The sequence below is a fragment of the Pararge aegeria genome, chromosome 9 (genome assembly GCF_905163445.1).
Source record: "Pararge aegeria chromosome 9, ilParAegt1.1, whole genome shotgun sequence".
NCBI classification, from domain to species: Eukaryota; Metazoa; Arthropoda; class Insecta; order Lepidoptera; family Nymphalidae; genus Pararge; species Pararge aegeria.
Window position 1 is genome coordinate 13,944,341 of NC_053188.1, and position 123,232 is coordinate 14,067,572.

A 123,232-nucleotide genomic window follows, 5' to 3' on the forward strand; every position below is an offset into this window, starting at 1 on the left:
TTTTTTTTAGGTTTCCGCCCGCTAAATTTGACCGTAAATAATATTTTTTACCTTGATGGCACCACCCTTCCTCTCATGTCGTACGAGGCGAATAAGGGAATATAACCGAGAACGAGATTTACCCCAGCTGTGGACTGGTATTGGCTATTCATGATTGATGATACATGGTAATGTTTAGTGACTTGTGTCGTCGGGCCTTCTATTTTGGGGTTTCCGATTTCCGATGCGGAGTCTCCATTTTAGCAACTTGGGATGTGCACCGCCTATTGACACTTTAGGTTCGCGAGTCGTTGTGCTATAGCGGGTTCTGCTACGAATCTCCATATTTCTAAGCTGATAACGCTGTGAAACCCCAAGTTTAACTGTGTCCACAACGACCGTTAAGTAGCCTTGACCCTTCTTATGAGGAACACAGTGAACAGGGTACCAGGAATACTACAAAGTTATATTATAACCTTTGAAGCCACTTCAATAAATCCTCAGATCTTTGTGCCTCGCCTCGCGGATTACACTTATTGCATCCCAGGGGGCGACAGATTGTTTCTTGAAGGCCCTAAATAAACAAACTGATTGTTTGCCCTTATTGCTTTCCTTCCTACACTGTAAAGCCTTCAAATGAAAATCTACTGATACAATTTCTTAGTGCTTTATTATTGTCTTATTTTGTTTAACAAATGTTTTGTTGGTATAGCAATAAAAGAGTTATCGTATTTCTAACTCTAGTTAGTTTATTAACTGCGAAGAAAAGCATAAGTCCAAAGTTTCCAATAAGATATGTTTGTATGTTATATACCTGTATATTTACAAAGGACTCGATGCACCAGGTACTTCAATTCATGAATCATGAGATAACTTTTTGTTGGGTTTAACCAATTTGAATCGTCCACATTTGATAAGTTATGCTTTAAGATTAACAGCAGAGTATATCAAATACTTCTCTGTTTGTCGATATATTAATGATTATCATTCTGTACATGTGTTTACAACCTAATTCCTCCGAAACGGCTGGACTGATTTGGATGAAAATTTGTGTATATAGTTTAGATTCCTTTAGATTCTAGATGGTTTAGAAAAATAATTTGATCTGGAAGGTGACGCAACTTACCGGGCAAGACTACGTGCTTCCGTATATTGATTTATTTAAAAATAAACTCTCGTTCACGTTCTCTAGAAGAGCGTTTGTATATACGACTAGTTATTATGCTTTAATCCCATGAAAATCAGCTTTTTATTGTTGTTTAAAGTGTATGATGATGATATTGAAAGCAGGCCCTTATCTTTCTTATTTAATAAGATTCCCCGTTGTTTTCCAGAATAAAATGTATTCAGTGACACCTTATTTTGCATGTTGCGATTTATTTATAACACAAGCACCGCAAGCAGAAAGTTCCGAGTTCAATTTCCTGTCGATCTAGTTTTAAAATCCATTCCAATGAAAGGCTCGACCGCAGTACAATTTTTATTTCTTTATGTAAAAAATCCTTTGTATCTGAGCAAAATATAACAGAGAGAACAGACGAAAAATAGAGACAGAATATAATCTCGACAGGTGATATAAGTATACTTATATTTACATAATAAATGATGACAAAATTTTATCTGAGTGTTTCAACGAATGTTAAATAATCGTACATTATTGGTGAATGGCCGCAAAGCAGCGAACGGAAAAAATAGTAATGGTACTTAAACATTAAAATTTCAACCGCTAAGACCAAGGTAAGCCTAGTTAAATGTCAAATAAATACAGTAAGTTTTGTTTTGCGAAGTAAATACAGTCTTTATACGTAGTTATACGTAACTACGTACAAGACTAACGTACAGTAACGTACATTGGTCGTAACCTAAAAAAGCAAAAATGGTCATTATTTTCAGAGGAAGCGTGCGCACATGTTACATTGATTATAACTCTCGGCTTTCTTATCGCGCCCGCTTACAGCTCGCGCGTCTAATACTACCTCGACGGTAAAATGAAATCTATTATTATGTATTATACAACTATAATACTGTTTTGTTTCCAATGTCATCTTGATGTCTTCACTACCTCTTGTGATTCGCGTTCTCTTAGAGCTCTCACCATTGGTTTAATAGGTTACTATTGGCTCTTACACTTTTGCAGATAAACCTATTTTGGAACTGGATTAAAATGAGATTTTTCTACGTTAACAGCACATTACCTGACATATAATGACATTATAGTAACAGCTTCTTCTTTCATTGTCATCATCATGATTTTTTATATTTTTCTTTTCTTTTCGTTATTTGTAAAATGAAAATTCTTTTTCGAGTTATAAAACCACATTTATTTCTCTGTGTTTTTAAACATTTTTTCGTGTAACTAGTTTAAAATGTTTAGACCAAAATTCAAGCGGTGTTGGTATGTTTGTTTTCAACTACGTGAGCGGTCTTTTGGGTCAATTAGTACGTAAGTATACTTTTATATATATAACTTATACCTTTGGGTGCTCTTATATATTACTTTTATTCCGTATTAATAGTTTAATAGATTGTGTAGTTATTAAAGTAAGATTTTATAGTTCCAAAACATACGAAATTCATAACGTGAAATACGAGTAGGTATGTACCTACCTAACTTAAATTCGGTTGAGTACTGCAGACATCTATGGGATAGTTGATTGAATGAATGCATGAATACACTTTTATGGTACACCACATAAACATGTAGAAAAATTATAAATAAAAATTTAACAAAAAGTATACAATTTGGCGGCCTTATCGCTACATAAAGATCTCTTCCAGGCAACCAAAGGCGTTAAACACAGCTCAGGAAGAGAGGTAGGCGGTGCATATAAATAAACATATATATAATATATTTGCATATATACCTAAATATACATATATAAACTAACTATATATAAAATATACATATAATAAACTAACTAGTTCTTAAGTACCAGCTTGATTCTTTGATTCGGTGGATAGCCGTGGTAAGATACCCAATGGTGACGAGGCAATAGTGAGTAGACTCCAAAGTTTGCACCACTGTCGCAAAGTTGCCTGTCTTTCGGTATTCTACAAAATATATTTCGGAGAGTGTGCTCAGGAACTACTCCATCTTCACCTCTCTGCCTACGAACTACACCGTTACGTAGTGGCTATCCCATTAGTATTGACTCTACAAAGCGTTTAGCTTTCTCGTTTCTAATTCGCACAGCAAAGATCTGGAATGCCCTTCATGCTTCCGTCTACCCCCGATACCAATAATATAGGTTGTAACTGTTCAACCGCGACTCCTCTGTGTTTCCTAACTCTTACAACTTGGGTATCTTCTAACAAGAGTGAATAGGCATCTTTTAGGAAAGCGCAAACCCATCTTAGGCCACATTTGCACTTTCGATCAGGCGATATTGTGGTTGAGTGCTAGTCTATAATAATAATTAAAAAAAAATTGTCGTAGAAATAACTTAACAATCTTTCTTTACGATGTTTCATCATCAAACATTCGGACGCAATCATGTCCGTACGATCGACGGAATGGATTAGAATAAAATTTCGCAATATCCTGGATTTACACGTAGAATACTTTAACGTAGTAACTTATCCTGGGAACAAGTTGTTGCGTCTTGATAAACAGAAATTCCAACCCCGCGGAATCTATTACGATTTATTTAGTACTCGCTATAGGTTAGTGGGAATGTAGTAGCACCAGGTCGAACGAAGGACATAACATAATAATTATTACGCGGATATATTAAAAGACAATAACAATTTCACACCGATACACTAAAGGATTTTCAATACACAGCAGTAAATAAGGCTCACAGCTATTTACCAGCAATAAATTACTGCCTCTTATTTGCATGTAGATTTGTTGTTTAAATTTGAATTGTACCAATTACAATGGTGATAGGAAACAAGGCTGTCTTCGGCACGAAACCGCCTGGTGCCCTCGTGACATAAAATAAAACGTAGCATGTACTGATTTAAATTTCTTTGTGTACGTGGCGTCGATGATAATTATAGGAGTGATTGATTGAATTGAATGTTAGCAAATCTGCCTTTGTATGTACATTTGGGTAAAAATAAAAAGGTACCTTCGTTCAGACTGGTCAAAATTATGCATAATCCGTGGTCGGTATAAGTTGGAGTAGAAATTCATAATGACAGGAACCCAGATCAAAAAGGAAGGTCAAATAAAATGGTGAGAAAAATAGGTACAGAGGAGGAGAGACAGAAGTGTCAAGGGAAGATTGAAGAAGTTAAGATAGATTGATGTTTGAGTTTATAATGTGCCATGGTGTAATTAGATACTTAAATGATTAAACGTTGTAAGATATGTAAATGGGGTTTCTTTTAGTTCAGAAGGGGGATACTTCTTTCCGCCCTCCGTCTTATTTTGAGAAACGAAGAGTTAATGAAGATGCGTTAAACGTGGATTCGATAAAATCCTTAAAAGTTTCATTATTATTTTCTTGCAATTTTCACCATTTGCAAAATTAAAAAAAGGATTTTGCTAAATATATAAAAACCAATGCGTTAAAAATATCGTGCATCCATACTTTGTAATCCATTCTATTTGTTTATTTTTTTTTGTTTGTTGTTCTAGTTGGCTCACTGCACGGCTATAAATAAATACAAAATAATATATAATAGGATACTTTTTATCGTGGGTGCGCCACGGGCATGGGAGAAAAAGCTTAACCGATCGCAACGCAATTTTGGCTTATATTATATACCTTGCTTTAAACCCGGGAAAACCATCTGTTTCGGTATAATATTTCGCGAATTTGCATACCTTATTTCGGTTTTTCAAGAACCCTGTGGATACCATTTTTTATAATAAGATAAATAAGTATTATGTCCGTAAAAGTTGAAGTAAATTTTATATTCGTATCCAAAACCACTCTGTGATTCCGAAATGACTAACTAAACTTATGAAGACGTATTATTGATTGAATTTTATCTTTGCTACCTTACTATTGTCTATCTCATTATTTTCTGTCTCTCTGTATTATTTGTGAAGTCGTATAATTAAGATGTTTAAACACGTCTTTGTCAAAGAGGCGATGTCGAGAAGGGTTTTGAAGTTTCAATTCATATTCCATAGCATTGACAAAAGTTAGTATAATTGGTAATATAAGTAACTCTGGATAACCCACCAGACTGGCAAAAACTAAAACAACAAGTCTGTCTTCAAGTTTGAAGAACCCTGAGACCTGTTTTGCTTCATGAAAGGATAAGGGCAAGAAGAAGGAGAACTGAAAGTGTTATAAAAATTCTGCAGGATCCTTTAGTTTTCATGATGCAAACTATCCAATGGTTTGATAACTGCTTTTTTTTTAAATTCCGCGGGTATCATCTATCCGAGATAAATATTATCCTAAATCAAGGATGTAAGCTACATGTGTGCCAAATTTCATGAAAATTGGTTTCGCTTTGGCATTTCAAAGTCAAAGTCAAATATTTATTTATTCAAATAGGCCCATAGATGGCGCTTTTGATGCGTAAGTTACATACATAGATGTGTTGGTACATGGTAGTGAGATGACGACATTCGTAAACTGAAATTGAAAACTAAAGCTACGAGGGTTCCAAAGCAGGTAGTTGAAGCCCACAACAAACTAAGCTTATTTACAATATTTTAGTATCTATGGATAGATAAGATAATAGAAGATTTCATAAGGCCTTAATAACTGAATTCCTAAAAGAGACTCCTATAGCCAGAATATAATGGCGGTAAGGTAAAACAGTTTTCGCGGCCGCCGTGACCTTAGCGGTTTTTGAATGTGAACAATTCCACGGCTCCTACGCGACGGCCTCGCGAATCAATCAAGCTCTGACAACCAACATCTTACCAGCGCATGATAACAGCGAGCGTTATCGGGAACTCTGGCACCTATCGCTTGTTTAGATAACTCGTTGCTTATTTATCCTCGTGAATTTTGGCAATTTTCCTCCATTATGTAATAAAACGGTGATAGGCTGGTGGTTACAGCTTTGGCCTCCCTTTTTTTCCTCCCGAGTTCGATTTATGTGCCTTTTTAAAAAAGCAATTAAAACATCATTAATGGTGAAGCAAAACATCGTGAGGAAACCTGCATTCCTGAGAGTTCTCCACAATTTTATCAATGAAGTGTGAAATCTGCCAATCCGTACTTGGCCAGCGTGGTGTACTACGGTCTAAACCCTTCTCATTCTCAGACGAGATTCGTGCCCTGGAGTGGGTTGCTAATGATAATGTTGTAATACAGAACTGGCTTCATTACATAATGGAACAGTAAATCTAGTACAAAATTCAAAACAACAACAACAACGTCGTACAAAAGGTATCAGGGGTCTAGCGTTTATAATATCCCTAAAACAATATTATTTAAGAGTTTTTGAGTTCCTTTTTCCATTATATTGTTGGAAAGCACTTCCATTTAATCTTCACCTATAATATATAATTTTTATTAATGTTTTTACTTACACTTGGAGGAATTATCAATTTTATAAATTTTAAATGCAAAAAAAATTTTTCGGAACCGACAGAATTTGAACCTGCGACTTTCTGGCAATCTCAAGCCGCAATTGTCAGAGAGTCGCAGGTTCAAATCCTGTCGGTTACGAAAATTTTTATATGCATTTTAAATTTACAAAACTTCACCTAGTTATATAGTGGCAATAACCTCAGAGGCACTTCACAAAACATATGAACGGAAGGCCAGAGTGAAATTTTAGATTACGATTTAAGGGTTAAATACCCAAAAGGTAATACGACTTTGACTCCGTTATCCGTGCATGTCTGTCCGTTTGTCACTAGGCTCTATCTCATGAGTTAGGCAGTTGAAATTTTCACTTATGATGTATATAACAACAAATACTAAAAAAAAGCATAAAATCAATATTTAAATACCATACAACGGACATGACTTTTTGCCGTGGTTATAGAGATAATGTCGAGAAAAAGACTTGGCAGGTTTTATTTGCTATTTGGTTACGGAATGCTCATTAAAGTTCGAGTTTAAAGTTTATAGAGACTAAAGTCTTGAAACTTCACTGATGTGTAAAATTTCCTTAGTCTCATAACTAAATTATAAGTGTTACACATACATTTTATTTTTACCTTCGTACCTCAAGGTGCTGTGAAGGTTTGCACCCTTACATTATTAACATTCCAAGAATAGCTGTAAATACAAATCGCTTTGCTTCCTCGTTTCTAAAATGTTAGCGACTCAATAAAAAGAATATTAATTAATTTAAATATCTAAAGTTGATTACAGCAACTATTATATTCTGGACCATATTTCTGGCTAAATAGTTCTGATAAATTCATTGTACACGAATGCAATTTTTCTTAAAAGAAAACAATGGCAATGTTTGAAGTAAGATTTTTGCAACATCATCATGCCAAACAATGGATGCCGATAGCTGGACATAGGTATTTTATAGGGAGTTAAAAATACCACGTTCTTGTTCTTTGGTCCTGCTACTACCTGCGTCATTCGTCAACCTCGTAGCTTTTCGTAGGGTTTTCTTACTATTTAATATTATGGGTTAAAATTAAATTGCTAGGTATATATGTATATAGGGGTTACTGATTATTCTGGTTTTATTATAAAAATACACAGAGCCGCGACGCAATGTAGGACGTGTTTTAGTTTGAAAAGTTCTGAAATAGAATCCGGTCATGTCACGCTCTTAATCCTTAATTGGAGAGTAAATTAGGGAATATACATACTGACTTCTTTGAAATAAAAGTCAACTGAAAAAAACTGCATTTGAATTGCGTATAATCTGAAAATATTGCAGTTCGACGTGATTTTTTTTATGTAATGCAGCTGATGGTAAGTGATGATTCAAGCTCAGTTGAGGGGATTTCTATTAACTCTTGATTAGTAGGTGGTGGTGCGTTATACCTCGCGAGGCAAAGGATGCCCATCTTAAATACAGAAAAATATAGAGATAATATCCCTACATATTTTTAGAGTTTACACACCACCATTGGGCTCGCACCAGCATCGCTTAAAACAGTATTACAATACTATTCTTGACTTTCTTGTTTCAGCACTTTTATCTTTATTTTAGCAACGTTAAGGTATGTCATATTATAGAATAACCATTTAATATTAATAACTACTGCTTTAAGCGTTGGTGGTAAGCGCTTATGGAGGTTTTATTTATAGTGGAATTAAAAAAGAATATTTCTTATTGAAAACACACCCTTATACTAGTGTTATTGATAGCGGCTTCAAAAGTAGCTAGGCGTGAGTTAATAGGATCGATATAGAATATAACATCGCAGGGGCTTCATCAGACGTTAACTCGACATTGTGTCTACGTCACACACTTGTCTAATACCTACTTACGTAACTAATTGCACCAGTTTGTATGTGTAGACCATTGTATGAGGTTAAATAATTTATGGGTTCTTATTCCGTCATATGCAGATGACTTGACAGCAATGACAAACTACCTGTCATCCTACCATATTCCGCCATTATCAAGAACGATAATGGCGGAAATCGAAACTAATTAGAGCTGGAATACATTACCTTGACCTGATGTTTGGAAGTAGTAGAGATTTTTGTGACAGAGCTTGTTCATGAAGTAGTACTGACGCCATGCTTATTTCTGACGCCAAGCATCATCGCTGTGTTTCAGTCTGAAAGGCGTGGTTGCTGGTGTTATTACAGGAACATGAAGCTGAACACGCACGTGTCAGCTTGATGGGGAAAGAGCGGCACTTTGTGGGGCGTGTTGCTTGCACGTTTTGCGAAGGTTTGCTATGTTTAAAAGCGATGGTTTTCCAGTAACCATCTGCAGGGGCGTGCAGATATTTTTTTTTGTTATTGGAGTATACTCCTTAAGAATCGATTTTCATGTATAAGGCGCCCGGTATGAGAAAAATGTGAGGAGTAAAATCTACTGATGAATGACTTCGTTAAGTTATTGCTTTGCGAAGTTGCATGCCCGGCAACTGTGATGCGCAACCATGCAACGTCGCTTTCGTTTAATTAACTACGTAGTATATTTATTTTTATATTATACCATGGAAACTAAATAATAAACATTACATTTATCTTAATAGTTCTGATACTCTTCATCGACCTCAATCTCCTGTAGGCTACTTTTAAGAAGTTACACTTCCGCCGTGTGTGAATCTTTTTGTGTATGTTTCGACAATCGTACTTAAGGAGTAAACTCCAGTCGTGCGTCGGAGTTGACACACACTTTTTTTGTTATTATTAATTATAGGCCAAGTGCTTGACGACAATCATGCCCGTTAGAAAGCAATGATGAGGTCTATATTGGAGCACGCTTGCCAAAAAAAGCCAATTCAATCTAGCCTTGAAGGTACTCAAATTATACGTGGCAGGAAACGCAGTTGCCGGGAGGGCGTTCCACATCTTAGCGGTACGTATCAGAAATGTGGATAAAAACGTTTATCCACGCATAAAGGGTATGCACAGGGTAAAATTAAGAAAATCTCCAGTACAGTTATAAAAAGTTTAGGGTAGGCTTTTTATAGCTCTCGGAATGTCTATCCTTTTGTTTTTTATAAACCGTACTGGAGATTTTTAAAATTTTATATCATCTGTCTGCTTAGTGCATACCTATATGCACGCCACAGGCTATCGGTTAGGTGGAGGGTAGACGCTACTACCTTAGCCGTGGCTAACTACTGCCCAACCGATAAAGAAATGCCACCAAGCCATTTACCATTTCGATAAGAAGATGCGTAGAAACCTAACTCCCTGGTCGGTTCAATGTTTTTCTGTCAAGATATCTAATCCATCAGATAAATTTTATGAAAATTAATAAATAAATAAAGTTTATTAAATTGGATTATTGTTGGCCATTAGTATTACTTTTATATCGAATAGTTATAACGAATATGTCTATTCGGCATAGAATGCCGATTATTTGTTAAACGATTATTCGTCATAACCATTAATCGTGGCATCTCTACCCGTAATCCTTTGTCACTAGTAATCACGTCCTGACAGAGATCGCTTGTTAACGATAATGCCGCCAATTATACTTTTATGCCCTCGTTTGTATGTGTCGTAGTATAATTGGACAAATCGAGTCTTTGCGAAAATTCTAGGACGACTGCAAAAACGCGGATAATTGGAAATTAACGCTCATAGTCTCCAATTATTATATTAAGATTAACGCTCTAATGTATCATGGAGTAACAGGGTACTCACCAGATACTGCAGTGCGAACTATGGAGTATAGATTCAAAAAAATCCTCCAAAAGTAGATTTTATTGCCTCGCGAGGTGTGAGCATCCAACTCAGGGTTAAAGCTGCCTTCATTTTGCGTCCCTAAAACCCTACTTTGCTTGGGAATTATCCCGGCGCCCGTAACTATTGACTTGCTCAGAAGATTGCAAAAAACAGTCTATGTTTTTCTAACTAATTATTAAATTCCAAATGTTGTTGTTTATGAAGAGCAAACGTTGAGTTTCAAACTGGCATGCTTCTATAGAATCTGCATTCTGGATCAGTGGTAGTAGTGTTAGTCTAAAACAGATAGAATTTGCATTAAATTCCAAGTACTTTTAAAGTAAGCCTACTTTAAAAATATTTACTTTAAATTTTAGAATTTTATGCAACGCTCTATTTCATTACAAGCAAATAAAATGCACGCACTTATTTAAAGAATTTAACACTTTCGCGGAATGCAAACCGTATTTCCTAGATCGGGAAATAAAATGAATCTGTCGGAAGTAAGAAACGGATATACAAGATAAACTGAACGCTACGAAGTCCTTATAAAGATATTGCGTTATTTAATCTATAAATACTTCGTATTATCGTTCCTGTAAATGGAAAATCTCAATTTTAGAATGACAATAAGATGAAGTTGATAATTAATAGAAACTTCTTTACTCAAGAAAAACACCACACTAGCACAGCAGTTTATATTTTCTTCCTTTTGTGGACTCCAGAGTAATTATCCATTTTTTTTGTGCTCAAAAATCCCGGTAATTTAATTTTCCCGGTATAAATTCCTATTTTCACGTCCACACTGTTTCAATGCAAAATTGGTGTTAAAAAGTTAAATGTATCAACGCTTCATAAGCGCCTGTGATACATGAATAAAAACAAAAATAAAAGCCTCTCCCAACGAAAGGGTTTGCCCTTTATCACCAAGCCGAGCATGTGGTGACAACTGTATTCTAATCCGCCGTCACCATACGGCCCAACTGTATAATCATAATAACTATATGGAACGAATATTGACGGTAGAACAAAGAGCACATTTCAATTTACTGTGGAACAGCTTAAGATGTAGCGCATTGATCCGAAAGTGGGGTCTGTAGATCCATATCACGCTATATTGACTTCCAAAAGGGACCCTGCTGGAAAACTAAATAGTTCGGCGTCTTTTAAGTTTGTTCTAATAATTCTTACTACTTTGGTATGTACGTAACTATCTAATTGGTTTCACTGAAGCTAAGATTGTATATCAAATGTATTAAAATCAAAACTTCTTTGCTCAATTAATTCTATTTATACAACGTGTGAATATGTATTATTACGTGTAAATGAAAACCGAAATAATACTTCAGAGGCTTTTGAAATACATTAATAACTATCTCTTAGACTTATCTGCGAAAGCGAAACGCTAATAGTTTTTGGGTAGACCATTGTTATAGTTTTACTTAAAGAAATCAGATACAGCCCTAACATCACATGCAAAAGTAAAATCAAGTGTCCCCTGTCACTTTATTAAGTACGTGTGGCAAGTGTCGGTCGTTTATTAACGTTGTCATAAGTAAACACTAAGATTTTTTTAATTACTTTGTATGAAAAAATAAATATGCTTTTTTTATTTCATATTTTTACAGGGTGCTTCCTTATGAAATATACTTATGCACCCTGCAACAGTATTTTGTAATTCCCGTAGTCAGTAGACCTATTTGAGCTTAACACTTTCTAAATATCCGCAATGAGCCAGCGTGGTGGACGGCCTTCGACCCTGCTCATTGTGGGAGGAGACCCGTGCCCTGTAGTGGGCCGGTAATAGGTTAATATGATGATGATGGTGATGTATTAAGGTTATACCTGATAGGAGTACTTAAACGATAAGGTTACATCGCAGTCTAAGGTACATTTAATAAGCAAAAATGAAAAGCCTTTATTGCACAAAATAAAATAAATGTAATGACAAGGAGAGATAACAGTCCAGCACTTATTTGTTATAGAACACAATGAAAGAAAATTTTGCTGGTCTCTATGTTCAAGCTTACTGAAAATACTGGTGCAAGATTATCTACTTCTCGAGTTTTCCTTAGCTTTGAGTCTCATGATTCCCTTAAGATTCTATACAGGATTAATGCGCCTCTTCACTTTATTCGCGACCGTTCATAAGGATATATCTACTGACATTTTTACACCGCTTTTAGCAGATGATAAAAAAATTTAAAAATATATGAATACACTTATATTGTAAAAATGCGTTAGAAGTTATACTTCTTTGGAGTAACAAGATAAAATTCATTTCAAAAATTTTATCTTTTGCCTATATAAATGGTCATAATAAACCTAATTAAATTTGGAATACTAATTGATTCATTATCGGACAATCAAGTTTCACTCAACATAAAATTTGAGATTTTTGAACAATTGAATCAATTAAATCACCGAAATGAAGCCGCAGACTATGAATATTTAAAGTTTACACTGTCACACCGTATGCACACAACTGTACGGTCTTATGGCTATATATAATATCAGACAAGCAATGGTAAATTATTAGGGAGGTCCCTAATTATTTAGTTTGGCCCTTTCCTTTAATATACCCATATGATGAAAAAAAGTAACGAACTATATAGATTTTTCGAGTAAGTATCTCAATCGCTTTATTAGCGCTGCTCCACTTTGTAGCTTTGTTGCAATAGACGTACATTATTTTTAAACCGCATTTACCCAGTAATTCCCTGCAAACTTGCTCGTTGTTATAAGTTGACCAAGTGGGGGTCAACCAACACTTGGTCGACATATAACAACTTGCACCTTGGGACTCCATCGGTTGATCGGTCCCTCTTGCTACCTGCGAAGCCCATTGTGTCATAGCTTCGCAACTTGTTAACCTCTCACTGTTCTATTGGCATGTATTATGAGTACTATATAGTATTATGAACTAGCTACGCCAGACTCCATTAAGAGTTTTGGAACGCAGCTTTATATTATAAGCTATGTAAGACAGCTGTGTTTGGAAATCTCTACGAGAGACCTGCTTACAATAGAGGCTTTTTATTAATCGGTCTACCACTTATAAGCCTTTCCGATTTTTGTTAAAAAATAAGACTGGCACGAGCTACAGCCAGGATATAATCCTTACTAGACCAAGTAAGTCAATAACAGCTAGTCCTAACTAATATTATAAATGCCAAAGAGAGTTTGTTTGTTTGTCATTTGTTCACGCCCTACTTTAACAACCAATCAACTTATTTTCTGGCACACACGTAATAAATGCTTACGAAGAACGCGGGCAACAGCTAGTAACGAAATAAGCCAAAAAAATTCAAAAAATAGCTTATAATATTTAGCAATATGTTCGTTGTGTATATAAAGTACAAAGGAATTTAATGTTGTAACATGCAAAGAGGTCGAGGTCCGAATTGTTGTTTCCTTTAAGGTTTTTATTATGCGACTCGCGGCCGAGGCGACCCTCCGATATTACGTGGCATGTTTATCACCAATTTCTTTACACCTTAACGTAAACAATTTGCTATCATGCAATTAAATCGTAACATTTTTAGTCGACTCCAAAAAAAGGATGCCAATGTCTTACAATTCATCACCCTCAGCTGATTAATGCCCAATGCTGGGCTCAGGAAGCGATCAAGACCTTGACCCTCCACGCTTTTCCGCTGTTGGGTTTAAGGTTTATTTTAGACCGATTCATGTTCCAAGATCGATTTCTCGAAATCTCTAAATTGTAAGGCATTGGCCACACGTTTGCTGTCGAATGATTTATTTTTATTTCGCAGTTGAGGCCATTGTGCGTTAAATTCACGGTGTGTCGAAACACATCCTAAAGGACGAAGGTGACAGTGGTTTTGCATACCAATATCGATGCAATTTGATGGGCACCACGATTTAATGTATCGCTGCATGAGTCAAATAAAGTTTTGTACACACTACAACGTTTTCAAAACTCTAATATCCTTTTTTCATATATAAAAGGTTCAGAATTAAATTTGATCGTTCATAATACTGGTCGTAAATAAAATAATTAATAATACCACCTTTTTTACCATAGTAAGATAGTACTGGAAAAGCAATGTGTACACAGTAGTGAGATGATGGCGGTTCATTCAACTCCATTCGTAAACTTATCTCACTAACTCACTAACTCACTAACTCACTAACTATCAACTGCGAGGCACCGTAAGAATCTTTACCGTTACGTAGTTGAAATACCACCAACACGTATCTACAAAGCGCTTTGCTTCTTCATTTCTGATAAGCACCGCAATGGTCTGGATTGCCCTTCCATCTTCCGTCTTCCCCGATACCTATAATCTGAGTACCTTCAAATCAAGAGCTATTAGGCATTTTCTAGGCAAGCGGTGAGCGGTTAATGTGATGATACTCATTAAAATATTCATCAGTCATCTTAGTACCCATATCACAAGCTATGCTTACTTTAGGGTTAAAGGGCGATGTGTGTATTGTCGTAGTATATTTACTAATTTATATTGAATTCCTGCCAGTTGTATCTGCATAGCCACTTCAGTTCGGTCAACTTAGATATCAAGCACTGCATTATACGAAAGCAAATAAAAATGCGCGCATTATTGTCAATTAAGCTTCATAAGGTGCGAATTGTCGTCGCTAATAGTTTTCCTGTAATGGCCACCGACTACCGACATCTAAACAAGGCAAGTAGACGCACTTGACCGCCGTGTGGAGCCTTGCGTGGCCATGGCTCGTATGACGTTTCGTTTACAGGAGTACGATTCGACTGTAACTTTGATCCACCAATCTCCATAGTAGGTTGGTTTAAAGTTTAAAGTCAAAGTCAAAACTTGATCTATTATCAAAATTAAGCTTAATTTGCTATACTCCGTGAAAAGCAGGAGACTCTGTGTGGTGTAATTTATAATTTCTTCAATCCTTATACTCCACACCAAACAGATCTTCGGCAATATACAATGTTAATATGACTTAACAATTATTCATTGAAAAGTCAACATCTCCTGAAGATGCTCCGGTTTCGGAGCGAAACGTGCGTAGAGGGTATATTGCCGAAGATCTGATTGGTGTGGAGTATAAGGATTGAAGAAATTATAAATTACACCACACAGATTCTCCTGCTTTTCGCGGTGTATAGCAAATTAAGCTTAATTTTGATAATATATCATGGGTTTCCGCAAAGTAACGCCTGCTTCTATCCAAAACTTGATCTGTTCCAATTGTCCTATATTAGGTATTTTTCCATAATAATATTAAAGTGCCAGTTAGTAACTTTTGGAATTCGGTAATTTTTTTTTTAATTACACTTTAAGTTGTTGACTGTAATCTCACCTATTGATAGAGATGGTGACGGGCTAACTTATTAGGGTTTTGGAATTTATATTAAACCAATACAGGATTCGATTCCGGCCATTCCCCAGTGGCAATTTGGGAATTTATAATTTCAGAGTTTTCTCTGGTCTGGTCTGGTCTGGTCTGGTTACCACCCTACTGACGAAGACGTGCCGCCAAGCGATTTAGTGTTTCGGTGCGATGTCGCGTAGGAACCATTTAGGGGTATGGCTACTTTACTCTCTAAGCCCGCTACCATCTAAGATTGCATCATCGCTTACCACCACGTAAGATTGCAGTCAAGGGCTAACTTGTAGTAGAATTAAAAAAAATTTAAAAAACTCTAATTGGTTTCAACGCGACATTGTACCGGAACGCGAAATCTAAGCGATTTAGCGTTCCGGTACAATGTGGCGCGTTAGTAGGGTTTTAAATAACCACAGCGCAAGACAGCTTACCGTACTAACACGTTTCTACTGTTAACCAAGCATTAAAAAACTTTAAAAAAGATTTCAATAGAAGTACAATCACAAACCCCTATAATTATAAGCAGATTTTCATGAACCGATACTCAGTTATTAATAAAGACCTCGATAAAAGGTCAATGTGGTAGTTAGTATCTAGAGCTACTTTGCTGAGATAGGGGTTCGATAGAATGCTTATCTTGTGTGTATGCACCAAGGAATTCCTGTTCCTTTTGTATTTCTGATTGAAAATTAGGTATACAATCTATCTGTATTAATAGTAAATTCGATACGTTGGTTAAAAAATCACTTTTCACACGAATGTCCAAAAATTACCTTTTAGGTTTTAGGAGTATTGCCGGCGGCTTCGTACGCGGTTTTTTGGTTTTCACAGATCCTGCGGGAACCGTACCTTTTCCCTGGATAAAAAACAGTCTATGTATTAATCCAGGAGATAATCTAGCTTCATTCCAATATTTAGTCAAATTGAATAAAAAAAGTTTTATCGTGACAGAGACAAACAACCGTTCATCCATTTATTCAAACTTTCGCATTTATAATAGTAGGATAGTAGCATTTTTCAAAGATTCAAATTGTCTATTTCATAAGAATAAACACAGTGGTTCTGTTCTGTGTTTTTCTGTGTATTTTCCTTTTTTTTAATTTAACGTCTACTGCAAGGAAACAAATCGCCTTATCGCTGTATTCATTAGATGTTCCTTGGCATTTAAAGCTCATTCCCTACGGAGGTCTTAAAGCTCTAATAACTTTTCATGATGAAAGCAACGAGGGAATCTTCAATAACAATGATTATTTTTTTTCTCCACTGTGGTTGCTTTATTATTTAACTTTAGCTGTCTCTTTTGTCTCTTTTTGTGTTGGTTTTTATATTGAATTTATTCGATTTTTAATTTTTTATGCTGTTATGTCACGCGAACTTATACGCATGTGTATCATATATAAAAAGAAATGATGAAAAATAAAATTCGGTAGACAGAATGGGAAATACTAAGTTGTGGTCCATAGTGGTCCTACCTCCGTTTAGGTTGAGTTCGATCCTCGGCAAAGCACTTCATACCTTTCGGAACAGTGACAATTACATGTCAGTTGCTTTAACGGTAAGGTAAACATTGACAGCAAACCCACATGGCTTGGACAGCGTGGTGGACCACAGCCTAAGCTGTTCTCATTCTGAGAGGAGATTCTTGTAGTGCGTCTGTAATAGGTCGGTAAAGATGATGATGACGATAGGTAAAATAAGTTATATTCTTTTAATTTTATAATTTTATTTAGTGTTTTTACCTACACTTGGAGGAATTATCAATTTTATAAATTTAATATACATATAAAAATTTTCGGAACCAACAGGATTTGAACCTGCGACTCTCTGGTAATCGCTGCCTGAGCGCTTTTTCCAATTAAGCTACGGCTCTCCTACCATCGATGCCGAAAATTAGTATATGCCTTTTAGATCAATCTTTTAGCGACTGTAACGTCATCTAGTAAGTTATATTCACTAGCAAAACTCATAAACCGATGGTCTATATAATGATCTGGTTATCTTCCCGGTTTTTTTAAATAGGTGACAAAGTTTCTGATGTTTCTTCTTCCCAGCATTTTTGTTCAAATGATAAAATAAAGGAGTTCCTTCTTCGTTTGAAGAAGATGCTATTAATATCTTTTTATCTAAAGTAATTAGACACACTATCTTTTGAAGTGATAGTAAATAACTTACATACATCAACAACACAACAATTAAATTTAAGACTTTAGACTACTAAACTTCCAAACTAACGTATAGTTGATAGTTATGTAAGGATTAGATATATTACATGTTAGGCCCGAATTCCTTTGTGGTTTTCGGGCCTAACTTGTAATATCGTTCAACCACGTTTACAGCGAAACGTTACATAAATTTGCAAACAAATTAATCTCCACTTGTCAATGTATTTTTAGCTATAAACCTTTTACGTAAAGTTTCTATATAGACCATGAATTTTGAAAAAAAAAAAATAGAAAAAACAACGTCGAATAGTCTTGGCAGCTATAAAATTTAAAAAAAAGTGTTTTGTTTTAGTGAACGAAACGTATGCTGTGTTTCACGCTGTGTCTTTTTTTTATAAATATAAAGTGAGCCAGCAGATTGGTCATCTGTCGCTTTGTGAAAAACTACAGCACCAGTGGGAATTCAGTTTTGAGGGATATGGTTACCCGTCCTCTAACTCCAATTTGAAATGAACACTGATAGGATTTCTCTTTGAAAAGGTTTTTATTTAAAATCTGCAGTTCTATGCTCTATGCTGTGTCGCGATCATTTTGTTTCTGCGGCATATGGTTGCAATTGGGGGATTTAATTGTAACTTAGTTTAATTTTTACAACCTTTTATTTCTACCGATTTCCTTTTAATATTACTTGTGTTTAATTCGGAAAACTAAGCTTAATATGGTATTATTTATAGTTTTCAATCCTTGTACTCCACACCAAACAGATCTTCGGCAATGTACCCTCTACGCACGTTTCGATTTCTACGCGACAATGTACTGGAAAGCTAAATCGCTTAGCGGCACGTCATTGTCGGTAGAATAGTAACTAGCCACGGCCGAAACCTCCTACCAAAAATTTAAACAGTAGACAAAAGCGAGACAAAGTTTCCTACTTGTGACGCATGTAAAGTAGACGCATTTTTGAGATTAACGATCACAAACGGACAGAGACGGCGGACTCGCTTTACTCTGTGCGCGTAGAAGAAACGGCCTAGAAGTCATGCGATGAGATTGATCGTGGTCACCGTCTAGATAACGTGAGATGAGCGATCGGCCGACCTTATCGTTATCAGCGTGGAAGGAATCTTCGGTAGGAGCCGGTAGCGAGGCGACATTCGCATAGAAGCCTCTGCGGGCGTTACGCGGCATCCTTGAGGCATTGCGTTCGCGCATCAACAGCTCGAGAGACGATGCAAAACCGGTAGGCGATATATCGTGTGATTGATCTCAACCGGACGTTTTATTAATACAGTGAAGTGATACTTTTTCAACATGGGTAAGTTTTTGTTTTTTTTTTTTTTTTACTTACAAAAAATAATGTTTTTTTTTATCGGTATTGAAGTTAGAATTTTAATAACGTAAGAATAAAATAAGAATAAAACGTAAGAATCTACAAGTCTATTTAAAAAAAAAAAGTAAATTTAATCTAAGACCCCCCGAACTAGCCATATTTTAGGTATTGTGAGAATTAAAACTGGATGGCTTAACACATTATTGATTAGCTTTTTGATTTCCGTTGTACCTATTGAAATAAATTAGTTAAACAGTACTTAGTGCCAAAATCGTTCCTAATTACGTAATAATGTAACGGAAAATTACGTAACTAAATAATGTAAATGTAAATTTGATTTTGTCATGCAGATACGTGAAATATTAATTGTTAATGAGAATAAAATTTATTTATTAATGGAAAGATAATTACTTGTTCACATAATTAATTTTATGATGTACGAGGGATGCCTGATTGCCTTTTAGAATAATGGAGCGTCTCGAATAATTTGATTAAAGAAACCGGCGTCTAATAAAAGGCTTTCATAAAAGGTAATTAAAAAGGTCGTATCTTTAATCTGGCTCTAAAGTTAAGGAAAAACAGTATCAAAATCGGTTTAGTATTTTTATGGAACAATGTAACAGACCTAAACGAACAACTTCCGTTCATTCGTGGGCTTAAATAGGTATCTTCATATTGAAATAATTAGAAACGAGTTTACCAACCGATTATTCATGTATTTCGAAGATCATTACCATAATTGCACTATTGTGTGAGTGTACGCTGTAATGTCAAGTTCAGCCAAGTTTTCCCGCGCACAAAACTCTCATAATAACTGCGGCAAAATCAATTGTTAACATAAAACGGAAACCATACGCCTGTCACTCACTGCGAGTGACATTGTTCAGGATGTTTCTACAGTTCCGATCTACATGAGTCTTGTTGACACAACATAAATTTCGAAAACTATATAACCCGTGTCCTTTTTTGATATTTAAAGTTTTTTGTTTATGACAAGTTTGCTCGGAAGTATCCCGCTACGCTTTCATCTCTGAATAAGATTGAAAAATAAGATGAAAAGATTAATCTTAAATTGTAAAATGCCTATGTTGAAAAAGATCAATTGTTGACTTACTTGCCGGTTTCTTCTCGGTAGAATTTGACTTCCGAACCGGTGGTAGTGTTAAAAACAAACAGGCTAGATGTTTCAAGTGCGCTTAGAGAGTAAACCTACATGGATAGATTTTGAATTTTTCTTTCATAGAGAAATAACAGGCTTCAAATATTTTGAAGTAAGATTAAAAACATAGGCAGATAGAAAAAATAAAAATCTTTCCATTACCTTTTTTGTTGATATAAAACGGAACTTTTGAAGGTGCAACATACTTAAAATTTTTTGCATAGCAGTGATTGCGATATCTACATTCGTAAACTGAAAATTAAAGCTACGAGGGTTTCCAAATGAGCCCTATTTTAAATAGAAGCGCACAACAATAGAGCAACCTATTTAATACCCATGTATATTCAAGCTTTTTTATAGTTTACGTAGTACTTTAAACTATAGGTAACTAAACAGGTTTTAAGCTAGTTAGCTATAACCTAACGTTTTATTAATTTAGAACTTTTTAAGAAATATTGCAGAGCTGTTACTTGGTAATTTATTTTATTAAAGTTATGCCATCATTCACTATTATCAAACCATTATTTGCCCAGTGGGTAGGACTTCGACCTCACTTTCGGGGGAATTTTCGAATCCCTGCACGCACTACACGTATTACTTTTTAAGTTATGTGATTTTAGGCAATAAGAATATAATTTGCTTCAACGGTGAAGGTGAGAAAACCTGTACACCTGAGAATTCTCTATAATGTTCTCAAAAGCGTGTTGAGTCCAAAAACCTGCACTGGGCCATCGTGGTTGACTACGGCCTTAACCCTTTCACATAGTGGGTTGGTTATAGAGAACTCTCAAGCATGATTTCCTTACGATATTTTCCTTTAACTGACGCACATAGCTCCGAAAAGTCAAAGAGTGCCGTGCCGCGTAATTCTGTCCCTCCGAAAGGAAGGCAGATGAAATCCTTTCACTTATAGAGACTGTGCCGCTACGAAACCGTGTAGAAGCGTAAGGCTGAAGTTACACGATGGGGACATTATGCTAAACAACATTATGTAACGTCCCTTAGTTGAGGGGGGTGAAACCTACGGAAGTTAGCAATAAAATGCCGCTAAGACAGGGTTGGAACGTTGGCGGCTGTAGTAAAGCAGAGCAAACCCTTTAAAATTTTCTTTTAATATTTTTTTATAACCACACAGCTTTTTTATAAAAACTAAGTAAGAAATATTAAGTATTTAAATCATCATTTTAAAATACGAACAGATAAGAATTTATCCGTTTTAGTAGGTATTTCGGTTTTATTCTAGTTAATAGGAATCTACCTACATTTCTAGTACCTCCGCGATGGTATTCGCTCAAATAAATAACTTTATTCTGTAATGCAAATAAAAGGGTGAAAATATTTTCATATTTGCAGTCTTAATAAAATTCTAGCTTCGAAGTTACTTACCGAGCATTCTAGCATTTTCTATTACGCGAGTTTTTATCAAGCGCAAATAAAAGAGTGGAAATGTTTTTGCCTTGATAAAATTTCGTAATTAAAATATGCCCCATGAAACTCCCTTATTAAAATGTACTCCTTGTTAACAATCGCTTTGATAAAATTTCTTTACAGAAACCTGTTTTTATTTAATAATGTACTTAGGTACCTACTGGGTAATTTCGCGTTTATTTTTTGATACTGTTTATTATTTCAACAGATTCTTATTGACGCGGCTTAATGGTTGCTCACATACGCATGGACTGAATAATGTTTAGACAAATGGCGTAAAAATTTCTAAGACTCTGTTAGGTATATAAAAAGACTTAAACTAAGACTTGCAAGAAAGTCAAAGTACGCTCTTGACGCCTTAGTCTTTGCACACACCCTTAACAAAACTTACGCTTTGCATAATCTTAGATTTGGAATTTATTGACGTATCACATTGAAATAATGCTGAGAAAAATCTAAGACTTAGACTTAGACTAAACTTAGACTAAAATGTTAAAGTGACTTCAACATTTTAATAGACTTAGACTTGGAAACGGATGAAAAAAATTTAAATTCGGTTTTATTAATTCCCTTAAATCACATCATAGAAACACAAGATAACACACCTTGTCGCAAGAACCATAAATAGACAAGTTAGTTTATATGAGTTGCCTAGGGAAAACCGATTGGTGAAAGGTGAATTAATGCCTAGTAATCTGTTTTGATTAGGTGTTACTTACTGGGACCTTGTCCGTCGTTGGTAAAAAAGGGCTTTAGACTTGGGTATTATAAAACATAATGTTTTTACTGATATTGGGATTGCTTAGTTTTCCGTAAATTTTTTTTGTTATCGTAGGTTTAAACTTTGTCTGAACACCAAAGAAAGTCTGAGTTAAGGCTGAACATGCCTTTTAGATATTTAGCTATATAAAGGATAACATTAGTTTTGTTTAAAGTTACAACCTTTTTAATGAGAATGAGAAGGGGTTAAGGCCGTAGCCCACCACGCTGACCTAATGCGGATTAGTGGACTCCACACACCTTTGAGAACATTATGTAGAACTCTTGCTCACGATGCTTTCCTTCACCGTTGAAGCAAATGATATTTTAATTACTTAATACGCAAATAACTTAGAAAATTCAGAGGTGCGTGCTGGGATTCGAACTCGGCCTCCTATCACAGCTTCACATTCGTTCGTTTTTGAAACAAGTGGTTTAACGTAGTAATTCTTGTTAATCCTCCCAAAGTCTTTTAATTTAATCGCTTTTACAAACAAATAAACCAATAAACAAATTCACATTTCAATTTGCAATGCGGTCGTCATGAACACAAAATTTTAATGGAATGACTGAATAATTGATGTATGGCGATAAAGAGTCAATATACTTTAATTTGGATCACCTACTCGTACTTTAAGGTTACCTACTGTTGTACAGTTGTACAATATCACAATAATATCTATTAAAACTGAACAGACAAATCTTAAAGTATTCTTGTCTTTTTCACAATGTTTCACAAAATTGTCCTTTTCACAAAATTATTTATAGACTATATATTAATTAACTAACTGACTTACAAAAAAGGAGGAGGTTATCAATTCGGTCGTATATTTTTTTTTTTTCTCAGAACATTGTCATTTATGAACCGATTTGGGATATACTTTCCTTGTGGTTCCATTTTCATCCTGGAATCGGAGGTATACTGCAAAAATCGAGCGTACTCTACAAATATTATAGGAAGGTACATCTATGGCGATTTCAATATTGTTTTAAAGTAACTTGAGCATTTACTTTTTAATACTACCATTTGATCAAGTAAAGCTGATGATGATGGCCACCGAATCTACACTAAGTATTACACGGGATGCGATTCGATTATGGTATATGGTTTGTAAGCAATTTATGCTCGTCAAAATAAAGATGATGGTGAATTGCAGCGAGAGCTCCTAAACCATTAATGCCCCAGGTTTGCGAAAAGAACTAACATGTAAAAAATTAAGTACCTGACATTTGGCAATTATAACTTAGATAATTGAAAATCTAGACACTTAATCTTTTACATTTTACGTGGCACAGAGTTAAAAATGTGGAAGACAATATTCATTTCTTGCTTTATAGTTGTTTAACAAACTCTGTTTTCTATCAAAATTTGTTTCGTAGTTAAGCGTTTTGTGACTGCTCGTCCGGGCAGGTACAACTTCTATCGCCATGTTTATTTCTGCTTTCTGAGTCGAATGCTGTTGGTTTGATTCCCACAACTACTAAATGTATTTGTGATGAATGTTTTTCAGTGTCTGGGTGTTTATCTGTATATTATAAGTATTTATGTATATTATGACAAAAGCTTCGCTAACTTTGGGGCTAGATGGCGATGCGTGTATAGTCGGTAGTTTAATTTAGAGATTTATGTGCTATAGAATTTTAGCACTAGGGTACTTCCCTAAGCAAAAAGGTCTTCAGTAAACAAAACCACTTGCATGCGGTACCCCTGTTGCTAATTAACAAACGAAGCTCTGGCAACCTAAAATTGCCAAATTGTTATAGTATTCGCAGAGAACCGACAAATCGCGCAAAGGAATATGCGGTAAGGTATAAAGTTATACCGGTCAATTATAACCTCTATACGTGTACCTGAACGTGTTACTTCGAGTTCCGTTGCCCTAGAATACCTGTTGTATGTTTTTGTTACTTCATATTTTATCCAATAACTAACTAAAGAAAGAGTGGGCAATTTATCCGCGGACTAAATGTAAACAAACAAATTATGTCAGGCTGTTTGCTTAGTGAAGGGGTAAAAACCTTTTAGTCTTCTTCTTGCAAAAAATAATATCAATTTTAATTTTAATCTTCTATAAAAATTTTAAATAAATATGTTATAGTTGTAAATAACATTTTTTTTTAAATTTTCACAGAAGACTAATTATTAAATACTAAAATAACCCTGTTCACGACGTGTCATTTGTTTGCTTACATTTTGGTCTGCAGATTGGCTGCTGATTGGGAGAAATTGGCTGCATTTTGTGTTATATTTGGTTTCCGGTGACTATTTCTAAGGAAGGTTACAGGTCTAAGCTGCGTAAAATCAAACTAATATGGACCCGTAACTAATAAGCATCGAATCAAATTTCTTTAAAAAAGCTGGTTTATTTTTTGCTTTAAAAGCGAAAACTACTCCCCGGCCAGTGATCCTACCTACTTAAATATACCAAAGCCCTATTTAATCACGTTATATTCAGAAATCTGAATAATTGTTTGTCTTATAAAAACCTACCCCTCTAGGTCTATTACCCCTAAGTGGTATCAGTAGGAATTCCCGTCCTAAAATAGCAAAGCAATTTGAGAGTATTGATTTAATTAGAACAGGCACTTAGTTTCTAGCTTATAATCGGGGCATTCTCATGAGGTGTGGTTTTGCGAACGTGAATAATTGAATTGGAAATAAGTATAAATAACTTTGGTATTTCAAAAAATAATAAATCACAATGACTAACCTGGCATAACAAAAATGCACCTTCTTGAAAAAAAGGTTCGCCATCCTTAGGCTAAAGCGAAGGACACACTGAGATGATCAACTTTAACGTATCTCGCAAAAGCCTTTTCTATGGGTAAACATCACGATCACTGCTGTCAAACGTTACTTTTGCATACAATAAATATACCAAAGTGACGTTTGACTGCAGTGATGACGGCTACAAACTTAAAAGGCGCCAAAGACGCAAATTGGAATCCACGGTTTGGCTTTGCCCTTAAACAAAAGTGAAAAGCGTCATATCCTGGGCCAAATACACTCTTTCCATTAGATGACGTTCTGAAAGTACGAGCCTGTATCTAATTTAAAAGAGGATTCCGCCAAAGGCACTGGCGAATCCTTTATTAAGCTATATTTACTGAAGCCAGTTTCGAAAACGAATCCTTGGCGCACATTTATTACAATGCCGTAAAATGACCGTGTCATTGTCACACATATTTGCCGCCATAAAGCCATGTGCACACTGATAACGCGCACCGATGTTTAGACATGTCAACGAGCAATTTATTTACGATGGTAAAACCCTTCATCTTGTTTCATAAAATTGATTAATCATGAGTTCCAGCAAATAATGCTACTACTGTAATAAGATAAGATAGCGGTGAGTGCAGGTTTATTTAGCACTAGAATATGAAGCCTTAGTAAAATAATTTTAGACGAAACTTAAATTCGAGTGCCGTGTGTGAAAAAAAATCTTAAATTGAAATTAAATCTGAAATGAAATCTCATCATGAAATGATTTTTTATTCGTTTTTTCCAAACTAATTTTTGCCCACATCTAACTTAGTAATCTATCAGTGTGAAATTTGAAAATTATCATTCTCAGCTCTTAAACTATTTTAATTTAAAATAATACGTCAATCAGTTTCTCCATTGCTGTGTGAAACAGAATTAAAACGACTACTATTGCGTTAATAATATTACAAATAGTTATGGTTTTGAGTAAGTTGGGTTGGATACATTGACAAGCGAACAAATAAAAATTCTTCCTCGTAAATGACAAAAAGAATGAATGTAATTTCTCTCTTTTCTTTTTTTTCAACAACCCTTTACCGGCCCACTACAGGGCAGGGGGCCTCCTCTCAGAATGAGAAGGTTTTAGTTCATCGACCAGCGCAAAAATGTTCGCTTCATAAATGCCATAATTTAACATTATAATATGATGCTTATAATTCAAATTTATGGTCTCAAACCAGGCACCAATACCGCACAAGTACTAGTATGTTTTCCCTTACCTGAGATAAGGAAATAATAGAATACTTATTATCTATAAAGTGTCAAGTCATAAAATTTCAAAACCTTATAAAACAATTCCGTTTCTGCACCCATGTACTAACAATATTTTATCACGGTTCAAAACAGACGATTGATAACAGCGTTCTTCATATTCCAAGTACACTTCACAAACTTCGATAGTGGAACCAAAGTGGACAGATATAGTCCACGCCGCTTTGTAGATACTAACACCTGTTTGTCAAATTTTATTTTATCTCATAGAATATTTGTTTATGCCCTTGATAGACCCCGAACACTCCCAAGTACCCATCTATACTAAAAAACACGTAACATTTACGTGGAGTCGAGTACAAAAGAAAATACTACCATGCCAGAGTCTTTAGTTACTAGATTATGAAAATGGTTTAAATGGTAACCATTATTGGAAATATTATATTGTCAAAGTCAAAGTCAAAAATATCTTTATTCAAGTAGGCCCATTGGTGGCACTTTTGATGCGTACATAAGAATTACACGGTAGTGAGATGATGGCGATAACCACATTCGTTAACTTAAAACTAAAGCTACGAGGGTTCCAAACGCGTCCTTGTCTAAGAAGAAGCCCAAAACAAACTTAGCCGGGTGTTTTTTTTTTGTTATCACGATCTCACAATGTCATTTAAAATTATTAGAAGAGCAACCTGGTTAGAGCAATAATTTACACCCAAGCTTATTTATCGATTACGTAGTCCTTTATACTATAACGGGAATTTTCTATAAGCTTACGTTTAATACAAACTTTGAACTTTTTAAGAGACATCTCCAAGATGTTTTTTTAAGGCAGTTGCAATTAGTGAATTAAAATTTTCTGTAGTCTCGTCTTGTCGGAGGCTTCAGCAATGACCCTACTGACAAAGTGGTGTCGCGTAGAAACCAATTAGAGGTATAACTGCTACACTCCCTAACAGGTTAGCCCGCTATCATCTTACACTGCATCATCACTTACCACCGGCACCAGGCAAGATTTCAGCCAAGGGCTAACTTGTAGTGGAAAAAAGATAACGTCATATCTTCCTCCTACCCTATATTTGAAAAAATCAACAAGAATTATTAAATAAGTAATAAAATGTACAACACTTTTAATAGTTATTAATTTAATGGCTAATGTTTTGGAATACTTTTTAGTAAGACTCAAAAAAGCGTTATACACGTAGTTACAAAATAAAGTTCGTGAACAAACTATCCTTGCTCCTATTGTCTTTGTCTCCTACATCCATGTTAATATTATAAATTGGGAAAGTATGTCTGTTGATTTGCTTGTTTGTTTTGTCGATTGGTCAAGCTCAGGGCGTGATGAAGTTTGTACGTTATGTGTCATTTTAGCTTGCGTCCTCAATATGGACTGATGATATTTATTGTATCGGAAAAGCGCCCGCAAAACTTTCCACGGGCCGCTAGATTCCGGTGGGCGTTCTAGATTTTGAAGTCCAAACCTATTCGAGATATTATAGGACTTTATGAGCTATGGCTTGTTTGTTATTTCTTTCTCTCAATACCGAGTGACGGCCGATTGGCGCAGTGGGCAGCGACCCTGCTTCCTGAGTCCAAGGCCGTGGGTTCGATTCCCACAACTGGAAAATGTTTGTGTAATGAACAGGAATGTTTTTCAGTGTCTGGGTGTTTATATGTATGTTATAAGTATTTATTTATATATTATTCATAAAAAAAATATTCATCAGTCATCTTAGCACCCCTAACACAAGCTACGCTTACTTTGGGGCTAGATGGCGATGCGTGTATTGTCGTAGTATTTATTTATTAATTACCAAATTATTCCAAACGATTGCTTTAGGTAGGCTTGCGATTAGGTACCTACTGAGGAAGATTACCTAATTAAGTTCTTCTTCTCACTTCAAGGTTGTCCTAAAGTTTCTATATCACTTATTCTATTCCACCTCGTATAGGTACATTATGGTGCCAGACTACAGCCATAAGTACTTACTTAACGTCACTATTGTGGTCGTACAATAATGCAGTAGGTACTAACGGCTATTGTTCATGCACGCGTTACTGCTATTATTTAGAGACATTTATGAGATTCAAATCGCCGATAACATCATCCTATATGCGATCAGCTCTAATCTGTAACTTTTACAATAAGATGCCAACTGGTCGCCTTTTACAAAATAAAAAATTTGACAGCGACAGTTGCAGTTACGTCATCATCATCATCGTTATTGTCGTCATCATCATTTTCAATACATTACCGCCCTCCACAATGGCATGGTCTGCTCTCAGAATGAAAAAGGTTAGGCCATAGTCTACCACGCTGGCCAAGTGCGGATTGGTAGACTTCACGCGCCTTTGAGTAGATTATTGACAAACTTAGGCGTGGGGGTTACCTTACGATCTCTTCCTTCATCGTTTGAAGTAGGTAAGGATATATGAACAAAAATGGAAAAAAAATTGTATTAATTAAAAATGCACACAACTCCGAAAAGTATATACTAAGCGATAAAGCCGCCCTTTGTATCCTACTTTTTAATTTTATTTTTGTTGTGTCCATTTTTTTTTCCTATTTGTGGTGTACAAATAAAGAGTATAAATAAAATAAATAAAAGTATTGAGCGTGCTCGAACTCGGTTCTCCCGTAAGGAAGGCCGAAGCCCTAACTACTAGGCTATCACCGTTTTTTGTTGTAAACTCATCGCAAGTTGTATTAGGAGATAACGAGTCTCTACCGATTATATACACTACTAGCTGTTGCCCGCGACTTCGTCTGCGTTTGATTTTGTTTTTAGATGTGGCATACAATTTAGTTGTAGTTCTAAAAAAAAAAAAAAAGTATTCAGTATCGCTAAGCCTTAAATGAGGGGTTTGCTGATGTCCGCTGAGGATTTCTGTCCTCTATCTCCAACCGCATTCATCAGATCTACACAAAGTTTGGGCAAAATTAAACACATATTGTATCCTCTATAGTACAAAAATAATTATTTAAATCGGTTATAATTAGTCGTCGTTATGGTGTAAAATCGTCAAACACTTTCATCCCCTCTCCCAAAGGAACCGAGCTGAATGTCGGGATAAAAAGTATCCTATATTACTTCTAACACTTCCATGAATCTGTGTGCAAAGTTTAATGAGGATCGGTTAAGTAGTTTTTGCTTGAAAGCGTAACAAACAAACTTACATTGACATTTATAATATTAGTAGGGATTAGTAGGGATAGTAGATCTCTACTTTCAGAAAAGTTACTGATTATGAAGGCAGAGTCCATAATGACAGTTCATAAATAACCTAACAGTAAACTAGACCTTCCTCGATGGGAGTGTTTGCTACATCCAAGAGAATCGAGGCATAACTACCAATATCTATAACAATCCAATCTAGCGGACTAAGATAATCATAAAATAATATATAAAATAAAAGTAATAAATAAATTTATAAGTTTACAAATTAATGTTTTATTTATTTAGACGGCGTCCTTAGCCTGATGTTTATTTGTAAAAAAAAGTGCCGCGTACGATTACGGAGATTAAAATGACAATAGTTGTGGTGTTACCTTAATAACCGACGACCTCCCTGGCGCAACGGTGAGCGCTCTGGATTATTTGTGGCCCGGGTTCGATTCCCGGCAGGCGCAGTCTGGGTATTTATAATTTCTGAATTTTCTCTGTTCTGGACTGGTTTTGGCCACGGCTAGTTACACAAACCCACAAAGTGACCCTACCGACAAAAACGTGCCTCATTGGGTACAATTTAATGGGCCTTCTTCGTCAAATTTCAAGTCGGCATTAGCTGTAACACTTCTTAATATGGTTTTAGAGCATACAGATAACCCAAAACTGAACATAAATTGTTGGTCCTAACTTGGTTGGTTTGACGGCTGATGGGTGCAGTGTGCAGCGACCATGCTCTCCGAGTCAAAGGCCCCCAGTTCGATTACCATAACTGGAAAATGTTTGTGTGATGAGCATTAATGTTTTTCAGTGTCTGGGTGTTTATATGTTGTATTATATTTGTATAAAATTTCTCAAAATAGTCATCAGTCATTTTTGTACCCATAACAATAACTGCGCTTCCTTCGGGGCTAGATTATCGTGGTTTAAAACAAAAACTAGGATCCCAAGACCTCGTGACATTTAGGTGAAAGTAACCACTAGGCCATCAAGGCATTTATGACTACTGTAACTACTGCATTTATGGCGACGGAACCTTAACTATATTGAGCAGTGATAGCCTAGAGGTTAGGGCTTCGGCCTCCCATTTGGGAGGACCGAGTTCGATGCCCGGCACGCACCTCAGGTTTTCGGAGTTGTGTGCGATTTATTTATTCATAAGACACCAGCAATTAATTGTAACTACATTCTTAAAAAATAAAATTGTGTTAGAATTACAAATTCTGTCTAGTGCCATTACAATAAACAATTATAGGTGTATACAGCATTATCGTTGTTAGCTCCGTTTTAAAAAGCATTTAGAATATCACTCGTTTTCACGGTGCAGTAAAACGTCATGATACTTTTGGTCTTAAAATCGTCTAATCCGCTAAGGGCCAGCGTGTTGGGCTACGGCCTAAACCTTTTTTTATTTACAGTATTTACGTAAGGCAAATAAATAAATATGCGGGTACGGTTAAAAAATTACAGTAATGACATACGCGAACACGTTATTTATGCGCTCGATAAAAACTAGTTTTAATACAATAAATTAGCCAAACACTTGTATTTACTTATACATAGGTAAATACGGAGTAAGTAATATAAAATGCAGGTAGGGTTAAAATATATGGTTATGTCATACACAATATACTTTACATTCATTTAGTAAGTGTTTGAACGATTTCCATATTGTCTAGTTGAGTGCACCACACTCCGTTTAAAAAATGAATTTTGTATTTACATATATCTACCTACATATTCATAGAGTAAGTATTAAAAATGCGGGTAGGGTTTAAAAAATTTGATTGAAACACAATTCTTTTTATTCATTTAGTATCTAACAGTTTTCGAACGATATCCATATAATCTAGCTAAGCGCACCACACTCGATTAAAAATTAGTTGAAATATTAAAAAGTAGTATGCACTAACATCTGTAATAGTAGTTTTTTTTTTAAATGCAACGGTAATGCAATAAAGCTAATAACATGACTGTGGAGGCTCATATGACCGTGACGAGGACTATTAGGCCGGTATTATCAGTTAAGTAGTCCAAACGGGACACTATCGTAATTAAAGTATGTACCTACACGTGACTGTGTTCATATATTCATGTGGTTTATTCATTGTTATAGGTTTAGACTTCTTAGAACATGGAGCGGACTTCGAAGCCGCAATTTCGGCTACCGGTGAGTACAATTGTTTTTTTTTTTGGTATTAGATATGTATATGAGTAAGATATACCAATGCAATTTTGTTACATTCATGTGTGTGTAAATTATATAAGTTACTGAAGTACTGACTGCGTAGTGCGTATTTTATAAGACTAATTGTTTTTTTTTTTTTTAACTTATAGACTAGCGCTTGGCCACAATCTCACCTGATGGAAAGTGTAGATGTGGCCTAAGATGGGACGCGCTTGCCTAGAAGATGCCTGTTCACTCTTGTTTTAAAGCTACCCAGGTTGAAAGAGTTAGGAAACACAGAACTCTGAAGGGTGTTCCAAACCCCTTATAGACTAATTGTACATGATGCTATGAACAATGAATATATTTATTATTATTATTATTATTATATATACGTATATCATTAAATACTGAAGCAATTGCACTTTGAAATACTTACGTGAGTTATTGGGATTTGTCATAATGTACAAGGTCTTCCTATCTGTCAGGGCGATTGGAGTCGACTATGTATATAATCTCATCTTATCATATCGGATAGGAAGAGAAAATGGTAGATATAATTATCTCATGGCACGCATATTAGCCCCACCGCAAACTTCCTACGCAACCAGGACTTGATAGGTGTGTGAATTATTGTTTCAATGTTATTCATCTGGGATACAATTCATTTTTCTGTTGGCAGTAATCCGTGACCATTGAATTAAGAACACAGAATCCTCATTCAGCCATTATTGTATGCAGTGCATTGTGTCCAAAAACAGTGAAAACGCCCCGCGCACGTCCCACTATTCTCACAATTTTTTTCCCATTTTATGGTGAACATTTAGAACATTATGTAGTATGAAGTTTCTTCTGGTGGGAGGCTTTGGCCGTGGCTAGTTACTACCCTATGGACGTTCCGTTATAATGTAGAAATGTATTATGGGTATGGATTAAATATAACTGCCATACTCGACTATTTTTTTTTTTAGTCTCGAGGAAAAAAAAATAGTTTTTGATGTTTTAAGAGCCCTCTCCAAAGGACAGCTAAAAAAAAATTTTAAGAGGTCACTCCAAAATTTTTAAAATTTCAAAAATCGTCTTAAAGATCCTTTTTTTTATCGTTACCGTATAATTTTATAGACTAAAAAAAATAAAGGGGTATGTTAGGGATATGAGCATTGATACCCTCCTAATTTTATTATGTTTTACATTTCATGCCTACTCTTTAATATGGAATTTTGGTAAGCTGGTAATGTTTAACATGTGAATATAAAATAAGCTTCGTGCCAGGATCCTGATGTCTATTGACCAAGGTCATTGGGGCTAATTCCGTTGTACACATAACACTTAAATAAGTTGAGAGAAAAATTTAGACTGGAGCTGGAAGCACCACTGTAAATATTCTATAAGTATACTGTGTTACCACCAGTGGCGTGCACAAAAGCATTGCCTACCCTAAAATTGATATTTAACTCTTATAAGAGGAGGATTTTTTCCATTATATGCAATTTTTCCGGTGTATGCTTACCCTGGTAGGAAACCCATTGCACGCCACTGGTTACAACAGTATATAGAAAAGATACAGTAGATCAACGCAATTGATCTTTTGTTATAAGCCAACATCATCTAGACAGAGGCCATGATAGTTTATTTTTTCTAAATTCGTTAACGTAAAATCTAAAGCTAGGAGGTTTCGCTCCCTGTTTGAAGAGCACACAACAAACTTAGCCACAACAGGCTTGCGACAGGCGTAAATCTCGCGACCTTCGCTGTCAAACGTCTCCTTTCCATGCGAAAAATCCAAAAGTGACGTTTGACAGAAAGATCGCAAGATTTACTCCTGTCGCAAGCCTGACGCGTGATACGTAACCACCCTACGTGTTTTTTTTTGTTATCACCATCTCACAGTCAAATTAATATACAGGTTTCGGGCGCTTCCATTTCTGCCTCCTTGCCATCACGGGCCTCATCTACGCCAACACAGCCATCGGCATCACGATAGTGTCGTTCGTGTTGCCCGCCGCGACATGCGACTTCAAAATGACATCTGCTGATAAAGGCTGGCTCACAGCCGCCCCGATGTTAGGTAAGTTTCTACAACATTTGTATTATCTATCATCAGCCGCAACCTAACAACATCCCACTGTTGGGCACAGGCCTCGTCTCTCATAGAAGAAACGGTTTTAGAGCATATACCCACCACGACGCTTTGCTATGAGAGAGGCCCGTTACCCAGTATAGGCTGACGATTAAATGATAAAAAATTTACGTCATCGATGTCGTAGTGCCATCCGCCTGCCTAGCGGAGCACGTCAGACATCGATTTTGATGGCTAACACAAAGATTATCCAGACTTTAATAAAAAATAAATAGCTTTCGTGTGTTTGTTTCGGCAAAACTCAAAAGAAAACTATGACAAGTGAAATACTTGCAAGAAAAAAATAAGCTTAGGTTAAAATAATTAACACCACATAAAATAAAAAGAGATTTTCCTTTTGTAGGCTGCAATCTGATTATTATGTTTTTAATTTATAAACTCTAAAGAGTCCTAATGAAAATATGAATTAGGTACATAGTAAGACAGGAAACAAGTAAAAAATAGACTGAATAGTCTATTATAGTACAAGTAAGTAAATAGTATTAGATTAGAACCTATTATTATCTCGTTATCTTTTGGGAAACGATTGGATGAACCCATTAAATAATTATATTAACAGTGGCGTTTCCATAGAGTGTTGATAACTTAAATCTCGAGTGCTAATTCACTCGTAATTTTATTATCTTTGGTAATTTCACGAACTCGATTTATTGGTAATTTACGTTCAATAATAAACTTGAATCATATCTTACCTGAAATAATATATTTGAAAGTGTCTTTTCCTTTTAATGTAGGTTTCCTTAGAAGTTTCCAGTCAGGGGAAAAAAGAATTTTATATTTCCGTCACTGGAAAACTATAAACGCTTAAAGTAGTATTTTCTTTGGTGAAGTTACCTACTTCTTTATTTTCGATCATTATTTTTCACTTTGAAGGAATATTAAACATTAATTTAATTGAAATCTAGACAACAAGATCAATGTACGGACCACAGTAAATGACTTTAATGAGTAGTTATATAAACAGTAGGTAGTTAAGAACCGACCTATACTTTATAAGGAACATTATTTCTTTTTTATAATGTAATCATTTTTATTTCATTTTATGTAACTACCTCGGTAAGAATTTACAGTAAAATTAAATATAGATAGACAGTCTTTATTAAATTTTAATTTATATTTAATATTTTTATTAAAATTTAATTGAATTAGTTCGTACTATATAAAAAGAGCTCTGTGGATCGACTTGCGCAGTAAAATTGTTCTATTTGTTAATGATGTCAATTGATGTATTACCTACTCAAATCTCTAAACTTTACTGACAGGCTACCACTGCCCTTTCCCCCACACAATATTTTCAGTTGAAAAAATACCACGAACACCCGCCATTTCGCACTATTAAAAGTGTACTACACTAACATAAGATTTTCCTATAAAACATAATGAAAAACCTAATAATGTAAAAAACAAAAATCACAAATGTTGAACATTTATATTCGTATTTAATTTTTATATTTATTATAATTCACTTCGCAGTAAGACCCTCACAGATCAATTTACTTGACAGGACCTATACCAATATGCAAGTTGTCGTCAAATAGGTTTAACTTTTGTAACCTTTCATTTTCAGGTATGGTTATCGGTTCATACTTCTGGGGTTGCTTAGCGGACACAAAGGGGCGAAAAGTTGTGCTGGTGTCCACACTCCTACTGGACGGTTTCGTCGGGATCTTCTCTTCGTTCGTGCAAATTTTGCCTATTTTCATGGCGTGTAGATTTATCAACGGTTTCGCGTAAGTACTTGCCTAAATCTTAATTATTTTAAGTTACATAATTCAAGCACTATTTCAAATTCAAATTTAAATTCAAAATTCATTTATTTCAAGTAGGCCTAATTTATAAGCACTTTTGAAACGTCAAGTCAGTCTGTATGTAGTGGACTCTACCACCGGTTCGGAAGGCAGATTCCACTGAGAAGAGCCGGCAAGAAACTCAGCAGATTTCTCTTTTCCAACATCATTTTAGAGTTTAAAGTTTATTTTATTTAAGTAACTGTCATCACATCAACCCATTACCGGCCCACTACAAACACTATGGGTCTCCTCCCCCAATGAGAAGGGATTAAGGCCGTAGCCCACCACACTGGCCCAGTGCAGATTGGTGGACTCCACATACCTTTGAGAACATTATGTAGAACTCGCAGGCATGCAGGTTTCCTGACGAGGTTTTCCTTCACTATTGAAGCAAGTGATATTTTAATTTCTTAAAACACACATAACTAAGAAAAGTTAGAGGTGCGTGCTGGAATTTGGGTTGGAGGAAATTTGTATTAGGTATTAATAACATGCAATAATAATAGTTTAAACTCGTCCATCCATATTAAATACCAGTGGTAGTATGGCAGATTTTATCCCTCAATCCCTCTCTCTCTTTGAGAGTGAAGGCCTTTGCCCAACTTGTGAGTTGGGACAGAATAATAAAGTTTTTAAAAGATTTTCTCATAGTTTCTTTAGTGTCTTTCTACGGTTAGCCAAATAATATCGTTACCGTGTTCAACTCCGTATCACGAGGTCATGGATTCGATACCCGGGTTGAGCCAAAAATTGTATCGGTAGTATTGCGTTTTATTTTTTCGAACAGGTTAGGAAAATGGAGTCGAACAACCTCGGGCCTCTGTTGGGCCTTTATTGAGTATTACCTACTTATTATAAACTCGTGATAAATATCGTTAAAACCCGCCAACTCGCGCTGGAGCAACGTAGCGGTGTAATTTATTTTGACCGCAGTGCAATTTAAACCACTAATTAACAATTTAAATCATATAATTTAAACATGTTATGTAGGTGTGTATGGATCCGTAGACATGGATTGTAAATAGGTAAGATAAGTGCTAGCTACTAGGTAGATAGATATTACCTATTGTTTATATTACCTAAGTATACCTTATATAGAGAATTAATATTATCAAATGTGAAAGTCTATTTTTGGTCTAGATAAGTAAAAGGTAAACAAATCGCTACTGTATCACGCTCATGGCATTTATTACGTTCTTGACGCCAACAAACAAAACAGTGGTGCATCTCGAGAATAAAAAAACATTCATGATTCAATATTTGCTTAGATATATCTATCAACAAATCAATAAGGAATTGGTGCCAGTCGTATATTTCAAAGTAACGGAGCAGGCTCGTATTATGATTCTATCGACTTACCTACATACTATATAACAAATGCCACGATTAATTTCTGCCGCCAAGCAATATTCTTTCACTCTAGCCAACTACCCTTTTTTTAAAGTTAGCTTAACCCACCTGATTGTTGGTGGAAAAGCGCTGCCTATGAGAAGAACAACACGTCCTACAAAATTCCGCCGTGTCCATGCATTATTTGTAAGGCACTAAGATAGGTAGGAAGGTATTCACTTTGTTGTTTCTTTCAGTGTTGCTGGCGCTATGGGAATCTGCTTCCCGTACTTGGGAGAATTCCAGCAAACCAAATACAGAGAAAAGATCCTCTGCTGGATGGAAATGTTCTGGACTCTGGGTGTCATCTTACTTCCACGTAAGTTCTAAAGCTTAAAGGTACCCAATAATATAATATAATTGTGTATTAAGATTACCTACCTATTATCTATCTAAACTTAAATTTAAAAAAGAAAATTTTGTGTAATGTAGGTAATACAAATACGGAAAATTTATTAAAAACAGGCGTTTCGTATTCCGCTCAGCAAAAACTTTCATTTTAACTAGGTATCATGGGGTGCATCATTAAATAGGTCCGCCTTCTTTGGTTTCGGAGTCCGCAATATTCATTTAGAATTATGTCATATAGGTATCCACCATGAATCCAAACCAGTGTTTCCAAACCAGGGTATATCTAATAAAATAAATAAATAAATCCAAACCAAACTGTATTCAACACAATTTCAGACAGTAAAACAAAAGTTCAGAAATCTCTAGATTGCAAAACTGTCCGATACTTTTGAGGAACTCAGTGCGCCCTTCTTCTTATATTCACTAAGTTTATTATTATTCATGCGAACCCTATTTTGTATTAAATGGCTTTATGAAGAAAGCCCTGTTTGTTGTTTGGGTTATATTAGTAGTAGTATATTACCCCGTTCCTGTTGACAGATTGATCTGATACTTAAGGTTCACACGTTTAGTTCCGGATTGGCGTAGCGAGTTAGCGTAACCTGTGTAAATACGAGTAGGATATAAATAGCATTATCTTTGTTTTGCAGTGATCGCCTGGGGCATCATTCCAATCAAGGGCATCCGCTTAGAGAGTGGAGCCTTCTCCTACGACTCGTGGAACTGGTTCGTAGCTGCGTGCGGAGTGCCATCCCTGCTGCTGGGCTTCTGGCTGTTCTCGTTCCCGGAGAGCCCCAAGTTCATGATGGAGTGTGGCGACTACGATGACGCGCTCGCTTGCCTCAAGAAAATATACAAACAGAATACCGGAGACGACCCAGATAATTATCCTGTACGTGCAAATACTTGCAAGCTTTTAAACTTAATTTCTTGAAATCTAAGGCGTATGAACATCTATTCGATATCTGAGGTTAACTACGATTTATATGGTATCAAAAGATCGCCATCTACTGACAGTACGATTTCCCAGTATTCCAACTAGATGGCGCTGCTTTGATAACATATAAATCGTAATTAACTTTCACGCGATCGAATAAATAAACGTTGTTAGGAAATTTCACACTGTGCACTCTGCCGACTGAACAATTTTCGGAACGTATATAATATTATAAATGCGAAAGTGTGTCTGTTTGTTTGACTTTTGTTTTTAATATATATGTTCGACTCAACGTTGAACCGATCTTTATGAAATTTTGCAAACATGTAGTTTGCACGCTGGATATGAGCATAGAATAAAATTTATCCAGGAAAAGTTAACCGTGGTATAAAAAAATAGCCTTGTAACCTATGCATCATCATCATCTGACTGAGGTCTTTTGTAGAGAGTTCCAAAATCCACGGTCCTGGGCCACTTGTTTCCAACGGCTCCCAGCGACTCGCTTGATGTCGTCTATGTCGTCTAATGATGAATATTGTTTATATTTTCAGATTAAGAGTCTCAAAGAAAAAGTTAGAACAATATCAGTTGCGTCACAGAGCTCGCAGAAATCCGTAAGAAGTTTGAGTATGCGTAAGCCCAAGGACTTGAGGCGGCTATTCAGCGAGATCTGGGTCCAAACGAAAGCGCTGTGCCGACCTCCCTACCTCAAATACACAATCCTCACCTGTCTCATCCAGTTCGGCTTAACAACAAGGTTTAGTGGAATTCTTAAATATGATTTTTTTAGTACGTAATAGATGATCAATCCTCAGTCTACACAACTTTTCGGGGTTAGGTATCTGCGTTCTTAATTCAAGCAAATACAATTTCAATTGCTTTAACGATGAAGGAAAACATCTTGAGGAAATCTGCACACCTGAGAGTTCTCCATAAAGTCATAGTAATTATACAAACGAATACTGTGATAATACTAGAAGGCGTGCAAACTCCAATGGCCAAAGACCGGCTCATTCTAATTGGAAACTCGTGCCGAGGTAATACCTAATGATGATTTTAAAAATTTGAAACAAGCGATATTGCGACCGATCTTTTTAATTTTTTTATTACTTATGCGGGATAAGTAGTATCTTAGTACTCGTTGTTGCGGTTGAAAAAGAGCTGTTTGCTCATTTTAAAATGACGCGTGAGTTTTTTCGTAAATTAAACTGTTATTTGAGTGCGACAAGTTTATGGCGCACGCAAATTATACTTAGCACACGCAAACTATCCTTGTCGCACGCAAAATGACTGTAAAACTGCTAAAATTAATATACTATGACCGTATTGGCTATTGCAACAACGATCTATTTTATCATCGCACACCGCTCAACTAATATTGCGCACATTTTAAACAGAAATAAGAACATAGTAGTCACCATCGCGAGAAGGTATTTTTAATATTAGCACATGAAAGTGGAGAAAAAATGGTCTATTTCAGCCGATTCGTTTCTTCCCTGTAACATTACTACTTTAGCAGTAGAGCTTTTTGTTGTGGCAGAGAAGTATTGTCGTTAAACTTATTTCTACCGCTAAGCAGCATTGTTGCAATACTGTGTTCCAGTATAAAGGACGTAGTTGCCGGTTCTCGGCTTCATTACAATCAAATGAAGCTTAACTACGCCTGAAGTTAATAGACACTTTGTAGGACGTTTTCTTTGCATGCCCTTTGGAGTGTTCTCTGTTCAAATGCGATGGTTTTCCCATCAGGTGTGGTCCATCAATTATTACTATAAATAAGAACTATAAGTGAGTCATGGGTGTGGGGTATCAACAACGTCGTTATTAAAAATATCACGTTACATTTCAGTTACTACACCCTCATGATCTGGTTCCCGGAGTTGTTCAACCGTTACGAGGAGTACGAGCAGCATTTCCCCGACACGTCGGCGTCAGTTTGTGACGTCTCCAGCATCGTGGTGAAGGACCCCAACAGCTCCGACCCCTACGACTGCTTGAAGACGATCGAGCCGAGCGTGTTCATGCACACGCTGATTGTTGGCCTCGCGTGTATACCCACTTCGCTGTGGCTGCCGCTATGCGTCCATAAGCTTGGGGCTAAATTTTTCCTCAGTAAGTTTCCTCTTAGCCTTTTCCCTTTTTAAACAAAACAAAGTGTGTTATTTCATCAAAGCTAGGCAAAGCTAAGGTTACGAGAGTAGCGGTCTGATAAATCGAATAGAAGGAGGCGATAGGTACTTTGACTTCCTTAATAACTGATAACGACTCAGACACCGTGAGGAAACTCCGCCATGTCTAGAGTGTCATGCAAGACTAAAGTGTATCGAAAATACACAAGTATTTATATTAAAATACTCACCAATACAATGTCATGAACATTAGATGTGAATCAAGTTAAATTTTAATTAATTCTTGACAACTATTGAATAATGAAATAAGAACTGTCCACACATTTGTTAAAATTGTAATAAATCTAATAAAATACTAGGACATATCAAGTTATAGCTACCAAAAGGTTAATTATTTACCCACTTTAACTAGAAATACTGTAACACAACAAAAAAACTGTTGCCCGCAACTAGGTCTGCCTTTGTTATTTGAATCGTTGCTTTCTCCGGGATAAAAGAAAGCTTGATGGATACAGGACGGCACCTTGCTGGTCGTGTTCTGTTGCTCTGTTATTAGGCAATACTTTTACTCTTTGTAGCCAGTCAACCGTTGAGAACCGATGTCCACCATTATGTGCAGAAAAGTAGCTTTCTTTGGCCACCTACAAAGAGGAGACCAGTTGTTTTTTTCCAAAACTTGTACTTGAAGGTAAAATTGTTAGAAGAGATCTCCAGGACGTCAGAGACGCAAATGGTTGGACGAAACAAGGGGGTTGACCGAACTTTGTTACCTAATATAAATAATTCGGCACTTAACAGGAAGGCTTTTTGTTATTTAAAGAAGATGGCACCTGATGATGACGATGGTCAGTCAGGTGGTCCACCTGCTTGGTCAATTATTACCCGCTCAACTTTTGTTTAAGTCAATAATTACAAACTATTAAAAAAAAAAAAAACTTTACGTCCTTGGTCCTAGTAGGTACCTAGGAGTATAAGTTTGGAATGCAAAAGTATAATCTTCTATAATAAATTAATTTCTTTACAGTTTTCTCACTGGGCATCGCCGGTATTGTAACAGTGGGTCTATACTTCGTGCAGAACTCTACCCAGAATTTGGTACTGTCCTGTATATTCGAAGCCCTCACTTCGTTGGCTATCAGTCTTGTGTTCTGTGTCCTCGTCGATCTGTTCCCTACGAATCTTAGGTAAGTAAACGATGATACAAGTTTTTTTTTATCAACTAAACAAGTTAGCCCATGATAAGGGTTGATGCAGCCTAGTGACAAGTGGCTAACCTGGTTTCGAGATTGCACTCGCATCGGTTTCTACAAGGCATCGTACCGGAACGCTAAATCGCTTGGCGGGGCACGTCTTTTTCGTTGTCAGGGTGGTAACTAGCCAGACTCCCACCAGACTAGACCTGTGGAATTTCAGAAACAAATAATATATCCAAATTTTCTCTACCGGCGATTGAATTCGAGACTTCCCTCGTATAAGACCACAATGCTCACCACTGCGCCATCTATACCTATTGGAAGAGAACATTACAAATAAACGTGGCATAACGTCGAAATACTTCGAGAGTGTGACAAAACACTGCGTAACTATTCCAACGTTTATTTCAATAAAGGGCTATTAGTTTACTTCAATTCCATTATTTGTTGGGTGAAAAACTTGGGTGTGAATTATTATATACCAAACCATGTTGCATTTAATTAATTTTGAATGAGTCAGTGAGATGGTGATAACAAAAACACCCGACTAAGTTTGTTGTGTGCTTATTCGTAGACCAGGGCGTTATTGGAACCCTCGCAACTTTAGTTTTAAGTTTACAAATGTAGTAATCGCCATCATCTCACTACTATGTACCTACATATTTTATATGTAACGTAGGTTCGCTTCAAGTGCCATCTGTGGCCCTATTTGAATAAAGAAATATTTGACTTTGACATTATTATAATATTTTTACAGGGTAATGGCGGCTGCACTTTCACTAACGGCCGGTCGAGGAGGAGGTCTTATTGGCAACTTGGCTTTCGGTTACCTCATAGACATCAACTGTGTCATACCAATCGTGGTTTTCTCAGCGTTCTTGTTTAGTGAGTACATTTCTATTTTCCATTCCAGTTCATTGCGTTAATGGTCATAATAGAAGCATCATCATGTATCCCTTTGTTGTATCTTATTTTATTTTAATTAATATTTACAATGTATTAAGTTTTTTTTTGATAAATATCAAGTGAACAGCGGTAAATTTTAAGTTTTGGAGGTGGGCGTGATCACTGTTACGCAGTTTCATACTTTTACAGTGATCATCGTTTCATTCATTAGTGGTTAAGATATGTTATTGTTCAAAAAAAAAAAAAAAAATTATCAAGGTATCAACTATTTCACTCTGAATCAATTACCGGCCCACTACAGGGCACAGGTCATTCTATAATTAGAATGGTTTAAGCGGTAGTCTTGTACGCTTGGCAAGTGGTAGACTTCAATCTACTTGCCAAGCGTCTCCTGCAAATCCTGTAACTTTTTCAATAAGATGCCAATTTGCTCACCTTTATACAAAATCTATATATATAAAAGAAAAAGTGTGCGGGTATGTTCCGTATAGGCTCCGAAACGGCTGGACCGATTTCAATGAAACTTTCAGGGAATCTCCGGATTGACCTGACCTGAGTAATCCTGTAAAGTTTGGTGACGATCGGAGCACTCCTATTTTTGAACTGTCAAACTGTCAAATACAGCTTTTATTTACTATGATGATATTCTATTGTTGGGTGTACATGGGTGTAGATAACAATCTTCACCCGCTCGAGAAGAGAATACGGAAGAAATAAATGATTTAATATATTATGAGACTTAAATTAAAAATTTTAAGATGTAGTTTAAATAAAATAAAGCAAAATCTAGCCCGGCGAAGCGGGCTGGGTACGCTAGTGCTAAATAAGACAAAGACAGTTGTGAAATTCAGACCATTGCCATCAACATTAACTCATTATCATGGGTCCAACCAACCGCCAACTACAGGGTCTTCTTTCGAAATGAGAAGCGCTTAGCCCCATTACAGTGATACAAAGCGTAGTCCATCACTCTGGCATAGAGAATCACACGCCTTTGAGAGCCATTATGTAGAACTCTAAGGCCTTTTTTCTTTACCGGTATATTTTATACCTATTTCATTACGTAAATAATTATTAATATTGAAAAAGAGCAACTGCTGAGTTTATAATAATAGAGAAAGGCTACATAAAATAGATGAATTTTGAATTAAAAACACACAACTCTGAAAATCTTAAATTTTACCTACCTAGGCCTATTAAATTGAGTGTATCAATTTGTTTAACGATACACTAGGAAAATTTAAAAATAAAATCATAAAAGGTTTGGCACTTCGCTTGAAGGTGACGCGTAATTTGATGATAACTCAAACATTGTTTTCGTAGATTCTTGAATATTTATATTGGTTTAATAATTTTTTTTTTTTTAAATTTTATCCCGTTTGTATTCGCGGTATTTAAATTACTGACTAACTAGTGCATACTGTGACTACTTTTTAGTGAAATAATGCGTCATTAGTAACGTAAGGCTAGTTTTATCCGTAGCTCATAATGCACGTCATTTTGTTGATGGTCCTAAAAAAAAAAATAAAAAAAAAAAAAAAATACCTGGAGGTTTGGGCTGGGATAGAAATCGATCCTCCCGAATGGGAAGCCGAATCTCCTAGCTCTAGCATACCTCTGTTATATTTAATGGGCCCTAAAACGCTAAAGGTATAAATAATCGCTTAATACACTTGCATCAATTATTCTTTAATAAATAATAACCGTAATGTTTTCATTGTTCACTTATAAGTTCTTTTTCATTTACAGTTGCTGCAATACTTTGCTTCTTCTTGCCAAAGACAGGACAAGAAGCTCTCGACTAGATCCAAAGTACTTACTCAGAAATAGATAGTACAATTAGAAATGTCAGTGTAGAGATCATATGTGACGTCACTGGAGAAATGAGGGCGTTTTAGCCTTCAAAGAGAATAATACAATTATATGAAAAGGAATGAAATTGTTATACGATACGGAGTGTAAAGAAAAATTATGCGGAATTAAATTCTATACACTACTTTGGATGAAAGTAGACTAAAGAATTTATGGGGTGAGACTGAGAGTTGTCCGGGCAATCAGAATTTATATAGTGGTGTGAGAACACACGTGATCAGTTCGTGATATTATATCCTACAACGAATAAACATAATATTGACCCAGAGACTTAGATTCTTCAGTGAGTACTTTGGCAGTTTTATAAATAAAGACATTTAATTTTCGCATTGAACTTCTTCTGAAGTAATGTTTAAATTTAACGATTCGTTTTAAGCAACCTTATTGTAATTTCCATGTCCCTTATATAACAGTTTGCTCTTGAAGTCTCGGTTAAATATTGTGTAAAGGGAATAGAACGATTATTATTTACCTACGAATTGATGTAACCCAAAATTAAATAACAGTGATACAAAGCGTTAAATAAATCCCAAGAACTTTAGTGACGTCACGGATTCCCAAATGCATGTACATAATAAGATGTAAATATGTGGACTAAGTATTTTTATTTATTGTCCGTGTTACGGCTTCCAAAGTTAAACGGGTTTTGGCCTTAGCGAGTTGGTGGCGGGGATTCTCTCCCAAGGCCCACGCAATTCTGATTGCAAGATAAAGTTGCTTTGTGCACGATACAATTTCAAGCGGGTAGTTTGTTCGTTTGATTGCGCCATTTTCGGCTAAAACCCGTTTTGCAAAACTAAGAGGACGCCATTAGAATATTTTTATGTAGAGGCGGGCGCGTTACCATATCAGCGTCACAAATGAATCACTGTGATTCAGTATTCAGCTTTTGGATGTAAGATTGAGCATCAGTATTTTAGAGTTGACTGTGTAATATAATTGTCCTTAAATTATTATAATTGTTATTAAAGGTTAATTTGCCTTCCGTAAATTTAATTGTTTTATTTATTATGTCGTTAAAACTTAAGTGTAATAAATAGATGATACAAATATACATCTGGCTTTACTTACTTTGAAAACCAAAGTGTCCAGTCCTTTCAAACGAACTGTAGTGATCCTCATATCTGGGCCTTAATACTATATTTATCATTTACCATGGTTTGCGTGTGTGTGTGTGTCATGTGTGTGATATTGCTTTATTTTCGGTGTAACAAAATATCTACATAAAAGGTCATTTAGATGGGTGGTACTGAAAATAATGGCAAGGTCTATACTAAAAAGTCTAAAGAGATTTAAAACTTTTTAGTCAAGTCTTTTTACACGTAGTAAATAGTATGACGATATGTCAAACGTGACTTCAAGCCGATGCAGAATCATTTTAAATTAACTTAACTATTAAATTTAAAAGCTGAGTGAAGTGAAAAAAACATTTAAAATATTTAAATATAGGTGTAACATTTAATAATGATAATTTTGTATCTAATATTAGGTTAATAACAAAATTATAGATAATTCATAAAGTAACATTTTATTAGCAAAACTGTGGTTTTATAAACAAGATAGGTACATATATTATATTACATTAAAATTAACATTAAAGCAACAAAATATTATAACACCAATAATATTAATATTAAGAAATGAAATAGAACTAAAATTTTAAAATTATTATATCTTAAAGGTTAATTTACATTTTCTAAAGTAAATAATCGTATTCTTTTTTGTTTATTTAACACCGTGTAACTGAATTAAGAAAGAATGTATATTTCATAAGGAATCACTCTGTGAAAAAAATTAAATCAAAAGAAGCATATTTATTTTTCCATACAAACGAATTCAAAACATTCTAAGTGTTTACTTATGACAACCCTATTGAAGATAAAAGAGCGACACGCGCATAGTAACTACGCTACGCGACACGTACCTAATAAAGTGATAGGTGCCACATGATTTAAATGTCGAATGCTATGTTAGGGGTGTATCTGATTACGTTCAGTAAAATCTATGGAATTTTTTTATTCAAAAACTATTTCGGTTTTTGGTTTCACAGATAAGTCTCACAGACAGTACATCATGTACCTACAAAGCCTGTGAAGTATTGTTTAGGATTTCATTTACACGTTGTATATATTACTAATTAATTTCAATGTAATGACTGCTTTAAATTTTAACAGTTAAACTTTTATTGCATAAAATAGAAAACCAAAAAAATATTCTTATTACTCTTATTGAAAACTAGAATTGCGCTTGGCTAGACCTTTATAATTAAGTTTTCGATGAACTTAGGAGGTTAATGCTTTTCCATACGTGCAATTTTTTTCTTATACATAATACATCTATACATACTGAAATATCCGTCTATGATTGCGAAATTCTTAAGGCCATAACTAATTTACAAGTACAAAGCAACATTTGTTTAAAGTCACTGTTTTGAAGAAATTTTATAGGTACAGTTTACTATAGTTTTACATACAACAGATAGGCTATTAAAGCGATATCTTGACCTTTTGATGACTGTCTGAGCAATTATATTAGAGTTTATTTAAAATTTACAAATTTAGAATAGGCATATCACTATAGAAACAACGCTTTCGCATAAAATATTTTTGATATAACGCTTTAATAACACTCTGGCAATTTTTGCAATCAATAGTATAACCGTTTAAAGCTTTTATACGTTTTACAATATAATATACGAAAAACATGACTTTTTTCCCTGAATGTTATATCTCCCAAAAATGTAAAACAGTGTTATAAATCCACTGGGAAATAAATAAATTTGAGTTATCTTGGTGAATGACTGTAAACAGATGATGCTAAAATGTCAACGATATGTGAAAAAAATTGTAAAATATTCCCACTTTTCCCGAGTTTATATAAGATATTATTCTACAGCTTCTTTATACATAAAACACTGATGCTGTTTTCACAGAGAGTCGTTTTAGCCCATTTTGCAATTATAATATGCAAATGACATAAAAGTAACTATAGAACTAAAAATATTAAAAGAAAAATTTACCTTTTAAATTCTCGATATCAACGGAAACCAAGCTTTGTTGGGACGCTAAGAAAATACGTATATATTAACGTGAAGTTTGCGCGCTGTTGGGCACTTGGGGTAATCCGAACTCGTCTACGGGTACGCCATCTTTGTTCCTCACGCTGTCAGCTCCGGGCTCTTTGTCAGGCGCGGCTGGGGCTTTTATGACGTCATCAAGATATGAAGTGTCACCATCGAGGGCTATCTCGTCTCCTGGAAGTGTTAAAAGAAAAAGCCAAATTCAAAATTTATAATTATAATAATTTTATGTAAGTTTAGTACGTCTCCTATATAGGTCGCAAGCGTCTTTTGTGCCAGTTTAATAAGTGTTGTAATCCGGGAAAAAATGTCGTTTATGAAAGTTTAGTACGTCTCGTATAAAAAGTGGCAAGTGTCTTATATGCACATTTAGTACGTCTGGTATATAGGTCGCAAGTGTCTTTTATGCAAGTTAAGTACGTCTCGTAAACAGGAAACAAGTATCGTTTCTGCATGTTTAGTGCATCTGGTATATAGGTCGCAAGTGTCTTTTATGCAAGTTAAGTACGTCTCGTAAACAGGAAACAAGTATCGTTTCTGCATGTTTAGTGCGTCTGGTATATAGGTCGCAAGTGTCTTTTATGCAAGTTAATTACGTCTCATAAACAGGAAGCAAGTATCGTTTCTGCAAGTTTAGTGCGTCTCGTATTCTGATCGCAAGAGTCTTTTATGCAAGTTTAGTACGTCTCGTATATTGGTCGCAAGTGTCTTTTATGCAAGTTTAGTTCGTCTCATATAAAAACTCGCAAGTGTCTTTTATGCAAGTTTAGTACGTCTCGTATTTAGGTCGCAAGTGTATTTTATGCAAGTTTAGTACGTCTCGTAATCAGGAAACAAGTATCGTTTCTGCAAGTTTAATGCGTCTTGTATTCTGATCGCAAGTGTCTTTTATGCAAGTTTAGTACAAAAAATTCAAATTCATTTATTTCAAGTAGGCCTACTTTATAAGCACTTTTGAAACGTCAAGTATGTATGTTTGTAGTGACTCTACCAAGAATGAAGAACTATTTCGCATTATTAGTTAACTTGAAACATCAACAATCCTATTAGGGCAACTAATAAAAAAATCAATTGTGCCTATTGAGTAGGTACCTTATTAAGTAGGGAAACTGGTAGCTTTGTATACTATCCAGTTTAATTCTACCTGACACATGTTTTAATTCGGACGAGTACGAGTAAAAAACTGCCGGGTATGCCGAGTACCGAGTAATAAACGAGTAGGTACTCGGTCCATCGTTACAAAAACTAACGCAAGTTAGTTTCTGTAACGATTCGCATCGGATGTCTTAATACTTAGGTGATACCTAAAGTCAGGAATGCTTTGGAAGATAGAGTGCATCAAACAAGATTATAGAATTCTGAACATAAACAGCCTATGTTTAGCAGTGGCATTTGCAACGGTACAGGTTGTTGAGGGCACAGGGCAGTGGCGTGCACTTCATGCATGCACAAAAACACTGCATACCCTAAAATTTTCATAAATCTGGCAACGGAGGAGGATTTTCCATTTTATGCCATTTTACTTCTTTATGCTCACCCTGGCCCAAATTCCTGTGCACGCCACTGGGAAGCAGAGGCGTGCACTTCATACAAATATAGCCCGTATAAGAGGAGGAGTATTCCATTTTATGCAAGTTTCCTGTTGTATGCATACCTTGGTAAGAAAACCAGTGCACGCCACTGGCACAGGGTTTATGACAAGGGTAGGCATAAAGCAGGAAACTGGCATTAAATGGAACAAAAATTCATTATATCTATCTTTATTTTATATATAAACTACCAATATAAAAAAATTAAGAGTACCGAGGCGGTATTTTTGAGGATGAAAGAAGTGAACGCTATAATATTAAGAAAGCGATAAATTAATATACTAAATTAAAATACGATTTTACCTAAAGCATCAAGTTCAGCGGCCAGTTCATCGTCATCAATCTCTGGCATGCCGTACTGGCGACCCATGGCCTCTTGAACTTCGTCAGCTTGTTCCAACATGTCTGCTAAATCATCATTTACATCCTGAAATTTATAAATATATATAATAATAATAAATATCTATTTTAATATACTTGGAATAGTTCTATCGGTTTATTAGTGCATGGCATAAGATAAAGTTTAAAATCTAAATTCAGATTTTAAAGTCACCATTATCATCACAAATAATATTGCCAAATTTTACCTTCTACCTTATTGTGCTATTGTATCTGTATCTCTATGAATTTCTCTGTGGTGTACAATAAAAGTGTATCCATTCATTCATTCATTCATTCATCATCATATCAACCCATTACCTGCCTACTACAGGGCGCAGGTCTCCCTACAATGAGATGGGTTTAGGAGGGCCTAAACCCATCTCATCTCAGCGTGGTGGACTAGGGAGTCTACGCTGGCCTAGTGCCGATTGGTAGGCTTCACACATTTTTAAGAACACTATGAAGAAATCTCAGGCGTGCCGGTTTCCGCACGATATTTTCGTTCACCGTTGAAGAAAGTGATATATGAATTGCTTAAAACGCACATAAGTTAGAAAAGTTAGAAACGCTGGATGGGATTTGTACTCGGTCCCCCAAAACTATTTTAATTAAAAAAGAAATTAAAAAAAAGAATTATCTTATATTTTTAAACGAGCAATTCATGTATATATATAATTGGAATCTCGGAATCGGCTCCATGAAATTTAGTATACAGGGGGTTTCGGGGGCGATAAATCGATCTAGCTAGGATTCATTTATATTGAAATCTCGGGCAAAAACTGCAAAAAATATCCTTTTGTGAGATTCTGATGCGTGCGATGCGTGAACGGTAAACGTTACGCCAAACGACGAAACTAAGTATATCGGAATTGTTGTTTCTTTAAAGTTCTATAAAACAGTCCGCGACAACATACGAATATTTTTTAAGTCTGCTCATTCGTGGACGAAGTCGCCATATAATACCCATAGCACAAGCTACGCTTAGTTTGGGGCTACATGGCGATGTGAGTATTGTTGTAGTATATTTGTTTATTATTTATTTTAATAGTACATGTCAGATAAACTGTTAAGTTATATCCTTTACTAGTAAGGCTAATGATCCTAGACAGACCTAATGATGTGATGGACTAAAAGAAATCTTTTAGAGTAGATTATATAAACTGCTTGTATCAAAATAGTACTGACCTCAATATCATCAATATTAATTTTCTTAAACTCCTTTTTCATAGAAGTAACACCATCTTTCATTGCAGCAATAGTAGAATGGGTGTCCTTCAAAGTCTGTGTTGCATAATTTGCCTGCTCCATATTGAAGGATTGTGCACGTAAATTCTCAAGTTGTTGTTCATACCTAGAATTTAAAACAAAATGTTAGCCATTATTGATAATAGATATATTTTGTGTCAAAAACTAACTAAAAGTGAAAATAAATTTTGTTTCAAAATATATGCTATTTTGAAGATGAAATCTTCTCAAAATTCCTTTTTTTTGAGTTGTCGAGTCGAGTTGAGTATAGTCCATTTCTTGGTTTCACCTTTCCTCTGTATAGGCATTTTAAGCCATCCACCCATTATCTACATAATATCTTAAATACCTAATAATAATAGTTAACTTTTACTGAATTATCAAATCAAATTCAATACACTTTATTGTACACCAAAGACAAAGCTATAAAAAACACAATTGAAAGAAAGAAAGAAAAGGTACAATAGGTGGCATTATCGCTTAAAATCAATCTGTACCCAGGCAACCTACTAAAATTACCTATGGCGTTATAATCTGAGATAGTAACATACAGACTACCAGTGATGTGCATAGAGGGTATGCACAGGGTGTGCAGATGATATAAAATGGATAAAATCTCCTGTATGTGTTATAAATACTTAGGTTATATGTAAGGCTTTATATAACTCTTACAATGCCTATCCGTATGTTTTTTATAACTTGTAATACATACCCTATGCATACCCTCTATGCACACCACTACAGACTACAACCTATACAATCAGCACAATTATATAAAATCATAATTGAAAACATCTTTTGAATTATTCATCAATTTTTTGTGTGGTACCATAGCACAACCAAGTCCACCAATCTGCCAGCAGCGTAAAGTAGGCCAGCATGGTGAATTACTACCTATACCACTCTCATTGCAGAAGGAGACATGTGCCCTGTAGTGGCTGAAAATGGGTTTATATGATGATGATAGCAGTACCAAAACCAGAAGTCTGTATAAGCTATGGGTAAATCTACTACCTTTTAAATTTTCATTATTATAAACTGTATAACCGTTTATTTTTAAGAAAAAATTAAAATTATACTTGATAAATAATATGTCAGTATAAGTTGTTTCCAGTAAACGATGATCTTTGTTTAAGTTGTATGTTTATGCTCAGTAAGATTTGTGAAACTACCCGATTGTACGAACATTTTCTTTTATCTGCATTAAGTTATTCTTTATAGATTAAGTTCAATGTTTTCTCAACCAAGCAAATTTTTGTAATTCTTTTGAGAAATAAAGATCTTAAACCACATAACTTAGAAAAATTGTTGAAATTACAAAGATTCGTTTTAAAAGTAAGTTAAGTGAGATAATTGGTTAAAGAGTAATTATTTATGACCATACAATAATCATACATACATTTTTTTCTGTTTTAGTACCCTCATTGCCTTTTGTTTAACGGAATTTTTAGCAGGACCCTCCCTCATTTTGGACATTTGATCTTTATATTTTCTAAGTTCTGTGTCTAGTTTCTGCACTTTCTGCTCTATATTATCTGCCCGACCATCAACCTGTAATGATTTAATTTATCCATTATTTAGCGTCAAATTCGATGAATCACTGATTCGAAGGAAACTTGAGCAAAACAAACTTACATTACTTATGCATTCCGTAATGCTGGGCCCAGGAGTTTTCGGTTTGCCCCTACCAAATAATCTATTCATTTTGCAGATTATTTAATGTATTTACAAATAGATTGAAGACTACCAAATAATTAATTGCGAAATATCAGTAAGTAATAGAAATCAAGAACTTCCTATAAATCACAGTTCACAACAAATTTGACAAATAACAATGACATTTGACACATAGGCTAAAAATTAAACTTCCAGAAAAATAATAGTGTATCGATACATCTATACGTTTATTGTTAAAAATATCGTTATATTTGAGCGCTTTTTATTATTTCGAGGTCGACCTATCAAAAACGAATGAATTAAAATAGAAGATATTATATTTTTCTTACAAGAAGGAATGACTATAAGCCCTGTGATATTTTCTCACTGACGTCTGTAAGTTAATATTACTCACAATTCCAACTGGAGTCTGGAACTAAGAGTAAGAAAAATGAACAATAAAGTCTGGAAAGGGTCTTCTTTATATCTATACCCAGCTCAGACCCAAGTCCCATAGTAATAATTAATCTGTAGCCACTGGCGTCCGTCAGTGGCAACTGTCATAAAGGTAACCACCAAATGTATTGCTTTTGCTTGAGACTTTTTAAGATTTGGAATAATATTTTTCTGTAGACACTGTTAATTAATGCTTCTGGTATTAACCGTGAATATCTTAAATAGATAGCAGTGAAAAAATGGCAATGAATGGAATTTTGAATAAGGTGGTATTAATATAATAATAAATACTTATTATTAATGTTATGGTAATGTTTTTACTATATTGTTTAGACTTAAGATTTTTGGAAATAAATATTATTATTATTATTATTATAATATATTAAAGAATTCAGTAAATTAAATTATTAGTTCACCAGTTTCATGCTTACCATACAACGCTTTAGTTTTTTATTTATACCATAAAATAGACACTAATCCACACTGGAGCACGTTCAATAAACTTGTCTCCTAGAAATATGGAGGTTATAACAGCTACAGGATACTAATAATACAAAATAATGAAGAATGCTAAGTCTTCAGTGTGTTGTAGGTGAAAAAAGTATTAAATGTCTTCTATGTACAACAGAGTCCCTGTGGCCACTCTAGCCGTGTGGTGAAATGTTGGAGATGGAACATAAATGATATTTTTGATAATCGTCATAGTAAATATGCAGTAGTAGTTTTAAATCGTACAATTACCCAAAATCGTGAGGTTATCAAGCGAGTTTGGAATAATGGTAAGTACTAAATATGTTCTGTAACAAACAAATCATTTACTTGCTAATGATCAAAATTATAACTGCTTTATTGGTCTCTGTGTTAGCACTTTCAAAACATTTTCAACCACAGTTTGCAAGATCCTGAGTGTTAATCCCAGGTTAGGCCGACAATTGTAAGATATATTGAATATTTTTTGTTAAAGAATTATCAGTACCAGTCGGGTACCAGTCTTTTTATAAATTACTAGTTGACCCTCGCAACTTTATCTGCACCAAATTTGTTGGACTGGTTCTATAAAAACCCTTGAACCTATTTGCAGGGCCACCTACCAGGTCCAGTTTTATTTCCATACAGACTATAGACTAAAGAGTAAATCTAAAACAATGTAATAACAATACTTCTAACCCGATTGCAGCACCTTATTGGGTCTTCTTGAAATTGACTTAACTACAATTGCTAAGCATATAGCGTTGCAGACCTTTTTAGGTAATGATGATTACTTTAAACATGTAATCATCATTGCCTAAAAAAGGTCATCATCGTCATCATTTTTACCTATTATCAATAGTTTTCGCTGCACATGCCAGTAAAGCTCCATATGGGTAAGATTTTTTCCGCCATCTTTAACAATCATTGTTATATTTATATTTCAGCCAATTTATAAAAAAATATAATAAATCATACACTTAAACCTTCCTCACAAGTCACTCTGTCTATTAGTGAAAACCGTATCTATAACCGTAACCGTAAATCCATCTGGCAGTTTATTGTGCCCAGACAGACAGATGTGGCGGGGAACTTTGGTTTATAATACATATAATTTAATTTTTTAATTTTATTTATATTTATTGTTCAAAATAAATTGTAACAAACATTTTCCAACATAATTAGCCATCCCCTTAGAAACTATGCAAATAAATAAGGATAAGGATGTTTACTTTTAGCTTCATTAAGGATGACAGTAGATGGAGGGACAGTGCATTGGGATAAATTTGTCAAAAGTTTACCAGAAAATGAACAAAAGATAATGAAGCTGCCAGACATGATAACTGGAGACTTTGATTCAATCACTAAGGACATTCTGCAGAAGTATAAAAATCAAGGTTGTAAGGTGACAATGTGACAAATAATAATAATGCTTTCATAAACTTTTTTGGTTGGAAAATTGTAGTTTGAAGCCTAATTGACTAACATACTCCCTAACAGGTTAGCCAGCTACCATCAAGTCAAGTCATTGCAGTCAAGGGCTAACCTGTAGTGGAAATAAAAACAATTTATTTGTATTAATCCTACCTATTCATTCATAAATGTTTTTTGCCTGGCCACAGTACGAAAAATACATTAGCATGGTTAGATAAGACAAATACCAATGACATTTGAAACATAGTTTAAACATTAAGCTTCCACAAATATATATCGATACTTCGATATGTTTTTATTGTTAAGTTTATTGTTATATTTTTATTATTTTGATTATTGATCATATATTATGTTCATACATAAATGTTTTTTGCCTAGCCACAATATGAGATAAGCCTACATATTAAAAGCCTTTTAATTAGTCCAGTTCCTTCCAGACAATACACACTCCAAACCAAGAGCATACAGATTTCACGAAGGCATTGATTGAGCTCAAGAATTATTGTGAGGAGCATAAAACAAAGGCAAGTTTTATTGTTATTAGAATCTTATAGAGGGCATTGCAGTTTTGTTAGAAAAATATATATTCACGTAGGAGATGTATATAGAAAAAACAAAACGCTTCACCATCTCTTAGGTGATAACTATTGGTGAACAGTTGATGTGTTCCTAGGAATCTCCTTAAAAAAGTGTTACTTGTTTAGGTATTGCCTTTTTTGTCTCTAGGGAAAACAGGCATAACAAGACATAATGTAGCAATTTTTTAAGCCCACCAACCTGCCTGTCTGTGAGACATCAAGATGGCGGTGATAATTATATCCATAACACAATGCATAACTCTTTCATTCTTTTCTAAACAAAACATAATCAGCTCTATATTTTTTCTAAAAGTTTCTATATCGACAGCTGATTGCTGCAGTGGGCAGCAACCCTGCATTCTGAGTCCAAGGCTTTCGATTAGGCTGGGTTCGATTCCCACAACTGGAAAATGCCTGTGTGATGAACATGAATGGTTTTCCACCCAGTGTCTGGGTGTTTATCTGTATATTATAAGTATTTATTAGTACCCATAACACAAGCTACGCTTACTGTGGGGCTTGATGGCGATGTGTGTATTGTCGTAGTATATTTATTTCTTTATGTTAATTACTTTAAGAAAACACAGGAACACAGTACACAGTGTTACACTGTGTCCATTAAACTAAAGATGTAGGTAGCCACATGTACCTGTAATTACATCAGCAACCACACACTTCACACTGGAATATACCAATGCTGCTTGGCGACAGAAATAAACGTGGCGGTAGTACTTGCCCAGACAGGCTCTGCTACAAATTCTTTAATATTTAAAACAAGGCTCAGCAATAATATAGCATAATATTACTTACAGATGGATGACGTCATAGCTATAGCACAGAGTTCAGGCAGAATAGACCAAATTCTAGGCAACATTCAAACATTGTATCTAGCCAAAGAAAATAATTTAGTCCATTCAAATACTGCAGTCTATATAATGTCAGATGACACTCTATCTTGGCTTCTTCAACCAGGAGATCATATAATAGACATTCCAGAAGAAAGTAGAAAACATAAAAGGGGTTGGTGCTCTTTGGTACCTGTAGGAGGGGCCTGTGCTAATGTTACCACTAATGGCCTCAAGTGGAATCTAGGTAAATATAGTTTTTTGGACACTATAACTAAGAATCTGCTCTCTATCCGTCTGTCTGTCTGGCCATCTGTCACCGGACTGTATCTCATGAATTGTGATAGTTGATCACAGATATGTATCTATTTCTGTTCTGTTGCCGCTATTTAAATTGTACAGCGATTTGATTCTTAAAAATCCAAATTTGTAATGTTTCAATAAAGCTATTGCTAAACCATATATTATTAATTCCACCAAACCGCACTGGGCCAGCCTGGTGGACCTACGCCCTAAACTCTTCTCATTGTGGTAGAAGGGTTTAGTTCAATTAAAATTAAAATTCAATTCAATTCAAATTCATTTATTTCAAGTAGGCCTACTTTATAAGCAATTTTGAAACGTCGTGTATATGTTTGTAGTGACTCTACCACCGGTTCGGAAAGCAGATTCTACCGAGAAGAAAGAAAAAAAAAAAGAAATGAAAAGAAACTCAGTAGTTTATCTTTTCCAACATCAACATTTACAATCATTTTTCTACCTTGCGGGAGATGAGAGAGGCTGGCTGCTTCCAATCTACCTTGTCATTAAGGAATTCAACAAATGTATAGTAACCTCACTATTAGATGTGTTTTAACACATTTTAATGGGTTGTGATGTCATGTCATGTTAATGATGATAAAAGTTTTAATACAACCATTGTAATGGCGTCTTACTTCACATCATTTTACAGACAATCAAGAGCTGAAGTTCGGTAAACTGGTGAGCACTTCAAACGCTTTCGACGGGTCTGAATTAGTGAAAATTAAGTGCAGTCATATAATTCTGTGGTCCATGAAAGTCCCTAGTTTAGCAAGTGAGTATGTATTTTTTTTTAATTTCTATCCTAGTTAGCCCTTGACTCACATGGTGGTAAGCGATTGCAGTCTAAGATGTTAGCGGGCTACCCCTTTAGGGGTTATGATAGCTACTTTTTTAATTTATTTACTTATTAGCTGTTGCCCGCAGCTACATCCGCGCTTATCTTTGGTTACTAAATATAAATAAATAATAATAAATGCTTTAATTCAGGCCAAATACCTATATGACAAAAATTCAAATAATACTGTGAAAATAATACAAAAAAAAATTAAAATACATAATTTAATAATTCTTAAATATTATAATACCCACAATTATCACTTAGAAGAATAAAAAATAACCCGCGACCTACACAACACATCAGGTGATCACACATCATCATTTACATCCTACCAAATATACAGAAAAAAATCTTAAAAATCGGTCAAGCATTTTCGGAGGAGTTTTACAACAGATAATGTGACAAAAGATTTTTATATATATTTATTTATATTAATATTAAAAATCTATAGAGTTTTTTACGGTTGTTCCTTTAAAACTATTAAACTATACATCCGATTAAATCGAAATTTTGCATCCATGTAGAGGAAATTGACTTAATGGATAGGCTAACTTTTTTATAAGTGTTAAATCTCCGAAGTGTATAACGGGGGCGTTAATGATTAGAAAAAAATCATAAAAAATTAAATTTTGAATTTTAACTCTTTTAGACATGAAATTTGAACAGATTTTTTTTGGACTATGTTACGAGCAAACAAGAATTTATTGAATGAAGTTTAAATCACAAAATCGGCTATGGGGGTGCTAATGAAAAAAATGAAGATTTTGTACTAAAATTCCCACAAACTTAAAATTTAATAAAAGTTTCATGTTTGTTAAATTAAGGTCACTTACTATCATGACGAAAAATTTTAGTCCTAGAGTAGATTGTGGGGGCGTTAAAATTATTTATATAATTATAATTGTTGATAACATCCTAAAGGTTTTTTTATAGTAATAAATGATGGACCAAGCTGTGGTAACCTAATGGTTAGTGAAAAACCATAATTTGTTACATAAACAGAGGAACACTTTGAATGCCATGCAAGGAACACATCCTATGAAATGACACCCTTCGGACTGGAACGCAGTTTAGCAGCTTAAATAGGCATTGGAGTAGTAGGGTCTTCCCTGAACAAGCTTGGCCACAAAATGTGTGTCTATGTAAGATTTGCAGTCAATGATTGCAACTATCTATAATTTCCAAATAATACTGGTTGCCTCTGGAAGTAGGAGGGACACCTTTAGTGCTAAAAGACATATCTTAATATATATATAAAAATGTTATGTTGGTTTGTGTGCGCTTCAAAAACTCAAAAAGTTCTGCAATGTTCGGGCTGAAATTTTAGCATGATATATAATACGCATCAAGGATTGTTTTTATCTTTTTTTCTCAACAATCACAATGTGCCACAGCGAAGCGTGCCACTATTATATATATATATATATATATATATAATATAGTATATAAGATACTAACGACACAAATCATAATAAAATGCATACCTATATATATATATATATATGCATTTTATTATGATCCCTTAATAAAATATCACCTCCCTTCTATGATATATCATAGACATTCCTAAAGTAAAGTTTGTTTCTATTGAGTAAAAGACAAATACATTTTTTCATTAATCAATTTTTTTTGGTTTCAGATAAGTAAACAATTCAATTTTGTGGATTGCTAACGAACGTGGCTTCGTTATACAGTTTTATGTGTTTTAATACTTACGTATGAGTAAATACTCACAATGGTAATGATATTAATTGCATGATAATTTATAGGTTCCTTTTTTTTTAAAGAATGACGTATACCACTCTGTTGGGGGAACGGAGTGGGGGGTAATGCACGCACTAATAAATTGTGTCCTCGATGAACTTCTAGGCGGTCACAGTAAATATATTAAAGCATTATGGAAACTATAAATTTAAAACAGTACACTCATAAATAAATAAATATTCTACTTCAATACACACATCGCTGACGATTTGAAGGCCGACTGGCGCAGTGGGCAGCGACCCTACTTTCTGAGTCCAAGGTCGTGGGTTCGATTCCCACAACTGGAATATGGTTATGTGATGAACATGAATGTTTTTCAGTGTCTGGGTGTTTATCTGTATTTATGTATGTTATTCATAAAAATATTCATCAGTCATCTTAGTACCCATAACACAAGCTACGCTTACTTTGGGGCTAGATAGCGTTGTGAGTATTGTCGTAGTATATTTATTTTTATCGCCATCTAGCCCCAAAGTAGCGTTATAGTTACTAAGACGACTGATGAATATTGTTTACGAATAATATATGTACATTTTTTTTTCGTGTTTTTATAGTTCCTTTTTTGTTTTTTTTTAAATAAAGGTTGAATAAAGCCATTTAAGGCACGAACATTAGGGTAGCCGTACTAAGTGCATCGTTACGCAAAACTCGTATATCAAAATATAATAAATAATCTTATAGATGACACGTTTAATTTCGTACCACCATCCACAAAAAACACCATATATTAAGAGTGAACCGAAGTGGCATTGCATACACTACTGATGATACCACCAAACAAACTGATATTCGTTGGCATCATCTGGTCATATACAACGTGTAAATGAAAACCAAAATATTACTTCGCAGGCTTTAAAGATACATTATTTACTGTTTCTGAGACTTATCTGTGAAACCGAAACGATCGTTTTTGAGTAAACCTCTGCCATTGTTTTTACTGAAGGAAATCAGTTTAACGTTTGAAACACTTAGCAAACTTAGCATAATATATTTTGTGATAACGTAGTATATTATTCTCATCAGAAAACTAACGAAAATGATTATCGATTTGTGGGTGAGAACTTATTTATCACTGACAATTTTTTATACTGACAGTACATCTAAAATTCAAAAAAAAAATTCAAAAAAAAAAAATTACTTATCTTTGATCGAAGCGAGAACTGATTTCGATGGTATTAATTTAAGTGACTGTCGATGTAACGTCGTAAAAAGAGCACTTGTACAATAGTTAAAGTCCGCTTCGAGCGAAAAGTAAAGTGACAAAATCATTTTTTCGAGTTTAAGAAGAAGAAGAAGAAAAAGTCTTTATTGCACATACAAATATAAAACAAGGTTAACAAAAAATAAAATAAAAACGATAATATTCATATGCACAAAGGCGGTCTTATCGCTTGAAGCGATCTCCTCCAGACAACCTTTGGTTGAAGAAACATATTAGAGACAACGGGATAGAGTTTACTAGAACAACGACGAAAATCGGTCTGTCGATCTTGTATTATACAAGAAAAATTTTGAAGTGTGCTAAGGAACTGTTAGACATAGTTCCCTCCGTACCTTCCTACTATCGAACCGCCAACCATGGTTAGTGTATAAACATTTACCATATAATGAACACTAGCTGACCCGTGCAACTTCGTCTGCACCAAATTGATTATTACCGGAAAACATGAATAAAACTACATTTTCAAAAAATGAATCCTAGCTAGATCGATTTATCGCCCCCGAAACCCCCGTTATACTCAATTTCATGAAAATAGTTGGAGCCGATTCCGAGATTCCAATTATATATATATATATATATATATATATATATATATATATATATATATACAAGAATTGCTCGTTTAAAGATATAAGATTTATACTAAATTTCATGAAAATCGTTGGAGCCGATTCCGAGATTCCAATTATATACCTATATACAAGAATTGCTCGTTTAGAGATATAAGATATGTATAGTGTGTCAACTACACTGAGAAACTAATCCTGGATTCTGATTTGCGACGTACACTAAATGAATTCCGCCGCACCTAATTTACGTTGCGAAACAGGTCACTATTAGGTTTGTAGCCGCCACCAATGTGTTTAGATAGTTTTCATTAAATAGCCGGCATATTTACTTAAGACAGACTTGAGGTGAGTTAACGTCAACGTCATGTGATGACTGATGGCATCTGAGTAGCGCTTTGCTTCCTAATTTCTGGTTATTGTACCGCAAAGATTTGGTATGCCATGTCGTTTCCAACTTTCGGTTACGAAAACCATAAAAAGGGGAATTGGAACATCTTATGACTTTTTGCTTCTATGCGGACGGCTAATTCCATGGAAGGGAATAGACTTATTTATGCTTAGTTATTATCTTGACGGTTTAGTTTTCACCAACAAAATTAATGTTTGTTTGTGAAGATGACGATATGACGTCGCCTATCAATAATCTGATGAAGGAATTTGGTACGTTGGAGTTTACTTTTAAGTGTTATGGTAAAGTTTTTAAATCATAGTGGTGTAAATGTACAAATGGGTTGTTAACCTATCCAATGCCTTGATTAGGTACTATCTATGAAATTGAAATCTGTAGTTACTTAAGGTGGCTGTAACTTTTATGTTAAACATTTTGATGTCAAGTTTAGAGAATCAGGGCCAAAATAGGTATGAAAATGACAAATAAATAAAATATTTTCTTCTTAATGATTTTGTTTGATTTTTTTTAATTGCCTTTATAAATCTAGCTGAATAGGGTGTCCAATAACATGCCACGGATAAACATTATTTATAACGCCTATAATCAATTCAGAGAAATTATTATAATTTTAAATAATGTATATTTCAGTTTTATGATAATTAGCTTACCAAAAAATCGACAACTCTAATTTTAACGCTTTTAAATAACAAATACAAAAGCTGCATACACTTGCAAATGCTATTTACACATACACTTGTAAAAATTTACAACCCTAACTTTTATATCGACTTATAAATTTATATTTTCAAGTGTATATGTCACAACGATTGTTTTATGTATGATAACATAATACATGAATCAAGAAATTGAAATTTACGTTACTTGTAATTACAATCTTCTTTAAAATATGATTTGAAGTAGTTACAATTAGGGTTGTAATTTTTTTTGGTTAGTTTTATATCATTGAAACTGAAAATATAACAAGGAAATGCATTAATTAATCGTAATCTAAGATGGTAACTAATCTTTTAGGGGTATGGCAGTCACATTACCCATTTACCAATAGCTTCTACGTGGCATCGTACTGCTAACCCGCTTGGTGGCACGTTATGACGGTAGAATTGGTAACTGGCCATGACCAAAGCCTCCCACGAGACCAGATCAGAGAAAATTTCGAAATTATTAACTAAAAAATTAAAGATTTAAGAATTTTCGTTTTAACCCGGGACCTCCCACTTATACTACAGCACTCACCACTGCGCCAGGGAGGTCGAACAAAACATTACAATCTTCTTGAAGTGATATTAGGGCATTCATGCCCTATTGCTGGGTAATTCATTAATAACCAATAACCAATGTCTTCCCCTCTAATAGGAGAGGTTCTTAGTGCATAAACCCACCACGCGCCTCCAATGCACGTTGGTGGATTGTAACGTTTATCGTTACAAGTTAGTGATAATAAGGAGACCACAGTGCCAGCGACTGACCCTGACATTGTTTCTTATTAACAGAAGTTCTTGAGAAAAACTAGTTTTAATGAAACATGAATTAATTAAAATAGCCTGTACACAGTAGGTAGTTATTAAAGTCACGACAAGCCAATATAAAAAATACATCAAGTGTAAATTAGATTATGTGTCAAGCGTAAGTAGATATAGGCATGTTTGAGCTTATACCTACCTACTCTATTCCTTCTAACTTGGCCTTTTATGTAAACCATGTTAATGATTATCTTTATAAAGTACCTATGTTTTAAAACATCGTGACGATACTTGCATACCTGAGAGTTCTCCATTATGTTCTCAATGGTGTGTCATGTAAAACAAAAATTAAATTAAATTTAAACCTGTTTATTATAAATAAAAAATACATTGTTTTTTAAATCTCGATTACATTTCGCTAATCTTTATTATGGAATATTTTTGCGCTCGAGTGGGTTGCACAAATATATATTAATTATTATGAAATGTAAGGAAAACAAAAAAAAAAGTCTATACTTGGCCAGCGTGGTGGACTACGGCCTAATCCTCTCATCTCATTCTCAGAGGAGACCCGTGCCCTGCAATGGAATTGATGAACTACGTTTTAAAAAACTATCTACCATCCCGACTATCCCTAATCTTATCTTAATATATATAAATCTCCTGTCACGATGTTTGTCCGCGATGGACTCCTAAACTACTTAACCGATTTTGAATTAAATGGGCACACCGTGAGCAGTCTGGTCCAACTTAAGAGATAGGATAGCTTAGATCTTTAATTATAGTCGCAATTTTATTTTATTGCAAATTATTTGTCTATAATTAATTGACAGTCACATGTTATATATATATTGATACTACTAAAATCATTTAAGGCTTAGCGATACTGAATACTTTAAAAACAAAATCAAACGCAGACGAAGTCTCGGGCAACAGCTAGTAATATTATAAATGTCAATGTAAGTTTGTTCGTTACGCTTTCACGCAAAAACTACTTAACCGTTCCTCATGAAACTTTGTACACATATTCTTGGAAGTGTTAGAAGTAATATAGGATACTTTTTATCCCGACATTAAGCTCGGTTCCTTTGGGAGAGAGGATGAAAGTGTTTGACGATTTTACACCATAACTCCGACAAATTATAACCGATTTAAATAATTATTTTTGTACTATAGAGTTTATACTATGTGTTTAATTTTGCCCAAACTTTGTGTAGATCTAAATGTGGTTAGAGGACAGAACTCCTCAGCGGACAGAAGCAAACCCCTCGTTTAAGTCTTAGCGATACTGAATACTTGATTTTTTTTTAGAACTACAACTTTTTCTGCGTTTGAGTTTGTTTTTTGAATGCCACATCAAAAATCAAAATCAGACGCAGATGAAGTCGCGGGCAACAGCTAGTATTTTATAAAGTACTAGTGCTATTCTAATCACAAGTATGCCAATTCTGTTATAGTATTCTTTTTTAGTGACAGCGACTTCAAAGTAATAATTGACTGTATAATAACTGATGGTAAGTGAACAAAACCATCGACTATAAAATAGACGACCTCCGCAACGGTGAGCGCTGAGAAATTAAGTAGCAGACTTGCTTAGCTAGACTACACTAGCAGAGGCAATTTGGGGAATTTAAAATATCTGAATTTTCTGCAAATACTTGCCGCATTTAGTGTTCCGGTGCAATGTCGCGTAAAAACCGATTTGTGGTATAACTACCATACTGCCCAACAGGTTAGTCCGCTACCATCTCGGACTACATCATCACTAAACACCAGGATTGCAGTCAAGGGCTAACTTGTAGTAGAATAAAATTTGTGCGATTGTGCAATGTCCATTCAAACTCAATGGAGGATATCAAGTCACCTATGTTTATGTCTTACAATAAGTCTACTTATGATTGTAAGACATAAATAAAAAAAAAACCTTGGTGGCCATCCAAGGAACACGTCCTACAAAGTGCCACACAGGGACCGTCAACTTGAGGCGTTGGTGGGCCTGTAATTACACTGCACCGGCAACCACGTCCTTCAGACAGGAACAAAGCAATCGGTGGCGTGCACAGTTTTTTTGACCAAGGTAGACAATAAAGCAGGAAGTGCTTCAACAGTATGGGAAAACATCGTCAGGAAACCAGTAGGTATGCCTTAGTTCACCATAATGTTCTCAAAGGCGTGTGAATTTCACCAATCTTCACTGGGCCATCATGGTGAACTACTGCTTTAACTGTTCGCATTGTGGAAGATCCGTAAACCCCATATCCTTAAGTTGTGTACAACTAAATTCAATTGAGTTTAATTTATAGATGTATGTTCCACTGAATTGTGGCACCATTTATCAATTCAAGATCGCTAACGTCACACCTAAATTACTATAACTATCAACGAATGCAGTGCTAGTGAGCCAGCAATGTATGCCATTGTTTACACAATCGTTCGCCGAGGTCACGGAGGCTGCGCAGGAGTCGCCCCAATGCTGCCAACCGCGCGAGATCACGAGATGCCTCACATCTTCCTTATCATCAGCTGATACATTAATAACTAGCTCACGATTTTTACTCTAGTCACTTAATTGACGATTTCGAAAGGTGTATTTTTGAAACTATTTTATTTTAATTTATTTAGTTACTAGGTAATTTAACTAAGTTGAACTTGTCACAATAGTTAAACTAAATTAATGTTTTCGTTTTCTCTCGTCACTCATCAGTGTTCTATTTAGGGTGCGCACAAACTCAAGACGATCCAGTCTAAGGGTGAAGTCATTTTTGGTTAAGATTCAACTATCAAATTTGACTGGGATTTCAACCATATATTATAAAGTACCAAGCGACTTTCACCGCGTAGTTTTTCCTCCTCCTTCTTAGGGTATATAACCTTCCTCAAGAATTAGGCTAGAAATGTGATACGTATTTTTAGAACCTAACAGGTTCCTACTTTCAGAGATTAGTGCGTCCAAACAGAGAAACTATCTCTAAAGCCTTATAATATCGGTAAATCAAATTGGAAGGTCTAAAGTAGTGTCATTCTTTTGATAAAGTTCCCCGCGAGAAACTATCGCACTTTTTTAATCGACTTTGAAAAAACGAGGTGATTCTCAAATCGCTTGTATTTTCTTGTTTGTGATCTCAAAACTTTGTCATTTATGAACCGATTTGGAACACTACATTTTTGGAACGGTATACTTTCCAAGTCGTTGCATTTTCATCAGGTCATTAGGGACGGATCCTGGAGAACCCCATGTGGCCGCCGGAGCTAGACAATGGTAATACACGGGGAAAAAAATTGGTATTACACGGGAAGCGATCTATGAAGTTTTTGTTTAGTAATAAATTTATGCTCGTAACAAGTAAGCAGCTGATGATGAAGTGACAGAAGAATTCTTCAACGATTAACCTTCCCCGGCTACAGGAAAAACAATATTTACTAAAAGTATGAGCACTATACTACTACTACTACTACTACTACTTCTATAGTGAAAAAGGCAACGTTAAACAAATAATAAATATATTTAGTAATAAAATTATTAACATTTTAATTGGCACCTACTTAAAAAATTTGTAGTAAATATTTTTGTTATTTTACTTGTTCAGTTTAGAGATTTATGTAGGCACCGTGGAATCGGTACCGGTGTAACTATTTCAAAGTCAAGTTTCAAATAGAAAAGATACCAACTAACAGATGGGACCGACTAAATTATCCGGCGTTCGTTTGGTCTTTAGACCGTGAGGGGACCTTTTGTAGTCAATGAACATAATGTTTGATCGCGAAGTGAGCTCGGTCACATGCGGCGGCACCAACATCACAGACCTATTCAACTCAGTTTCCTCCCGCGCGTGCGCCGCGCTCAACGTGTTGTGTGAACCCCAAGCTGGAAACACGAACTGGTGAGTTTTTCACTACAATTTTCCTATTTAATAACATAGAAATAAAGTCCTCTTTCATTTGATACGTGAGATAATTACCACCTATTTTAATTGCATTGATGTTTCCACTAAGTTATGCCTGCGCTCGTATTTTGTCGCGCTAATGCATTCTACAAAAAATAATTTAAACATTAAACTGATCAAGTTTTACTTATTGGTCTTTATTTGTATAGGTTTTAAGTTAAAAATGTTGTTATCTTGTAAGTTAAGAGAGCGCGCTTGGTATTTTTCATGTAGCTAGTTATCTAAGTAATTTATTTTGCACATAATTGAGGGCCCGTTGTTTAAACCTTGCACTGTAGGAATCTTCTTCGTAACATTATAAATGGGAGCTTTGTAGAAATATAACGACAAATTTTTGGATGGAACAGTCGCAATATTCTGAAGTGTGCTTTGCCCAGTCCATTGATTTATATATTAATAGACTGAGGATAATAGTTTTATATCTACCTATATAAAGGTATCAGATTTAATTTATAAGTGTCCCCGGTTCGATCTCCGGTACAGAAATTTCGGAAATGTATTATTTCCGAATTTATTATGTTCTCTGTTCTGGTCTACTAGGCTTTAGCCGTGGCTAGTTACCAGCCTACCGACAAAGACGTGCTGCCAAGCAATTTAGTTTTAAATAAATTAGAAAAATGGGTTTTATATACCTACCTAGCTAATAACTGCCATACCCGTAACATACGGCTACAGGTATTTTAGACTGCATCTTAATCTGGTAATATTGCATTCAAGGGTGAACTTGAATAGTGAAATAAAAAAATATTGCTTTCTGAAATAAAAATAAAATTAAGTAGGTACCCATATAGGTTTCAGTATCAAAATTAAGTGATTAGGCTGTGTGTTTGTTACTTTGTTCTATGCAGGCGCATTAATATTATGCATTTTAATACGCTTTACCGTATAGGTACCTACCTACTATAGATTTTATTGACAGTAGTTTTAATGCTAGGCTAATAAATACTTAGGCCAAGAAGTCAAAAATCTACGACCTAATATTTAAATGAACATGGAATTAAAGTCGGTCCTTGTATCGTGATAATATCTCCTGTAGGGTTAGCGTGCGCAATACGAGATTATGTCCACCAGTTATCTCATCACTCTCCGTAGAAAAAACAAAGAGGTAGAGATAATTATTTCGTGGCACGCATGCTAGCCCTACAGGATTTAAGCATGTGTCACGCTTCCTCAACATCATCCTTCCCCAAACTATTTTGTCGCGTGAGACACCTTGCCATGTTTTATAGTTTTAAGTAGACCTCGATTTCTTCAACCTCTAATGGGTTTTACATCTGGCAATACTTAAAAAAAACAATAGTTGTAGCGTTTTAAAATGCCTAACATTTCTTTTAAAATTAAATTTACGACATGCTTAGGGATCCTGCTAGAATTATGAAGCGGTGATAGCAGCGCTGTGGATAGGACGTCGACTTCACTTTCGGGAGGGGAGGAAGTTTGAATCCCAGCACCTAGATAGATATCATCGGTCTAACTACTAAATGAGGATCTACCAACGCTACGAGTATCAATGATGTGATATGGTCATTTTTTACGGGCTGCATAAGGCTCAGAGTCACTCAGCGGGCGATAGAGAGAGCAATGCTAACAGTATTTCTACGAGATCAAATCAGAAATGAAGAGATCGTCGTAACAAATCTAGTCACTGGATGCTGGGGTCGGTTGCAACTAATCGCTAAGTGGAATTTGTGTACCTACTTGGCTAACAATCTCCATATCTCGCAAAAGATGTAATTCATCTTCACATCATTCCCTAATCTGACATTGCCTCGGAAAGTCTCACTGAAGATAGATAAGATATCGACGAGGTAACAGCACGTTTGTCAGCAATCGTTTATTTGAGACGTTCTTATCAAATCTTACGTAAAGTCGAAGGTCTTAAGACTTATTAAGAAAAATGAGGATTCTTCTTCTGCTTGCTGCTCAGGTTCGACTGGCCCCTGGTGTAATGTCGACAGAAAATGAGCTGTAGGTTAGTACGTACGTCGTAATTAAAGTTCATCGCAGATGGTACATAGAGTAAGTATATATAGTAGAGGTCCGAAAAAGCCATCTAGACAGTGCAATTATTTATTTATTTATTTTATTTATTAATACACTTTATTTGTAAACCACAAATAGTAAAAAAAAACAATGGACACAACAAAAATAAACTTAAAAAGTAGGATACAAAGGGCGGCCTTATCGCTTAGTAGCGATCTCTTCCAGGCAACCTTAGGATTAGGAAAACCAAGGGAAACCGATTGGTGGGGTGTATTATTATTATTATGCGGTAAGTGCGGGGCGAGGAAGGACCCTCTGCACACTGCTGTTATGACAATGACGGTGACGACATTTACCGCGAGATCAAGAGCTACACATAGCTACCAACTTTCTTTTAATAATATACTTAAATAGGTGTGCCAGTGCTAAAAAACTAAAAAAACTTAGACCTTTACTCCCATAACTTAATATAAACGTAGGTCGGTACTACTGCTTTACCCTGTCTTCTCACATATAGAAGAGATTAAGAGCTTCCACGCGGCCTTATATCCCTCAGCTCCGATCAGGCAAAGCATCCCCGCTTCTGATTAATGTCTTTGGCATTGGGCACATGATACTGATACTTTATGGGCAGTACGGATCTAAATGCTCTCAGAATCATTAGTTATCTACCTATTAAAATTATCATAATAAGCAATAGCTAGTAAACTAATAAAGATAACTAATTCAAGTGCCCTCTAGTCTTATCGCAATACCTATCTACCTACTGTATCCAACAAACCACATCATGTGACTAAATATGAGATTAAAGCGCGCGCCGACAAAACTATCAAAGACTAGATAATGGTATTTATCAGTAAGAAAGCTAACACTCTGTGTATGCTTTTAAGTAAACGTAGGTGACTCTTCTTTCCCATGACCCAGTCACCAGGCGATGAGTTGGAACACCGTGGGGTTTTAGTCGGTAAGTGTCCGGCATAACCACTGCACCTCCCCGTGGTGTACTGGAATCCATGAGGATTTCCCCACGAGAAAAAAAAAGGTGATTCGTCTTACACCCGTTATTAATCAATCTAATACTTTTGTAATACTTAAGATGACAGATTGAGTTTAGTAGTGCTATCCTTATCTACATGGAATACTAGGAAAAGGATAAAACTACTACATTGAATCTGCCATCTGAAGACCTTGGATTGATTATTATTTTCCGGTGTTAGCCGATCACGAGGTCCTGCCACTATTCCGATCGCCAAAATCATTTCTATTATAATTGGGCTCGATTTGCCCAAAAATCAAGGACGATTGCAAAAAAGCGAGTGAATTGAAATTCTTCTCTTCGCTTTTATCTAAAGTGAATCGACCCTCATTTCGGCACTATCGGCTATATTTTTATAATCACCGTATTTACTCATTACCGGCCCTGTCCGGCATTCATGCACTGGTCTTCTCTCGGATTGAGAAGGACTTAGGTAAGGAGTGCGGAGAGACTTCAAATGCCTTTGTGAACATAATAGAGGACTCTGAGGCGCGGCGGTTTCCCCACGATGTTTTCCTTAATTTATTGCATAAATTAGGAATTATGTTACATTCTACATACGCTTGTACGTAACCCAACGCATACCTTTTAACAATAATGTTTGAAACAAAACAAATAATTGTAAACAATATGGAATTATAATATGTACGACTTTATTATTTAGAGTTTGGGTTTGCTAAGTTTCACTTTAGAGTTACGTGCATTCTTAATTTATTGCTTAAATTGAGATTGCCCGTAACTCTTAACATTAAAAGGTGTGTGCCGCATATTAAAATCGGTCCCAGGAAATTAATACCAATAATACCTAGCTTCTATTCTCCGCTCCTTTGCAATGTAGTCGTACTATTTTAAAACATATACAAGATTAACGATGATCAACTGTCGCTGTCAAATTGTGCATTTTGTATAAATACTACCAATTGGCAACTTATTAAAAAGTTTACTGAATACTGAATAGGGCAGCTGGTTTCACCTTTTGGGTCGGGAAAGGCGTCATTTTAGTCTGGAGTTGCTGGCGCTGTCGTGTTGTACAACCACTTGCTTCCTAGAGCATGTAGCGCCATCGGTCCATGTTATAACTAGAGTCCGCACATTGGAATAGCGATCTTTCACTTTGCTCAGCCAAAGTCAGTGGTAAATTGAGAGATTTATTTCAGAGATTTATGTGTAACTTTGTCTCGGTTTCTTCAGTATGAAGAAAGGCTAAACCATAAGGCTTTACATCTCAGAATACCCATTACCCATCTACATCAGTGGAACGCTGAAAGGTTGGCATTGATTGTATTTTAATATAATAATAAAGTCGTACCAATTATAATTCCATATTGTTTACAATTCTTTGTTTTGTTTCAAATAATGTTAGGTATAAGGTCTGCGTTGGGTTACGTAATATAGACGTATGTAGAATGTAACATAATCTACTGCGCATTAACTATTAGGTATATGGTCCCCGATCCGACTTAACCTAATCTCTAAAGCTAGAAAAGGCAGTGTTTTTACGCCTCTATTGTGTGCACGCTACTAGGGGCATCGTATCAAGCTTAGTGTCACCCAGTATTTTGATCTCACGCCTAAATAGGTACAAGACTCTGAGGTAACGGTAATAAAGCGTCAGCTGTTTTCAATAAATTGAATAAAGAGTTATTACTGCACAGTATTACAATTTAACGCATGCAATGCAGAATAGAGTTTATTGTTCTCTATGTAAACACTGTCGACATTATTATAGGATACATTAGGAATATTATATGGTTATTAAAAGTGTACACTCATAGCTATATCTTCAGGGTGTCGGTTTTTTGTGACGATGTGCGCATGCATCGTAAAATAATTTTTCCCTAACGCGCCAAAAGAAGTATAACTTCAAAAATATTTAATTATTTAGACAACTACATTTAAGGCTCATATTTAGATAACAATTAGGTTTTTAGACTCGCATACCTATATGTTATGAAAACATGACAAGGCAATAAATCTATTCAGCGTAAGATTCAATTGCGATAATGCTAAAACCATTAATATGCCGTCATCGTATAGTTAGGTACCTACCTACCTACTTGCTTGCAGTTTGGTTTCCGCGCCTAAATTTAGTACCTAAGAACACTAACCAATTGTTTACTAGCGTTTGGTTTATGGTTTAAATGCGGGCATCGGAACGCAATGGGATTTCAGCTTGCAGCAATATTGTTTCACTTAATTTAAATAAAACCTCCCATGATATCAAGAATCATGAATAAGGGGGTCTATAGGTGTAAAATAACATGGCCAGAATAGAAACTTTCTGATTGGGTTACACTATTAGCTGATACGCAAGTACAGTGAGAGTACTGAAAAATTTTTCCCCTCTCCAACGTTGACCATCGGTAGTATATGCAAAGATACCCTTCATCTACTCTACTTTTCACGTAGTAATTAATCAATCGTATAGTAACGTATAGTAATTTTTTGAATGTGTTTCACAATGCAACACATTGTTTAAACTTATGCATTGGCCATCACGAACGGAAGGTTTAGCTTGGTTACGTTCCCTAACCATAAATTAGGCAAATAACAATAATCGCAATAATCACAATGTGTTCATCACATGCTTTCCAATAGACCTGCATTAAGTGTCATATTACGTCGTAGATGGACAGCAACAATGCCTTTCGATTGGCTGATAGGTATTGTTCCAGTGTTGGCTAAAAGTAACAGAATTTGCAGAAGTAATTTTTTTATGGGAATTATTACCGCCATGATTATTTCTATCGCCCGGCAGCATTGTTGTGTTCCGGTCTGACGGGGTGGAAGCCGGTATAAGTAGGAACACGCACCGATACCTCAAATTGATGGACTCAGTGGCACTTTATAGGAAGTGTTGCTTGCATGCCCTGCGAAGTGTTGCTTCGTTTATTGGCGATGGTTTGCCAGAAGGCCATTCATTAAATAAATTATAGAAACCATGCTCAATTAGAGCTATAGTAGCATTTATTCAGAGAATATTAATAACTGCGATCATCGCATAGCAGAGTTCAAGGAATCAAGACTGTTGAATAAGATGTACCCAATTTAATCCTGATAAGCTATAAACACTGGCTCTTTTATACCATAAAGAGAACATCGACGACGAGGTTATTTTACTAAACTTTATAGGCAGGCACCTTTTCACCTTAGAATTTGTTGTAATACCAGGTTTAAAGTATGACTTTGAATTCAAATGAGAGACGCTTTCCATTTCCAACTCCCCTTTAGAACTAGAATTTGGAGCATATATCTAAATATATGTAAATGAAATAATCATGTAAATAATTTATCGAACAGGCTTAGTTCTGCTGCCTATGCAGTAAAGAAGATACGCCACCTGACAGACATAGAAACTGCTAGGCTAGTCTATTTTAGTTACTTTCACAGCATTATGTCATATGGAATTTTACTATGGGGTAATGCTGCTGATATTGGCACTTTTTTCGTGCTGCAGAAGAAGGTTGTTCGTGCGATCTATAAAATGGGTCCGAGAGAGTCATTGAAAGATAAATTTAAAGATGTTAAAATAATGACACTCTATAGCCAATACATATTTGAAAATTTAATGTATGTTCACAAAAATATATCAAAATTTAAAAGAAAATGTGACTGCAATAATTTGAACGTTAACTTTTAACGTAAGCAATTCATTTAAAGGAAATTGTATACAATTTTACAATAAATTACCGGTTGATATCTTGGGGATGTCACTAAAGAAGTTCAAAATTTGTATTAAGCGAAAGCTTTTAGAAAAGTCCTATTATAGTATAAAGGATTACGTAAACGATAAAAAAGCTTGGGTGTAAACAATTGCTCTAACCAGGTTGCTTCTTAAATTTTTTCTAATGACAATGTGAGATGGTGATAACAAAAAGAACACCCGGCTAAGTTTGTTGTGGGCTTCTTCTTAGACCAGGGCGCGATTGGAACCCTCGTAGCTTTAGTTTTAAGTTTACGATTGTAGTTTTCGCCATTACTACTCACTGCTATGTACACATTTTGTATACAATAACGCATCAAAAGTGCCATCTATGTGCCTATTTGAATAAAGAAATATTTGACTTTGACTTTTGACTATATCTTAGTGGACCAACTATCCTAACCAATACCCTAAACCTTCTGAACTTTTGAAAAGACATGGGACTCAAACTATAGTTTATTTCATTCGTTCCAGCCGTTTCAGAGATAAGCCGGGACGAACCCTCTGTTATATACCTAGGTAGATTTTTTTTGTGTGTTTTTTCTCGAGTGAATAAAGCCATCCATCTCATATTTCACTTCTATTTTGAAATTCTTTTAAACCTTACTCGACAATAAAGCTTAAACTAATAAACGACTCAGACAAAGGTCAGTTTGTCGGAAGCGGGAAGTCATGCCGGAAACATACTTTACGGATCACTGGCCTTTAAACACTATATTATGTCCATGGCTTTCAACATGTCGCACACATACATAGTCAAGAGCTTGGGCTCAAAATAATTTTTCGTTTCTTATCGAAGAAAATCCGTCTCCAATAGGCTTGTTTACTTATGATTGTACCCATAAAAAACGAATAACAGGTATTTTATTAGTGCTGTAGCTTTTATTGTATGAGTTACTTATCAGTAGGTAAGTCCACACATACTTTCATTCACGTTTCACTGTGATTATACTAAGATACTAAAAGTGTAAAGCGTAGTTAAGTATCCTTAGATTAGGACGGCATTAGATCAGACAACGCATTCATTTATGAACGCTTCATAAGTGCCTGTGATAGGCCTACATGAAGAAAGAAATTTTGAATTTGAATTTTGAATTCAACTTGAAGAATGAAATGAAAGTTTGTAAAAACTTTTAGGTATTCCAAATTAACACACACAAGTAGGTAGGTATCTACCTACATATTCTTATTATATTATACCTATTCTTATTCTTAATTTTTAACCTAAAACGTGCGATTATGTAAAAAGAAAAAATAAATCTTCTTCAGTTATAAAAGTAATAAAAAAAATAGGTATAGGTATATATTATTTAAATAATATTTAACGCATAAAATAAAACAAATAGTTAACATATTATATAAATAAACCAAACAAAGACAAATGAAAACATTTCAATAAATAAATAGTACCTAAGTTTGGTATCTACCGGGATATCTAAAATATTTGATCTCTAAATATTTGTTGTCGTTTTGAATGAGTGCAGAGTGAGTTTAAAGCTTAATATACAGGTATAAATTTGTCCTGTGCTGGACACTTTTAAAGGTCACTTTTACGACTCATACTTGGTAAAATATATACTTGTCTAAACAAAGTGTTGGTGTGCCCAAACGTTTATGGAATTTCAATGAGTTTCTTTACAAAAGATTATTTTGTTTTGTCTCTAGATAATAGTTTAAGAGAAGAACGTGACAAATTTATCTCGTAAATTTGCCATATGAATATGATATTTATATTTTCCGAAATGATCTTATATTGTTCACGATTGAGATTGAATAATTTAGAGCTAAATCTCAACCAGTAAAATAGGAACTTTCACAGATAGTAGAAGGAATTTGTTTCCTATGGTCATTACATGGGATGTGTGTAAATAATAATAAATAAATATCCCACGACAATACACACATTGCCATCTAGCCTCAAAGTAAGCGTAGCTTGTGTTATAGGTACTAAGACGCCTGATGAATATTTTTATGAATTATATACTTAAATACTTAGAATATACATATAAACACCCAGAAACTGAAAAACATTCATGCTCATCACACAAACATTTTCTAGTAGTGGGAATCGAAACCACGGCCTTAGGCTCAGAAAGCATGGACGCTGCAAACTGCGCCAATCTGCCGACCAAAGTGTGTTCAGTTGTTGGTGGAGTTTCAAAAGGTCTACGTATTTACTCGTACTATATCTTCATATATTTCCTAGTTCTATCCAAGTTTACGTGGGGTCGGCTCTCCTAATTTTCCGACTCCTGGACAGTATGTCCTGGGTTGTCGCGTCGGGCAGTTCCTTTTTCAATAGCAGTTTCGTCACTCTAGTCCATCACGTAGGTCGTCCTTCACCTCTCTGATGTTCGGGTCGTTGCAATGCTCTCTTTACAAAATGTTCCTCGTCTCTTCGCATCATGTTCTGTTTTTCTTTTCTGTTGTGGTCAGTAGCCTTAGTAGTTATAAGATTTGCTCGCTCACAATCGATGAAATCGCTCTTTCGGAAATACTTGAACATCGGAGTTAAATGGATCTTATTTGGATTGTGTTTACCTCACGTTAGTGTGCGGTCACGTCATAAAATAAAGCTACTGTCAAAATTTAAAGTTTATAACTGTAGCGGATTAGGCTGTTATTTATTGTTATCTCAGTCAGTCAGGACCAACTTTAAATTTTATATAGGTATGTATATAGAAGATCAAATGGTCGCTGTAATAAGTAAGAAGCCACCGCTGTACCGCTACTTTACCTTTGAAGGAAACATTGAACTTTTTATGAAGGCGATAAATACATTTTTTAGTAAAGAAAAAAGACGAATCAACAAATTGTCACGACAGATTGACTTTGCGATAAAAAGTATCTAATGGCCTTGTATGAGGTTGGGTTCCTGCTTCACTGGCCGAATCGCTGCCCGTTTATCTTTTTTAACAGTTGCTAAGCATTGGCCACCCGTTATACCCATACAAAATAAGCGTTCACAACTATCGCTATCGAATAATGCATTCGAATTTGTATTATACGACGAGTTGGCAACTTGTTTGAAAAGTTAGTGATCCTGGCACCCGAAAGGCGTAAAAGTGCCATAATAACTATAAAATAATAATTCAGTAATAATATTCAGTTCAGTATAAAATAATACCACTTTCTGCGACTGTCTGGGTAATACCCGCTAACTCCTCCTAACAACGCAACAGTGCAGTGCATTTGAATGCAGTGTTCACAATCGTTTGTATCATTTTTCACAGAAAGTTTATATGTTAATACGAGTAAGAGTAAGTCTTATTAAGATTTTTAAGTAGAAAAAAAATATTTGCTACAAATTTGCTTGGCTTACGAATGCTATACTTTAAAGAGGTACTCAAAAATTGTGTGCTTATGTACGGGAGCTATGGTGATACGCTCGGCCGTAACAATAGGATGATCTTCCTCCGAGCGGGTGATAAACCTCGGGGACTGAGGTCCGAACATTCATCTTTGGAAGTTGTATATACTCGTATATAGTAAATATTTGTGAGCATTTCGCTAGCGCGATGCAGGATTTTTGTGGCGCCATCTAGTTCAGTAATGTGGAGACTGCTACACCTACTGAAGAGTTTTAGTTCTTCTTAAATCCTTTAGAAAACCCAGCGAATGCATACCTATATCTCTATCTGTTACGCTTGATCTCTTACACCCTTTGGCGCGTCACTTCCTAACAAAATTCGTATAATCTAACGAAAAGTCAGCTGCAAACAATGTTTATTGAGTAATTCTAAAAACAAAAGCACCTCAGCCTTTTTGTCTTATTCAACCCAGGGGGAATCTGGGCGGGTTGCTAGTAAAGAATAATAAATAATGTACAACGTTACCTATACCTATTCCGTTTCATCAAATTACTTGCACTAAACACTTTGTTTGAATTCTGATGAAAACGCTATTCAGCATTCTAAAGTTCTTTAACGTTATACCTACTTACGTCTCTGTTTTCTATAGAACTAATGGCCTCGTGATGCAATTTGTGTCGTAGACGTAGGCTACATATTTTAAATACAAAAATTTACATTGCTTGCATGCAGAGGCATGTAAGCACTGTAAATTGTTGTGTCTCAAATTGTACCTAGTTAAGAGTGTGCTACGTTTATAATCTTCCCATAGTAGGTAGGTATGACACATAGAGTCGAAATTACGATTCGATAAATGTTCTCCTATTAAAAAGTTGATAGCTATAAACTACAGCAACGCTATAGCAAAATATATATAAAGGTAGCCACAACCACCTAACTAGTTTCTGTTTTGTTTTCTTCGTTATCGGTTGCCTGAAGAAATCGCTATGAAGCGATAAGGCCGCCAAATTGTATGCGTGGTTTTGCTATACTTTTGTTTTTTTATGTACTTTTTGTGGTGTGCATTAAAAGTATATTCATTCATTAATTCAAAGGTAACGTTATTACATATATGAATATAGAAAGTTACATTGATATAAATCTTGTTCTTTGTCAAGAATGCCTTAGACAGCGCTCTGAGCGAATCTTTCGTTAGAATTAAAACCATTTTAGGTACACAGGTAGATCACTATTTGCAGCGATTCATTAGTGCGTTCTACGCGTCTGCATCGCTTCTTTTGGGCTTTTGTCGCATTAGCAATGCGCGTGCGCAATTGTATCGCTTTTGATACATACTATCAATTCAGCAACATCAGTAACTTAGGTTTTTGCGATTATAATGCTACTGAATCGCTGCAAAAATTCGTCCAGTGGGCAAATTCCCTTAAAGTCGTATACTTTATACTATGAATATTTACCTTTGACGTTTCACTTTTTCGATAATTGAAGCGACTTCCAAGCGTGCGAATCTTAAGCTAGGGTAGAAATAACAGGAATGTATGATTTCCTGTAAGGATATGAAGATTTATCAATATCGTGTTTTTTTAAGTTAATTTCACCTTTGACTGCAATCTCACCTGCGGACAGGTGATTACGCAGTCTATGTTGGTAAAGAGCTAACCTGCTAGCAGTGGCGTGCATAGAGGGTATGCACAGGATATGCAGATGATATAAAATGAGGAAAATACGCAGTACGAGTTATAAAAAACTTAAGGATAGGCATTGTAAGAGTTATAAAAAGCCTACCCTTAAGTATCTATAACTCGAGATTTTCTTTATTTTATATCATCTGCATACCCCACTGCCTGCTAGGAGTATGGCAGTTATTTTAAACGTAAAGTTTATATTTTAATCGGTTTCTACGGGACATCGTACTGAAACGCTAAGAACTTTTGCCGGCAACGCATCGGTGGCTCCTCTGGCGCTGCAGATGTTTATGGGCGGCGGTGATCACTCCTCACAAGCAAATATTCCTCATAAAGATTTTAACAATCTACATAATACTACGACCTAAGAAAAGTAAGATGAACTAAACACTAGCCTTCCAGCGTCTTTTTTTTATGTTTAAACTATGTACTTAATATGCGATAAGGCCGCCTTTTGTATTCTACTTCTGTCCTTGTATTTCAATTGTTTTTTTTATTTTTCTAACTTCGTAGTGGTGTACAAATAAAGAGTTAAGCAATAATAATATGAGAGCGAAATTTTTACAACCGTTTTTTCAATTCTTAGTTTGACTAGGCACTTGCTATGTGTTTAGTCTTAATATTAAAAGAGCCTTATTTGAATATTTTATTTTGTCCGCCGATTGGCGCAGTTGGCGTCGCTCCTGCTTTCTGAGTCCAAGGCTGTGGGTTCCATTCCATCAATTGCAAAACTTTTGTGTGATGAGCATGAATGGTTTTCAGTGGCTGGGTGTTTATTTGTATGTTATAAGTATATATTTATATTATTCATAAAAATATTCATAAGTCTCCCATAACACAAGCTACGCTTACTTTAGGGCTAGATGGTGAAGTTTGTATAGTAGTATATTAATTTATTTATTGAGAGCACTTGCATATAAAATTCCTGTTCACTCATGATTTGAACTGAAGCTTAAATACTTGCCTATTATCTCTGTAGGTATATCTACATCTTACTTGCACTTCAGGTATTTATTACGTCAATGTTTCAGTAAGAACGTATTTAAGTGCCGCCCTATAAAATATCAAGTACCTACTTTAATTAATACCGGGCTTACGCATACAGACTTAGCGAAGAACAATAATGATATGGATACACAGAATTAAGATGGCACAGAAACCGTGTACACGACTAATATTGAAGCATCATAAACCACTCCACTAGAGTAGTGTTTCTCGAACAGGCGGTTAGCCACTTTATCCCATTAAGCAGATGTCAGTAATTATTTTACCTGTTATATTCTAAACGTTTTCCATAAAAAAAAGGGAATTTGGGAAAGTTATTGAGCTAGCATTATTCCGCGTGTGTGACGCGAGAAATGCGCGGGGCATTTTCATTCTTTTTGGTCACAATGGAACGGCTGGATGAGAGTTCTGGATGTTCTTAAGTCTATGTATATTGTATGGATACATTAAAATAACTATCACGTCACGGTAAAGGTAAAGTGATAATTTGTAAACACATTTACGTTACGATATCCCTTAAACAGAGCAGCTGGTACCGATCTGAATTGTGTATCTATTTGTGGATCAATTATTTAGACAATGCGATATAATCTTTGATATCTTACAGTTTTGCTTGAGCTTTTATTTAAAAAATCCAGCAAGGCTGTTTTTGCATAATTTAGTTGTTATATTTACAACAAAATGGTTTTCAAAATCGAGTCAGTAGAACCTGAGATTTGCGCGTTCAAACAAACAAACTCTTCAGCTATATAATATTAGGCAAGCGGTTTTCTGGACTTCATCCGGATGCAACTCCTACTCTCATCACCTAAGTAAATTCCGAACCTCCGCATCGTTCGTCTGCGCTAATATATTATTTCCACGGTTACAATGAGGGTCGAACACGAAGCGCGATCCTAATAAGCCCATAACCTAAAACTATTATTATTTTATATTAGTTCATCATCATCAACATCATCCCATTACTAGCCTACTACAGGAAATCATTGGGTCCTTCCACAATCAGAAGGGTTTTAGACCATAGTCCACCACGCCGGCCCAATGCGGATTGGTGGACTTCACACCTTCACGATGTTTTCCTTAACCTTAAGCAAGTGATTTTTTACTTAAAACGCACATAACTTAGAAAAGTTCGAGGTGCTTGGATTCGAACTCGGCCCCCCGAAAGTAAAGCTGAAGTCCTAACCACTGGGCTATCACCGTTTCATTAGTTTATTTATATATATATATATATATGTACTTCAAAACCACTTTTAGATTTGGTATTTTAGATTTGGATCTTTTTTACATGCGTTATTTTGCGTGGAGGCTTATATATATATATTTAGCTTATATAACTCCTGATCTACTTATCTGATTTTACTTATAAGTAAAACAGTTTAAGTTCCCTCCAAGTCCACCAGTCCTGAGATAACTCGAAACAGACAAACGGATTTGAGGAATAGAGTGGTTTTAGTGGAACAAAATGCTAATCTTTTGATATCCCTGGCAATAAAATGTAAAAGACGTGCGTACCGGAGAACAACAAAACAAAACAGGTACTTTAATACCAAAGAGTATTAATTTTTTCCTAGATATAAGTTTTTAGTCCTATAAAAACATGAGAACTAGAAAATTTTCCGTGTCATGGCAAAAAAACCAATACAATTTCGGCAAATTGAACATCGATTTTTGTGACTAGCGCACTAACAGTATACTCGATGACTTGCCATTAGGCAATCAGCAAATCAGTGAAATTACAATCATTCCAGAATAAATCATTCAAGTATCTAGTTACGTAGGTAGGGTTTAGAGAAATAGTTTAGCTTAAGCGCTGTGCAGATTAACTAGGGTTATTTTTTTGGCCGAGGGAAGCGGGCGTACCACGATTACAAACTATACAAGGTTCTATGAAAGGGGTCCAAGGGCATACTAGCCCCCCTAAAACAAGGGTCACTAATGCCCGTTTTCACTAAACCTACGCTAGGCCCAAATCGAATGCCTAATGATTAAGCCGATGTCTATAGAAAAAAAACGCATCACCAACTCTTAGGTGATAACTATTGGAACAATGGATCATGGATGTATGCCTAGGAATCTCCTTGGATTAGGCGTTACTTATTTAGGCATCAAATTATTCTTCGTTGTATACTCTATTTAGAGAAATGTATATACTTAATTTTAAATCAGCTCATTTATAAATAACCTAAAAAAAGTATCAATTTTAAATTAATTGTAATGACGTCACATTATCAGCAAGTAACTTGTCTGTAATTTACTTAAAAAAACTTACTTAAAAAATTAAGATCCTAAGTCTCATTATCAGGAAATCACGTACGCTATTTATATACTTTAAAATAAATTGGAGTTCCTGAAGAAAATTCTAAAAATGTAACCCAAAGTAACAAAATTTTGTAAAACTATGTACCTACCACATGCGAGGACATAATATATTACGGTAATCGCATTAACAAGTGCATGTGTGTGCTTATGAAAGCGTGTATGAATTATTTTTTTCATTAGCCTATAAGCGTATTAGCCATCAGTCCTATAACAGGCATTAAACAGCTTTTAAAAGCTCAGAATGGCTTTGGATTATTTTTTATCCCCAATAGTAACATATCATATTTAACAATTCTTCTCAAGTATAAACATTTATTTATTACCGGGATCATAGAAAACGTAGCACAAGAAAACCGTCCACATGTTAAAACTACGACAACATTAATTAACAAACCTGCACGGCATTGCAATCATCTTAAGCAAAATGGTAACAATGCTATCATATCATCTTATCTACGAGTTACAACTATTGATCATAACAATAAATGAAGCAATTGCTAACCTTGAGCCCTCGCGAAAGGTGACCCGCTTGATACAATCTTGCTCCCATTCCAATTGTAAGTGTCCACCTATCTTGATATAGAAGTTATTTTGTGTAAACAGCTGTTGTTGACAAGGTCTAAGGGATAAAGATTTTAAGATAAAAATTATCGCTCCGGTACAATTATCTTAAACAAGAAGCATGTTTTCAATGAGGTTGCATCAATGTTTAGACGGCCGATTGGCGCAGTGAGCAGCGACACTGCTTTCTGAATCCAAGGCTGTGAGTTCGATTCACACAACTGGAATATGTGATGAACATGATTGTTTTTCAGTGTCTGGGTGTTTATCTGTATATTATAAGTATTTATGTATAATAAACAAAATAAAATAAATAAAAAAGCTTTTCATTATTCTATGATTGAAGAACAGAAAAAAACATTATAAATAGAAAAAAAATAGATAACAATGTAAGCTTTTGCAAATTTGTCACGTTAAACAATTATTTATGTATATTATTCATTGAACTATTCATCAGTTATCTTAGTACCCATAAAACAAGCTACGCTTTGGGGTTAGATGGCGATGTATGTATTATCGATATATATTTATCTTCATAACGATCTAATTTAGAATTCCTGAACTGTAACTATTTTAATTAATGCGTATAAAAAGATACTGGATTCGATTCCAGACCGGACGAATAACTTTTAGTATTGAGGTCGAATACGTTTAACTAACTACCTTCAATAAATTATCAAATTGCTATAACATTTTGTCCTTAAAGTCGGGGGTTAGTTTTATTCCACCATATCTTCTATGTGCCTGAACATATGCTTTATGTGAGGGGCAACGTTATAGGCCTTCTAACATCCCGCGTTATACAGATAATAAATAAAAAAAAAACCATAGGTATATTTTAGCTGTATGGCGCCATTTTCAATGTGAATAGCAAAAATATCTTAATAACTATTATAAAACCGTTTTAATTGTTGTTTCAGAAGAAAAAACGGACAGTGTAGACCACCAAGATGGGGGCGATGTTCCGGAGCGAAGAGATGGCTCTTTGCCAACTCTTTATTCAGCCTGAGGCGGCGTACACCTCCGTCTCGGAGCTGGGCGAAGCTGGCACTGTACAGTTCAGAGATGTGAGTACATCCTTCTCACTAAATCACTAAATTAAAACGATTACTGTATGCCATCATCATCATATCAACCCATTGCCGGCCCACTACAGGGCACGGGTGTCCTTTCAAAATGGGAATTGGTGAACTTCACACACCTTTGAGAATATTATGGTGAACTCTCAGGCGTTCTGGTTTCCACGGAAATTATATATAGGTGCTTGGATTCGAACTCGGCCCCATCGAATGTGAAGCCGAAATCCTAACCGCTAGCCTATGATCGCTTCTTCTTTTACTGTATATGTAAAACCCTTCAGAAATCAATATTATATACCTATAAGACAAAATACAGTAGACCAATAGACCCTACACATTTTGTATATAATCAAAAGTCTAAACCATAAACCTCTATGTGCCTATTTGAATAAAGAAATATTTGACTTTAAGTATAAAGTATCAAAGTATATTAAAAAAGCTATTTCGATTTTATTTACGACTAGCTGTTGTCCACGACTTTGTCCGCGTTTTTTTTTGTTTTTCAAATCAGGTTTGTAAGTTGTGTATTCTTATTAAAATAATCGTGTGTAAAGTTTTGCTTAGGTGTCCTTAGTTTTTTAAATCTCACGATGATATAAAAGATTTTTTCTAAAATAAACGTAGCCTTAGATACTGCTTATTACATTAGCTACCTGCCAATAAAAGACCCGTCAAAATCGGTCCAGCCATTTCAGAGATTAGCCGGAACAAATAGACAGACAGACAAGAATGAAACAAAATGACAAGAAGAAAAAAACAAAAACAAAATGTTGGTGTTTGTACCGTATATATAATCATGTACATGTAGTGAAGGGTGAAGGGAACGGTGAACGGTTATTTCAATATTACAAACAGACACTCCAATTATATGTATAGATGATAATGACGTTATTTGAATTGATAATCATTTCTCTGAATGGAGTGTTTTTTAATGGGTAGTGTCCTTGTAATCCTAGTCTAACTTAGTTTAAAAAAAAACAAACAAGGATAAAAATTTCTTAATCACTTCGATTAGGGTCATTTCTATGTCGTATTTAGAATATATTAGATTATCTAAAAGTCGTAACTCCATTTGGGTTTCACTAGAATAATATAAAAAAAAAACTATTTTAATAACATTCGAACACAAGTTACGAAACCTATCTCTTTTAGGAGCTACTTAGCATTTTTATTCTAATTCTTATTTGCAATTTAAATATCCAAGACTTTAAAGTTCTAAATAACGTTGAACAAGTATTTACCATAGTATGTATGCACGTTTTTCTTAGCATGTCTCCAATAGGTTGTTGATAAAGAACCAAGTAAATATAATATGACGGCTGATTGGCGCAGTTTGCGGCGACCCTGCTTTCTGAGTCCAAGGATGTGGGTTCGATTCCCACAACTGGAAAATGTTTGGTTGATGAGCATGAATGTGTTTCAGTGTCGGGGTGTTTATATGTATATTATAAGTATTTATGTATATTATTCTTAATATTCATTAGTCATCTCAGTACCCATAACACCAGCTACGCTTACTTTGGGGCTAGATGGCGATGTGTGCGTTGTCGTAGTATATAAATTATTTATATTAAAAAAAAAAAAAGTAGTTAAGTATTATGAATGTTTTATAGTAGTTAAGGACACGTAAGTGGGAAATTGGTCTAGTTTTAAAACACTTGAGTATGTCACATCAGTCAAATACATTTCACAAAAGGTAACACGGTTTCCGTTGGACTTAGAATAAAATATTTTAAGAGTGTACTTAAGTGAGGCACTTACAACTAATGTTTATTTTTAAGTGTCTTCTTACATTACTTACTCTCGTTTCCGATTAAATGGCGTTCTTAACTTAGGTTCCAAATTAGCAGATTTATGGCTTTGCAGCACCCTTCAACTTTAAGGCATTTAAACATCATCAGCATACAATTAAAGCTAGTAGAGTTTTGTAAATTGTAAATCATTTAGCACCCTCAGACCTCAGCCAATTAATATCCTTCTTTTAGGCACAGGTCTCGACTCTCATGGGAGAGAAGGATTTAGATCATAAACTCACCAAGCTGCTTTAGTCGCTGGTTATAATAATTAAAGCCCACCAATCACCCAATGGTGGGCTTTAATTATTATTATCACATTGTTTTATTAGACTTAACGTGCACTCAGAGGTAAGCGGGAGTGCAACGCCAATTTAATATTTTCGTTAACTGAAAAACCTACTAAACAATTTTAGACCGAAATAGGATTCGAACCCAGTGCAACTACTAGTGTAAAAAGGTATATAAGCGTTCGTAAAAAAGGTTTCACTAAAAATAAGTCTTCTTTTTTGCCGGGTAAGTAAAACATTTACTGTGTAGCGAGACACCGTGGGCGGTGGCATCCTTATGTGGTTGATATTCCAGGTTTCTGATACGTACCGCTAAGATATGGAACGCCGGCAACTTTGTTTCCTGCCACGTATAATTTGAGTACCTTCAAAGCTAGAGTGAATAGGCTTTTTCTAGGCAAGCGTGCTCAAACCTAGACCTCATCATTGCTTTGCAACGGGCATGATTGTCGTCAAGCGCTAGCCTATCGTTAATAAAAAAAAAAAAAAAGTATGACCTATATGAGCGCCAAAGTATTTAAAATATTCACTTAAGTACACAGAGGTAGGTAGACAAATAAATCTAATTTGGCATTGAAATGACACAGCAAATAAACCTATCCACCTTATCTTCTATTTGCTCGCTAAGTTAGTCGATCTCACGGGCGCAGTGGTGATCGCCTCAGTGCTTCCCAACTTCGATTAACGGCGCGCGACGGGGCAATTTGGGAATATTTTATTTCAACATTTTTTCTGGTCTGATGGGAGGCTTCGGGCGTGGCTAGTTAGCAAGTAAATAGCAACCTACAGTCAAATACAACTTCCATACCAGGCTGCCATAACATGTTAACCCGCTGCCATCTTAGATTGCATCATCACTTACCACCAGGCGAGATCGCAGTCAAGGGCTAACTTGTAGTGGAATCATAAAAATAAAAAAAGAAGTGCCACCAAGCGATTATCCATAAAGAGAAGGAATTGATAAGGGTGTGGGTTTAATACAACTGCCATACCCTACCCCTAACAAGTGAGCCCGCTATTTTAGTAAAATGAAAAAAAAAATCCTGTACAATTAATTCACAAACGCCAGAAGTAACACTTCTTAAAAGTAGCCTACGAAGGTTGAGAGGAATATTAGGATTAATGTAAGGTTTGTTATTTTTTACCAAGAATTAAAATTAGTTAATATTTTAATATAAAATTACATATACAACGTGTAAAGGAAAACCGCAGTATTACATCACAGGCTTGAGAGGCACATTATTCACTGTCTCTGAGACTTATCTGTGAAACCGAAACGATAATAATAGTTTTTGAGTAACTTGCATAGTTTTTACTGAAAAAAGTCAGATACAGTCCTAACATCACATGCAAAATTAAAATCAAAAGACTCCTGTCACTTATTTAATCTATTGTATAGCTAATATACTAACAATCTATGGATGGAAACGTCTGAAATAAATGATAATGAATGATTAATTTATTATATTATTATTATAGCTACTGGTACTTTATCTTCAATAGGGTTGTCATTAATAAACACTTAAAATGTTTTGACTTAGTTTATAAAAATAAATATGCTTCTTTTGATTTAATATTTTCACAGGATAATTCCTTATGAAATACAGTTATGTACCCTTCAACAGTATTTCGTAATTTGGTAACACGTTGTATATATTATATATTATATATTTACCATGGTAACTAGAATAAGAAACAAAATGTGTTATGCATTCCATCTCATTCGCTCCCATACATTTATGTGTTTGTTTCTTTATCTACATATTATTCATTTTCTTATTATCTCGCTTATATTTATTTTATAAACACATTTTAGTTGTATCGAGTTTCAAATCACAACGATTCTAAAGAAGTTTCACTTCAAAATGTTTTTACCGAACGTAAAATTTCATTTATAAGCAGAGCCTTCAAGACAACATAAATGCCCGAAGCCCTGAATCAAGGTTAGCGAGGTTGTTGGACAAGGTAAACGTTTCGGGCTACTTTCCTGCATCACTGTGTAGTGTAACCTACCTATTGGGTTTATCCTGATTATTGCTCGAGCACATCAGGAAAAACTGAAAAATATTGCAGATAATTAAATTGCAATACACTCTATAGCCTCGATAGATAAATGCAGTGAGCCATAACGTTATTATCGATAACGTTATGAATGAAATGGCTTTTCCACCTTACCTCATGGCCTTATCAGTAAAACCTTCAATCGCTTGAATATGAATGTGAACAAGTGTTATATAAACTAAGTATCTCCAACTACATCCACGCACCACATCTAAGTAGGTCAGTATGTACATTCTTCTTAAAGCATAAATTAAAATTAATTACATGGCTGGGCTGGACGATCTTAGTACCTCCAATGAATAAGAAAATCATTCAAATAAGATAAAAAATATTTAAGTAACATTTTAAGGAATACTGTACGGATTACTTAGCACACTAGTATCGTATGTACTATGAAAATTAAAGACGCGTAGTAGTTATTATATATATCATAGAATGGCAGATGCAGACGGAACTTGTTATGTTTTATTATAAGATTAAATTTGTTAACCTGCAAAACGCAAATAAAGATTTGAATTTGAATATATCACGAAGATAAAGTAAAAGGGTGTTTTGTTAGAAGTTCTTCTTATAAAACTGTAAAATGAAATAAAAGACATTCGGGTAGAAAAATGTTGATGGTCATGGTATTTGTTGGGTTTAATGTAAGGAAAATGTATGCCAATAGTGTTTAACTGTTGTTCAGGCATATGGGCGAAACGGCTGGCTCGAACGATGCGAATTCGGGAAGTCCAATTTTCTACCACTTTATCGAGCAACCGGGGCGTATAACGCGGTAAATATTGGTATCAATTGGTCCATTGTCTTTGGTTTATCTTTATATATTATAGTGAGTTAATTTAACGAAAAAAAAATAACAGTAAGTGCGAGGTCACACAATTTAGTAAGCCAGACAGACTCAGAACGATTACTCTAAATTCCACTCTTCCCGCATTCATCGTATAATGTTTGACATGTTGCACCAATCGTTGACCAAGCCACATATTTATAGCATTCAATTTGGGGAAGACAAATTGATTAACTACTAGGAAGTCCTCGTTCGTTGCAATGTTGTCGGAATACGGTCCCTGTTGCTAGATAGTGGTAAAAAAATAACTTCCTGATTGCGCTTCATTCCAGCGGCCATATGCACGAAATCATTCTCAAATACAAAAAAGTACAAGACGATTATAAACCAAACAACATGGCATTTATAGTGTTTTTAATAAACTTCTTTCAAAAAGGACGAGGTTATAAAATTGGTAATTTTTTTTATGTACGTCCTATGGATTTATTTTCTTGTTGCAAAGGAGTTTTTTTCCAAAATAGTACTATTTAAATTTCATAACGCATTAAATATATACATTGCCTGTTTAAGCATTCGGACAACATACATACAACGGGTAGTTAGTTGTAGTACATAGTATTCAAGTTTGATTTCTACTAAAATGTATTCACTATTTAGTTTGTATCTACCTATTTCAACAGTTTGATTTCAATCTGTTAAAGAACAAAAAATCTCGTTACTTTCAAAGTTGCATCGCTCCAAAAAATAAACACCCAATAAACACAATAAAAAAAAAAAAAATAAGTAAAATAGCCAGTTTTAAATGCAAATATTTTCTCACTGTAATAGAATAACTAACTTGTTCGGCTGAATAAGTTAGTATTTGTGTATCATACAAACAAATAAACAGATGAAATACAATTTGAAAACAATAAAGATAAATCTTTTAATTTTTTAAATATAATATTATTAATTATTAATAAATAGAAACTTAATAATAATAATAATAAAACCGTGTCGCCCTGACCCCCGGCCATCTGGTCTTCCCTGCCGGGGTGTAATATGTATTTATGTAATGTATATTTAAGTGTTTTAATCTCTATGTATCTAAGTAATTATATGAATGTTGTTTTGGCTCACTATATATATTTATCTTGTGTACACAGGCGTGAGAATAATAATTACTAAAACCATAAGTACCATTTTATGTTTGAATATTGCTTAATCCTATCCTATCATACCAAGACGTGAAAGTTTTGTAGTGATGTGTGGATTTTTGTTGCTCAATCGCGCATGAATAGATTAGCGCCAATAGTAAGAATATTTACATAAGCACACAGATACCTATGGAGAAAGAAAGAAATAAAACACATTAATTAAAATCATCAATAAATAGCCTGTAATAGTCTGTGATATCAGCATATCGTCTTAGGAAAGTACAGAAAACCTTAGTGGCCTGTGGGGCTGAGCATATGCTTTTATAACATGATACCGAAGGTAATATTAGATTTACCATTACATAAGTTTAAAGAATGTATAAAAACACATTTAATACATCGAGGTTACTATACTATTGATGAATTTCTTAATGACAAGGTTGCCTGGAAGCAAGCCTGTCCGCTTTCAGCTCGCACAAGGTAAAACAATGGTTGTTAAATTGTAAAATTGTGTTGGATAAGGCAATGTTGAGTTTCTTGCCGGCTTCTTCTCGGTAGAATCTGTCTTCCGAACCGGTCGAAGAGTCACAATCAGACATACTTGGCGTTTCAATAGTGCTTATATTTAAAAAACATACTTGACGTTTTAACAAAAGGCCTACTTGAAATAAATGAATTTGAATTTAGTCCACTGTTGGACTCAAAGCCTCTCCTAATGGCCTGGTTTGCCCAAAATCACCATGCTGGGCAGACGGTTTGGTGATCGAATTATAGATGGCGCTGCAACCCATTCTCAGTTATATTCCCTTGGTCGCCTCTTACGACACGGGTTATTCCCACTGGTGCGCCAATACTCGGACAGTAAACATGCCTAGCAGTGCTATGCTTTGTCAAGGGATATAATCGGGGTATACGATTCTTGTCTCCTGCCTGTGATAACCAGTAACTTCGTGCAATGAAGTTTTATGTGACTGGCTCGCCTTGTGCCACTATCAATAAGAGCATCCCGACAGCTAGCGGCCATAACGAGCGGTTGACCCTGGGAAAAACGGGATCCGTTTGAGCAAAAAACCGATTCGAATGATTAAATGAATTCCTCCGCCAAAGTGGTTCGCTCGACGCTACAAGTAAACCTTCAATGATTCATATACGCGTTGCGTCTTTTTAGCCCTTTTTTAGCCGAGTGCGTCGTGGAGGTGCAATGATGACCGGTCAAGCACTAAATGACTTAATTAATCAGTGGTTTGTGTGTACGCTTGACACAAATGCTTTTGCCAAAAAAAAAATAGAAAATTATAATATAAAGTTAATATAAAATAAAAATATTAGCAGCACGACTTTGTTGGAAGGGTAATAACTAGCCGAAGCCTCCCAACAGACCAGAACATAGAAAATTCAAAAAAAAAAATCCCCACGGTTAAAACTGCTCCAGGAAGGTTGTCAAACTTCTACTAAGGAGAATTATAAACGGAGATTTTACACGAATAATGGCGATTATTAGCAATTATTATTATTAGCAACTAAACTCATATATACATCTCTTTATAATTCGATTATTAATTTAATACGATGAATGTCACATCGTTATTCACCCCTCGTGTTCACCCCATTACTGGCCTACTCAGAATGAGAAGGGTTTATGCCTCACCACTCGAGCTAATTGCGGATTGGTAGAATTCAACCACCTTTGACAGCGTTATAGATTACTTTCAGGCATCCAGGTGGGATTTAACTACAATCAAAGAAAATTCCTAGGCATACATTTACCTTTCACCAATCGATTTTCACTAGGCAACTCATGTAAACTTACTTGATTCTTCCCACAAGATATGGTATTTTGTGCAAACGCAAAATACTTACCATATCTTTTATCAAAAATGAAAAATGTAATGATAATACAAATATTATCATTAAATTTTTCGCATGGATTTAAGGTTAAATTATTAATTCTGTAAACCGAATTTATACTATTTTCATCTGTTAAGTGTCAGTTTACGAGTTCCCTGAACTTTACGATCATCCGAATCGGTGTCGTTCCTTTGGACGGCGCCTAACGTCGCTAAGCAGCATATAAGAGGTCCAGAAACGTTTTTGTTCTCAAGGAATCACCTAAATTACTAAACATCCAATTAAGGCGATTCCTAAATGTAGTGATTCCTAGATAGTGGCATAAGAGTCATTATCACAAACTAGCAAAACGTTGACTTAGAAAAATATCCACCTGGATAGTACCTAGCTACAATGGCACAGTTATACGAATAAAACTGTGATAGTACGTAACTATGTCGCGTCTATTACTTGGTAAAACTGATTACCTACTTGGCATTCAATCGCCATTTATGCATTGCAACCTTGGTATTGAATATTAAACGTTTTAATAAATTTCAAGGTATTGCTAGAGAATGCAATCTGTAACGCTTCATTTTTCATAGTTAACTTTAATGTGTCTACGGGGTGGAATTTTTTGTGAGTTCCTTTTCTGTTTCGCTAGTAACCCTACAATATGGTTACCGGAGAATTTTTATTATTTACATAATTTTTATGCCTACTCTATTAAAGTGTCACGAGGAAGGTTGTTTCCTGTAGTCATGATTGCTATTAAAAACTATTAAATTCAGACTTAAAACAGTTTTATACGTTCTAGTTTCAAGTACGTATATATGGCATTTCAACGTATTTTTTGTTCTAAACATTACAAAGGCCGGTTGGGAAAAGATAGCTACTAGGACACCAACCATAAAAAGTTTCATTAGCACTCGACTTAGATAAATCATATAAATAACTAACGCATATTTCGCCTTCATATCATAAAAGTAGCCTTAAAAAATGGCAAACCCTAAATAACTGTAGCGACTTAAAAACTCATTTGCAAGCAAATGTGTGTGCATGTGAATGTGTGTAAAGTATTATGTATTTTAATATTCTGACTTTCAATCAGCCTTCGTATTATATACTTATAGTTAAAAAAATACAACCCGAAATAATGGTAACTAGACTCATTTACACTTGAATGTGTATGGATATGAACCGGTGTGTAAAGTATTGTTTATATTAAGGCTTTTTAACTATTACAACGCCTAACCTGATTTTTTTCATTTAATATCATTTGTCCGCTAAGTCATACCCTGTGGTCTGTATACACGCCACTGGTAGCACCATAAACTTTTTGCTCATGCCATGGTAATCTGTGATCCCATTAGATCTTAAATGTACTTAATCACGGCTGATGTTATGGTTGTCATTGCGAAATTTTTTAAGTGTTCTAGTTTCACTGTTCATTAACGTTGAAATAATGAATTAAATCCACTATATGTACCTACTTGATGTAATCATTGTATATATATTATTACGTTCGGTGGTTACTAATGTTTTCGTTTTCATCGATTACTCATACGTTCATACAATCGTTGTACATACACTACGAGCCAATGCGTCGTATGAATGCTAATAATTTAACTCTAATTACCTTTTGTTTCATTTCACGTTATGGGAGGTAAATTGGCTATATAAAAGTTCCAAAAGCTGTTTAAATTTTATTTGAAAAAAAAGAACCTTTGTTTTGTAGTCGCAAGAGTAGGTATGATCAATATAGATTATTATTATAATGAAATTCCTTATTGCACACACAAAAACAAAATACCAAGAGAAACACAATAAGTAGATAAAAAAAAATATTAACAAAACTAAGGCGGTCTTATCGCTAAAGCGATCTCTCCCAGACAACCTTTGGCGAAAAAAGCTTTTTATAAGGAACGGGTTAGATATTCATCCATATTCATACTTCTAAAATAGTTATACTTATGTAACTTAGAAATTCCTGAAATGATTAGAATAATTCTTTCATTATTAAAAATCTTTTTTATCTAAATGTTACATAGGTTATGATTTATTTTAGGCTGAAATAATAGTATTTAGCATTTTTATAGCAAAACGAATGAATTGTTACCACTACGCCTATTTTATGAACCAGTGGTAGAGTCACTAAAAACACACATATTTGACTTGATTGGAAAACTTGTGATTTTTTTAAGCGAAAACACATTGAGTTAATAATCAGTGGTGTGTTAGGATATTAGGTAGGTAGGTACTTATAGAAGTACTAATAGTAAGTACTTAATGAAATACAAACCGCGTGCATCCCGTATGCATGGTGCATGGAATTTCTATATATACTAAATAGTAGGTTTATATCATTTTTGGTGTTTGTATTTAAATTTGAATGAATTTTAAAAATACTACATAAATAAACCAGCCACCACTTTTTGAAATAACCTCATTCTCTTATTACAGCTGAACCCAGAAGTGAACGCTTTCCAACGTAAATTCGTGAACGAAGTGCGTCGTTGCGATGAAATGGAACGCAAACTCCGGTACATCGAAGCTGAAGTTCACAAAGACAAGGTGCCCGTACCACAGGTCAAGGATATGCCTCGTGCGCCCAATCCTCGAGAGATCATCGATTTGGAGGTACCTATTTCTCTTATACATACACATCAGAAAATAATGATGCATCGATAAATCCCACTTCTGACACCTTATTCAATGTAGTCTTAAAATATGCGTTATTTTGTGTAAGAGTATCGAGGCTCAAACACACAATCATCAACCCTTTACCGGCCCTCTACAGGTCACGGGTCTCCTCCCACAACGCGACGGGCCGTTGGTTGTAGTCCTACACGCTGGCCCAGTGCGGAGTCTCCGCACGCCTTTGACAACAATTTTGAGAACTTTTAGGCATGCAGGTTCCCTCATGATGTTTATCTTCACATTGAAGAAAGTGATATTTTAATCGCCTAAATGACATTAAACTGGAAAAAGATAAGAGGTGTGTGCTGGTATTTGATCTCGACCCCTTGAAAGTAAAGCCGAAATCCTAACCACTAGGTTATCACCGCTCCGCAATCAGTTCAAAGTAATAATATCTAATAAAAGTGATACTAACGGACATCATTAAAGGACACCACTGATATTTATAATAATCGACACAAGTTTATGTAAGAACGGGTTACAAGGCTTCCTGTTACGGTATACTTGTAACAGGAAGCCGTCTCGATAGCTATTAGGTAGATATACGCTATTAATTTCTGCTCTGATTACAATCAATAAAAAGGAGTGCATAACTTTTATTAATTACTATTTTCAGGCGCACCTGGAAAAGACCGAAAATGAAATCCTCGAATTGTCGCACAACGCCATCAACTTGAAACAAAACTATTTGGAGTTGACCGAATTGAAACATGTCCTCGAAAAGACCGAAGCTTTCTTCGCTGCCCAAGAAGAAATAGGAATGGACTCCTTGACAAAGTTAGTAGATTTCCGTAGTAATTTATATAAAGCTAGGATATGTGAGCAAATGTAAATGTTAATTTTTCGTTAGCACAATAGGACTAACTATTAAGTTTTTGGATATTCTACTCTACTAAGCTATTTAGAGAAGCCAAAAAATTAAATCTTTCATAATTAATAAATACCCTTCAAAATTTCACAATCATCATCATCATCTACTTTTAATCTATTTTAATTAATATATGAAATTGTATCAGAGTAAAGATAAAAAAAAATACAGGTCTTTCTATTCCCCGACGCAAAAAAGTCGGGTTGATGAAGTCGGCAGTGAGCTATGTTTGATGAAAATCGGTCCAAGATGGCCGCCGCTTCAAAATGGCGGATTATATATTTTTCACAGCGCCCTCAATATGGGTATCAGATGAAAGAAGACTTGATTAGTGTCTAGGGTTTTTAATTTAATTTTATTAAATTACAAAGTTACAATATTGGCTAAAATGATAGTAAAATGTTTTAGGTCGCTGATATCCGATGAGACTGGTCAGCAAGCCGCCACACGAGGTCGTTTGGGCTTCGTGGCTGGCGTGGTACAGCGGGAGCGTGTACCTGCATTCGAACGTATGCTGTGGCGTATTTCACGTGGAAACGTGTTCCTACGCCGCGCCGAGCTTGATAAGCCTCTTGAAGATCCCAACACTGTATGGCTCCAACTTTTTAAACACTTGCTATTTAATATATAACTTATCGTTTTCAAAGTGTTACCGATTGTAGATAGTCAGCTTGGTTAATCGTGTAGAAGTCTCTAGAATATTAGTCCAGTCATATTAGCATAAAAAGGGGTCAATCTCGAAATGTGAGATAATAAGCTGAATTTTCGTATATACTACCATATCTTAATTTTGTCATTCTAGAAGTTGTCTAAAAAGTCTCATGAAATCTGGTGTATGCGTCTTAAGTTATTCAAGGTAAATGGTAAAAAAGCAGTTTTTGGTTATTATCTCGGTTTTTATTGCACATAGTTTAATATTTTTGTTTTAGTGTTACTTGAGTGCTATAGCTTTTCATAATACCGTACTACTATAAAACATAAAATTCCAGGGTAACGAGATCTACAAGACGGTTTTTGTCGCGTTCTTCCAAGGAGAACAACTCAAGTCTCGGATCAAGAAGGTATGCTCCGGATTCCACGCTTCGCTGTACCCGTGCCCACCGTCCAACACTGAGCGGCAGGACATGGTCAAGGGGGTCAGGACTCGTCTTGAAGATCTTAATATGGTATGCTCTAGAATTCAACCATTCAAATCTTTGTTTCACTAACATATGGTCCGGCTTATAAAGGCTGTATGGGGGGTATGCTGATATAAAAATAAACTAGGGATCTAGTACATGATTCTGAGTCACCCAGCGTAAGAATTTTTCATCAGCATTTTCATAAATTTGTCCTATTTTATCACGAAATATGCGCCTTCTTCTTCTTCTTCTCTCTGGGCAGTTTCCGCACGTAAGCGCTTCGCTTGGTGTACGTGAAATTTCCCACTGTTGCTCGCTACTCCAGCCATCCAAGCTCGTTCCAGAATCCCAGCATACCGCCCAGGTTGCTGAGGACTTCTGGGATAGTGGCTGGTGATCCCAGGTAGATCTCGCGTTGCTCTGTCACGCCCGTTTACTCTAGCATCACGTGCGTAGGTGTTTCATCTGCCTCCATGCATGCTCTGCAAAGAGGGCTGTCGGTGACACCTATAATAAAAAGATGTCTGTTTAAGGAGCTATGCCCTGTTATGAGTCCCACCACCTTTCTAAGTTTGCTTCTATCCAGGCGGAGTAGTTTGTTAGTTAGATGTTGGTTTAGGTTAGGGAAAGCTACAAAAAATATGCGCCTATTAAGTGTTAAACAATGGGAACATCACTGGGTATCCTTAACGTAATTGGTAATATTAATAGGTGTTTTTTTTTATAGTATTAATTGACGGACCGAGAAGATGGCTCACCTGATAGTACGTGGAAAACCATCGCCTATAAACAGAGCAACACTTCTGAGGCGTACATGTTAAGCCTCATGCGCCTGTTATAACGCCGGCAACCACGTCCGGCACAGAGCATTGCAACAATGCTGATTAGCGGCAGAAACGTGCCGATAGTTCTTTCTCGGAAGAATTCTGACACAAAAAGCTCTAATACTTTTAAAATCTAAACAGGGATGATAGCTGATCGATTGATTCAGATTACCTCACTATGAAAGTTATATTTCAGATAGATCGTACATAATCATACGTTGTCGATGTTAATTATTCATGCACGAATACCACGCTATCTCGAGTGTTAAGTTTACAAATAAACAAACGTACGTGATGTAACGTTTTTGAGAGAGCCCAATCGAAGTCAATGACTGCAATAATTTAAACATAAGAAGTAAGAATAAACTTACAGTGCAATATACTAGGTTACATAAAATTCATAATTCGTTTAAAGGAAATTGCATACAATTCTACAATAAACTACCCATTGACATTTTTGAGATGTCTCTTAAAAAGTTTCAAGTTTGTATTAAACGTAAGCTTATAGAAAAGTCCTATTATAGTATAAAGGACTACGTAATCGATAAAAAAGCTTGGGTCTGAATTATTGCTCTTACCAGGTTGCTTTTCTAATAATTTTACATTACATTGTAACATGGTGATAACAAAAAAAACACCCGGCTAAGTTTGTTGTGGGCTTCTTCTTAGACCAGGACGCGTTTGGAACCCTCGAAGCTTTAGTTTTATGATTACGAATGTGGTTATCGCCATCATCTCACTACCGTGTAATTCTTATGTACGCATCAAAAATGCCACCTAGGGGCCTATTTGATTAAATATATTTTTGACTTCGACTTTGACCTGGACTTTTGTGTACTTGAAGAAACACTGTCGGTTCTTGTTGGTCAATTAATTTGTGTATGACAAATGTGAGAGGCTTTGATAATGCGTTGGCTGACCATATACAAAGAGTTTTTTGAGTGTATCACAAGTAATCGAGCTACTAAACAGTCGCTCATACTTCAGTCTAAAACACAAGAGAATGATAAAAATTCTAGCACGCAAGTCCCAAATAATGGACAACTCAGCTAAGCTTATTTTTGGGACATGGAGGAAGCAGGAGGAGCAGTGAAATCGGATTAATGCTACGCCATTTTTTTTATATATGTTATTTATTTTAGGTCCTGAACCAAACTCGCGATCACCGACAGCGTGTACTTGTCAGTGTGGCCAAGGAGTTGGCAAGTTGGTCAATAATGGTTCGCAAGATGAAGGCAATCTACCATACTCTGAACTTGTTCAACATGGATGTCACTAAGAAATGCTTGATTGGCGAATGCTGGGTGCCAACCGCTGACTTGCCGAATGTGCAGAAAGCCTTGGCTGATGGATCTGTAAGTTTGATATTTTGATCTTATGTTTGCCTGTTATATAATTAAACATTACCCGTACTGTCCGTCCGTGGTGACGGCAGATCAGAATTACTATCCCTTCGCTTCCCGCGGTTTTACGAGGCGACTCAGGGGATGTAACAGAACGGGAAGCAGCGTCGCCTGTGCTACTTCTACTACTGCAAAAACCACCCCGTTGGGAGAGGCCTTTAGTCCAACAGTAGACTTTTTCTCCTGTATAAGTTAGCCCTTGACTGCAACCTCACCTGGCGGAAAGTGACGATGCAGTCTAAGATGGTCGGGGGCTAACCTGTTAAGGAGTATTGTAGTCATACCCCGAACCGGTTTCTACGCGACATCGCACCAAACACAGCAAAACACCAAATTGCTTAGCGGCACCTCTATGTCGGTAGGGTGATAACAAGTCTTCGACCAGACCAGACCAAATTCAGAAATTATAAATTCCCAAATTGCCCCTGTCGGGAATCGAACCCCGGACCTCCTACTTAATTTCCCAGCGCTCATCGTTGCGTCAGGGAGTTCGTCCAAACTATTATATATTACTATTGATTTATTGATGTATTCCTTGAACGTTACGTGTCGAATCGAATAGAAACAAAATTTACCACTTAAAATCTACAACACTAGAGGAATATAAAATTTATTGTCACCTTTTTTTATCTACTAGCATGATAGTTATGTCCACAGAATTAAGAACATACAGAAACCGTGAACACGACTTATATTGAAGCATCAAAAACCAATCCACTTTAGAATGGTTTCTCGAACAAACGGTTCGTCTCTTCATACCATTTAGCAGTTGACAGTAATCATTTTACCTCAAATATTCAAAGCGTTCAATTTGTGATGTGATGTGCTAGCAACATTACGCGGGTGTAAAGTGAGACGTTTCCGAAGATTTGCGGGGCGTTGTTAATTTTTTTGGACACAATGCACTGCATACAATAATGCTGAATGAGGATTCTGTATATTCTTAATTCAATGGTTATATCATTGGTATATTTCAGAACGCTTGTGGAAGTTCAATCCCGTCTTTCTTAAACTGCATCGAGTCTGACGAGGTTCCGCCAACATTCAACCGTACGAACCGCTTTACGCGTGGATTCCAGAACCTTATTGACGCTTACGGTGTCGCCTCTTACAGGGAATGCAATCCTGGTAAGAAGATTTTTATGAGCAGCATCGAAGCTAACAAGTTTTTGCAATTTTTTGTACAGAAGCAAATGATAATTTTAATAACTTAGAAAAGTTAGAGGTAAAAGCAGGATAATCTGAATTACATTATACAGATTCTCCTGCTTTTCGCGAAATATAGCAAATTTAGCTTAATATTTAAAATATAATATCACGGAACTCCGCAAGTAAAGCCTGCTTCTATCCAATCTCTTTCAGCACTCTACACTATAATAACATTCCCGTTCCTCTTCGCCGTGATGTTTGGAGACTTGGGCCACGGCTTGATTATGGCAATGTTCGGCGCCTGGATGGTCATCAAGGAAGTATCCCTCTCGGCGAAGAAAACGAGCAACGAAATCTGGAACATATTTTTCGCCGGTCGCTATATCATCTTACTCATGGGCCTTTTCTCAATGTACACTGGTCTCGTTTACAACGATATATTCTCTAAATCGATGAACATTTTTGGATCATCATGGTATGTTCCATACAATGAAAGTACACTTGAGCACAATAAAGCACTTTCTATGAATCCTACAGAATCATATATTGATACGCCGTATTTCATTGGTATTGATCCTATATGGCAGGTAATTATATTTCATTTTTACATCTAAAGTCTAGTTATTCTCACTTTTCCTTTATAAGCAAGCTTGTTACGATAGTAACATATTGATTCTCTTATCTTATTATACCATCGATCTTTTTGCTACTTTTAAATGTAAAGTTAATTTTCAAATTGTTTAAAAACACTAAAAACCTTTATAAATGTATATTCTCTTTTTTTTACTATATTTTTTTATTTGTGCATTTTTTGTTTATGTATTCGTATGTAGTTTTTTGAATGTAGGTTTATAATAATTTTACACCATTTGTTTGTTCTCGCTCATGTTTTCTAATCCTAAGGTTGCCAAGCAGAGATCGCTAGTAAGCGATAAGGTTGCCTTTTGTATTCTATTCCAATCTTTGTGTTTCTCTCTATTCTTCCTATATGTCCTTATTCTTTTTTTGTCTACAAATAAAGAATATAATTAATAAATAAATAAAATCACACTTACATAAACAAAATCTCTTTCTATTTTTTGTTTTTATTTATTTTATCGCATTTGTTTTTTTTATATGTTTAATATACTTTACACTAAAAAGTAATGAAGAGATTGGTTACATTATAAGACAAATTTGAAAACAGTGTGTGTACTTCATTACAGCATCTAAATTTTAATCCTAATGAATAATACATTTTTTTTAGACTGCCGAAAACAAAATTATTTTCTTGAACTCTTACAAAATGAAACTGTCCATCATTTTTGGTGTCGTCCATATGATCTTTGGGGTCTGCATGAGTGTCGTCAATTACAAGTAAGTGTCTACTGTACAGCTTTGAGAAATTTTCAACTGCAAATAAATAAATCCAGAGCACAACACAATACTTTTGTTAAAACTTTGTTTGTTAGTTAAATTAAATTATATGAAAAAAGAAATAATACCTGTTTAAACTGTTACAGCTTCTTCAAGCGCCGCTACTCCATCTTTCTGGAGTTTCTCCCACAAGTGGTGTTCCTGTGTCTCCTTTTCTTGTACATGGTCTTCATGATGTTTTTCAAATGGGTTGCATACAGCACATTGTCTGAGGGTAAGTTGAATAAAACGTTTACGATTTCTGCCACCTTCGAGACTACATTAATTTAGTATAATTCTTAACTTAAAACTTAGCAAAAACGACAACGAGAAATATGTTAGTGTATGTATCTGTCTATGTAATTCCCGAACGGATGAAGCGATTTTGATTTCGAAACTTGAATAAATCGGTAGCGTCACTAGCTGTTTGATAAAAATTGGTTAGCATATTTTTTCACTACTTCCTCAAATGAATATGGTTTCAAATTAAAGAGCTTGGCTAGTAATCTAATACTATATTAGTATAGTATTTGTCGGCCGAGTGGCGCAGTGAGCATCAACCCTGCTTTCTGAGTCCAAGGTCGTGGGTACGATTCCCACAACTGAAAAATGTTTGTGTGATGAACATGACGGTTTTTCAGTGTCAGGGTGTTTATCTGTATATTATAAGTATTTATGTGTATTATACTCATACAAAAAAAAAATTCATCAGCTATCTTAGTATCCATAACTCTAGCTACGCTTACTTTGGGGCTAGATGGCGATTTGTGTATTGTCGTAGTATATTTATTTATTATTTTTATTAATAATACTATACACTAATTTCAAACATAACCTGAGAATGACAATCCACAGATGAAGCCTACACTCAAGGCTGCGCGCCATCCGTCCTGATTCTATTCATCAACATGATGCTGTTCTCAAGAACGGCTCCGGAAGCGGGCTGCAAGGAGTTCATGTTTGAAGGGCAAGGGACCATTCAACGGGTGTTTGTGCTCGTTGCGCTCTGCTGTATACCTGTCATGTTATTGGGCAAGCCTTTATACCTCCTGTCTACAAAGAAGAAGCATGTTAAGGTAGGCGCAGTGTTCCAGATTCATTCCTGTTGTCACTAAACCTAAGAAATACTTAAATCGGTTGCCTTGTGATTTTGAGAAATTAAACTTCTTATGTCCGTTGTTGTGTTTGTATCTATTAAATAGATACACATACATTGTCTCAGTCATAGGGGATAGCTGTCAATCGAGTAGTCTTGTGAAGTTGTGACGCACAAGGTACGGATGTGACGTGCGAATGTACTCGAGACTGTTTAGTAGTGAGTCAATGAATAGTAAGTTCTACCGGCCTTGTACCGGCCAATAAATCAGTTAGACAAGGCCATGCCTTAATTTGTAATGCCTCATCTAATGATATTCCTAGGCATACATCACCCTATCACCTAAGAGTTTGTGAAACATTTTTATTCTATAGACATCGCCTAAATCGACGTTATGCGCCATCTAAACCTACGACACCGATCCGGCGGTACATAATGTTTAGGTTGTTTAGAGAACTTGTAAACTGACGCTTGACAGGTTAAAAAATAAATAATATATAAATTCGGTTTATTTTTAATGACCTTAAATCAATACGAAAACTGACATTAGACAAGGTTTAGGTTATATGCATTGCCTAGTGAACATCTATTAGCGAAAGGTAAATGTATGCCTAAGAATCCTCATTGATTAGGCGTTACTTACTTAGGCGTTCCCTTGTTCGTGATAAGTGAAAACGGGCATCAGTTTTCTTAAAATTATCTAATAATACTCTGACCAATTTTTCCTTAATTTAATTTTACTGGACAAAAATTGAGAGCTTGCGTTAGAAACAAAAGTTGTCTCCAGTAGGGTTAGCATGCATATCAAGAGATGAGATATCAACCAATTATCTCTTCTAAATCTATAGAATAAATACGAGTACCGGGTAGAGATACTTATCGTGATGTGCATGCTAGCCCAACAGGGCCTTACTATCATCGCTTTAGACATTGTTGAATTCAATAACTTTGACTTCCCAAACTTTGGACTATAATGCTGAAACAAATCAAAACCGTCAATCGTCAACAATGTCACAATAATACTGCTTCAAGCGATGGTAGTAATGCCCGTATTACTAGCATGGGCAGGAGCCACTTTTTTCCCCGGGGAAAAGATAAAATTTTATCTTCTCCCGCAGCTTTATTAACTCTCCGAGAATCGGCGCACAAGTGATACCACATAATGTGTGTATAATAATAGACTGGGGTAAACTTCTCCTCATCGTGATGTGCATGCTAGCCCAACAGGGCCTTACTATCATCGCTTTAGACATTGTTGAATTCAAGGTTGTTTAGAGAACTTGTAAACTGACGCTTGACAGGTTAAAAAATAAATAATATATAAATTCGGTTTATTTTTAATGACCTTAAATCAATACGAAAACTGACATTAGACAAGGTTTAGGTTATATGCATTGCCTAGTGAACATCTATTAGCGAAAGGTAAATGTATGCCTAAGAATCCTCATTGATTAGGCGTTACTTACTTAGGCGTTCCCTTGTTCGTGATAAGTGAAAACGGGCATCAGTTTTCTTAAAATTATCTAATAATACTCTGACCAATTTTTCCTTAATTTAATTTTACTGGACAAAAATTGAGAGCTTGCGTTAGAAACAAAAGTTGTCTCCAGTAGGGTTAGCATGCATATCAAGAGATGAGATATCAACCAATTATCTCTTCTAAATCTATAGAATAAATACGAGTACCGGGTAGAGATACTTATCGTGATGTGCATGCTAGCCCAACAGGGCCTTACTATCATCGCTTTAGACATTGTTGAATTCAATAACTTTGACTTCCCAAACTTTGGACTATAATGCTGAAACAAATCAAAACCGTCAATCGTCAACAATGTCACAATAATACTGCTTCAAGCGATGGTAGTAATGCCCGTATTACTAGCATGGGCAGGAGCCACTTTTTTCCCCGGGGAAAAGATAAAATTTTATCTTCTCCCGCAGCTTTATTAACTCTCCGAGAATCGGCGCACAAGTGATACCACATAATGTGTGTATAATAATAGACTGGGGTAAACTTAGTTATCGTGATGTGCATGCTAGCCCAACAGGGCCTTACTATCATCGCTTTAGACATTGTTGAATTCAATAACTTTGACTTCCCAAACTTTGGACTATAATGCTGAAACAAATCAAAACCGTCAATCGTCAACAATGTCACAATAATACTGCTTCAAGCGATGGTAGTAATGCCCGTATTACTAGCATGGGCAGGAGCCACTTTTTTCCCCGGGGAAAAGATAAAATTTTATCTTCTCCCGCAGCTTTATTAACTCTCCGAGAATCGGCGCACAAGTGATACCACATAATGTGTGTATAATAATAGACTGGGGTAAACTTCTCCTCTTACTTATTACCGTGTTTTGGAAGGTGGACACGTTAATTCTATCCCTTGTCAGGGCATATACTCTGAGATAATTTTTTTGTCTCCTGGCTATGCTGCTCTCAATAGCGCCCGTAAATATATTTTCTGTATTAAAAATATCCCCGACATTCATAATTTTAGCCTGAGCAATCTAACGGTAACGTGAACCAGGGTATTGAACTGCAAGAACAAACTGACATCGGAGAAGTGCAGCCAAAGCCCCAGCCACAGTCGTCCGGCGGACATGACCACGACGACGAGCCGTTCAGCGAAATCATGATTCACCAAGGCATCCACACGATAGAATACGTGCTGAGTACCATCTCTCATACAGCCTCCTACCTTCGACTGTGGGCTTTATCTCTTGCTCATGCAGGTAAATATATATGTATTTCCTATATATTTTTTTACGAATTAGCCGTTGACTATATCTCTCCTGCTATAACTGATGATGCAGTCCAAAATGGTTACGGACCTCGTAGGGATATGGCAGTTATATTAAACCCTATTAGGAACGCTTAGCGGCACGTCTTTTGCGCTAAGGTTGTAACTAGCCTCGGCCGAAACTTCCCACCAGACAGTTACGGCCAAGCCTCTCAACAGGCAAAAGATATATTTCTGGCTAGGCATCCATATATATATATATATATCAATAATTTTTTGGCGACATAATTTTAGTAGTAGTATCGAAAATTAATCAAAAACAGTATATTTCTGATAGCATTACTGTTGAGCCGCTGATTTATTAAACACTTGGCATTCAGGGTAGACCCTATTTCTCCCGATATATCGCAATTGATATCAATACATATTTAAAAAATGACGATGATATATTTTTTGTTCCGTCCTGCATACCTATTTTTTGTCAAAAGCCTACTACTGTATGCAAGGCATTCTATACATTAAGAAAATGTTACAAACAATTAATTCGGCACGCTAAAATTATAAGATCCAGTTACCAGTTACCAGAATTTATATTTCAGGACATAAACTTTAAAATAGATTGCAACAAAGTAAGAAAATAAACAATAGAATAAGTAAAAAGTCTTCTCGTCTTCATCATCATATCAATCCAATTCCGGCCCACCACGGCCGAATGGCTCAAAGGGCAGCGACCCTGCTTTCTGATTCCAAGGCCATGGGTTCGACTCCCACAACTGGAAAATGTTTGTGTGATGAACATCTGCGTCTAGGTGTTTATATTATTTTTATAAGTATTTATGTATAATATTCATAAAAATATTCATCAGTCATCTTAGTACACATAACACAAGCCACGCTTACTTTGGGGCTAGATGTAGATATGTGTGTATTGTCGTAGTATATAAAAAAAAAAACTACAGGGCACGGGTCTCTTCCCACAATGGGAAGGGGTTGAGGCCTTAGTCCACCACGCTAGCCCAGTGCGGATTGATGAACTCCACGCACCTTTGCGAAAATTATTGATAACTCTTAGGAATGCAGGTTTCACGATGTTTTTGTTCACCGTTGAAGCAAGTGATATTTTAATTACTTAAAACGCATGTAACTTAGAAAAGTGAGAGTGGCGTGCTGGGATTCGAACTCTGCCCCCTCGAGCTCTCGGCTATTACCGATTCTCGGGCTATAAAAGGTAATTTTTTTTTTTGTTCTATCTGGACCTTTCAAGGTTAAATATCTACTCTCTTCGTTCACAGAATTATCAGAAGTACTATGGAACATGGTGCTAACTTTCGGTCTGAAGGACCACAACTACGTGGGTGCTGTCAAACTGTACGTAGCATTCTTCTTCTGGGCGTTCTTCACGCTCGCCATCCTCGTCATGATGGAGGGTCTGTCTGCATTCTTGCACACATTGCGTTTGCATTGGTAAGTACACTTAATTACACAAAGCTTTTACCTCATGGAGTCCAATTAATATTTTTATAGGGTAAAACTTCTCATTCTAAATGAATTTAACTTATCTAATGCAAATTAAAATAGTAATTTTGTTAACTCACTCAAGCGAAGAGCGATGTCTCCAAGGGATCGTTCTATGATGCACCCGGCAATGAATTAATTTATCGCCAAAGAGGTTGGTCGTTGCAAATCAGCCTAAGTTTTCTTTCACGCTCCTTAACTTTATAATAAAAACTCTATTGTATTATCTCATTATATATCTTTTATCGTTTAAAGACATCATAGCAGAGGCATATCTGCGATGCTTATAATGTGAGGAAATTCTTATTACCGTACTCATTGAGAGTACAGGCGCGTCAGCAAAACAGCGCTGGAATTCCGCAAGAGACGCGGGCGGGGGTATTTTTACTGCACTACACCTATTCGTTGGCCCGTCAGGCAGCCGAGTTGGTCTGGTTGTTAGAATGTTTATTACGGATCACGATGTCCTGAGTTCGAATCCCGGGTCAGGGTGAAAATATTTAGGTATTGTGCCTTTCTTTTAAACGAGGAAATTGGGGGTTTTAACCCCGTACCGCGGAGAGCACGTTAAGCCGTCGGTCTCGATTATTTCATTAACTTGGGAAGATTAAAGTCTACCAACCTCACTGGAGCAGCGTGGTGGGTCTATGCTCTAAAATCGACTCTCCGATAAGAGAGAGGAGGCCTGTGCCCAGTGGATAGTAGGCTTCGGATGATGATACTCATGACTAATATGAGTGAGTTATTTATAACTAAATTCGTGATACGAGATAATTCATGATTGTTTTTATGTCCTTTCAGGGTGGAATTCATGAGTAAATTCTACGCAGGTCTGGGTTACATATTCCAGCCATTCTGCTTCAAGACTATCCTCGAACAAGAGGATGAGGAATAAATTAATAATTATAATTTATAAACAAATCTTATGTAGATTGCAACAGTATTGGCATATAATTTGTATGCAAATAGGTGCAAAGGTCACAATGCATAGTTGTTAAAATAAAATATATTTGTGCATGTTTTTGTACGTTTTATTTGTTCTATCCTACTCTGTATAAAATTAAAATAATTCCGGCCAGTATAATAAAAATATAAACATTCACAACATCTGCTTTCACATTCGAATAATTTATGAGTTTTGTTTCTTTTACAAATATACACCAAATATAAAAGATTTTTGTACTAATATTAACTCCAATACTACTATACTGTAAACCCCAATCTCAAGTGCAGTCAAATAATATTGGGTACACAGATTTCTTAACAAAGAAAAGTCAAACTAACAATAAAAATGGTTACAAATTAGGCCAAATTTTTAGCGTTTTGATAACACATTCTATTTAAACGGAATGTTCCAAAAATAATATTCGTGACGGCATTATTATTAAGGCCATCCCTTTCGCTAGCCTAAACTCAAAGTATATACACGGGTGATTTTTTTATGACGGTTGTACATATTCGACGATAAAAAACCGCTGTGTACCTATATTCATAATGCGTTTAACTTGTGATAAATTTTTATCCAACCGGTGCACCTTTAAATACGTGTCCCAAATCAAGCATAGTTTTTTGCTAAATCTATGTCCGCAAATTAGATTTCGCCTTTTCCATTATTTCCTTTTTGAGTTTCGGGTATTCCGGACGAATTTTCAGTATGTGTCTACTGACGACTATACATTCGGGGTATTTCTTCAGCTTCAAATATGCGTAGGCTAGTTTGTAACCAATTGCCAGATCGTTTTTGCCAGTGTGCACCCAAGCGTTGTCGTAATTGAGTGCTGCACTTTTATAGTTTTGATCCTTTTCTGATAGGAGACCTAAAAAATATTTTATATAATAATAATAGACGATAAAAGCAAATGACCAACAAAATGGTCAAAGGAAATCCATCGCAACATTTGCAAGCAAAGTGAAGTGAGTTAAATTAGTAAACTTTAAAAGGGATATTCTTGCTTGAAACTGAAAGATGAGACAAAAAGGTAACCCAAATACTGCTATACGTCTATGAAGAGTTATTTATAATCCACTGTTCATCCGGGCTTTTGGTGGATAATAATCTACCAGAGATTTAAAGTTAACAAAGTGGAGCAATTTCTAACCCACTGTTCTTCCAGACTGTGGGTGCAAAGTCAGAGATTGAAACCAAAGCAACCAGTCAGTTATATAGTAACATTTCAAAAGGTCAGTATAATACCTACTCTGTAAAAAAGTCGAATAACTCCGGCCAGTATAATCAAAATATAAACATTGGTCGCTTCCATATTCAAGTAATTTATGAGTGTTGTTTCATTTACAAATATCGACCAAAAGATAAAAGATTTTTGTACTAATTTACTACGTACTAATATAGCGTAAACCTAATCTAAAGTGCAGTCGAATAATATTGGATACACATAATTCTTAACAATACTGTTCTACCAGAATGTGGGTGAAAGGCCATAGATTGAAACCAAAGCACAAGTGAGTTAAATAGTAGGTAACATTTTAAAAGGCATCCACTTCCTGTGAACCCTAAGTTATCAATAAACTTACCCAAATATTGATACGCTGCTGCACAAGAATTGTTATGATTTAGGATTTTAGTAAGAATTTCTTTCGCTGCTTCCGTACGTCCTGAGCTTATTTGATTATCCGCTACTTCTAACCAGCACCTTAAATCAATTTATTTTAATAAAAACAGTGTATCTTCAGTTGAAAATAACACTCGGGCCGCATTTGACCTATGCAAAAAAAAACTGCTACGTTTGCGCATACGTTACTGACAATTGTGACTTCTATTTAGATAGGTTGTGACTTCTTTTTAGTTCCTAAATATGTATTTGCCAAGCACCCGAAATCATGCCCTGAGCTAAAGCAGGTACACTATTGAGTATTGCCCGTTTTCACTAAACCTAGTGATAGCCGTAATCGGATGCCTAGTGAACTCGTCATTTCTGATGAAAAAAAACGTTTTACGAACTCTTGTATACTGTAATAACGTTAGGTGCCATCTTAAGTTACGAAAACGATTCCTTGGATCGTTAAGTTTAGGGGACTCGTAAACTGTCGCAACTATTTTGAAAGACGAAAAAAATAATCATCCGTTTTTTTTAATAACCTTATATCCGAAAAATTAAAAATATGATAATACAAACCCAAAATACCACACCTTGTGGCAAGAACCATAGACAAGTTAGGTTATATATGCCTAGTGAAAATCGATTGGTGAAAAGTAAATGTATGCCTAGGAATCTTCTATGATTAGGCTTTACTTACTGTGGCATTGCTTTGCCTGTCGTTAGTGAAAACGGGCTTATGACAAACTGCAAAACCAAGATGGCTGGCACCAAAATGGTGAATTACACATTTTTGCAATATGTTTAAAGACGGGGATTTTTTAAATTTTTATTATAAAATAGATTAGAACAAGAGATTATTGTTTAACGTAGGTTTGCCTTATTGCGGCAGCTACAAGAAATTTTTTGCAACGTTCAACTAAGTTTCTTAGGCGTTAGTGGTCAACGTTTCTGACCAATAATGGCTAAAAACCCAAAGGAACGAGGTATGCGAATCTCGCCGAGTGTTTCGTTTTAGCTTGGCAGATCTTAGGGCCGTATTATTAAACCGAGCTTAGGACAGTTTTTCAATAAACAAAAACCCGAGACTATTTTTAGGGAAAAGGGTACGCAAAGCTAGTACCCTTTTCCCTAATTAATTAAGCGACAGTGTTAGAGTTTATCGCCGTAAAGCGCCGTTTAATTTCATCAAGTCTTGTGATTGGTCAAAATTATGACACTAGTTTACGTTACGTTTATGCGAAGTATTGTATGACAGCAGTCATGATTGTAAAATACTCCCTGCAGTCGATCATGTTGTTTTAGTGTTGTTAATATAGCTTAGTTGCTGTTTACAATAGAGTCGATTTTAGATGCAGGAAAATACTTTTAAAAGTTAGTAATACTCACTTTTCTAAACCGTCAGCCTTTTCTGGGGTCCAAGGGATGGCTGATATGGCCCTTTTTAGTATATTCTTAGCTCGAGTTGGCTGTTTCATAATATTGTACCTGGAATATTAAAATAATAAGTAAATAAAACCCTGCATATTGGATAGATGCCGGCGTTACTTTGCGGGATTCCGTGATATATTATGAGAATAAAGCTTAATTTGCTATACTCCACGAAAAGCCGGAGAATCTGTATGCTGTAAATTTATAATTTCTTCAATCCTTATACTCCAAACCAAACAGATCTTCAGCAATGTACACTACGCACGTTTCGCTCCGACAGCGGAGCATTTTAAGGAGATATTGACTTTACAATGAACACAGTACAGACAGATTATCCTGCTTTTCGCGGAGTATTGCAAATTATTCTCATAATAAGAAGAATTATATACCCACGTACTCCGGAGGGCACGTAAAGCCGTTAGACTTTACTATAAACACTAAATATGTGAAAATAATCTTTAAAGAACAAACTTCTTGGGTCATTCATTACCTGCCCACTATAGGGCACGGGACTTCTCTCAGAACGAGAAGGGTTAAGGCCGTAATTCACTAGCTAGCCAAGAGCGGATTCACACGTTTTGGAAAACGCTATGAAATCTCATAGGCTTGCTGGTTTCGTCACAATGTTTTCCTACATCGATAAAGCAAGTGCTAATTGCTCAAATTAAAAACGCACATAGCTCCGAAAAGTTACAGCCCCCCGAAGCCTTAACTAACTACTAGGCTATCGCCATTGGGTTTCGCAGCGTTGTGACACTTACGCATTAGCGATTGCAAGAATAAGATACGGGTCGTCCTGATAACCGTCTTCAGTTGCCAACGGCAAGATGTCTTGTAAAACTTTATCTGCTTGGGATTTGTTCTTAGTGGCAAGTTGCAGAAGTGCTTTTAATGCATTACGATCTGTGTGATCTACGTCTGCTAGAAGCTTCTCCGCCGTTCTTAGGGCTAGAAGTCTCGTGTCGCTGAAAAAATCCAAGGAAATAATAACTTTAATAAAAACAGTTGAAGTTACAATATTTTGTTCGGTTCCACTGAAAAGTTTCAAAACTTTCAGGGCTTTATGTTATGACGTCGCGCAAAACAAACTACTCAGGGTTAGAATAGGTCAAAGTTTGTGTGAAACTGGTCGCCAGCCAAAATAAAAGTCTGTATTTATTCACAACAATTATGTGCCGCGTAAGATTGCCCATATTCATTCCATGAATTGAGAAGGACATTTTTATTTATTAATTTTTCATAGCTATAATTAACGGACCAAGCATACGGCCTACCTGGTTAGTAGAAAACCATCGCATAAACAGAGCATAACTTCGCAGGGCAGGCGAGTGGTCCAGCAACGTACCGCCCTATGTGCAGTGGCGTGCATAGAGGGTATGCACAGGGTATGCAGATGATATAAAATCAAGAAAATCTCCAAAACCAATAAAATACAAAAAACTAAAGGATAGGCATTGTAAGAGTTATTAAAAGCCTACCCTTAAGTATTTATAACTCGTACTGGAGATTTTCTTGATTTTATATCATCTGCATACCCTGTGCATACCCTCTATGCACTCGACTGCCTATGTGCAATGAAATTTGCAATGAAGCGAGAAGCGCTGCTGTGAAGTAATATTTCAGTTTTCATTTACACGTTGTTTAAGGAACACGTTCTAAAAAGTTCCACCACGTGTCCAACCGGCCACCACGCCCTTCAGACCGGATCACAACTTTGCCACAATGATGCTCGGCAGAAATACTTGGACGAGCTGTCACACAAAGCTTTACTACTACTGGAATGAATATGAGCATTACTTCGCAGCGCATACAACGTGGAACCGAATTACGAAACAATGTAGAAGAATGCATAAGTATATATCATAAGGAATCAACCTGTAAAAATATTAAATCAAAAGAAGCATACTTATTTTTCCCTACAAACGAATTCAAAGCATTTTAAGAGCTTACTTATGACCCTACTGAAGATAAAAGACCGACACAGGCATAGTACGCGTCGCGTACATGACTTTAATTTTGCATGTGATGTTAGGGATGTATCTGATTTATTTCAGTTAAAACTATGGCAGTGGTTATCTCAAAAACTATTAGGGTTTCGGTTCACAGATAAGTCTCAGAGACAGTACATAATGTACCTCTAAAGCCTGTGAAGTATTATTTCGGTTTTCATTTACACGTTGTTTAAGGAACACGTTCTAAAGAGTTCCACCACGTGTCCAACCTTAGGCGTAGGTTCATGTTCCTGTAATTGCACCGGCAGCCACCCTCTTTAGACCGTAACACTGCAATGCGGCTTGGCGGCAGAAATCAGCATGGCGGTTCTACTCCGGACGAATTGGCATCACAAAAACCTATACTTTTACTACTCAAATCAGACATTTATGCTTTACAATGTAAGTTTGTTTGTTACGCTTTCACGCAAAAACTACTTAACCGATCCTCATGAAACTTTGTAGACATATTCTTGTTAGAAGTAATATAATTCAAATTCAATTCAAAATTCAATTCAAAAATCATTTATTTCAAGTAGGCCTAATACAAGCACTTTTGAAACGTCAAGTCTGTCTGTTCGTAGTGATTCTACCACCGGTTCGGAAGGCAGATTCTACCGAGAAGAAGCCGGCAAGAGACTCAGCAGTTGCTCTTTTCCAACATCAACAATTTACATTTTGCATTTTAACATTCATTTTTCTATCTTGTGAAAGCTGAAAGCGGAGCCGGATGCTTCCAAGCAACCTTGTCATTAAAAAATTCATCAATTGTATAGTAAGCTCGTTGTAATAAATGTGTTTTAACAAATTCTTTAAACTTGTGCATTGGCAGGTCCAAAATCACCTTAGGAATCATATTATAAAAGCGTATACTCAATCCCACAAATGATCCCTGTACCTTACGCAGACGATATGCAGGTGACAGTTGACTGTTTATGTCCACTTTTTGTTTATAAAGACTAATATGTTGTCTTACAAATACTATATTGTTATAAATATATTGTGAAGCTACAGTAAGTATGCCTATTTTTTTAAACTCTCACGGAGGGATTCGCGTGATTTAAGTTTATATATTGACCGTACAGCTCTTTTCTGCAATATAAATATAGTTTCGATATCAGCTGCTTTACCCCATAACAAGATTCCATAGGACATAACACTATGAAAGTACGCAAAATAAACTAGCCTAGCTATTTCAACGTCAGTAATCTGTCTAATTTTTCTGACTGCGTAGGCAGCCGAGCTTAGTTTACCCGCTAGTGAATCTATATGGGCACCCCAGTGTAGCTTATTATCCAAGGTCACGCCCAGAAAAACTGTGGAAGTCTCTATTTTTAGTGATTCACCTATCATCATATTTTTATCAATTTTCTTTTTTCTAACAAATTTATAGGATACTTTTTATCCCGACATTAAGCTCGGTTCCTTTGGGAGAGGGGATGAAAGTGTATGACGATTTAACACCATAACTCCAAAAAATTATAACCGATTTAAATAATTATTTTTGTACTATATGTGTTTAATTTTGCCTCAAGTTTGTGTATATCTGATGAATGTTGTTGGAGATGGAGGGCAGAACTCCTCAGCGAACAGCAGCAAACCCCTCAATTAAGGCTTAGGCAATACTGAATACTTACTTAAAAATTTTTTAGAATTACAACTAAATTGAATGCCACATCAAAAAATAAAATAAAACGCAGACGTAATCGCGGGCAACAGCTAGTGACTAATAAAACAAATGGGTACATTTATTCAAAGTAAGATTTGACGTCGGATTTTGTTTGCTGGAATAATAGTTGAGTGTTTAGATCCACAAGGAGACTGCATCGTAATGATTGCGATTACCGGTGATACAAATACAATTCTATCTTCTTTGGCATTATGTGTAACAGGGAAACATAAAGAGGCATGAATACATACGAGTCATCGCTGGCACTCAGGTTGTCTTGTAAAGCGTCAGGCGCGTGTTGTGAAAGGCACAGGAGTACCATCCGTTTCGCGGCGTTTTGCCCCCAACGGGGTGAGCGTCGCGCCTGGTTCAGTTGACGGAGTGCTGCGTTCCCTTTACCCTGATATATGGAATATATACCCGAACAGTAAGAGTAGCCTGCAAAAAATGAACTAGATGAAATTAAAAAAAAGTCACCGTCATTAAGAAATTCATAAATTATTTAGTAACCTCGTAACCTGTATTAAATGTGTTGTTTTAACACATTGTTTTAATGGATGCATTGGTGAAACCAGATTTACCATAGGATCATGTTGTGAAAACGTATACACAGCCCCACAAAGGAGTTATGAACATGTCGCAGACGATATTTCTTAAATATAGTTCAACGGGTACATACCACGATAATATTTTTGGATTAGTCGATATTTCGACCCATGGATCGTGGTCACGACGGGAGAGTCCCGTATATTTAAGAAATGTTGATTAACAACTTAGTTTAAAATCTTTGATATACAGATATCACTTATATAATAAAACATGGTGAGGGAAACTGCACGCCTAAGAGTACTCCACAATGTTCTCAAAGGCGCGTGGAGTTCCGATCGGCACTGGTGGAATACAGCCAAAATCCTTCTCATTGTTGGAGGAGACCCGTGAATTATAGTGACATTGATATGGTGACATGTCTGCGGCATTTGTTAAAACAGTATTCTGCATCAAACGCGCATTCAGTTAACCTGATAAATGGAGAATTTACCAATTACCGCCTGAAGTAGGAGTTACCTGCCAAAAATGGGTAAATTGGGAAACTTAATGATTTTGATATTAGTCTTACCGTCGCTAACCAAGCAACATTAGGCTATGATGTTGATTTAAACTACGTTATTATATAAAAACATAGGTATGTGCAAGTAGCTTAATCTATGTTTTATTCTACAAACTCTTCGATAGGGCTGACATGCAGCTGTTCTGTAAAAACCCTTAAAAAAAAGAATTAAAAAAAAAACTCTTCGAAAATTACTTAAGATATCAAAGTACCATAAAAAAATCTTTGTTCTTCTTAGACAACTCGAAACGTAAAGTCAATGTCAAAAATAACTTTGACTTTGACTTTTGACTTTGAGATGATGGCGATAACCACATTCGTAAACTTAAAACTAAAGCTAGGAGGGTTCCAAACGCGTCCTGGTCTAAGAAGCCCACAACAAACTTAGCCGGGTGATTTTTTTTTTGTTATCACCATCTCACTATGTCATTTAAAATTATTAGAAGAGCAACCTGGTTAGAGCAATAATTCACACCCAAGCATTTTTATCGATTACGTAGTCCTTTATACTATAATAGGACTTATTTATTAACATAATTTTGATGACCTGGTCTGGTTGGAGAACAGGATAATCAATAATCTAATTTCTACAATAGAAAAAAATTGTATATACTTAGTCGTTATTTAAGCAAGTACCCTTTGGTATAACGTAAAGCTCACCAGGATCATCTTGACTGTCTAGAAGCTTCTTAGCAGTTTCCAGAGTTTGCTCCACTTCACTCAGCTTACCGCGCCTCCATTGTACTTCAATGAGCTGCGCTAGAGCTTCCCAACTAGTTGCTTTCACAGACAATATCTGTTCTAAATGACGTTGGGCTGTCTCAAAATCCACCTGTATTCAATAACTATTAGTCAGTGACACGAATTTGAAGTAGTTCCTCACGGATACTGCGGAAATATAGTTAATTCTAAAATAGTTTCTGCGTTATGTTAACCCGCGGCGGCGGGGGCTACTTCAAAGACTCGGCATTATCGTTCTGCCGAAATGTACTTGTATACGTGCATCACGCTGAACTGACAGCAAAACGAAAGTGATTCAAAGGATTCAGACGACTAATAAGTATGTATATATTAAAAAAAAACCCTCTAATACAAATATACAAAATGAATTAAAATCGGTTATTTCCCGAACATTCAATAAGACTAAATAAATAATTATTTACCTTCCGGAAAGCTAAATCTGCCATCATAACTGCTGCTGATTCGTTGTTCGGATCAGCGTTTAAGAGAACGGCGCACGTTTCTTCACATCTTTCTGGATTGTTCATCTAAAATTTAGATATTTTAGAATTAAATCACTAAAGACTTTAGTTGTCTGATCCGATAGATTTTAGACCGATTAAAAGCATCCTTGTAACAACATTGCTATTTTATCAAAAGTGAAATCACGTGGGTGGAATCTATCACCTTGGTTTTCATAGATTTGGCTAGCTTAGCTTTTCCATTTCCAATAAAGCTATGTTAAGCAAAGCTGAAGATAATGCTGGGTTCAATGAAAAGCCTAGCCGGCACATCACTTATAGTTTCCCTTACAATCTGAATCAAATAAGCACTATAAGTTTAGATTTTCATTTCAATTAAGTAGATAAAACATACCTGAGCGTATAGTTTGGCTAACGCTAGTAATGTGGACGGATCTCTTGGACAGTGTAATAATGCCTCTGAATACAAATGAGCAGCGACCGCAGGTTCCTTAAGAGACTTAACTTTAGCCAAAGAGCAAAGGATAGATGACAACTGCTTTTTCTCTTCTTCTATATCTCCCCTCGAATCTATTTCGACTCTCTTTAAAACTGCCATTTGTAAATCTTTCGCTTCGGTTAAAAGTAGATTCGTGTTTCCAGCAGCAGGTTTTTTAAGTTCTCTTGCACTTGCTTGTGTTAGTAGAAGCCGTATACGTCTTTTGAAAGTTGTGATATCCTTTTCTTTATTGTACATTTGATTTAATTCGGAAGATATATTGGAATCAACTTTGTCATAATGTTTAAGCTGAAAAGGGTTTAAATTGTTGATATATCTAACGGCTCATTTTGCATAGTAAAAGAATAGTCGAGAGAAACTGATTTTCGAGTCTATTGCAATTAGGTACGCTACAAGAAGGTTCTTCTTTAAGATCATATTTGCAGGACAAGTAATAACTTTTTTATATTGAACTTAAATATACAATAAACCTACCTTAATGAGTAGTTCCAAATACTCAAATTTTAGTTCATCGTCATTTAACAATCTGATTGTGTTTTCATAATGTTGCATTGCTTTATCATACTCATGCATTTTAACTAAAGCTAATCCCAACTTTTTGATTAACTGAATGTCTTTTGGATTTCCTTTCAGTGCAGTTTCGTAAGATTCAGCTGCCTGTATGGGTTCTGAAACCGTAAGATAAGAATTATTGAATATTTATTAATGTTCATTACTTCATGAGTATCACAGACCATGCGATTGTATTAACTATTTTCTATATATCATTCAATATGGTACATTTATACATACCATGAATTGACATAAAAGCGTCGCCCATCATTGTATGCGCATCTGCCATTGGATGGTTGTTAACAATATCCTTATAGCATGAGGTAAACATTGCTCGATCATTTTTCTCTTTTAGATAAATATGTGCCATTTTAGTGTGAGCTTGAAAATAATATGGCTGTCCCGGTTTCACTTCATTAAGAATTTCAATCGCATTATCAATATCACCTTTATTCAATGCTAAATCTGCACGTGCTATAAGTAAGCGACTTTCTTCGGATGTGTATGAAATTACTTGTATCGCTTCCTACAATATAAATTTAAGATTCAATTTTAGATATAATAAAGTTTAAAGACAATGTTTCTATAGACTTCATGTACTTACTTGCATAGTTTTACCAGCTTCACCAAATTGTCCTAATGTAGTTTGTAGTTCGATTATTTGTAAAAACAACGTAGATTTATCTATTATATTCAGATCACCTTCTTGTTGCCTACCGACGTTATTCTTGCTTGTCAGTATTTGGAGACTTGTTATAAAGCTTGATAGAGCATCCTGGAGTTGGTTCATGTTTTTCAAAATAATCCCATTTAGAAAATGATACATTACACTGTCTCGTATTTTAAAATTATAACTCAAACACATCTCTAGAGTTTGAGTTGCTTTTGTAAACGCACCTTGTTGAATGAATATCTGGGCTAGTAATACTTGACTTCCAGCGTGAGTATTATCAAGATCACCTATTTGTTGAGCTAGAGTCTGAGCTTCAGTTGAGTAACCAAATAGAAATTTTAGCTTTGCTAATTCATACAAAGCTGTTATTAATCCAGGACAAGATTTACATATTGTGCTTAACAGTTTAAAACAATTCGCCACTGAAGCGTTGTTTCCTTCTTGAGAATATAAGAGATATCCAACAATTACAAATGGTTTTTTTGGTATATGTTTCTTGTACTCTTTATACACCTCCAGCAAAAAATCAGGATCCAAATTTTTTATGTATGTTAAACTATATGGGTAGCGAGCAGCTAATGCTATTTGTGTATCAATTGCATTATTAAGAAAGGTAACAGCATTAGAATTCTTACTATTTAATTGTGCTGACAGTAGATAGAGAATTGGAAATTTCTGTGTCCCTTGCATTTCAAACAACAATTCAACCTGTTGTGCAATCTGTTCGGTTGGCCCATTATCATACATTTGACAAAGAGTTAGTCCACACAAAGCAGTTATAGAGTTACTATCAACCTTGCTCGCTGCTTTGAAAAAACTCAAGGAATCTTTGTATTTTCCTTGTAGAATACATTGATAACCAACCTCACTTAAATAATCAACATTATTTGAATTCATTTCTGATGCATATTGTGAAAATTTAAAAACCTGAGAGAGAACTGCACTGGATCTTCCGCAAACTTTAGAAAAAACTTGGGCTGTGTGATAAAACTGATAGCCATTGTTAGTTTCTTCATTCTCCAATACAGTAAAAAATGTATTCAGTTGGTCAACTGCTTCAATGTAGTCTGAATTTTTACAGAGTGCAATGAATATTCTTACTTTTAAAGCCTCCAAATTAGTAGGTTCTACAGAAAGGACTCTTTCAAGTGAATCATAAATAGCATCCCATCTTGAAGCTGCAAATTCATTCTTCAATTTCTCTGTAAGAGGGACTACTTGACCAGGGTAATTAACTATAAGTTTATCTAATAATGTATTGCAAGCATTATAATCCTTAGCCAAGTATCTATATTTTGCCAAGCCTAAAATGGCTTCAATGTGTCTGTCACTTTTTTGAAGAGCTAATTCCAAACAATCAAGAATAGAAGTTTGTACTTCACCAACATTCATGTACATATCATTCCAGCCTTTTAAAATAATGGCCTCTAAATTATTAGGATCCTTCCTCAAACACTTGTTGATATATTCAGATGCTTTTTCATACTTTTCTGCCATTGACAAGAATAAACCAGCATAATAGAAAGATAATGTGTTAGCTTGCTTCTTTTCTTCTTTCAGTTTTGATTCTAGATTATACAATTCATCTCTTTCATTACTATTCAATAGTTTATGGCTGTAAATGAGGGCCATTACAGTGGCAAATTGCAAGTTTCTATCAGATTGCAATGGTGATAAAATATTAATGCCTATTTGAACTTGTCCTTCCAATATATTTGCTAAGCCATGATAAAATAAGAATTCTGCATTGTCAGCAAATTTTTTTGATGCTTCCAGAGATATTTTCTTTGACTTACCGTAACATTTTTCCCGTAAATAATAATGTATATTACACCTATACCACATAAGATCCATTTTGTACTAATCCAAATCTAATTTAACTTCAAGATTCTTAAACTTATTTAAATTATCCTGATAAAATTTTGCAAGAAAATGGCATTTGCATATCACATCCAAGCTGTTATCAGATGCATAAGTAAATGCATGCTAGAAATAAATACAATTATGTAATGTAATGTAGGAAACAAGATTGTAGTATTATAGTACGATAGATGTAGTTTTATAAAATATATTAATTTTTATGCATTCTTTGTCTGCATTTTAACAGTTTTTTACAAATTCTGTAGGAAAAGTTTGTTTTCTGAGTTAAATCAAACAAACAAACAAACTTTTGCATTTATTATTATAAATAAGGATTAATACTGACCTCTGCTAACAATTTTCCAACACCTTTTCCTTGAAACTCTTTTGGTACGTTTGTGTGGAGGAAAGTTATTATCTTGTCTTGCTTATTATAATCTATAGTCGCCTCTGCTGTTGGAAACATCTTAAATTATAATTTAATAATATCACTGAGACAGCTTTTCATGTATTTATAGCTAATACAGGCCAAACCAAAGCAAAAGCTGCGACTGCTTAGTTTTATATGAACCTTACAGTCACTTTATATATTAAGAACATACAGAATCCGCCCACACAACTTCACCATCATCATCATATCAACCCATTACCAACCCACTACAGGGCACGGGTCTCCTCTCACAATGAGAAGGAGCTTAGGCCGTAGTCCACCACACTGGCCCAGTGCGGATTGGTGGACTCCACAAACCTTTGAGAACATTATGTAGAACTCTGAGGCATGCTGGTTTCCTTACGACGTTTTCCTTCACCGTTGAAGCAAGTGATATTTTTAATTACTTACAACGCACGCAACACAACTTATATTGAAGCATCAAAAAATATTCCACTTTAGAAGTGTTTAACAAACAAACGGTTGGTTACTTCATTCATTTAGAAGTTGACAGTAATTTTTTACCGACTGTTCTAAACATTTACCAGAAAATGAGGAAAATTGGAAAGTTTGTGAGCTAGCAACATAAAGCGTGTGTGAAGTGAGATTTGCACTGGAGGTTTTCTGTTTTTAGACACAATGCACTGCATGCAATAATGGCTGAATGAGGATTCTGTATGTTCTTAATTCGGTGTATACACTAATATTCAAAAATAAGTTGTTGGAGGAGCCTATATGGTTTGAATGGGCTATTTACAGGAACCACCAGTGTGATTTAAATAAACTATTGGTTGGCATTTTTGATAGTAGTTTGTTTTCGAGAAACCACATGGCCTTCATTTTGTGAATTTAACCAAGGTAAAGAACAGGACACAACTAGTATTTTATTAATAATAAATGAAACACAATGCGGTTTCATGAAAGCGGTGAAAGCGCATTGAAATGGTAATTTGGCAATACAGCATTTGGTGGAGCTTGACTTCACTTTAGGGGGGCTGAGTTCATATCCCAGTATGCACCTCTAACTTTTCTAAGGCATGTGTGTTTCTAGTAATTAAAATATCACTTGCTTCAATGATAAAGGAAACCTGCATGCCTGAGAGTTCTACATAATGTTCTTAAAGGTGTGTGAATTCCACCAATCCGCACTGGGCCAGCGTGGTGGACTACGGCCTTAACCCCTCCTCGTTGAGGAAGGAGACTGGTGCTCTGTAGTGGGCTGGAAATGGGTTGATGTGATGATAATGATGATGGGGTTTTATAGAATAAATCTTAGAGATCAAAGTGTTGTGAAAATAGTCTTAACCTCAAGTATTACAAAATGCACATCATGCTTCTAATTCTGCCTAGTGCCTATGCTATATGTACCGAAAAAACTTGCCGTTAATTGCCGTTAGAATAGTGAGGATGAGTTAATTACTTGAAATAATACGTTGTTCATTCTTTTAATTATGTCAAATAGATATAGTCACTAACACTTAGGCGCAATGGTAAAACTAAAAGTAATAAAAATCTCTGCGTACCGCTTTGTAAAGTCACAACGAACTGTTGCCTAGCAACATTGTTGACAACCTTCAACGCTTGCGTGGAGAAGGCTCTAAGCCGTGTAGTCATTCCAGACATGGGTTAAAATGTTTAAATCTAATAGAACTGCACTGGAACTTTAACGTAAACGGAATGTATATGAATCAAAATCGCTCAGTCGGACATCATAGGTTATCAATTAACATATTGTCAAAATGATACTGACATTTGACATTTGACAATCCTTATTTTCTTTATTCTTTCTATGGAGGGTAGAGGTAAGGAGAGTCATCTTATATGGGAGAAAAGTTGAAAAAGTGTCCAGTTGTTGCGCTAAATAACAGTTCAAAAATCCTCCACAATGGCGCTGGTGGATGCACAGAGTATGGTATGAATGTAGCAATCGTAGATGAATTGAAGTATGCCGAGTTAAAAAATTTAATGTCATTATCGACTTAAGTAGTTAATTATTGAGAATTTCAACAACTTACGTTGTACAAAATATTGTGGTAAATATAACCTTACTTCCTTGTATCTCCTATACTTCCTTGTTTATTTTTCAAGCCTACTCTAACAATATTTATATTTGGCGCTTCTTTTAAGAGTTACCCTGATGCAAATGTGGCGCCATCCTAATTTAATACATTTTGACGACACTTTTTCATATACACAGATGACTCTCCTTACCTCTACCCTCCATAGTTATCAATTAACATATTGTCAAAATGATACTGACATTTGACATTTGACAATCCTTATTTTCTTTATTCTTTCCCGTAGGGAAAAGGCAATTGATAATCATTAAAATCATTTTGTCTGTGGGTCCATGTTGTAAAACCCTCTATTCTGTTAGAGTACAGACGGTTTCCCGCAGTACCATGTTAAAAGGATGATGGTATATTATTTGTCTAGTATTTCAATCACAATTTCTCGTTCTAATAGCTGTAACATAAAAATCATACATCGGGAGGGTTTACCCATACTCATGACGTTGGGCAGACCGCTCGGTGATCGCAGTAGACGGTAGTAGTAGCACAAAGGACGCTGCTGTCCGTTCTTCATTGTATTTCCTTAGTCATCTCGTCTTACAACCGCGGCAAGAGGAGGGGTGGTGATGACTAACTTCTAATCTGCCCTCACGGCACTGCATAATATATTTAAGTAGATGGATTGAAATGACGGTACTGGTTTTAATTTAGGGCAAAACTATCTATAATGTAGGTACCTTTTACCTAATAAAATAATGATCACAAGTTTGGGGAGCTTCTTATGGGTAGCGGCCCAAACCCAGGTTTCCTGACGATATTCTCCTTCGCCGCTAAAGCAAGTCTTAATGACCTAAAACGCACATAACGTGCATTTCAGGGTATTAACTAAGTCCTCACCGAAAGTGAGCCCGAAGTCCTCCACTGGGCTATCACCGCTTAATTTTCCTTTACATACCTCTAAAGATAAAAAAGTCCTGTAGGTGATATCTCGGAAGCTTGGCTTGTCAGTTGTTAACAGGTGTCGCCTGTCTTAAACAATTCTAAGGATACCAATTATTTACTTCTCTATAACATGCTATGACACTTGTTCTAATTTTTGCTACCGGGCCTTATAAGTTAAATGTGCAATACAAAGACTACACAATAGACAACAGTATCTAATCAGTGAGCATATTGGGTATGTGCTCGCTGTATGCAGTATACTAAGTACACAGCAAAACTAACCTTGCGGCTTGTAGGTT

The 123,232-nt window shown here is 35.5% G+C and overlaps 5 protein-coding genes across 11 annotated transcripts; 3 read left to right on the plus strand and 2 right to left on the minus strand.

The window, feature by feature from the left end:
- The first annotated feature begins 18,814 nt into the window (after positions 1-18,814).
- On the plus strand, positions 18,815-45,366 carry LOC120626300 (synaptic vesicle glycoprotein 2C-like). Of its 2 annotated transcripts, none has more exons than XM_039893769.1 (11): positions 18,815-18,992; positions 31,613-31,666; positions 33,570-33,731; positions 35,371-35,533; positions 37,180-37,301; positions 37,984-38,225; positions 38,822-39,027; positions 40,120-40,382; positions 41,424-41,583; positions 42,350-42,477; positions 44,248-45,366. In XM_039893769.1, exons 1-11 carry the CDS (start codon positions 18,989-18,991, stop codon positions 44,301-44,303), a joined length of 1,560 nt encoding a protein of 519 aa, XP_039749703.1. In that variant the 5' UTR covers positions 18,815-18,988; the 3' UTR covers positions 44,304-45,366. The 2 variants fall into 2 exon arrangements, with proteins under 2 accessions (XP_039749703.1, XP_039749702.1); XM_039893768.1 differs by lacking the exon at positions 18,815-18,992 and adding an exon at positions 31,309-31,520.
- Positions 45,367-46,371: 1,005 nt separating this feature from the next.
- Positions 46,372-52,478, minus strand: LOC120626405 (charged multivesicular body protein 5). Its single transcript, XM_039893929.1, has 5 exons — positions 52,300-52,478; positions 52,064-52,215; positions 50,605-50,770; positions 49,342-49,465; positions 46,372-47,623 (listed from the first exon to the last, which is right to left on the minus strand). The coding sequence occupies exons 1-5, from the start codon at positions 52,366-52,368 to the stop codon at positions 47,454-47,456; spliced, it is 681 nt and encodes a 226-aa protein (XP_039749863.1). The 5' UTR covers positions 52,369-52,478; the 3' UTR covers positions 46,372-47,453.
- Positions 52,479-52,902: 424 nt separating this feature from the next.
- LOC120626286 (thiamin pyrophosphokinase 1) lies at positions 52,903-59,153 on the plus strand. Of its 4 annotated transcripts, none has more exons than XM_039893734.1 (7): positions 52,903-53,042; positions 53,369-53,555; positions 54,468-54,649; positions 55,116-55,202; positions 56,069-56,348; positions 57,054-57,180; positions 58,882-59,153. In XM_039893734.1, the coding sequence occupies exons 1-7, from the start codon at positions 53,016-53,018 to the stop codon at positions 58,883-58,885; spliced, it is 894 nt and encodes a 297-aa protein (XP_039749668.1). In that variant the 5' UTR covers positions 52,903-53,015; the 3' UTR covers positions 58,886-59,153. The 4 variants fall into 4 exon arrangements, with proteins under 4 accessions (XP_039749668.1, XP_039749667.1, XP_039749669.1 ...); XM_039893733.1 differs by having other exon boundaries at positions 57,054-57,176; XM_039893735.1 differs by having other exon boundaries at positions 54,483-54,649; positions 57,054-57,176.
- Positions 59,154-66,462: 7,309 nt separating this feature from the next.
- LOC120626578 (V-type proton ATPase 116 kDa subunit a1) lies at positions 66,463-107,030 on the plus strand. Of its 2 annotated transcripts, none has more exons than XM_039894129.1 (15): positions 66,463-66,550; positions 83,140-83,286; positions 93,656-93,832; positions 94,509-94,669; positions 95,169-95,349; positions 95,750-95,926; positions 97,848-98,060; positions 99,086-99,236; positions 99,471-99,844; positions 100,504-100,613; positions 100,760-100,887; positions 101,508-101,728; positions 104,252-104,486; positions 105,787-105,958; positions 106,811-107,030. In XM_039894129.1, the coding sequence occupies exons 2-15, from the start codon at positions 83,170-83,172 to the stop codon at positions 106,902-106,904; spliced, it is 2,511 nt and encodes an 836-aa protein (XP_039750063.1). In that variant the 5' UTR covers positions 66,463-66,550; positions 83,140-83,169; the 3' UTR covers positions 106,905-107,030. The 2 variants fall into 2 exon arrangements, with proteins under 2 accessions (XP_039750063.1, XP_039750065.1); XM_039894131.1 differs by having other exon boundaries at positions 104,282-104,486.
- A 14-nt stretch (positions 107,031-107,044) lies between these two features.
- Positions 107,045-121,695, minus strand: LOC120626577 (tetratricopeptide repeat protein 21B-like). Of its 2 annotated transcripts, none has more exons than XM_039894128.1 (13): positions 121,503-121,695; positions 119,896-119,999; positions 117,621-119,675; positions 117,257-117,542; positions 116,939-117,132; positions 116,360-116,752; positions 115,927-116,031; positions 115,424-115,595; positions 113,907-114,093; positions 110,757-110,960; positions 109,954-110,052; positions 108,542-108,660; positions 107,045-107,826 (listed from the first exon to the last, which is right to left on the minus strand). In XM_039894128.1, the coding sequence occupies exons 3-13, from the start codon at positions 119,541-119,543 to the stop codon at positions 107,588-107,590; spliced, it is 3,921 nt and encodes a 1,306-aa protein (XP_039750062.1). In that variant the 5' UTR covers positions 119,544-119,675; positions 119,896-119,999; positions 121,503-121,695; the 3' UTR covers positions 107,045-107,587. The 2 variants fall into 2 exon arrangements, with proteins under 2 accessions (XP_039750062.1, XP_039750061.1); XM_039894127.1 differs by having other exon boundaries at positions 119,896-120,002.
- Positions 121,696-123,232: the final 1,537 nt, after the last annotated feature.

Excerpts from the sequence above, each read along its gene's own strand:
- LOC120626577 (XM_039894128.1), bottom strand. The coding sequence starts at position 119,543 with ATGGATCTTATGTGGTATAGGTGTAATATACATTATTATTTACGGGAA. Across the intron at positions 117,543-117,620 it reads AAGCTGGTAAAACTATGCAA|GAAGCGATACAAGTAATTTC; the intron begins GTAAGTACATGA and ends TTTATATTGTAG. Across the intron at positions 116,032-116,359 it reads TAGCCAAACTATACGCTCAG|ATGAACAATCCAGAAAGATG; the intron begins GTATGTTTTATC and ends TCTAAATTTTAG.
- LOC120626286 (XM_039893734.1), top strand. The coding sequence starts at position 53,016 with ATGGCAATGAATGGAATTTTGAATAAG. Across the intron at positions 53,043-53,368 it reads TGAATGGAATTTTGAATAAG|GTGAAAAAAGTATTAAATGT; the intron begins GTGGTATTAATA and ends AGTGTGTTGTAG. Across the intron at positions 56,349-57,053 it reads TGGCCTCAAGTGGAATCTAG|ACAATCAAGAGCTGAAGTTC; the intron begins GTAAATATAGTT and ends ATCATTTTACAG.
- LOC120626578 (XM_039894129.1), top strand. The coding sequence starts at position 83,170 with ATGGGGGCGATGTTCCGGAGCGAAGAGATGGCTCTTTGCCAACTCTTT. Across the intron at positions 95,350-95,749 it reads CTCTTGAAGATCCCAACACT|GGTAACGAGATCTACAAGAC; the intron begins GTATGGCTCCAA and ends ATAAAATTCCAG. Across the intron at positions 101,729-104,251 it reads CAAAGAAGAAGCATGTTAAG|CCTGAGCAATCTAACGGTAA; the intron begins GTAGGCGCAGTG and ends TCATAATTTTAG.
- LOC120626405 (XM_039893929.1), bottom strand. The coding sequence starts at position 52,368 with ATGAATAGATTATTTGGTAGGGGCAAACCGAAAACTCCTGGGCCCAGC. Across the intron at positions 49,466-50,604 it reads TTAATATTGATGATATTGAG|GATGTAAATGATGATTTAGC; the intron begins GTCAGTACTATT and ends TATAAATTTCAG. Across the intron at positions 47,624-49,341 it reads CGCTGAACTTGATGCTTTAG|GAGACGAGATAGCCCTCGAT; the intron begins GTAAAATCGTAT and ends TAACACTTCCAG.
- LOC120626300 (XM_039893768.1), top strand. The coding sequence starts at position 31,466 with ATGACTGTGGAGGCTCATATGACCGTGACGAGGACTATTAGGCCGGTA. Across the intron at positions 35,534-37,179 it reads AGATTTATCAACGGTTTCGC|TGTTGCTGGCGCTATGGGAA; the intron begins GTAAGTACTTGC and ends TGTTTCTTTCAG. Across the intron at positions 37,302-37,983 it reads GGGTGTCATCTTACTTCCAC|TGATCGCCTGGGGCATCATT; the intron begins GTAAGTTCTAAA and ends TTTGTTTTGCAG.